Genomic DNA, 144,179 nt, shown 5'->3' with positions numbered 1-144,179 from the left:
CTGAGACCAATGGGAGGGGGGCAAGATGACTTTGGTTGAGAAACTGACTTAACCCCGTACACTTTCTGTCATTGATGGGACCTTCACTCTTCTGTGTCCATCTTACATTTGCTAGATATTTACTACAGATTTAAAAAAACAAAGGTGGCTGATTTCTGACTTGCACCCTCAGCTCTTTTATCTGAACTTGACTATTCTTTTTTTTCTTTTTTGATTTTTCTAAATAGGGTGGGAGTGATGGCACAGTGGTGGGGGTTTGCCTTGCTTGGGTCTTGCCCCTCTCGGAGAGCCTGACAAGCTACTGAATGTGTCTCGCTCGCACGGCAAAGCTTGGCAAGCTCCCCATGACATATTGAATATGCCAAACACAGTAACAACAAGTCTCACAATGGAGACGTTACATGGCCTGCTTGAACAAATCAATGAACGGGAGGACAGAGCTACAGTGCTACCCTTGCAGTGCTCATTGCATACTACTGATCCTGCATTCAGAGGTCACTCCTAGTGGGGCTCAGGGAACCACATGGGTGCTTGGGAGAAAACAGGGATTGGTCACGTGCATGACACAAGTCCTACATGCTCTACTATTCCTCCAGCCCCAAATTTTATTAACCTTTGTGTTATTTTAAAACTAAATAAATAAATAACAAAAAGAATGAGTTTTATTTCTACTTCCTGGCACTAACTTGTAAAACTCTAGGCAATTTCTCTGGGAGATAGCAAAACATTATGTATATGTTTTGTTATATACATATATATATATACACACATTATATTTATGCATAGATACATGTGGTGTGTGTGTGTGTGTGTGTGTGTGTGTGTGTGCGCGCGCGCGCGCGCGCGCGCGTGCGTGCATGGGGTGCCAAACTCAGTAGTGTTCAGGATTTAATGCTTACTCCTGGCTCTGCATTCAGAGATCACTTCTAAAGAAGCTCAGGGACCATGGGGGCATGCTAAGGATCTAAGCCAGGATCTAACTTCTATACTAGCTCACCGGATACCCAAAATCTTTTGTCGTAATAGGAGAATGTTTGGTGGCCACCTGGATAGCTTCAGAGCAAGGGCAGGTTACCAAAAAGATCAAACCTTGATTAGAAGCTTAGAACTTTCAGCTCTGTTCTTGCTCTACCTCTCAAGAATGAGGTAGGAAACTGGGTTAATCAATGATGATTTATCAAACAATTCTTTATTAAAAATTCTCAACAGAAAGCTCTTGAAACTGGGTTGAGATGTTTCTGAGTTGGTAAACACATTCACATGCCAGGATGGTAGTGTATCCCAACTGTTTTTTAAATAAATTGAGGTAGTATTGAGCCTTGTTCCTGACGCTCCATTCGCTCTCAACGGAACCACCATCTCCGAATGCAACAGTTATATATACCTAGGTCGAGAAATCAACATGATGAATGACCTGGCACCTGAGTTGCGCAGGAGGAAGAGAGCGGCTTGGAATGCCTTCAAGAGCATTGAAGAAATAACTAAAAGGACAAAGAACCTCCAGCTACGAGCACATCTCTTTGATTCCACTATTCTTCCTGCATTAACATATGCCTCAGAGACCTGGACCCTACGAAAACAGGATGAGAACACTATTCGGGTCTCTCAAAGAGGAATCAAAAGAACTATGCTTGGAATATCACGATTCACTCAAATGAGAGATAGAATCCGCAGTTCTGATCTTCGTCAACGCTCAAGAATCAGGGACGCTGTCTCATTTGCCAAGACATCAAAAATCAGATGGGCTGGACACGTAATGAGGTTTACAGACAACCGCTGGACTAGAGCCATTACTGATTGGATTCCACGAGACATCAAAAGATCACGTGGACGCCCACCTATAAGATGGTCAGACTTCTTCGTCAAGACCCTAAATGATCGGTTTGAGGCTCTACATGTTCCTAAAACGAACAGATACCATTGGGCTACGCTAGCACGCAACCGGGATGAATGGAGACGTTACTGGCACCCGCTCGAATAAATCGATGAATAACGGGGATTAAGTGATTAAGTGATTTGTTTACAAAAATATAAATGTTGATGTTTTAGGCCTAGCACACCATGCCAAACCAATGTACTAATAGCTTGCCTTCCTCAGAATCTTCAATTTTACAACCCCATTAGGAAACCATGAATTGCATGTCAGTCTAAAAGTTAGTTTTATTGGATATTGTCTGTTTCCTTACTTCATTTCTTTATGTATTATCTGAGTGAGATCATCCACAAGATGATATTTGTCTCACGCACACACGCACACACACACACACACACACACACACACTATTAGGTTCACAGTGAAATATATAATTTCTACTTTTGACACAGATTTGCTCTTAAAATATATGAATCATCTAAAAATATATATTTTTTGGTATTTGCTTTTGTGTTTACTATTTTGATAACCTTCATTATCAAATAAAGGGTAGGCTCACCTACAGTGTTCACTCAAGGGTATCTACTGGCTCTGCACTCATGAACCACTCTTGGTAGTACCCAAGATACCATATTGTAATTCTGGAGATAGAAGCCACATCAAATGTATGCAAGGCAAATGCCCTACCTGCTATACTTTTACTTTGGCCTTCGATAATCTTTAGCTTTTACGGAAGAGGTTCCAGATGTGGCAAATGACTTGAAATTGGAGATACTCTTTTGGGGTTTCTTATAAGGTAAGTCTGTGAGGGATTTTCTTTATATTTGTTTACTTAAACATGAATTTATAGAAATACCTTTTGATTGTGATTCCGAGGCTAGTATATTATGCATTAGTAGATACATAATCCAATTTTAAAGTGTTTTATTATCTTTTCTCATTGTTTTTAAAATAAGAAGTTTGTTAGATATTGATAGGTATTCTATTGAAAGGGCTATCTTATCATGTCTGTTTTTATTCAGAGTGTTGCTTGATATTGCCCAGAATCTTAAGATACAGTTTATTTACTTTTTTTTTTATCTTTGCTTGACATTTTTTTCTCAGATTGAATAATTTCTATTGTGCTCTTAAAAAGTTACTACTCTTCTTCCACTTCTACATGCTATAAGATTTATTCAGTGAACTCTTCATGGTATTTCAAGAACTTTATTTGAAGTCAGGGGTGTGGCTCAAGTGGTAAGCATAGGTTTTGCATGTGCAAAACCCTGGCTTTGCCTCCAAAACTGCCAATAAATAAATAAGAACTTCCATTTTATTCTTTTAAAAATAACATCTAGACATAGGATAATATTATTAATTTGTTAACATGTTCTGACCATATTTTAAGAACTTTAAATTGGCAAGCACCTTAAGGAAAATTATTTTCTGATTTCCGTATTTGGGTAATTTAAAATAATTTCTAATTTCTGATTTTGGTCAAAGGTCACATTCTTATTTTTTACAATGTTAATACTATTTAATGTTTGCTAAAAACTGGATTCTACATGGTTTGAGGTCTGTATTCTGTTTCTTAGAAGAGTTCTGTGCTTTGTTCTGATGGTCAGTTTGTTTTGAAAAAATTGGTATGGTGGTTGGATGATTCTCTTGTATATTTTCTATTTGATAGATTGTCTCTATCAAATAGATTGTCTATCAATTTAGGGATAACAAAGCACTTCATCAGGATAGTTCTCTGGACTCTGATTGAGTACCTTATACTTTTATAGAGTTTTTTTTTTCATTCAAGCTGTTCAAAAAACTTATGTTTTATCACTTTGACATTGTCTGGCTTCATTAAACTTAAAGTTCTACAGTATGTTTTGTGCAGTCCTTATAGAGTTTAACTTTATATTCAGCTTTGTATTTAGAAAACTGAGAGAATCCTTACACAGCTTTTCACATTATCTATCCCTGTACAGATAATCTCCAGTGCCCTCCCTGACATAGTATTAATATTACCAGCAGTATCACCAAACTAAATAACTCTTATTGTAGAACTGAGCTCCCCCCCAAGTGTTAGATAGACTTCTCTTAAGATGACCAAAGTAATTTTTTTCTAAAACATGTCACTTGGGTACTCATAACTAAGGTCAACTGAGATTTCCTGGGCCTTCAGAGAAAATGCTACCAGAATTTTAGATTGTGCATTACCCACCTTATTGACAGTTCCAAAGGCAACTTTGTGTTTTAAATAAGTAACACTTATTTTAAGTAGGCAAATACCTAAAGGAAAAGATTCATCATATAAAGTCACACTCTCCTCATCAAGAAAGACTCTCTCTCCTTGGCATCCCAGGTCCCAATCAAATCCTTTAGCTGAGAATATAAATGTCTGGTTCCATTTTATAATAATACTGCATTTATACCAACATGAACATTGCCATGAGCATTGATTCATTCAAATGCCTAACAATCCGAATCAGACAATTACACTTGAATAGATGTGGCTCAATGCCAGGAGTTTCTACCTTCGTTGTCTACTCACCAACATCCAATTCTGATGAAGGAGAAATTGAGAAGTTCTACATGACTCTAGAGAGGTTCTATAAAGAAGACCACACCATCCACAAGATCATTGTTGGTGATTTTATTTTATTTTTTTAAATTTATTTATTGAATCACTGTGGGAAAGATTACAAAGCTTTCAGGTTTAGGTCTCAGTCATGCAAATATCAAACACATTTCCCTTTACCAATACTTATTTTTTACCATGAAGAACCCCAATAAAACCCCACCCCCCACCCCTCCCAGTTCCTGTGGGGCAGATGAATTCTAGTTAACACTCTATCTGCTTTGATTAGATTCACTGTTTCAATAAAAGATTCACCACTATTATTTAGAGTTTACCCCCCCCCCCCCAAATCAGACATGCTAAAAAAGCATTGTGAAGTAATTTGCTTTCTACAGCTGGGTTCAAGAATTAAATGTTGGTTTTGGATTTCTGCTCTTTTACCTATTGACCCTGGAAGTATTTCTACTGAAAGTCAGATAGTTAAGAAATTGGTTTCTGTGTTCTGGAGTCTTGGCCGTGCTGGAGAGCCGCTCGTGGGGGGCAACTGGTGGCCTCGGTAGGGCGTGAAGGACGGACTGAAACGCCCCCCTTCCCATGAGGTTTTAGTCCCCCTCATACCCCCGGCTCATACCTGCTGTCCACAAGGTTCCCATGCGGCCGCCATCTTTCTTTCCAGAGAGGAGAGGGCGAATGGGGCAACACCCTTTCCCCTCCGGCAGACTTGATGGCCTGGATTAACGCATAGTCCATTCACTTTTCTGCTCCAAGCTGCCGGGTTCTGCATTAAGTCCTTGTGCTTCTGGGGCCGTGGCTGTGCTGGAGAGCCGCTCACAGGGGGCAACTGGTGACCTCGGTAGGGCGTGAAGGACGAACCGGAACGCCCCCCGACCCATGAGGTTTTAGTCGCCCCCACACCCCCGGCTCATACCTGCTGTCCACAAGGCTCCCCCACTCGCCCTCTCCTCTCTGGAAAGAAAGATGGCGGCCGCATGGGAGCCTTGTGCAGCAAGTATGAGCCGGGGGGTGTGGGGGCGACTAAAACCTCATGGGAAGGGGGGGGGTTCCGGTCCGTCCTTCACGCCCTACCGAGGCCACCAGTTGCCCCCCACGAGCGGCTCTCCAGCACGGCCACAGCCCCAGAAGCACAAGGACTTAATGCAGAACCCAGCAGCTTGGAGCAGAAAAGTGAACGGACTATGCGTTAATCCAGGCCATCATGTCTGTCCGGAGGGGAAAAGGTGTTGCCCCATTCGCCCTCTCCTCTCTGGAAAGAAAGATGGCAGCTGCATGGGAGCCTTGTGGACAGCAAGTATGAGCCGGGGGTGTGGGGGCGACTAAAACCTCATGGGAAGGGGGGCGTTCTGGTCCATCCTTCATGCCCTACCGAGGTCACCAGTTGCCCCCCATGAGCGGCTCTCCAGCACGGTCACAGCCCCAGAAGCACAAGGACTTAATGCAGAACCCAGCAGCTTGGAGCAGAAAAGTGAAAGGACTACGCGTTAATCCAGGCCATCACGTCTGCCCGGAGAGGAAAGGGTGTTGCTCCCTTCCGCCCTCCTCCCTCTGTTGGTGATTTTAATGCCAAGATAGGACCGAGAAGATCAGCTGAAGAACTCCGCATCAGCCAAATGGAACTAGAATGGAAAGGCCTAGAATGGAACAAACAGGATGACAGACTGTCTGAGTTCATCATGTCGACCAAGACCATCCGTGGTAACTCACAGCTCCAGAAGGCCAAATCTAAACGTTGGACATGGGAGTCTCTTGGTGGACAATTCCACAAGGAAATTGACCACATACTATTCAATCGACTATTTTGCCTGACCGATGATGCTGTAGTCCCAAAATTCCAAACGGGATAGGACCATCATCTCCTTTGAGTAAAATTGTACTTCATGGAGTGGAGAGAAAGGGCTGCAAAGTTTAAGAAGAGAACTCTCAGAACAACTACCAACTGGGAGCTCTTTGGCACTCTTGCAGCAACATGGGAAGATGCCGTCATTGACAACATTGACAAGGAATACGATCTACTGGTTCAGCACCTCCGTGATTGTGCGAGGAACGCCAAGAGAGAGATAGCCACACACAAAAAAATTGCCTGTCTTTGAAAACTCTTGAGCATATTCATCAATGTGGCTTGGTGCAAGCTTCAGGCAACCGCAAGCGAACATCCAAGCTCGCAAAGCAGTGCAGAGAAGTAATAACAGGATGAGAATGCTATTCGGGTCGTCCAAAGAGGAATCAAAAGAGCTATGCTTGGAGTATCACGCTTTACTCAAATGAGTGAAAGAATCCAGCGTTCCGACCTCCATCGAAGGTCAAGAATCAGGGACGCTGTCTCATTTGCCAAGGCATTGAAAATCAGATGGGCTGGAAAACATAATGAGATTTGGAGATGACCGCTGGACTAGAGCCGTTACCAACTGGATTCCACAGGATGTCAAAAGATTGCATGGTCGCCCACCTACAAGATGTTTAGACTTCTTCAGACTCTGAACAATTGGTTTGAGGCTCTTTGTGTTCCTAGTATGTGCAGATGTTGTTGGGCTACATGAGCACGTGACAGAGATGAATGGAGATGTTACTGGAGATGTTATTTGCTTGAGCAAATGAATGAGTAACAGATGTCAAGTGATCAGGTGATAGTCATGTAACTTCATATATATATATATAGTCATTGTTTTAGTATTATTAATTTCATACTTATCTGTTCATCTAACACAAGAAAAAATGGGAGGTGATGAGTTTTGCCTTTCCTTGTATACTCCTCATGTCCATAAAATCTTTGTCTTATTATTCTTATATTTAATTTATTTTTATTTAATCATCATGTTTCACAAAATTATTCATAATTCAGTTTCTGTCTTATTTTGATGACTTTTTCTCCACTTTAGTCAAAACAGTGACTTTTATGTTAAAAAAATGAATATTAGAAAACAAATTCAAAACAAACATAAAAGTCACGCAGCCAAATTGGATTTAATTTGCAGCTGGCATTCCATGTAGTCCTGTGAACTCCTTTAAAACAGATCCCTGAGCTCAGAGTTAGGAGTAAATCTTGAAAACTGCTGAATGTGGTCCCAAATTATACAAACAAGAAGTTTTCCAAATTTTGGGTTTCGCCTTGAATATCATTTTGCAACAGTTTGTAAGGTTCATAAATAATATTGCCATTTTTATTCTTTCAAAATAGCTTCAAGTTATAGATTTTCCTTTTTTGCAAGTTTTACTTTAAATAGTTTAAAAATAAATATTTCTTTGTTTAAATATTTTATGTAAAGTTTGTTTTAAGTGCATGTACTTTAGAATTTTTGTTTTTGTGTGTATTAATTGTATTCATATTTAATTGTTTTCATAAGATTTTTTTAAGTTAAAACATCTTGTATTACATTAATCCTAGTCTTTGTCACTCAAATCTTTTAAATTCTATTTTCCTTGTACTCCTGAAATATGCACATCTGATTTATCTGAAAAGAAAATAATTTTAAGCTGGAGGATGTGACTCCCAATAGTAGCATACTTTACTGAGTTTGATCCCCTGGAACAATGGTGGTATTTCCCAATATTACCTCATATGGTCCTGGTGACACTGAGTATCACCTGAAGTGACCTCTTTGTACTCTGGTACTGAAGGTTTGACCTCCTACAAAAACTAACAAAAGCAACAAAAATTAAACATTTTTAATTCAAAACACCTATTATATATATTGTTAAATAAAATAACAAGCATCAGGAGAATAGTTCAGTGGGAAAGGCACTTGCTTTGCATGTGACTGACTTGGATTTGATCTCGAGTGACATATAGAATCCTGGAAACAGCCCAGAGTGATCCTGGAGCACAGAGTCAGGAGAAAACCCTGAGCACTATGAGGATTCCCAAATTAAAACAAAACAAAACCCTGAAATTTTAATAAAGCTTATTAGATCACAAATCAAATAAAATTATGTAAATAATCTTCTGGGGACTGGAGCACATGCTTTACATTTTACAGAATGGATTTTCACATATTTCATTAAGCACCACATGATCCACTGAACACTGTCAGAAGCTACCTGCACCCTAGCAGGGAGCTGGGAGTAGTTACCAAGCACCACTGGCAGTATAGTCCATCCTATTCACCTGCCACCCCTCCCCCCACAAATCTTTTAAAAGTACAATCAGTGCTTTTCAATTTAAAATTTATAATATAATTTTGGAGGATTTGCTATTTCTTTTGTATTGATACAATATTTTTAATCATTTTATCTTAGCATGACTATCTTGGTTTTTGTTTTATCACTCTTGATTTTATCAAAAAAAGATTAATTTCTTTTCATCATCTTGAGTGAATTTTAAAATCTTTATCAATAATTTAGCTCTTGATTTATATTATCATAGTGGATTCATTAATCTTGAGGTTGTCTTATTACAACTTTTTACTTACTCTTGTTTTTCACAAAATTTTCTATATAAAATATATTTCTTCTATTCTAGTAGTTTATAGACACAAATTTTGTTTTTTAATTTTTTTAATTGATATAACTGAGTGGCTGGAGTGTAGCACACTGGGTAGGGAGTTTGCCTTGCACGCAGCTGACCCGGGTTCAATTCCTTTGTCCCTCTCGGAGAGCCCCGCAAGCTACCGAGAATTTCCTGCCTGCACAGCAGAGCCTGGCAAGTTCCCTGTGGCATATCTGATATGCCACAAACAGTAACAACAAGTCTTACAATGGAGATGTTACTGGTGCCCACTGGAGCAAATCGATGAACAATGGGAAGAGAGTGCTACAGTGCATAATTGAGCACATGGTAGAATTTCTTACCTTAAACCCAGATTCAAAATGTAAATACATTAAAATAATTACATATTTCTATTGAAAATAACCCAAATGGAAGCTTTACATTAACTTAATAACTGAGAGGTTTCTTTGATAAAAATAGGAAAATGATATTTCACCAGGTTAATCAAGGTTTTTTGCGGGCCCAGTAACGTCTCCATTTTCAGACTTCTTGTTACTGTGTTTGGCATATCCAATATGTTACGGGTAGCTTGCCAGGCTTTGCCGTGCAGGTGCAATAGCTTGCCGGGCTCTCTGAGAGGGGCGGAGGAATCGAACCCGGCTCGGCTGGGCTGGCTGCGCACAAGGCAAATGCCCTACCGCTGTGCTATCGCTCATCAAGGTTAGTCTCATTAAGTAAGGCCATTGCAGGTAGTTGTTGCCATTATTTGACTATCAAGTCATGGTAAGCAGTATAAAAGCCGTTTCTGCTTAAATATGACAGTTCCTGTTTCTCAGACCTTGGGGATGTGGTAGGTTATATGGCAAAGGAAAATTAAGTCCAGATAGAATTAATTTACTAATTAAAATAGGGAGATTTGCCCTTAAACACATCTTTTTGAAAGAAAGGTAGAAGAGTGGAGCAGAGAGACAGCAAATGAAGAAAGACTCAGTCCAATCTTGCTATTTGAATCTGTAGAGAGGGATCAAGAAGGAATGCAGGTAACTTTTAGAAACTGGAGATGTCAAAGAAATTAATTCTTTTCTGTAGGATAACATTGGCTCGTCCTTTCTCCTCCATCCTTTCTCCCTTGCCACAGGGAGTTTAAGCTTATTGGGTCTTACCTATCACAGTGCTCCTGAGGCACCTCCATTCCTCTGTTTATCTTTAACTTCTCCGTTGTGCTCACTTCCCCTAACTATTTATCACCTATGTCTCCAAATCAGACCCTGTAATTTGTGAGGTCAGATCCTTCTAAGACAGATCCTTCTATGATTTTGTATGTGTAAGTGAAATAGTGCTTTTCTCTTTCCCTTTTGTCATTTGCAATAGTTTACTTTAGAGCAATGTCCCTTTTGCATAGACACAGAAAGGTGTGAAACTTTGAAAATTTGTTTTTGAAGTATTCTAGGCACAAAAATGAGTCCTAGAAAATTGTCAAAACTTTGTCCCAGAAACTTTTTTGGAAAGCCTTTAAATGTTCCTATTTGTTGTTTGTAGTCTGTTTTATGTTTTTTTTTTAAATAAACCTTGTTTCTTATCAAATAAAGGATAACGTATTCTATCAACAGGATAGTTGAATTTGAAAAAAGAAAATATAAACTTCATAAAGTGATGTATAGATTCTCATATCTTAATGTAGGAGTAAGAATATTTGATGTACTGGCTTTTTGCTCTATAAAAATTTGGGTAAAGAAGGTATGATGCTCCCAGCTGGTCAATCTGTACCTGTGAGGCGAGCGCATCAGCAGTATGATGGTTACTTCAGACTTCTAGATACCCCAAAATTGCTGCTGTGACTTTGGCCAGAACCCAACAACTTGGGGCCAAGTTTAACAAGAAAGTAAAAGCCAAAAGTTAGGTATGTGGGAGACACACCCACAAACCACCTCCGGCTCAGCTATATAATTGGAGGCAAGGCCTCTCTGGTTCCTGATCAAACTGCTTAATGGCCATGATCCCAGATACTCAGAAACAAATCTCGTAACTCAGCAACTTTTGACAGAAATGTGTCTGGTTCCCACAGTAGGTTACCAGCACCAGGCCATTCCAGGTGGGAATAGGTTTTGTTCCTTGGCCTGTTCTCCCTGGTGACTCAGTGGCCACCATCCCCCAGAGGCCATTGCACAGTCAGGTCTGGTTCCACAGTGACGAGACACATAAGGCCTCATGGGATGCAGGTGGAACCGGCCCTTTCCTCCCCGCCCCAACGAGACCCCGAGTCCCTGCCCATGAACAGCCACTCTGGCTCCTTTTCCAGCTGCTTAACGGCCATGATCCTAGAGACTCAGAAACAGATCTTGGAACCCAGCGGCTTTTGGCAGAAGTGCGTCCAGTCCCCAAAGTAGGTTACCAGCACCAGGCCACCCCAGGAGGGAAAGGGTGTAGTCCCTCTGCTTGCTTTCCCTTGGTGGCCCAGTGACCACCATCTTCCAGATACCATTAGACAGTCAGGTTTGGGCACACAGTCATGAGACACGTGGGATCCCATGAGATGCAGGTGGAGCCAGCCCTTTCCTCCCTACCCAACGAGACCCCAAGTCGATGCCCACGAACGGTCTCTCTGGCTCCTGATCAAGTTGCTTAATGGCCATGAGCCCAGAATTCAGGAACAAATCTCGGATCCCAGCAGGTTTTGACAGAAATCCTTCCAGATTTAATTGTTAAAATTTTGAAATTCCAAACTCATATGTTATTCATAACCAGCAATAGGTAAAAAGCTATCTACGGTTGTTTTTTCAGCAGATCTGAGTGTTGAGGTAATAATGGTAGGTCTGGGGTTGAAATGGTGAATGAAATCAAAGAGAGAGAGTAATGTGGAAATCATCTGCCCCATAGGTGGGGGGGTGGTGTGGGATGGGAGATATACTGGGGTTTTTAGTGGTTGAAACTGGGCACTGGTGAAGGGATGGGTGTTTCATCATTGTATGCCTGAGGCTTAAACCTGAAAGCTTTGTAATTGCTCTCATGGTGATTCAATAAATAAATTTATAAAAAAAGAAAAAGAAAAGAAAAGAAAAGTAAGGTGGAATTCATGCCCAATTCAATCACCGCAATCAGTGGATGAATAAGTAGCAATATTCCTACATTAAATAATTAATTAATTAATTAAAACGTGTGTATATGCACATTTGGTTTCACAAAAACTCAACTTCATAAATACTATGACTTTCTAACAAATTTGAATTTTTGAGAATTGTTTTAGGAATATAGAGGCAATAAAAATGTTGTATGCTTGTGGATGCCATGTGAAGAAAACTATACCAATTTTCTATTAATTCATTACTTTGCAGAAGTTCAATTTTCCTGATCCTGATATGGAACAGTTGAAAATAAGGCAAATATTATTTGACAGTTTTTTTAAAAAATACATGGGTGAGATTATTTTTAGGAACTTAATCTAGTATTTTGGTCACTATTTTCCAATAATTTCTTAAGTAAAATTCCTTTAAAACAAAGCATTTAATCTTCCAACAACCAATATTTACCCCACACTCATCCCAAAGCAAAGAAAACCCATCTCACACTTTTCTCCAGAGAGACACTAGAAAGGGTTAAACAAAATCCACCCTGACAATACGAGAAACAGTTCTTTCTCGGTGTGTGTTGGTTCACTGCTCCACAGGGCATAGCAGATGTTGTGTCTGGTAGTAAGAAGGGCCCAGGAGGTGTGGGCTGTCAATCACTTGTGTGTGTGTGTGTGTGCGTGTGCGTGTGCGTGTGTGTGTGTGTGTGTGTGTGTGTGTGTCTCCTAACTACAGACTATGCTGTGGATCTGAAGCCCAACTAAAACAATCCGCCTCAGCTGGGGTGTGTGAGGTATCAATAACCCTTGGCAGAGGTGTCAAGAGCCTTGCTGGAACTGAACTACCCTGCTGACCAGATGCTTAGCGAGTTAACAAGATAGCACTGAGCATTCACCACTTTTCCAACACAACAATTAGCACAACTGGAAAATCACTGCACTGATATTCTGAAAAAGAATCTCATCAGTGTCTATCATGAATAGAGCCAGATAAATATGGCACCACTGTGGAAGGAGGAATATTTTGAAATTTTAAATTGCACAGGTGCTCTGTATAACTTAAATGGGAGACATTAAGAAATACAACTGTTATCCGAAGCTTCAGAATATTCATATGAGTACTCTTTGAGTACACAAGTACACTAAAATTATTTTCAATTCTTCCCTTACACTTACCAATCATTTTATCCTCAGGAATAACTGAGTTTTATACATTTTCTCAGAAGAGATGAAAACTAAAATTGGATTAAGAATAAAAACTAAGTAGGCACTTTTACTAAGGCTAATACCATTAATCATCATCTTCATGTAGATTATAAAAGCATATTGAAAAGTTTTCTACTAACAAGATCTACATTTATATAAAATTTTAAAATCACTAAACAATCAAATATAACAAAGTGGTATATCTTCTGTCTTGAATACAGTTTGTATTTGCTTTTACAAGTTTTATTACTTTAAACTTCTTCCCTATCCTTTCATTCATAATTCCATTACACAGCAACTATCTGATATGTTTAGAAAAATTAATTACATCCTATTTCTAGAAAAATACATGGTACGCAGGAAAACATGAATATTAGCTTTAAACAATTTAATGTTGTTTGTCTTTGCTTTGAAATTCAATAATGCCATCAGCCTGTAAGACCTCTTAGAGCCCAGCATTTCACACAGTGAAAGCTGTTTTCTGTTACAAAAGCACAGCAGCTGTGGCTCCCGCAGATACCCTTAAAGACAGATATAATAAAACACTGGGAGGGAGTAGGTCGACACAGGAGCATGAAATGGACGAGATGAAGCCCCTTTGTCACAGTCAAACAGGCTATAAAGTTACTATAGTAACATACAGTATTAAACTCCAGGTGGATTGACTTAATCTTCCTCAAACAAAAAAAAAAGGTTAACAAAAACCAAACCAATAATGATTATAATCACTCTCCCCAAATATTTTTAATAAGTTGATATTTTTGTTTTCGTCTGTATAGATAAGGAAAAGGGGTACACCAATTCATGGTCTGATTTGAAAAGACAATCCCAGAAGTTCTGAGTGTGAGAGTAAAAATAGTTTAAAATGTTTCAAACAAATCTAACTATTTAAATAGGAAAAAAAATCAAAATGACATTGAAAGAACAGTTAAAGGCTGTGAATTCCCAAACCCAGTTTTTTTTTTATTAATAAATTCACCTCCTTTTTTTAAATGTTGAGATTTTAAGTTGATACTATTCAGGAGTCTTATCTTTGGTGGAGGAGTTACAAACTTTATCTATGTTGATCTGTGTTCTCAGAAAAATAATATTGACAGAATATAAGATACAATTACTATGAAATAAGAGCCATGGAACTAATCTATTAAACTAGTATCATAGATGTTAAGAAATTCAAGGAGGTGACAAAAATTATTAAGTGAACACATATATTTTAATCTTATAGAGAAACTAAAGCAAAATATTTAGCAGGTAGAATAATTTCTCACTTAGTTTATTTTTTCTTGCAAGTAAGAACTACCAGTGTTTTTAGTGCTGCCATCTAGAAAGTGTGTCACTATTTTGCTGTGATCACCAACATTTTCATTTATAACTACACCCAAAAGACTCAAAAACTTTTTATTCTACCATAACTATCACACCTCTCTCTCTCTCTCTCTCTCTCTCTCTCTCTCTCTCTCACACACACACACACACAAGCACACACACTGAATCTTTGTTTTGTTTTAGAAAACAGACATTCTGTAGCTCTATTTTCAAATGTTAATTCTAGTTTTTAATGCACATGAAAATTTATAGTGATAAATAAAGCTTAACATGCAGATGTTTGCAGTTTGAATTAATCCAATAGTCACTGAATTACTTGATTTGAATTCTGCTTTAATGATCTGAAAGAGTTATGAGACTTTGAGGCTTTCTCTGAATCTTAATGTATGCTATGGAGTTAGGCACCAGGGCAAACTGGACTCAACACGAATATTTTTAGCAGGATTTAGCTAACAGTGTGAGACATACCATTAATAGATTTAGTTTGGGTAAACAACCTTTGTCTAGACAGCCCAAATGTCACAGATATTGGAGCTCATTTTAAGTGGTAACTTCTAAGCAAATAATTGCAATGTTGCATTTTGTTCTTTGTATTGATATTTTATGAATTATGTATCAAGAGTTATATGTGCAACACATGTGGAGGATTCAGTTGTAGGTTCTTTTTCTGTTTGTAGGTCATTTGACTACATGGAAAACTCCATATTTATAGCACTTTAACATCTATAATGAGATTTGCTTAAGACTCCAAATAATATTAAGAAATATTCAAAAAAGTAGAAAAGAAGAACCAATGGGTAAATAACACCAGTAAAAGTGCCAAATTATGATTATGAGATTAAGAAATACTTTTACTATATAATGAGGGATATATATTATTTTGTAATAAAGATACCTCTTCAACAAATACTTTCAATATATTCATGCACATAAGAAATATAAAATGCTTAGAACTAGAATGTTATCATAGTTATCGCTGAATAAAATTAAATTGTTTTTAATTTGTAACTAATATATTTATATTAAATATTTTATTATTAATTGAAAATAATATGACATTTAATAGCTACACACCCCTAAATTGTTTATCTTATTATACTTGGAAGAATGATAAGAACAGAGAGAGAAAATTGTTTTCGTTATGTGGAAACATAACATCAGATTCTTATGTTAAGACTACAAATGCAATTTATGTTTACCTAGAGGTTTAATTGCATAAGACTATCCATAGGGATAACCCAATGCATCCTTATGAATCTAGGATAATCCTGATTCATGTTATAAAATGTTCTTCCTGTTTATTTTGAAGTTTTCATAGATTGAATTTTTTTGAAAACAGGATATAAAGTAATATTATTTATAAAAAGTAAATTCATAATTTATATAATTTATAGAATAATTTAATATGTATAGTAAACTTTGATGACTTTATTATGTGATATAGAAGATCATAAAGTAAGAGTATAATCAAGCAAACAATCACTTTTCAGGCACATAATGTTTTTCTAAAAGAGAAATGTTCTTAAAACTTTTAGTACTGAATAAAATTTTTGCTTAGACAAAAAACATTTAATTATTTATGCATGCAGCTTTCTATTATTCATTATTTTAATTTTGTTAAGTACAATGTGTCATCTAAGGTGGCAATTTATTAAACAGGTTGATAACAGTAGAACCTTCTCCTATGCCAAATAAAACAAAATAAAAGGGATATGAAATCCAGAGCAAGTAAGGTTGTATTTAACATTGTTTTAAATGAGAATGAGTTTCTGATATGCTATTTTATAGTGTATATTCTTTTATTTCTTTTTCTTTTTTCTTCTTCTGTGTCTGTAGTTCACATTTTACTTAGAAAGGCTGGGATTCAAACCAGTAATTAAAAAAACCTAAGTCTCTAGTAAATGACAAATATGATAGCTTTATTTCATTGTATAATTGTCATAAAAACAAATTTATAAAAGATAAATTAATTTAATTCATAAAAATTCACATATTGGTTAATAGTTCATAGAAATAATTTTTGCCTTCTTCAATCAAAGAAGTAAATTAGGAAGGGAGAAACAGCTCCAAGTTGTGTTTTTAGTGTTACCAGCTGGAAAGTGTGTCAGACTCCGAAAATTGCTGTAATTTTCACCTCAGGCATTCCAAAGTGCTCAGTAAACCATCTAGGATGAATTCTACAACCATATGTAAACTTCAGCACCCTCCTTATAAGCACTGCAGGATACCCAAACTCCTCCAGACTCCACTAGCATATTCAGCCACTTGACTCTGACCTCACTGAGATTTTCACCAGAATAATAGAGTCATGATCATCTAATGCACCATAGGATAGGAAAGAGCCCAAAACAAATGACAACAGCAATGAAGGCAACTTGGTACAAACAAGTGTTTTAATTACCCTGAAGATTGCACTTCAAGTTTCCTAACTTTGAAAGGAGTCAACTGAAAAATCCAGCCAGCTATTCAGCAAAGATAATCTTTACATCGGCACATGCTCTTTGTAGTAGGCATTTTGTGTGCACAAATAAAAAATGTTTCCGCATTAATAATATGAACAATGCTAATAAGAATTACTTAGCTTTCCTCATTTTCACTTCTTTGTTTTGTTTTGATTTATTCTTTTGTTTTCTTTTTTCGGACCACACCGGCAGTGCTCAGGCATTTTTTCTGGCTCTAACTCAGAAATGACTCTTGGCAGTGGTTGGGGAAATACTGAATGCCAGGGATGCACCTGGGTCAGCCGTGTGCAAGAAAGATGCTGTATTATTGCAATGGCCCCTGCTTTTGCTTCTCTGGCACCATAATTCTAGTCCATCCTAAGCTTCTGCTATTTGTTAAGCATATCTTCATCCAAAAGAAGGCTCAGGAAGCTCAGAGAAGTAGAAGTTGTAAATATATGTCATATTAGTTTTCTTTATTAACCTCTAAAATACAAGTGGGATTTGGAATGATTTCCACATAAATGTTAGCCTAGATTCAGTAGAATAGTAAGTAACTTCCTAGATATCTCTCAAAGCTGAATTAAGTTTTAAAAGAATGAACGGGAAAGCCCCAATGCCCAATGCCTTTTCATGAAATCTTATTAATTTGTTAATGGCTTTCATCAGCAGTTAAATCCAGTTTTTAATATTATCACCAAATGAGAGAATTTTAAACCAGCTATTAAGTATTTGAACTAAAACCCTACCTATTCCAAGGAGGACTGCTAAAATTTTTGTTTATCTTTAAGCAATAGAGTTGCTGCTTCTGATTTTGTTTTTCAAGTTGTGATCAGTAAGTCTCAATGATGCAGAGATTCTCAAAACTAAACGAAGCACTGTTTTGTAGAATAGTTTATAAATGAAACTTTAAACTCCAATTGCTTAGATAATTCTGAACTATACAAGATTAGCACTGTAGCACTGTCCTCCTGTTGTTCATTGATTTACTCCAGCGGGCCCAGTAACATCTGCATTGTGAGACTTGTTACTGTGTTTGGCATATCAGATACATCACACATAGCTTGCCAGGTTTTGCCTGTGGGCAAGATACTCTTGGTAGCTTGCCAGGCTCTCTGAGAGGGGTGGAGGAATCGAACTGTGGTCAGCCAGGTCAGCTGCGTGCAAGGCAAACGCCCTACTCACTGTGCTATCACTCCAGCCCATGTAAGCTTAGTTATATTTGATATTATACATGGTTTATAGTATAATTAGTAGTTTATTATGATAGAGACTCATGGGGACTGACTTGTGTCACTGTTTCGTTTCTTTATCTTCAGTGTTTGAAGTCATGTTACGATAATTACAGCTATTTGGTACTTACTGCATACAATATTGTGAAATTACTAAATTTGAAATAATTTTCTGTAGATGCCTAAGTATGTGAAATGGAACAGAATTACTAATAAATTATTTCAAAATAATTAAATAAATATAAGTTCATTGCCCAAACTGGTTGAAGTGCTTGGTCCTACTCAAGGAGTAGAGAATTTAGAGTAAGGATGCACAAAATTTGTGAGTTTCTTTTAATTAGTATATATATGAATGCAGTGTCTCTGAAGTAAGGCACAATTTAGAAATGCCAAATAAAAATTCAAGTACAAACATTTAAAAATTGTCCACAAATGCAAAATGTTTGCAAGGGAATCTGAAAAGCTGACTCATTGAATGGTTTGAAGTAATTTGAAGGGGATAAGTACCTTAAAATTCATTGCCCAATAACTGTAACGCTAGGTTGCTATCAACTTTTCAGAAAAGACCAGTGTCTTCACTGATTTGAAGAATTAGTGGTAGACAGGGATTCTTACCATTTTTTGACTAAATTTGTTCTATAAGAACAAAGCATTGTTTGTATGTCTTTTATTTTTGATATGACTAGGATAAATTTAGTCATAACAGAGACAAAAAAGCATAGGAATTGTGATTGCCATTGAGTTTGGGACCAGAAAATAAATAGTATAAAATAAATTTAGTCTGCATTGGTCACGTGGTTCTGGACCAAGAAGAGTAAACTGTGGATGCTTGAGATTTGCTCCTTGACAATCACCTTACTGTCTTCTCAATACACTGAAAACATTGAGCCTAGTCTGCCTGTCCTAGCTTATTGTATTATTCTATACAATATATTTTATTATAAAACAATATAAATTAATAACTATGATATCTATACATCAGTGTGCCATTTATTTCTCTATGTATTTTTGTTTTAATGAACCAGCAACTTGGTATTCTTAATATTTGTTCAACGAATAACTATTCAATGAACACACTTTCATCTACAAAGGACATTTCTGTGTAGACTTCTGCATGCTTTTGATGTTGACTAAGTTTATTAATAATTTTATGTTAAGAGTAATTAAAAGAAATTTAGTTGTCATACTTGGTTAAGAACATTCCTCCACATAAAGTACTTCCTCCCTTCTAAATATTAACTTATGATATGTTATATGTAAGGAAGCCCAGCAATTCTGGTACAAGAAGTTTCCCACTGAAGTTCTAGAGGAAGAACAAACAAAAGTGGAAAAAACATATATCAAAAAATAGAATAACAAAAAATGAGATTGTGAGACATCCTAGAATTTTGTCTACATAAAGATACTTGAAAATATAACTTCAATGGGATATTTTGCATAAAACACAACTAAAGTTGCCTTTTTGAATTGTGCAAATTTATATGTAACAATTCTTCATGAAACAAAAGAGTGAGTTGTTTTGGCAAGTATAGAAACAGCCTCGAGATGTCTGAGTTTGTTTAAAAATGAATTCTTATCATCCAGTAAATTTATCATAGATTTTGCCTCGAATTTTCACGTGAAGAATTTTATATCAATATTTTCACAAAGTGGTTAAAAAATAAAACCACTATAGGAAATTCTATTACAATGCATATTATAGGGAAATTTCATGCATGCATGAAAAGAATTAGTGGTTAGCTTTTTTCAAATAGGCCAGAGAACTTGGGTCAGAACTTATACTGTGACATCAAGAGCATTAACAAAAATTCATGAAGGCTTTTCTTTTTTGGGGGGAGGTCTACTTTTTGAATTTTGCTGAGGGAATAGGTATATAGATATTCTGTAAATCCAAAGAATGTCCCTGAATATCAAATAATTCTTAAATGTTTTGTTAAGATATTTATACAGTGTAGTAAAGAGTTCTCTGTTCTACCAGCTGAGCAGTCTCCTGCCTGCTTGCCAGGCTGTCTTCACCAGGGCCTCTGGGGGGACAGGATGGGTTCATTTTCCCTCCCGACCCTGAGCAGAGTCCCGGCAGCCGCAGACCTCCAGTAACCAGCCATAGTCATGCTCAAGGCTACTCTCCACACATTAGGATTAGTCTCACACATGAAGATACCGGCAGAGGAACCCAGGTGCATGGGTCCCGGGGCTGAGATCTCCAAACCTGCTCGATCAGGACTGGGCCTCTTCCATCCAGAACCCTCATTTTCCAGTAGCTAGACAGTTACACCCACAAACTGACCCCAGCATCATGAAATCCCATCAATGGTCAAGATCCAGAGATTTTATAAAACAAAGCTCCTGGAAGCTCCCCACCTCTTATAGTCTAGGTCTCCTTCTCGGAGAACTGGCAAGCTACTGAGAGTATCTTGCCTGCACGGCTGAGCCTGGCAAGCTCCTATGGTGTATTCGATTGGCCAAAAACAGTAACAATGGTTTGTCTCATTTCCCTGACTCTGAAAGTGCCTCCAATGCGGCACCATCGGGAAGGACGGGTAAGGAGAGGCTGCTAAAATCACAGGGCTAGGATGAATGCAGACGTTAATGGTGCCCGCTCGAGCAAATCAATGAATAATGGGATGACAGTGATACAGTAATACAGTAGTAAAGAGATAATATGACTAGTAAGATGCTTGTCTTGCATGTGTGTGACCTAGGTTCAATCTCTGACACTACATGGAGTTTCCCAATCACCAACAGGAGGAAATTCTGAGCACACCAGGTGTGGATAAAATGGTCAGGGTCACGGTCCTCCCGTTGTTCATCGATTTGCTCGAGCGGGCCCAGTAACATCTCCATCATGAGACTTGTTGATACTGTGTTTGGCATATCGAGTACGTCAAGGGTAGCTTGCCAGGCTCTGCCGTGCGGGCGTAGCTTGCTGGGCTCTCCGAGAGGGGTGGAGGAATCAAACTCGAGTCAGCCATGTTGGCTGCATGCAAGGCAAATGCCCTACCGCTGTGCTGTCACTCCAGCCCAGCGGGTAGGGCATTTGCCTTGCACGTGGCCGACCCAGGTTCTGATTCCTCCAGCCCTCCCGAAGAGCCAGGCAAGCTAACGAGAGTATCCTGCCCACAGGGAAGAACCTAGCAAGCTCCCGGTAGCGGTAGCGTATTCAATATGCTAAAAACAGTGGATAAAACAAATAAATAAATAAATAAACAGACATATTTAGTTGTAAATAGTACCTGAAATCTAAATGAATTATGCAAAGAAACTCAAGCGGTTATTTGGATGGGTTTTTCCCTTTTTAAATTTTGTATTGACTCATCATGAGCTACAGTTACAAAGTTGTTCCTGATTGGCATTCAGTCATACAAAGTAACAACACCCATCCCTTTACCAGTGTACATTCCCAATATTCAATATCCCCGGTTTCCTTCCTACACCACCCCTAGCCTGACACCGTGGTAGGAAAATTTTCTTCTCTCTTCTCTCTCTCTTTCTCTTTCTCCTTTTAGACATGGTAGTTTGTAGTACTGTTACTGAAAGGCTATAACAGATATCACTTTACCTCCTTTCAGTACTAAGTTCTTGTCCAAACTGCTCATTTCCAATTATCATTGACATAGTGGTACTTCCCTGTCCTAACTGCACTATCCTACAGCTTGTGGCAAACTTTCTGCTATGGACAAGTCCTCCTGGCCCTTGCTTTTACTGTCTTTGGGTATTATTCTCATATTATATTTTTACATCCTGTAAATGAATGCAATCATTCTATGTTTGTCCTTGTGGGTTATTTTCACTCAGCATGATATATTTTCCATGCCCATCCATGTATAAGCAAATATCATAGTATTCCGTTGTGTAGATGTACCATAGTTTCTTTAACCAGTCATCAGTCCTTGGGCACTTGGATTGTTTCCAGATTATGGTTTTTGTGAATAGAGCTGCAATGAACTTTGTAGATGTTTTTTCTCTATTGTTTTTTTTTTTGCCCCTAGAGTATATTCCCAGGACTGGTATTTCTAGGCTTTATGGAAGCTCAGTTTCTAGGTTTTTAAGATATGTCCATATTGTTTTCCAAAAAGGTTGAACCAGATAGCATCTCCAACAGCAATGAATGAGAGTCTTTTCTCCCTGCATTTATGTCAGAACTGGTTGTTTTTCTTTTTGATGTATGTTAGTTTCTCTGGCATAAGATGATATCTCATTGTTAATTTATTTGCATCTCTGCAATTATTAGTGATGCAGAATATTTCAGTATAGTTTAAGTATAATAATTTTCTATAAATTTATATATTACATATATGCATAATATTAGGCAGTATGATATTTATTTTGTAGTGATTAAAATGTGTTTATCGTTTAAGAACATATTCAATAGCTTGAACATCCTACACACACTTGCATTTTCACTAAAAAGTTAGCCGAGTGAATCTGCCTTTGATAGCTGTCTTTTTTCACACATGGGGGGAAGTCATGACCACACACCACTTGATAACATTAAAGGGATGTGATGGATGGTAATACAGGGAGAAAGACAAAAAGTGACTGACTCTAAGAATAGAGAAGGTCATGTGTTTTAAGATACATCTTCATCAATATTCCAATGTAGACATAGAATTGAAAAATATAAGCATAGAACACAATATCTTATAGACCCTGGTGTGTTTTTCTGGCTTTTTTTTTGCCTCTATAGCATCTCTAGCACTTCTGTATTCTTCAACTATTTGTGAATACAATTGAGATATGTGCTCTTGCTTTCACAGGATGTCAAAATACCTCCTTAAAGCAAAATATAAATCTGCTTATACTGCATCATATCCACCTGAGTTTTCACTAGAACCTTTCAAGAAAAGTATCCAGATCAAACTGTTAGCCACTATTACACTAAATGCAGTCCCTGCAGGATTTTAATAAAAACCTTTTTTGATTTTTATTTTTCCTTTAGTAGTTATTGTCTGTATCATGCATTATAAAACTGAATTTAAATTATCACAGGACTTAACAAAGTAAACTCTTTTTTTTTCTCTTTGGATCACACCCAGCAATACTCATAAGTTACACCTGGCTTTGCGCTTAGGAATTACTGCTGGAAGTGCCTGGTGGACCATATGGGATGATGGGGATTGAATCCAGATCGGTTGTGTGCAAGGCAAATGCCCTACCCACTGTACTATCATTCCGGCCCACAAAGTAAAATCTTTGTCAAATATTTTTATTTTTAATTATGTGCGGTTGTTCTTCTAGATGTTCAAGGGAAAGAGAACCTAACAACTTGATGCCAGGGAAGAATATTTAGTTTTGGTAAGTATTGTAGAGAAATTAATGCTTTTTGAATATTTTAGTATCATAAAATGGCAGTATTATTCATAAATTTTGATTGAAAAGTAGAAATCATAATTGTAGTTGCCATTAAAATTATTATTGATTGATTAGTTTTGGGGCCACACATGACTGTGCTGAGGGCTTACTCCTGACTTTGTGCTCAGGAATAACTCCAGTGAACGCTGGGTACCTTATGAGGTGCCGGGGATTAAGCCTACATTGGCTGTGTGTAAGGCAAGCATCCTACCAGCACAGTTTTTTAAATAATTTTATTAAGTCTTTAATTCTTTCCTCTGTAAATACAGAATCAAAATTTTTGAAACACCCATCCTTATTTTGAAATTAAGTGCAATGAAATCATAAAAATGTAAAAATAATCAAGAAGAAATACAAGTATAATGTGGTGGATTTATGTTATTATATTACTTAAGTTCTGGATTTTATTCTTGCATTAATTTACATTATGACTTAATAACTTTCCTCTCTCTCTTTCTTTCTTTCTTTCTTTCTTTCTTTCTTTCTTTCTTTCTTTATTTCTCTCTCTCCTTCCTTCCTTCCTTCCTTCCTTCCTTCCTTTCTTTCTTTCTTTCTTTCTTTCTTGCAATAGTCAGGCTTCACAAATGGCTTAAATAACAAAGTATGTGTCACCATCAGCTATAGTTTAAAGTTCTTTTTAACACTAAGGTAACATCAGAGGTATTATTATATTATGACTACTTGTTATCCAGTATGTACAACATAGACTTTATTAAAATATCTTTAATATGATCTTCAGGTGACTTTAAAATAATCTATATCAGGTTTATTGTTAGTAGTCTAAGAAGATTTTAATTACTCACTTTATAAATTAAAGTGATCTCAGGATGTTTCTACTAAAAATTTTTTTTTGGGGGGGAATTTTGGGCCATACCTAGTAGTGCTGTTTAGGGGATAATCTCTGCACTGATCCTGTTGTTGGGGTCCCCCAACGAATCTCTTCAATGAAAAAAAGTGAATTCTATCATGAACTGTCTTTAGCTATGTGTGACCCAGTGCTGTGCATAAATTCAGTTCTATGAGATTCTGAATTTTGAGGATCTTCCTTTTCAAAGATGCTGGAATATTTTAATTGTTCAAATATAAAAAAGTTATTGACAACTTGGTCAAAAACAATATTCACAGTACAAAGCTCTGACATATTTGAAAGGAATTTGAGTGAAAGCACAAGAAAAAAATCAGGTCAGACTGATAGCCTGACAAATGTATTCAAAGACTTTTTAATGTCTTTGCATACGTCAAAAATTTGTAATTGCAGTTTTAAATTTTTGCAATTTGAAGATACTTGAACATTTCATGTGTAACAAATTAAAACTGCCTGGGCAATACTTGAGTTTCCTAAGAGATAGATCAAAAGAGTGCAGCATATCCTTTGCATGAAGAAGTCCCAAGTTAAATGCCTAGGCATATTCCCAAGTACCATTAGGAAAGACCACCAAGTATTATGTCTAGAGTAGCTCATTGCTGGATATGATGCCTAAACCACTCTTACTACTACTATGTGTTGTGTTTGCATTTTTGTCTCATCTATAAAAATAATAAGTAAATATATAATAAGTATATAACATGAAATATACAGGTTTTAATGATTTTAACACTTTTAGAGTCATCTGCTGACTGTAGTTTTATACCTCACACTATTATGTACACAACATGCGCATTTTTTTGTTAGTCTGTGGGACACAGCTGGTGATGCTCAAGGTTTATCCCTGGCTCTCCAATCAGGGGTCACTCCTGGCAGTGCTCAGAAGACCATATTGGGTGTCACGGATGGTACCCAGGTTCGCTGCATTCAAGGCAAGTGGTCTTACCCACTGTACTATTGCTCTAGCCCCCGCATTTTAAAAATCATTTAGAAACACATATGTGGACCAGGGATGTATATCTGTGGTAGTACCCTTGTCTTGCATGTAAATGTCCCAGTGCTACATTATTTAATGTAAATATACTCATTGGTCTTTATGATCATAATATTTTAACAGAAGATTAATGAGAACAATATCCCAATAACCTTTGGTCTTAATTTATTTGTAACTTACATGAGTTTATATTTAAATCATTAAAACCTTTTTATCTTAAAACAATTTCTGATTGAACTAGTAATATTCTAAGTGAGGCCAGAGAAATAGTACAATTACAGAACATGCCTTATATGTGTCCATCCCTCCATCCCTGCCCTGTTCTATCCTTGATATACAGGATCTCCCCAGAATCAGTGGAGCAGCCTAGAGGTCCACCAAGTATCAGTAGGTGTGACCTATAAACACCCTTAACAGTGCCAGAGTGACTCAGGCAATTCTTAGCACTGCATTCACAGCCTGACCACTGAATTGCTGACCCAGTAGGCTGAAAATCACTCTGAGAAAGAAACTCAAGCTCCACCACCACTACCGCAAAAAAAGAAACACACAAAAAACCAAAAATGATCATGTCAAGAAAATTCCCAATTTAGAATACACCAGATTTTTTCAAATGTAGGAAATTATTCAGAGGTAAATTTTAAATTAGAGACTGAACATCCAAAACCTTTACTCTGCAAATTTATAATTTTGTAAACTGTGGCTAAATCAATTTAAAAAATGAAAGTGAAAGCAGCAGACTGATTCACAGATTCACTTTTTCTACAGATTAAACTTTTGCCCTTTTATAAACCTCTTCCATTATTAAAAACTGAACTTATATAGAACCCTTTATGCCATCAGGTCCAGAGGAGATTATTGTAAGACTTGTTATCAGGGAAATAGCATTGGCAAAAAAAGATTAAGAAAATAAAATTTGATCTGATTATTTCTAGCATAAGATTCTAGTTTGCACTTTGGCATAATGTGTGCAGATCAAATAGAAATAGTAATTAGTTGGCTCTAGAAATAAGCCTGGAAAAATGTGTTTAGTATGTTATTGTATTTATTTTGTGATATTTAAAAATAAAAACATTGTGCAGTATTTTATTGATTGCACCAAAGTAAATGTTTTGAAAAATCACTGACTTTTTCATGTCTCTAATGCTTACCCTCTTTGAAAAGGCAAAACAAGAAAGGAAACATTTTAGAAAAGCCACTTTGGTAATATCTGAGACAACACCATTCTCATTTCACTGGGATTTTATTTCATTCTTGTAGACTTAACATCTCACTGCATGAACAAAGAAAATATCATGTGAAAAGGGCTTCAGGCTAGCTACTTCCAAAGGATTCAACCTTCCGAGTGCTATCAATATCATCCATACACCCACACAGTTAGCACTTTTGAATACATTTACTGAAAACCATTAATAAAGCAACAATCTTAGTCTGGTTCTTAACCATGTGTCACAGTGAAATAAGTTCATGTAAATCTGTGAACTGCACGACAATGATCAAATTAACAGTCATTTCAAGAAAAAATGCCCCTCAGGCTGAAAAATAATTAGTAGTCTCTCACTATCTTTTCCTCCTAATAAAAATCATGATATTATTGTTGACTCTGCTAATAAAACACCTCCCGTGACCCTGATGTAGCTTGATGTAAAATGTAAGGACTGTTCTATTGTGCAGTCTCACACATGTTTTATTGAACATTTCCATTTGGCTCTTCGTCTGGGAACACAAGGGCCCAAAGATGCTGAAGAACTTTGTCACAGTGTAATGTAACTCTCACTTGTTTATTGCTCTAGTTAATAAAACCCCTCTTTGAAAGTCATTATCTTTGAGATTTAACTTTTAACCGATAAATGGAATATTCAGAGCTTTAGCTATGAGCAGAAACAAGAGCAAAGGAAAGAAAAAGCAAATAAGAAAAATCCATTTGGTATACAAAGCAAGCAGCCCAAGAGTGGTAGATATCTTGCCACAGTTGTTAAATCTGGGGTTTTAGTTTTAGAAAAAGTTATATTTAGAAAAGTTATATTTAATTTAAATCTTCACAGTTTACTAAACATATTTTACTTTTTTGCATACTTATATCCATTCAGAACTACTTCTCCAATGCTTTTGTATAAGAGTATTGTAGGTGTATAAAGGACAGAAAGAAGTAAAAGTAAAATCAATTATTTATCAATTTTAATATGATAGGGCTTTCACACTGATGTGGATGATGAGTCAAAATTGGATATTGATGTTTATGATATATAAATTACGGATGAAATTAATTTCTCAAATTATTTTATAAAAGCAAAACAGGAGGCTGGAGACAGACGACAGCAGACAGGGTACTTGCCTTACACACAGCCACTCTGGTTATATCCCTGGCACTTTATATAGTCCCATAAGCACTACCAGAAGTGAATCCTGAGGACAGAACCAGTAGTCAACCCTAAGCACTGCTGGTTGTGGTCCCCAAGGCAAACAAAAACTATTTAAAAGAAAACAAAACAAAAAAGAAACCCACAACACACAAAATTCTGAAACCTGATAAAGTGAGCAAACTACTGAAGTAAGTGAATCAGGTAGTTGAAAAATACCTGTAAATTGATAACTCAGCTCAGGAAAAACCTGTTTTCAAGAACTAACACACAATTCAGTGAATACCTTTGAATACAAAACTATTAGAAAAGCGTTTCCCTCCCCATTGAAGTAGCTAGTGAGGGGAAATTGATGACTATAAATAATTACAAATCTGAATATGGTTGAGTTATTATAGTGATCATTTTCTCTAGGTAAAAATATTGTTATTATACTTTGTAAATTCTTATAATTAGATTTTGAGGTAATGAGTCAGACACATATTCCTCACAGGATACCTTAATTTACAAGGTACATGTACCATTTTTAGGTAATTTCTAATTTTAAAACTTTATTAGAAAATGTTAGTTAACAACAGATAGTAAGCAATTGAGAATGGAATGTCAAACCAACAGGAAATATTACAAGAAAATATAAAGGTTCTAGAAGTAAAAGGATTTAAAATATTTATGGCTTCATTTTTATATGTTTCTTTGAGCTGTAAACTCCTGTTTCAAACAACGCTTCTTGAAATATCAGAGATCACATCTTCTAATTCCAAGAAGTCTGCAAAGAATTAAGCAAAGCTAAATATTTTTAAATTTTAATATGACCATATTCATTGGAAATATATAGGTCAGTATATACCATATACTGAATATCTTAAGTGAATGCTTGTTCCCTCGTACAAGCATGGACAAAATCAGATTGGCCAATGAGATCCAATAGAAACTCTCAAGTATGATTCCTCCAAGATGGTGCCTAGAAGTTCCTCTTTTCAATATATTTTTCCACTGATTCTACTGTAACTTGCAGGAGTGAGACCTTGAATTGGTATTTGAAATTTCTCTAATATTAAAGATTTTCATTTTGATGCTACAGGTGAAATCGAGTTATAAATACTAACTTCATACTGTAACACATTAAAACATTGATACATATTTTAATTGATAGAAGTGAGTATTTTTATAAATACTCTTTAAAAGGTAAATTTCTATTGCTTGTGATATATTCTATTTTTCATCATAGCAATAATAACACTGTAGAGAATTGCTGAATGTCAGTGTTCAGGAAATCTGGCTTGCTGGTTATGTTCTGCATAATTATCTATACTACTTACTGCTTCACTGCCTCTTTCAGCACATGATAAACTCTACTGGTCTTCTCTTCTACCTCTTATTCTTAACAAATGAAAAAATCACCTTCTCTCACTTTTCCTCTCATGAAATATAAGCAGACATGTACTCTTAAAGGGAAAAAAGAAGTGGTGTGTCTTTTCATTAGCTGTTTTAAGATGTTGGGTATCCAAAAATTTAAAAAACTGGAATCAAAACCCAAATGTACATGTTTGGAAAAGTCAAGTCCATAAATTAATTTTCTTCAACCCTCTTCCAAAGATGTGATTTGTGTGACAAGTGTTATGCACAGCACATAGAATGCTACTGATCTTTTATTGAACTTTCTAGAAGATTAAGAGTACTATCACTATTATTAGGATAATTTTATCAAAGAAATTGGGGGGAATAAATATTATTGCCCTAATAGCTATTCAGTTGTCCTTTCTGCCTCTTGGAGTCTATCATCACAAAGTGAGACAAAACAGTAATTTCTGTTCAGAAAATTCTTATATTTAAAAGACAGTGCAATTTAAGATATAAAGATTAAATTATCATAATTCAAAAATGGTATCTCACATAAGTTCTTAAAATGTTATATAATGAACTCTTAAGGGCATAATTTATACATTAATTATTTGTAACAATGATCTTGGTAATAGATATTTATAAATCAAATGCACAACAAATAAGAACTATTTGTTTATAAAGATTTTTCAACGTGTCCTAAAAATATTTGGCTCATGATAGCCAAATGATGAAAAAATAAAGATAGCTTATACAAAAAAACAGAATTTCTTACTCAATTATTCACGTACTAGTTGTTAATATAATCTTGAATATAGATAAAAAGTTAAATTTATGCTAATATGTAGTTTTGTTGTTTTATTAATCTATCTGATAAATTGTCACCAGCTTTGGTGACTTAATACAACATTTTGTTATCATCTCACATTCTGCAGATTGTATGGACTCAATTGGGTGATTTTCACTTTAGGTTTCTCAAGGGGTTACAAACAAGTGGTGACTGGTGTTGGTATCATCTGAACGTTTGATTGGGCTTGACATCCATGATGGTTGCTAGTTCACATTGCATAACACATGAGGACACAAGTAGGCTGTTCATCAGAGATAACGCCTGAAAGTGGCCTCTCATAATAATTCTAATATAGTTTCTTTCACATAGTCATGTAATGTAATTTATTGGAGAAAGAAAATACTTGAAAATGTATCAAGAAATTCAGATACATTTCAGAAGGGAGAACTGTAAAGTTAGTATGACCTAGCATAGACATATAAATCAAACACCCTAAGGGGCATCTTTTTATTGAATTCTATAGAAAGGATCAATCCGCTAAATCCAGGAAAGAATTAATAGGAGAGAAACTAGGTTAAACGTTTTACATAGGAAGCAGAGCATTTATAAAGAAGGAAAAGAATTGATGGTATTTAGCCTGGATTATCACAGCTTCCCTTACTTCTCTTTTTAAACATATATAAACATATCTCAAAATTAAATTGAACTATTTCTATGAAATCACTTTTCCTTCTGAAGGATCGCCCAACACCATCCCAATTCTTTCCAAACTTATGTTGTTATAGCGAAGTTAAAGCAGTAAAATCTTTAAATAAAATATTAAATGAAACTTTAAAATCTTTAGTTGAAAATTTATTCTTATCTTGTGTAAATCAATAGGTTAATAAATTTTTCACCTAAAATTGATAGAAATTACAGTTATTTTAATTATCACCATGAAGCAAATGCTAATAAATTTTGTGCATAATATTAAAAAGATATGAATTTTGCCTTAAAATGCACACTTAGTAATGAATTTATATTTCTCTTGAAGGATTGGGTTTTTCTTCTTACCTATGCTGCTTAAATGAAAGGTTAACAAATGATGAAAAATGCAGGGAAATTGGAGATAGTAGAATGCAAGCAGAACAAACGTAAGATATAATAGAATCCAGGAATCTTTACATTGAAGAACTTTTGTTTTTCCTTGTTGTCCTAACAAATATTTCCACAACCATATTTAGCCAGAGAGGGGGGCCTTAGAGTAGCCACAGTCTGGGAAAAAATTTAAAAAACAAAACAAAACAGAACAAAACTATAGATGTAGAGCATAGAAAAGAAAGAATAATGTCACAGAGGTCATGGAACCAGCGGCTGGGATGAGGCACAGAGTGGCTGGAGATGATGTGTGAGAAATACATTGACAAGTGATGAACAATGAGATACATGGAGAGATGGGAGAGGTGACCCCTTCCCTCCCTCGGTGTTCCCACCCCTGCTGCTGAATAGCCTTTTGGGTTTGTATAGAGCCTGAGGAAGACTGTGAAAGAAAAGATGAGAACATCCATGCTGCTGGCTTCATGGCATTCTGATTTTTTTTCTCTTTCCACTGTTTGAAAACAAAACAGCATGCCCATAGCAATATGAATTAATTTGAAATTTCAGTAACAGTGAAGAAAATGCAATCTAACAAATGGAACACAGTACTTCCTAATTACATAGTAGGAAGTTTCTATCCCAAAATATGTTTAGACTCAATATCAAAAATAGGGAAAATAGTATAAATAGGAGCAACTTTACATGCTTTATTTTCACTTCTCAAAGGAATATACAAAGGTTTCTAAATGGAACTGATACTTAAGAAAATCATTCTGACAAAAAGTTACAGTACAGGAAAAGAATGTGTCATGTATCATATATGTTATGCTATTATTAATTGCAACTAACATATATGTTACTGATGGAAAAATAACCAAAGAAAAATATGTTTTATAAAACTTCAATCTCAGCAAAACCTGATTTTAAAAACAATCAAACGAACAAAAAACAGGAACATTTACTCATATTTTCTAGTAAATTTATTTATATTTTTTGAGATTAACTGGTCTCAATTTGCTTGATAATACTGATGTATATTTCAATACAAAGGAGAAAACGAGAAAAATATGAAATTTAATGTTATTCTTTATTGGTTTATAGCTCTCATCTACACATATGCATCCAAGACTATAATTAATAATTACTTAAAATTATTTTATGATCCATATTTTACCTCAAAATGCACAAAAGTAATTAAGTCAAATTGAAACAATTACAGAGATATACTAGTCAATAACGGAGTTCCCAAAAAAGTTTTACTATACCCTAAGGAGACGAAAGCAAAATGCCTATACAGCAGTAATATCATTCTACATGTTACATTTTTTCCTGCAAGCCAGCCAAGCTCAAATTAATTGTACTGACTAAACTTTTCTTCTTGGAGAAAATTAAAGATATGCTGTTGTCAACACTTGAGCACAACCTTGCCGACACTTAAACGCAGAGAAGGGTGTGACATCCTGCCCCGGCTGCCTTGCGCTAATTAATCACTCTGGTATTTAGGACCATTCAAGCAGACAAATTAATGGGGAATAATTAGTGTATCTTTGTTCCAGCTCAGCTTTGCACACCAGACACTCTCAGAGAGAGAGGGGAGTTTGCAGAGCGAGCCATTAGCACGTGCATAGTTTCACTTCTGTTCAGCAAGTTCTTCAGAGATTAAGAGAAAGGCCAAATTAGCAGACGTGTGACTGGGGTTAGGACACCCTTCTGGAAAGAAAGCCCTCTGTTTGGGTATCAGCTTTCAGAAGCAAATTGTTAATCCAGATACTGAATTTCATGAACACAATTAAACCTCAGTGAAAAAAGTGATTTTCAGAATCCCAAACCATGGCTTTTAAAAAGTGTAGTGAAGATAACTTTTTTATTCATATTATTTACATTTATTTATATGTCACAGAAATATATTAAATCACCAGAAATGTTACATTTTTCTTATTATGATGATTTTTATCGAAGATGGGTTTTTATAAAAAAAAAGTCATGTTTATAAATTTTGTAATTAAATAGTGGAGACCATTTAACCTCTCTGCAGTTAGTGAGACTCTGTAGATACTCCCTACGGCCATAAAACTTAATTTGTTTCTTCTGATAGGAATCATGAAGTAGAAAATCCAGAGTCTCTCTCTACACACAGTCAGTGTGACTGGCATAAGTATTGATTAAACTCTGTCCCCTTTTACACTGCTCACTGGTTTCTATGTGCACATGTGCTGAACTAAAAAGATTCTTCTTGAAAGATATCCGAAAACTAAAAAGAATAAGAGTAGATAGCTATTAGACTGAGAAAAATTCATGGTTTGGTCTCCCTACTATAAACGAAAAACAGTTGGTTCATAAGAGCTCTAATTCTTCTGGATTAAATTCATGAGTTTTTTTTTTTGTTGTTCCTTAGTATGGAGTTTACTCCCCTCATCACAAACAACTAACCAATTTTTCCACAAATAATACTTTGAACTTCGCTGATAAATTATTTTGGTAATCATTTTTTTTTTTGAGATTTTTTTACTGGGTAGCAATTTGCTGTGCAAAGAACTTACCTAAACATCAAATAATAATGATAAAATGTGTTTGTGAGTACAGGTAGATACATGCACAGTCTCACACGTTTTAATACCATTTTAATACTAAGTGCAAGTGATCTTTTACAGCTTCATATTTTTCTGTTCATGTAAAAGAGGAGTATGACTACCTTAAGTACTTTTCCTGTTTACTATTTTCTGCTATTCACTGCCTAATTCTCTGGCTCTGTCCTCTAATAGGTAAGCAAGAAAGATTGCTACAGACAGTAGTATGGAAAACATTCCTTCCAATTGTATACCCATTTCAGGAATGTTCACTCTCAGAGTAAAGGTGCAGCATGAAAGAGCAGGCCTGAGAGGATCAGATGCTGATATTAAAGTGAGACCATGCAGTCAGAAAAGGAGAACACGTGCCATATGAGGTTATCCATCCTTTTGTAAAGAAATGTCACCACCCGCATTACAGAGCTGAAATAAGCGTAGGGCATCTGTGATTTGGTTTAACTTTGTTAAAAGTGTAGCGCCTAATAATAGTACGAAAGAGAAAATCTCACGTTGGAGATAAACCACGATTTGAGATATTGTTTTCACCCCATCCAGCTTCTATAAAATCATGCTATTGTTGGGCATAATGCTCTTGAATTTGTAGTGGTCGAGAGGGGGAGGGGGGGGAAAGCCAATCACAAAACCACATATTCTTGCAATTTTGTAAAGGCAAGAAATGAAAATCTCTCCAGTCTCCTCTGAGATACTAAATTACTGCCTACGATAAGCCCAGATGCTATTAGAAAGGCTTCCATCCTGGGAGTGGGTCCTCCTAGATCTTTGAAGGTGCCTAATCCTCATTAAAGGCAGACCCTGGGCGTAGGAGGGGCTGCGCTGGCATCAAGGCACCTGGCGATGACTAAAAGCGCTGGCCCCATGTGTGGCTGCCGCTGAGCAGCAGAATGTAATTTAGTCGCACCAGCGGGAGCAGGGGTCAATGATTTTATATTAATGGGGATCACGACAGTTCTAAGCTGTGGCGTGCTTTGAAATAAGTGTTGTACAAGGCAGCAAAGAGAGCTGGGCTGAGGAAATGAGCTGTGTCACTGTCTCCTCAGGCCTTGCAGCAAACACGGGCATGTTTCTGGTTGCTACAGATTCTCTGCCCTCATAATATTTTATAAACAACCATTAACTCTTTCCTTTTGAAAAATTCAAACTTCTGAACTAATTCTGCTAAAAAGGTCAGAAAGGAGGAGCGAATCCAAGTAGAGTTCAAGTGTGCGTCCAGTCAATATACTATTCATTGGCTGATCAGATATGAAAGCCAGTTTATGCAAATAAGTCTAGGAATGGTAGGGGTATCTGTTGTGATGCATTGGAAGACAATATATCATTCTTATTTGACCTGCTACCAAAGCATGCAACTAAAATAAAAGGGGAGAAGAGGAAATTAGAGGGAATGATTTTAAACTATGGACAGTATTTTTTCTTCACAGTTAAATTACAAATAATCACAAATCATACAAAATTTCTTGAAAATATAAAACTTCTCAAATTTACTTTTCAGGAGCACTAGTGTAAGTTCCTCATCACATTTTCAGTGGAATAATTTATTTTTTCCAATTATTAATTGGAAGGAAAAATTGTTTTTATTAGCGTCTTAATAAGGAAAAATGAGTTTATGTAGCTATGAGGGACTGTCTGAGGATAAAAGGTGCATTGTATAAGGAAAACATTTACAGATATAACAAGAAAAGAGCTTTCAATTTTCAAAATTTCATTTGAAGCGACGTCACACTTTCCTGAGCAAATAGGACTAAATGTACAAGTTATTCCAAATGTAATTGATTAGGGAAAACTAATATTGGGATAACAATTACTCAAGAGTTAAAAATAAAGTTAGTAATAAAAAGGAGAACATGTGACTCAGAAAATTAAAATCTATTTCCATAAATTTCTACTTGATGAAAAGAATTCAATATTTTTCCCATGTGCAAGAAGTGTCCTGGATGGCCTTTGGAAGAAGTGAGCAATTGCTACAGAACAGTGCTATCACTAAACATTGAATTACACATAATCCAAAGAACACTTTCTGTTCAACAAAATCCAAGCATGATTAGTCTTCAGAGTGATACACATTGTAAAGATGATTTGTGAAACATCTGCCATCAGAATATTCTGTGCAAAATCTCATATGGCTTAGAGTCAGACAGGTATACAAGAATGTTTTAGAAACAACTCATCAACAATTTTTTTATATTCCTAAAGAATATTAGCATTTTAAGGGTTCTGAGAAGTCCTAAAATATTCTTTAATTTTCTTTAAATATTAATATAACTGTCTGATTTTATTATATTTTTCACCTACTTCCATGAACTTATTAAGATCCTGTTTTCCGAAACATACTTTGGATTAAAGTTCAAATTAAAGTTCGCTGATCTGATGAGGAGTATTCATTTTCATGAAGAGGAATTAGTAGATCTAATCTCAGACCAAAAGTCATTCTCCACACAGAAAACAATTAATCAAATATTTGCCCTATTAGTTAAATTTAACTAAAATTTAAAGCCTTGGAATATGTGAAATCTGTATGTTGTACATAAAGGCCCTCCCGTTGATCGTCGATTTGCTCGAGCGGGCCCAGTAACGTCTCCATTGGAGACTTTGTTGTTACTGTGTCTGGCATATCAAATACTCTCGGTAGCTTGCCGGGCTCTCCGAGAGGGGCGGAGGAATCGAACTCGGGTCGGCCATGTTGGCCGCTTGTAAGGCGAACGCCCTACCCGCTGTGCTATCGCTCCAGCCCATAAATTAATACACAAAAACAATGGAGAGATATCTTAGAATAAAAATGCATGTTTCTATATGTAAATCTGTAATAGGAATTATCAAAGTTTAGTTTATTTTTTATTCTTTTGGGGGCTGATGGAGTTGGGGCTATATTCAGTGGTGCTCAGAGATCACTCCTAGTGGTGCTTGGGATACCATATTAAGCATGAAGAATGGAACCTGCGTAACCCAAGTGGAAGACAAGTACCCTACTCACGATATTATCTCTTGCTCTATAAGTTGGACTGAAATTTTTTCTTTATTTATATATTAGTTTGGGGAAATACCTAGCTGTGCTTAGAGCTTACTCCTGGCTCTGTGCTCAGGGATCACACCTGGTAGGGCTCTGGGAACTTATGTGGAACCAAGAGCTGACGGGATCAAACCTGGACCAGCTGCATGCAAGGCAAGCACCTTACCACTGTAGTATTTCTCCAGGAGAAAATTAATTTTTTTTTGCTACAAGTTGACTAGAACATGACCTGTGGTCTTAAATATTTGGGGATATAGAATAATTGAGATATTCCAAGACTGAAGAGATAAGATTTTGTTGGGATAATTCAAACCAGGGGAAAATGTGGTGAATGAGATACTTTCTCAAGTACAAAATAAAAGTGGCAATAAATGTTCATTTATGCAATATGTTACATAATAATAAGTTATATTTTAATCAAGAAATCTTAAAAATTTTCAAATAAATCCATGAAAAACAAAATACCATGGTTTATAAAAAATAGGTACTGATGCTACATAATTTTCTTTTTGTCTTAGATTCTGATGTTGCTTAGTATAGTACTGGAGATAAGAAAGTGACAGAAGTCAACAACAAAAAAAATTGGAAATTCAAGTTATTTCTGATTTTTTTCCACTTATAAGTAGCCACATAACTATAAAAAATGACAAGCATATAGTTATGCAATATCTCCGTTAACTCATCCACCTTGTGAGTTCCAAAACGTCAAAACTGTTTTGACAGAGTATTTAATTACGTGATACTTGGTGTTTAGGAAAAGTTCACATGGGTAATAATTTGATATCCCAGACAAGTTTGGAAATATCTGTGCTGAATTTGGTCAGGATTCTTTTATTCTTTTTTTCTAAGACCTCCAGAATTATTTTTGACATGTTACTCTATTTTATGACAATCTTGTAAGAACAAAGTATGAAACAACTGGGACATACTTACAGGTAGTGTGCTAATTGCCAAATCAAATGCTTTAAATTTCCTCTCTCTTAAAGTTCTGAAAATTTTCATCTGCATAGAGTAAAAAGGTATTTGGAACAAGTTAAAAGATTATAGAAAAATGATTCACCTACTCTTACAGGAATCTATTTCCCAAAAATATTTTATACCATAATAAAATGACCTCTAATTCAAATTCCCTAAAATGAATTTACAATTTTAATTTAACAGCCAAAGATAATCATTATATTAGCACTGAAGTTGTCATACTGAAACATTTCACGAATCATATGAATGTTAAAAAATTAAGAGTATAAAATGAACTATCATAAGATACGAGTATATAGGAAAGGTTATTTATTGGAATATATATTTTAAAGCTGCTTTATTATATGAATATATGCTTGATAATTAATGTTAAATGGGTTATCATCATAAATGTATATGCACAAATGCATAGATATTGACACAATATGTATGTATACACATGAATGAATGGATATTGAATTGTACAAAGGCTACTTCTAAAGCATATAAAAGGAACCCGTACTCAGAGGTAATAAAATAATATCTGCCTCAAGAAATTATATCTGTAGGTTCTAAATTGCTTCAGGAAAAATATTTAAAAAACCATACTTTAGATAGAATAATAATTCATTTAACAATTTTAATGGAGTCTTGACATCATACAAGCAACACTAATATCATACTATGGGTTCTCTGCAAACTGCATAAAAAGAAAGTGACAGAACTTACCATTATTTGTATTTTTGTGTAGATATTGTGTTTTCTTTTAAACTTCATGAGAATTGCAATTGCTTTCTTTTATAGATTCAGGTAATTATTTCAACTTTCAACATTTAACTACCACAATCTTATTTCTAGTTAACTCTCTAAAACACACTTTAGTAACCCTTGACCCTCAGAGGACCTATGAACCATTTTCTAGCAGATTTTCAATGATCTTTCCTCATCAGCCTTATGTTCCCATTCTCCTTCTTCCATGGCTAACTCTCTCAGTCTTTCATAGTTTTTTGCTTACATGAATTATTTGTAACAGTTCACCCTTTATAAAATTTATTTTTGTAATGGAAAAGCTACCGGCCTGATTAAGTCCAACTATATTTATTATGACTTTTCTGTTTGCAGTATGTGAAGCTGGGGAAAAATACATACACTCACACACACACATACACACACATTGCTTGCTGAAATTACTTTACATTTATGATCACAACTCTAAATTGTCTTCAGAGTGCCCTATGGTACTACATGCTCACCCATAATCTCAATCACCCAGGATGACTTATTCAGACCTTTTCCTCCTACAATTCTCCAGGGTTTGCCTCCTCCATGTTCACTCTCAGCCTTGACCTTAATTTCCTTTTAACTGAGAAAATAGAAACCACAGAAGATAATTTCCACAAGTGAATCCTATTTTTTTCATGCTCCTAGCAACCTGCTTTTGAGATATGTATTTTGTCTTTTCTTCCATTTCCCAGGATGAAGTGTCCTTGCAAAAGGCAAAATCCTCCATTTGTCCTTGGAATTGAATCACATAAATCTTTATTTTTAAACATTGTTCAAATAATTCTTTCTTTTCTGAATTATCACTAATTTTTTCTTCTATAGCTTTCCCATCTCCTGTTTTCATCTCCTGTTTTTATTTCATTCTTTACCTTCCTGTCAGTTTCTCTCCTTACATTAAGATCAAATTTCCTCCTCATTTCATTTGCCTTGCCATTGCCATTTGCAACCATTCTAATAAGCTGTTTGCTACTATCAACTATAACAAACCTTGGTCACCAATGAACTGTATTTAGCCATATCCAATGATTATTTTTGTTACACATAATAATCAGCTCTCAGAAATATTTGAATCTTTAAAACCATTGCTAAAATAATAAAAAAAAATTCTGCCTTAAACTGAACCTCTATCCCTTCCCAACTACAAAATACTCAGTTGTTCTCCCTGCTTTCACTTTGCTGTTTACCTTCTATGCCTAACTGCAGTGGAAGGATTTCTCTGAAAGTTAAATACAAAAGTCATGCTTTTTGTTCATAGTTCTCTCTCCTGTTCAGAATAAATGCCAAGGATTTCAGAAATTCCAAGGTCCTCTATCTGATCTCATCTCATTTACAGTGTTGACCTTTTTGCCAATCTTATTTCTTCTCTGTGTACCCACTCCTTCCCATCACCACCAACCCAGATCATTTGCTACCAATAACCACTTTGGTCTCTGTTTTAACTGAAAAAAATTTTCAATTTTCTCAACATAGAGCCTTTGATCTTCATTTCTTGGTCTAAAATACTTCAAGTTTTATGTTTACATGGACTGTTCTCTCTCTTGACTTTATCTTTACTTCCCTCTCACCTTATCAGTCATAATTCTTTGGACATCTAAAATTCATCCATGCAAGCAAGTGCACCTTATTAATAAATATTTTTTAGGCATCTAAAATTCCTACATGCAAGAAAGTGTGTGCATACAAACATATGCAACATACATCCCTCATCACATTTTATCTTACTGCACTTATAATTATTCATGTTTTACCTATTTCCTTTAGCATATAGTTCAGTTATTTTGCTCATTGTATATTTTAGTTATTTTTCTATTTGTTTCATGTATTTATAATATGAAAGCCATAAGTTCAGTTTCTAATTCTTTCATACTATCAATTGCTGAAACCCCAACACTTAGAAAAGGGGTGACTAAATTAACTAAAATAAATAAATGGATAATGAGTTCTTTTGAATTTAAAGTTTTTATCAAATTGTAATTAATTGAAATATTACTTTTATAAATGTATATAAACATATTTTATATAATTTATAAATTTTATGTTTTCATATATTTACAATTACAAAATTCTAGCAAGCATAATTAGAAATGGTGAGAGAACCTAATTATAATTACCCTATTTCACACATTTCACACACTATACCAAGCTTTTGGATTCTTGAACTCTTGAAATACAAACTTTCCATTTTTCTATTTATATATATGTGTATATATTATATATATATATGTATATATATATATATATACACTATCAATTCTTTTCTTACAACTGAATTTCCATTCCAGTATGTGGGCCTAAAAAAGTCTTACACAGCCTGGTTAAAAAATGTATTTTCTAACATATTTGTCTGGAGTCTTCAAATGCATTAAGTGCTTAAATTTTGTGATATTTTATAGAAATTAATTCATGTTTACCATAGGCTCTAGCACATTATTAATAGACACTATTACCAGTTACTAATAATTGATGTTATTATTATTTGTTGATATATTAACATTTATTATTAATTATTCTTTCATTTAGTCTCACACATGGTTTAAGATAGTTTCATTCAAATCTCACATCATTCTGTTTGGATTCTATCTGGGAAGTTATTAAACTTAATAATCAGCTTTTGAATGCTTACATTTATAATCTATTAACTCAAGACTAATAAGTAAGATGACCTCATACTGCTTTAATTTATACTCTATTTATCAGGTTTTTGGCAGATTTCTGCGACTAATAATGCTTCATGGCATTTTTTATTACTACTCCTTATTGTGAAAAATTTGGGCCACACCTGGCAGTGCTTAGGAGATGCTCTTGGCTCTATATTCATGGTCACTCCCAGAGATACTTAAGGACATAAATCTGATTCATCTGCATTAAAACACATGCTTGGCAGGTTAAGCTAGCTCTGTAGCTATCTTTTTATGGAAAAAAATATAAGGGCTTAAAAGATATAGTAAAATATTCAATTATATTTATAGTCAAATAAGTTGTCATTAAAATATGCTAGTCTTCATCCATTATATAATAGTACTACATATGGTGAGATAAAATGAATCAAGAATTTAGCACACTGAAATACCAGCAGATATTTAAACAAAAAAGTTTCTGGGTATTCATTTTGCATTTATATTTGGGAACAAAGGGCGAAGGGCAATAAGCAAATAGAGTATGGAGAGGGAAGCTCATCAGGTCAACAAGTGGAGATCAGAAAGTAACTTCTTTTTATTTTTTCCCTTTATTTTATTTTATTTTATTTTACAGTTGTAGATTTACAATTTTTTGTGCTTTGGTTTCAATTATACAATGATCAGATACCCATCCCTCCACCAGTGCCCATTTTCCACCACCATGGATAATATCCCTCCCACCCCCATCCCCCCATCCCCCCTGTCTCTGTGGCAGGGCAATCCCCTGTGTTCTCTCTCTCCTTTTGGGTGTTGTGGTCTGCAAAAGAGGCATTGAGTGGCAAACATGTTCAGTCCATAGTCTACTTTCGACATGCATCTCCCCTCCTGGGAGGATCCTCCAAACATACTTTATTTGGTGCTCCCTTCTCTATCTGAACTGCCCTTTCCTCTAGGATACCCGGCTGGCCTCTAAGTTATGGAGTAATCCTCCTGGTGCTGATCTCAGCTATTCTTGGGTATTAATCTCATACTTTGTTACTTTATATCCCCCAGATGAATGCAATCTTTCTATGTCTATCCCTCTCTTTCTGACTCATTTCGCTTAGCATGATACTCAGAAAGTAACTTCTGATCGGGCACTTCACCCTGGGGATCTGGGAGAAGAGTGCCTGACACCTAAACCACAGATTCTATACTTCAGCAAAGAATAAGGAGACAAAGTATTACAGGGTGTGTATAAGGATCAGAGTCACTTCCAGGCCCAACCCTGGCAACATTCCCAACCTGGGTGAGAGCAGTACAGCTGGAAGCTATATTGGATCTCCCAGTCAGACTCCCAAAGAGAATTCCTCAGAAGAATTTCACTAACCCCTAAAAAATAACTTAGTTACATGGGGGTCAGGAGGAATCTATCAAAACTTTCTCCTCCTTGCAGTCAAATAGACACAGACATCAACAGCCCTTATCCGACTAATAGAGAGCAAATCACAAATTTATGGATAAGAAAAAAGTCTCTGCAGAATTCCCATAGTATAGTATAGTTAGTAAAAGAGCCTGACTTTCCAATGTGTCCACCTTCCAGCTCATAACACAGTGAAAATGAAGAGACAAACATTGGAAAAGATAAGCCAAAGGAAAAACTAGAAAACAATGATAACAGAGCTACATGGGACAGTCTGGAGAGAAACAGTATTTGAATAAGGTTTCCAGAAAAAGAAAAATTTTCATTTAGTAAAGAATAGCCAAGAACTCCTTTGGCTGAAAAAGAGTGAGCTATTCAGCTTTTGGAAGCTCTAAGATTTTTTAAAGACATAAACACAGAGACAGAGATCAAAGATTCATTTTAATTAAAATGGCAAAATAACAGAAAATCTTAAAAGTTAAAACTTAAAGAGAACATTTTTAAATAAGCTCAAATGAAAAATAAATTTAATATAAAATGTTGGAACATATTCAAACAAGTCAATGGTAACCTAAAATAAATATTCAAATTATACTTATAATAGATAAAATGGACTTTAAATTAGTAAAATATAACAAGACAGGTCCAGAAGTTATTTAATGACTAAATAATAATTAATCAAATATATGGGCTGGAACGATAGCACAGCGGTATGGCGTTTGCCTTGCACGCAGTCAACATGGCTGACCCAAGTTCGATTCCTTCACCCCTCTCGGAGAGCCCAGCAAGCTACTGACAATATCTCGCCCGCATGGCAGAGCCTGGCAAGCTCCCTGTGATGTGTTTGATATGCCAAACACAGTAACAAGAAGTCTCACAATGGAGACGTTAGTGGGCCCGCTCAAGCAAATCGATGAACAACGGGAGGACCGTGACCTTGAATGAAATATATATTATATGTTTTAACATCTATGCAGCATATGAAGGCACATCAAAATATCCATAAAGCAACTATTATTAGAAATTAAGAGAGACATAGATGTCAAAATAATAGTAGCTGGAGACTTTAACAAGACACTTTCATCAATGGACAAATCAGCCAAACAGATAAATCAAAAAAGCAAACCACAGCATAAAATGGGGAGTGGGACCAGAAGGGGATAATGGATATTAACAGGGTCTTTACCCAAAGAAGGTTGAGCCTGGCAAGCTCCCCGTGGAGTACTCAATATGGCAAAAACAGTAACAATAACAGTCCTCATTCCCCTGACCCCGAAAGAGCCTCCAATTATTGGGAAAGATGAGTAAGAAGAGGCTGCTAAAATCTCAGGGCTGGAGGAATAGAGAGTAAATCAACAAACAATGGAATGACAGTGATACAGTGATCACAGTAGCACTGCCCTGTAGCACTGTCCTCCCGTTGTTCATCGATTTGCTCGAGTGGACACCAATAACATCTCCATTGTGAGACTCATTGTTACTGTTTTTGGCATATCAAATACTCCATGGGGAGCTTTCCAGGCTCTGCCGTACAGGCAGGATACTCTTGGTAGCTTCCCGGGCTCTCCAAAAGGGACGGAGAATTGACCTGGGTCGGTGATGTGCAAGGCGAACGTCCTACCCATTGTGCTATCACTCCAGCCCATTATCACAGTAACAAAACCAAAAATATCATAGAATATTAAGGATATTCCTAATGTAGAGACTGAAGAAATAATACAGCATGTAAGACATTTGTTTTGAACAAGGTCACCCCTGGTTTGATCCTGTGCACCACATATGATCCCTTAATCCCAACCAGGTGTGGTCCCTGAAGGCAGAGTCAGGAGTAACCTCTGAACACAATTGAATGTTCCTCTGTCTCAAAATATTTGTAACACTGTAGCACTGTCCTCCAGTTGTTCATCGATTTGCTCAAGGGGGCACCAGTAACGTCTCAAAATATTTGTAATTTGTAAAATTAATATATGTATATATATACTGTAGTCAAAGAATTAAATATTAATTATTATTTTATCTTTAAATATTTGTATATTTTCTTATATGTATATATGTGTATATGTATATGTATATATGTATATATAGTATATGTATATATACTGTATATATACATATACTGTATATATACTGTATATGTACTGTATATGTACTGCATATATACTGTATATATACTGTATATACTGTATATATACATATACTGTATATATACTGCATATATACTTATACTGTATATATACTGCATATATACTGTATACATACTGTATATATGTATATATGTATATGTATATATACTGTATATATACTGTACATGTATATATACTGTATATGTATATATACTGTAGTCAAAGAATTAAAATATTAATTATCATTTTATCTTTAAATATTTGTATATTTTCTTAAATATTGGATCTTAAATATTATTCACTATTTCAATGTTAAAAAATAATTTGCAAGAATAAAGTACTAGCAAATTGGAGGAATGATTCAGCAGTCTAGAATATATTATCTATTCTAAAATTTTAATTGAGTGAAAAAAATAAATCACTATTTTCATTTCATATTATATAATTTTTCTGTTATATATACTTTTGTTTCTTTATACTTTGTTACAGGTTCCTTGTTTCTGGAATTATTTATCCACAATATCTTTTGCTGCTTTTTAAAATATTGTTATCCACCTTTTTGGTATCCTTTATGTCAATGATTGAACTGATGAGAAGAATAAATGGAAATTTTTTTTATATTGTGGTCATAATATCAAGGATTAAAGCTGCAGTTGACTTTCATTTACACAGTGTTATCACGTTCGCCTCACACATTATTTAGAGAAAATAATTTATTAACAGAAGATGCCAAAGGGAAATCAGAAGCCAAGAATTAAATATAAACTAACTCTAAGATATTTTGGAACTCTTTACTCTTTAAAGAAGACAAGATGAGCAGTTCTTATAACAACTAATCTTTAAAAAATAAAGTAATAAAAAAAAGTACTAAAAAGTGTGGTTACACGCTGCATATTTGTTTTCCCCAAATTTTATGCTGAAATCTATCTTCAGTATTTGGAAGTGATAGTAGAAGTTATTAAATCATGAGATCTTGAAGGAAAGCCCTGAGTTGATTTAAGGTAAAGAAAAGAGAAACCTGGAGGAGCGCTTGCCAAGTTAGCCACACAAGGTCATAAGGAGAAAATAGCAATCTACTAATCAGGATGGTTTTTATGAGAAACGAAATCTGTGCCCCACACAGATTCAAACCTAGCATCACATGGACCCAGGCAGTGCTGCAGGAGTCCTAATGGTCCTTGGGATTTCAGGGGCCATGTCCTGGGCCCGTTTGTTGAGTGATGGGTCAGATTAGAAACTGGAAAATGTGCGTAGCAGAAGCAAATGGTTTATACAAAGCCATGCATTTTTGTTCTTTAAAAAAAATTCTTTCAAATGGCATTCTATCAGATTTCCTGGTTTGAATCAATGAATTAATATGCTCATAAAAGTAAGTCTTTCCTGAATGCAAAGCAATTTGGGGAAAAGGGCATTCTAATACTAGAATTTTAACAGTCTAATATAATAACAAAATGTAAGTGGTAGAGTTTATGACAAATAAAAATTATAAAATATTTTTCTGGCTCTCTTTTTAAATACAGATAATTAATGTCAGTGCAGATGTGCTTCTTGGCACTGTCCAAGCTACACATTCTTGATTGCATAAGAAAGTTTAATGTGAAAAGTAAAATAAACATGAAAAGCCTAAATGTCAATATAAAAATACAATCTGTTTTATAAGAGACAATTATATTTGTAATTTTTTCAAAAAGGAAATTTGTATTACAAATTTGTGTAACATAGCATTTTGTTAGGAATCTAAAATTAATTTCTTGCCTTCAATTTTTCCCTTAGTTGTTAAAGTCTGAATCTAATATATTTGTATTAAATATTTACTCCATTTTTTAAAAATCAAATTCTTTTCATTGCTAAAATATACCATCATATATTTGCAATTACCATTCTATGACAGTTAATGATTATATTTCTTTTAATTACTAGTTGCATTCATTTTGGTGGGTCACATCCAGCTGTGTACAGGGCCTACTAGTGCCTCTGCACTCAGGAATCATTGTTGGCTGAGCTTTGGAAACCATATGAAGTGTCAGGAAATAAATCCAAATAAGCTACATGCAAACAAAGTGACTTACCTCCTGTCCTATCTCTCCAGCTCTCCATCGTTTGCACCTTAATACACTATACATTTTCGTCCAATTTATCCTGGTACTATTCTAGCAATGCAATATGCTGTAGAGGTTTCAAACTCAATAGTTAGTAAATTAACTTACCCAGTTGTCCTCATAAATACTATAGAATATTAAATGAATTCAAATCACATAAGTTCTATGATGATATATAGTTAATATCTATTATTTATGATACTTTTGGGTTTTTATTTCTTTTATTTTTGGGTCACATCTAGCAATACACAGGGGTTACTCCTGGCTCTACAGTCAGGAATTCCTCCTAGCGGTGCTTCGGGGACTATATGGGACACCGGGGATTGAATCTGAGTCAGCCACATGCAAGGCAAATGCCCTACCCACTGTACTATCTCTTTGGCCCCTTATTTATGATACTTTAAATAATAATTTATTTACTTTGTTTTTGGGCTGGAGTGATAGTACAGCGGTAGGGCGTTTTCCTTGCACGCAGCCAACATGGCCGACCCGAGTTCGATTCTTCCGCCCCTCTCAGAGAGGCTGGCAAGCTACTGAGAGTATCTCGCCCCCACAGCAGAGCCTGGCAAGCTCCCCGTGACGTATTCGATATGCCAGACACAGTAACAACAAAGTCTCCAATGGAGACGTTACTGGGCCCGCTCGAGTAAATCGATGATCAACGGGAGGGCCTTTACCTTTACCTTTACTTTGTTTTTGGTCAACACCCTACTATGCTCAGGACTTTCAAATATGACTATGTGTTCAGTAACCGCAGTGAGGACTCTTGTGTGGTGCCAGGATTGGATTTGGGTTGGCAACATCACTAAGCAATATATACATGCTATACTATATCTCCAGCCCTCATACATATTTAATTTTACTTAGTGCTTCTAGATAGAATCTTTATAATGGATATACTTTTAGAAAGTTATTTAAATATAATCAAAATTATAATATTGCAATATTAAAGACTTTTTTATGCATAAAGTAGGAAAATGACTTACTCTTATTTTTCAAGGAATACTTGTGAATGCACCTTTCAAATCTTAATACATCTTAAATAAATCTTAAATAAAAATCTTAAAATATTGCATTAAACATCCTTTAAGAAAAACTGTGATTATGTATATGTGAGATATGACCTGAGTGGAAAGATTGATAATTATATATCTAAAAAGTATTGTTATTTTTTTAAGTTTAGGTAATCACTTAATCACTTAATCACTTAACTTCCCGTTAGTTGTCGATTTGCTCCAGCGGGCGCCAGTAACGTCTCCATTTGTCCCTGTTGCGTGCTAGTGTAGCCCAATGGCATCTGTTCGCTCCAGGAACAGGAAGGGCCTCAAACCGATCGTTCATGATCTTGACGAAGAAGTCTGACCATCTGGTAGGTGGGCGGCCACGCGGTCTTTTGACATCCCGTGAAATCCAGTTGGTAACAGCTCTAGTCCAGCGGTCGTCTTTAAATCTCATTACGTGACCAGCCCATCTGATTTTCGACACCTTGGCAAATGAGACAGCGTCCCTGATCCTTGATCGTTGACGGATGTCAGAACTCCGGATTCTTTCTCTCATTTGAGTGAAACGTGATATTCCAAGCATAGCTCTTCCTATTCTTCTTTGGGAGACCTGAATAGCATTCTCATCTTGTTAGCGTTCTCATCTCAAAGTTAACAGTAATGTTAACTTTCATGTCTTTTGCATGGAGGGTTAAAGGGTGGACCACACAACAGTGCTATGGAGCTATTCCTGGTTCTGTACATAAGAGTGACCATTGGCAGTGCCCAGGGTTCCATATACAATACTGGGGGCTAGGGTCAGCTGCATGCAAAGCAAGTACCTTATTACCTACACTATCTCTCTGGACTTTTCACAGCCTTAACATACAAAATTACTGCATTTTCATCGCCTCCAAATTGTTCATGATCTCTCATCACTATCTCCAGATTAGTCTATTCCATCCTTAACCTTAACCTGACTGCCTCTCTTCACTGCTTGGTGACAGTTCTGTCAACAAAGGTCTAAGGTTTATTCTCCTTTGATATTATGTATCTTCTCTTGTTTTGTTCTCTATATACCACAGGTGAATGAGATTGTCTGGTATTTTGGTCTTTCTTTTTCGGCTTTATTTCATTTAACACAATATCCTCTGACTCTGGGTAAGTTCCAATGAAAATAAAAATTTCATCTTTTCTTACAGCTGCATAGTTTTCCATGTGTGTAAAGATCAGGCCTCCTTTATCTATTCATCTAACATTGGGTAATTTGGTTGTTTATATCCTAGCTATTGTACTTACCACTAAAATGAAAATAGATGTCCATACACTTTTTGTACAAATTTTTTGTCTCCTTGGGATAGATGCCAAGAAATGAGATCACTGAGTCATGTGGAATATCTGTACTTAATTTCTATAGGAAAATGAAATAAAATACATTAATAAAATTGTCACTCTACTTAACTTATTTAGATAGAGCATATATTTATAAATATTTGCACAGACCAGAATTCCACAGCAAGTCATACTAAAATCAAGTTAATATACATTTACATTCTATCTTGGAATTTCAAAATTTCACCATTATCAGTCCTTGAGTCCTTCTATAACCCCTAGGAAACAAACCTTCCCCATTACATTGAAAGAAAAAAAATTGACACAAATCAAAGGAGATGAATGTAAAAAAGAGAGCAAAGAATGTCACATATGCAGCTTGCCACTGTTGTTGGACTTATTTTCCTTCAGCTGGGTCAGTGACCTCTTTGCTTGTGACTGTCAGGTGAAATGGTCTGAGTGACACCTGTTTTCCCAAAGCCCTTGACCCTGCCTCAACCTGCTGCCCTGACACACCCCCATGAAATGCATAGCAATGGAGTCAGGAAAATGGGCAGCTGCCAAGGGAATTTTGCCATACTTTTTACTTTTTGACTAACCATATGTATTATCTCTCACTTCATTTGTAATAGAGAGAAATGCATTTTGGAAATTGAAGAGCAATATTGATTAGTCTAAAAAGCTTTAAATTGGGTTTCAAGGTATTACAGCTTTAGACACTAGCACATATGCCAGCAAATATGACTTTGTCAAATATCTGAGCTTCTTTCTTTTACAAAATCATTTTGTTTTTTGTACCTTATTATAATTAGTGTAGACGAAACATTTAGATCATTATTGCCTATAAAATTACATAGAAATTCTACCTTTTAATACAAAATTTATTATACTTTGAAGAAGTGAGAGAATAAGAATTTCTCTCTAAGCTAAAATTTATATGAAATATTAAGATATTACTACAATATCACTTGAATTGCTTCCATGATTTTACTTTCTTTTTTCCAGTTTAACTTTTTCCAAAATTCACTCAGTTTATATATTTGGTATATGGATTTTGTTCTTGAGATTGTCTACCTGAAGACTGGAATATAACACATAACACCTTGCATGTGTGAAGCCCTGGATTTGATCCCTAATAATACACACACACACATACATCACAAACAATGATCAAATTGTCCATAAAAGATGAGTTTAGCTATATTTTCATGTATAAATGGGTTTCGGTAATAGTTTAATGTAAAAAAGGTGCAAACATAACATATTTTTTCAATATTTGAAAAAGAAACCTCTCTCCCAATAAAGACACCATTTAAAAATAATTTTCACTGTAATCAACTACCCCACATTATAAAAAGGGGAAGATTGGAAGTAGAGAAATTCTATAAGACCATAAGAGATCAAGAATCTTCTAAGAATTAATGTCCTAAAAGATATATGCAAGGCAATCTGCTTTTCAGCTTCATTTCATTTTTCCAAGCTCAGAAGACCCTCCCTATGTACAGCACACTGACATAAGGTTCAGAACAGGTTTTAATCAGAGTAGTATTTTAATTCTCTAGGATCATCAGCAAACTCTTCGAGTTAGCTTAATTGGCAAGACCTAAAATATGTTCAGAGATCTAAACCCTTTCTTTAAATAATGAGGAACTTAAAGTGATTATGTTAAATTGAAGTAAGAAAGCGAAAGACTTTTATTAGGTGACTTCATTCACTGTAGAACATTAATTTGTAAAGCAAATGAAATATCAAGAAACAATAAAACAAATTCCTAGAATGGGAAAAACTTCAAGGGTTATCAGAGGAATAAGGAATTGGGAATTGGGAGGAACAAGCAGAGGTGGAAGGAAGGTATTAGAAATTAGTGGTGGTAACTACAAGTACTACAAATAGAGGTATTAAGCCAACACCATGAAATATTATAATATTGATGACCAATGGTTAGGCAGTGGGGGGGGCGAAAGTTTGACTTGGAGAAATGCACACAAAGTGGAAGCAATACAGTGATTTCAGCTTTACACAGGATGCTACCTTAAAAGACTCGGATTAATATAGAACAGAGCAAATTGATGTAGAACAGAGTATATACCAAAGATATTAATTCTTCCAGGATCACAACTTTCATGTGTTCTTAATATCAGTTACTCTGCAGTTACTCTGGTAACCTTGTGAGAGTAACAGTTACTGCTATACCAAATGAAATTACAGTAATATAAATGTTACAGTATGTGACACTATTGTTAGCATATATTATACAACATTATATGTTAACATAAATGTTTGTTACATTAGTGTAAATGTTGTCACAGTGTATGCAAACACATTAAGAAAAAATACCAAAATCCATGACAGGCATACTGGCAAACCATGGAAGTGACATATAGTCAAGGTGAAAATTCTTGAATTTAGAAATTGGTCTATAATGTAGTAGGATTAGAGAGAACTTAAAATAAAGATGTTCTTAGAAATAGGACTTGTGATAATTTGATTATTTTTAAAAAGCAAAAAGAAAGAAATTTTATCTTCACCTGATTATACTGTACACTGTTATGAAAAAGTTTAAAACTATAACTATATTGAACACCTTTATTTAAAAATTACACCTTAGTTTAACTTCTGAAAATCTACACATATACTATTGTCATATATTCTCTCAAAAATAAAAGCTTCCAAAAAATAAATCTATTGCCTTTAACATTTTTTGGTTTCTTGTTACAGACATTACTGGAAAAATATATCAAAATATATTAAAGTTTCTCACAAAATATAGATTGTGACACAAAGATTTTCTTCATATGTCACTTGTAACTCATTAATTCATTCAAAAACATTTGGGAGAACTTTCAATGGGCAGAGTAATGTGGCTTCTGTTTAGGAAATATACCTTAAATATCATTTAAAAAAGTAATCATTAATTATAGTACAGGTATATCATGAGCTATTATGCAGCTAATAAAATGTTTAGAGAATATTTAATAACAAAAATTTTTAAATATTTAATATTTAATTAGAAATATATTTATAAAATACCACTTAGCATATTATCTGAGACATGTAAAAATTTCATTAAAGATGAAAAAATATTCCAAAATACTCCAAACTCCAAAGTAACTGCCTTTAGGTTATGGATGACATGGTGGCATTTCTTATCTTCTGCATTAATTTTTATAAAGAACAAGCAGTTATTTAATAATTGTAAATAAATATTCAGATTTTTTTCACCTGAAACATTAGAATTTGACCCAATGGACCATCTTAATCAAATTTTTATCTCTAGGTATAATGATTTGATTAAGTTTGAAAGAACAGACAATGTTCATACAACATTTTTAGACATGTTTTTCTGGAGACAAAGTCCTTGATTTTGTGGATTTTCTCTACCTTGTTTCATGTTCTTGAAATGCTTCATATTCCTAAGAGCAAACTGGTATATTTACAACTTTTTATTAATAAACAAAAGTTAGTTAACATGGTTCTCACTGTATTCTTTTGGAGAGTATATATTTTACATAACATTAAGTGCACCAATTTTAAATTTTAAGAGCACCTTTTGATTAATTCTGTCAAAAAACATGATTCAAAAATTCTAATAAAAAATAAGTAATATTTCCATGATTGCCCGAGGTTTCTTTGTATTACACTGCTTTGCAGGCAATCCTTAAACCCATTCTTGGCACTGAGCAAGAATGATCTACTTTAAATTTCATATAAATAGAATCATAGAGTACATATTCTTTTGTTTGTGATTTATTTACTTGAAATAGCTTAAAGTTTTTGAAATCTGTCCTTGTCCTTGCATGGTTCACTATGTGATGTCATTAAATATACGTTTAAATGTCTAAAAATAAAAAAAGATTTATGATAACAAGTGCTGGTGAGGAAGTGTATGAATTCAAAATCACACTGCCAGTGGGAATAAAAGATGGTTTATTCACTTTAGTGGGAAAAAATGAAGTTTCTCAGAAAGTTAAATGTACATTTACAACATGATATAGAAATTCAAGTCCTAGAATTTTTTTATGCTTTTTACAAGTGAAGCAAAACTGTTTTTATAGAAAAATTTTAAAGAGATGTAAGGTGGAGAGAGAGAGAGATGAGAGAGAGAGATAAAAGAGAGAAGGAGAGGGAGAGGAGATAAGAGAGAGAGAGAGAAAGAGAGAGAAAGAGAACAACACAGAGTGGAAAAAAGCAAGAGAATGCCTTTAGGGTGAATGTTATATACAATTTTCTTCAAATTATCTTGGCCTGTATTTCTCTGCTTAGATAAAATTAATCTGGGCATTTTCATGGGGGAAAACCTTGGATCTTGATGGGTCTTTATATACTTAGCACCTAGATTCTCCTGTAGCTTCTTCTTACCTTTAGGGGTTCACTCTTCTCTGAGTGGTGCCTAGGTTTCTGCATCTTAAAAATACAAAACTTGCATCTAAAAGGATTGCATGCTACATGCATAATGGCTACTTCAGTGCTCGCCAATTTCTCCCTAAATTTTATTATTTTTTCCAAAGTTCATTAGCAGGGTCTCTATTTTCTGCAACATTTCTAGCCTGGAGATTTCACCCTTAAATCTTTATGGGACACATATGTGAAAAAGGTATGTTGTGTTCTGTAATTTCTACATGCTGACAAAGGAACACGGATCCTGCCTATGTAAGGATGTGAAATCTCATGCTAACTTCATATTAATGGGGTCCAGGCAATGGTGTATTAGTTTTCAGATCAACTTCTAGATTCTTATCCAAGATAAATATAAGCATATATCCACAAAAATATATGTATTCAGGGATTGGAGAGATTACTCAAAAGGCTAGAGAACAGATTTGCATGCAAAAGTTCTGAGTTTGATCTCTAGCACCAAATAGCTCTCTGAATGCTACTAAGCAAGACGTTGCTGTCCCCTGAGCATAGCAGAGGGACCACAGATACATAATATTTTCATATATGTATATATACATAATTATGAAACATATAAAGATGTATATGTAAATCACCATAATAGCTGATAGTATATAATTAGCCACTTTCATGACTAGAAACAAACCAATGATTTTAACAGAGGAAAAATAATTCATGATATAAATATGCATATAGATACAAAATATTACTCAGCAATAAAATGTTGTCTTTTTAAATATAATTTTAATTGTCTGTTTTGTTTTGGGCCTAAACTTGCTGTGCTCTCTGACTACTTCTGGCTCTATGCTCAGAGAGCCCTTCTAGCAAAATATAATTTTTAAAGTTACTCTAATAAAATATTATTCTGGTGAAAAGGTATCAACAAGAGAAAATCTTGCAAATTCACTCCAATTATATACATACTATTATGAAGAAAATTTATAAAACTGCTTATCTTTAAATAAGCACCAAAGTTTAAATTAATAAACACAGCTATCAATTCTAAAATGTGATAATCTATTATTCATTTTCAAGATTAATGAATGTTTTCATGATATTTGTAGCACATTTAGGGGAAGACATTAGATGTATTAAATCAGTAAGGAACTTGAACTGACTAGTTATTATACAAAAACAAATGCATCTTAAATGAAGCCCCAAACCCCTACTGTGTAGCCTTCCACTAACCTCTGATGAAAACCTATTTTTTTCAAATGAAAAACTCCAATAGTTTGGAAATAAAATTGTTTCATTTTTCTTTCACTAAAAAATCAACTACGGAACACAGAATTAGATATGGTTCTTGCTCAGTGGGTTTCACAATCTGCAATGCCTGCCTTTTTTTTTTTTTTCAGCTCAAACTCTCTATTAGAGCACATTTGATAGGAACTTGTTTACTATGGCTAAGATATACTCTTGTGCCTTAATATACTACTGAAAGAAAGTTCACAGTCTTTTGAAAAGACAGGGCCTTGAGCATGCTCGAAGGCCAGGAATAATAACATACACTTTTTATCAAATAAAGGAGATTTCTATGTCAAGAATGGAATGCTAATAATAACTGGGTTTTTTTTTCCTCCAGTTTACTATTTAAGAAAGCTTGACAGAAGTCAGGCAGGAGAAGATATTCCATCTTGGTCAGTACCAAAGGCATAGAGATTTATTAGCATATTATTCACAATCAATGAAGATTTTATCAGGAATAACCTGGAACAATGTTGTGACAGATATTCCAATGGCATAATGAACGTCATGGGGTGGTGGCAGGGCCAGAGGCATGGTTAGAAAGAAGGACACATGCATAGGATGTTATTCTGAAGAGCAATGGGTGACTGAGTTTTTAGTAAGAAGTTCATGATTAAAGGCATGAACCCTGCATGTCTTGGTTGTAGCTTACAAAGTCTTTATCACCTGTATTGAAAATATTGACCCAATTAAATGAAGGTTTAACAGTTATCTGTCAAAACTGTAGACGCCTCTGAAAACTCAGTTGAGAAGATAGTTTGCTATGTAAAGATGAGTGTTCTAGTTGGAAAAAATAAAGAAATATTCTGAACTACTGGGCCAGGAAATCTAAAAAATAGCTCTGATGATTCTAATTAATACTTTCTCTGGATCTTCTGAGTTTATATAGACAATCTTGTTGAGAGTTACTACTACTCCACTGAGCAAGAAGGTAATGCAAAACCTTCTCTCTCAGAGGGTTAAAGGCACTCACTCAAAAAGTCTCCCACTTCTATTCTGGATGTTAGAGAAAAAAATGAGGTTAAGTTCATGATCACGATCACGATCATCCTGTTGTTCATCGATTGCCTCAAGCAGGCACCAGTAATGTCTCCTTCTTCCTAGCCCTGAGATTTGATTTTATTTATTTATTTTTAAATTTGTATTAGTGAGACATCATGAGGTACAGTTGCAGACTTACAAATTTTTGTGCTTGGATTTCAAAGCCCTGAGATTTTAAAACAACCATATTCAATGCTCTTTCAGGGCTAGGAGAATGAGACCTATCATTGTTACTGGTATTTGGCATATTGAGTATAACACGGGAAGTTTGCCAGACTCTGCCATGAGGGCAGGATACTTTCGGTAGCCTGCCAGGTTCTCCAAAGTAAAAACGAGATAATAACTGGTTATTTACCAGATAATATGAGAGTACATTAGGCTAATCACGGTAGAAAGACAATACACTTTTTTTTTTTAACCACAAGAACTAGTTAGTTGATGTATTCTGACAAGAGCAAAGTCAGAGCTCTATGGATAGGGTTTAGTGAGTATTTGATCACAGGGATAAAAATGGATAGTTGGATAAGCAATAACAAGTTGCATTTCATACATGTTCTTAAAACAAGACAGCATCCTAGCAAAGGTCCCCAGTGATAGTGGAAATTTGATGCTAGGGTACCTTTTAGATAACTGTAAAAATTGACAGATGATGCTCATAAAAGTACCAATATTTTTGTCAAAGAGAAGAAGAAAATGCAAGGCTGGGAGAAGTGAGCATGACCAAAGAAATTTTATATAAGACCTTGGGATGTAAGAGAGCATACATACACATCCCCAAGGCCAACAGCATCGTACTACTAAAGAACAGCACCAGAAAACTAGGTAAACTCTGAAGCTTTTCACAGGCCAGGTATGGTGGTAGAAGAGGCACTTATTGAAATAGGTTAACTTGCACTGTGATAGTACCCTCCTCATAAGTAATAGACACCAGGTGTTGAAACTTAATTTCCAGAGCTAAGTGTCTTCAATTATCACAGAGACAGAAGACTGTAGAGAAATTATGAAAGGATTTAATCTTCAGAAGATTATGAAAAAAATTACTAGAGCAGTCCAATATTACAGGGATCAGAGATAGACATCAAGTTCTTCTTGATATCTAACATAAGAACTGTCACTGTCACTGTCCTCCTGTTGTTCATCAATTTGCTTGAGCGGGTTCAGTAACGTCTCCATTGGAGACTTTGTTGTTACTGTGTTTGGCATATCAAATACATCATGGGTAGCTTGCCAGGCTCTGCCATGCGGGTGAGATACTCCCGGTAGCTTGCTGGGCTCTCCGAGAGGGGCGGAGGAATCAAACTCGGGTCGGCCATGTTGGCTGCGTGCAAGGCAAACGCCCTACCACTGTGCTATGGATAACGTGTCTGACTACGGATCAGAACATAAGAACAATCAGTGAAAATACAAAAATGTAGGAATTATTGAACCTCAATACTGAATTATGTTCCCAGTTGGCTGAATGTCACTAAGAAAGGCTTCCAGATACCTGAGCATAGCGTGAATGACCCCTCATTCCTCAATATAAGAACAAGAATGATTACAGTAGCAGGTAGTTTTAGCCCATGATTCAATCAAGCTCAATATCTGAGTTATAAAGTACTCTACAGTGTTGGAGGATCTGGCAGACCTGATAGTATGAATTGGATGTACCAGCATGAGAAAAGGCAGAATGTCAAATTATGTAGGAATACAACACAGTTCTTTGGAATTCTGGGGGTAATAGCAAGCATTGTAGAGCATTATTAATTCTCTGAGGAGTGGCTCTTGTACTCTAGTAAACACAGAACACTTGACCTTTAGAATACCTACTGTTTCTATACTTCAAACTGCCCACCAGAAACTGGATTTCTTTTGACAAAGTCATAATATCAAAAAGGCTCAGACATGGTGCATTGGCCACAAAATTGCCTTGATGACTTATTACATAGAAGTTAAATTGGATGATTTAACTGTAAATCTCACTGGACTTGACCCAATGATTATATATGAGTACCTGAACCACCTATTTAAGAGAAAAAAAAATCACGAAACTGACTTTGACTTTGATCACCTCAATATACAGGGGTCACCTCACAAAAAATATTGTGAGAGATAATATTCACATTCAGTATTGCTCTTGAAAAATAGTGTAATGAAGAAAAAAGCCTTTCCAGTGGGAGCACTATGGACAGTGAACTTGGTCGTCCATTGTGTGTGTGTGTGTGTATAAAAAGAAGTAACTGAGATAAGAATTCATATAGATGTCTGCATTTAAAATTGAGAATACTATATTCAATTTGGAAGTTTTGAAATAAAGGGAACAGAGGAGGATCAAAAATGTATTTGGTAGAGACATCTGAAATGATACAAGATATATAGGCAAAGGCACAAAGTGTGAGAATTTTTGCATCACCCAGAAAGCATCCACTGAGGAAAAAGAAACATCAAACACCCATAAAAATGAAATGACTTATGCAGCTTCACACCAGTCAGACTTCCTTATCAGTCACTCCACAACAGACAAAATGGGCAACTAAAAGAAGTGGCTATATTCACAAAGATAGAAGAAATACTTTGGTCTAATTACATGAACTCCTACATACCAAAATTGATTGAAATAATATTGCTTCTTATACCTAAAAACTGCCTGGCTCGATTTTCATCCTGGTTTATCTTGTGGGGCTAAGATGATTCTGAGAATGGGCTTACCTTTTCTGTTTATAGATCTTTAGTCAGCACTTTTATCCAGTGACTTACATGATGCCTTATTCAAAAACAAGGACTCCAACACAGAATAGCATCTAACCCATTCTAAAACAAAGGAGCATGAGGTAGATGAATATTTACCAAACCACAAACTTTTATAATTTTCTTTGTCCTCAAAATGAAGGATGCATGAGTCTAAAAAAAATAGCTGTCATTAATGAATCACTGGAAAATTGTATGGTTCATATATTTAAAATCTTAAATTTCTTTTCAGGGAATAAACTAAAAACTCTATCCAAATATAATGTGTGGTGACCATATGGAAACTTGTAATTAAGAAGAGAAAACAAAAGCTATTTTACTATCAGAAATCTTGATACATACAATTATTTAAGATTGGTGATGTAGTTCAATAATAGAATACATATGCTTTACATATAAGTTCCTGGTTTCAAACCTTGGCAAGAACAATAAATTAAAATTTAAATAAAAATGCTTCCTTGCATAATACATTGAGGAGAGAATGAATGTGAAAACCAGATTAATTAGTTGGATGTATTTTAGTACATATTTATTATTCTATATATACAAAAATTCATCTGAAGCAACCTAGTCTGTGGAGGGTATGAAACAATGGTACAGATATTCCAGAAATAATGGTTTGGTTTATACCAGCTGGAAAATCAGCAAAAGCTTTTGAAGGATTCATGAAGAGAATTGGAATTTAGAGTGAAAGAGATAGAAGAATGTAGGAAAACACTGTTTTGTCCTTCCTGCATAGCCTCAGGTAGTTTGGGTTTATTGGGTTGCTCCCATCACAGTGTTCCCATTCCTCTATGTTAATTTGTAACTACTTTCTTTGTGCTCTGTTGACTTGTAAATATTGTTTTTCCTCTTCTCCCCAAGTCCTTGCATAGTTTATTCAGAACAATGTCCTTTTTGTATGGACACAAGAAGACATACTTTTGTAATGTGACTCTTAGTGTTATTTCTCTTGGGCATCTGTTCTCTCACCTAAGCCTCAGCTGCCTTTACTTCCTAGTGCCCCCAAAAGCAGGGTTCCAACTAGGGACTGGATGGAACCAGGGCAAGCAGTAAGCTATGTGCTACCTTGGCATCAAGATGGGCCTGGGCAAAGTGCCATAATACTAACTATAAGTTAAGAACTTGGGCATGAAGAAATGCTGTCATGATCCAAAAAGTAACAACTAGATTTGGACCCTGCTAGGGTTAAGAATAATTAATCTGGCCTGAGTGCTGTAGTCTGAGACTGTGGCAAGTTGTTCCCAGGAGAGCTGCCCAACAAGCTTCAATTTTATCTCTTACTGTGTCCATACAAAAATAACTAGTATTGATATGTTGATAGTTATTGGTCTGAGGAAAAGAGAAAAACACCTTAAGGGGTATTTTGCCCTTGTGTAGTCAGGAAGGGTTTTGGAATATCCTAGGTGGTATTCCCTTTGGACCTGGTGGGCCCTTGGAAGGACTTTTTTATGTTGATTTTGCTACCTGACTGGGTGCAGTGTCAGCCCAGAGTGTGGGGGGAGTTGGGGCAGAGAGGTGGAGAGGAGAGAGAGCGCAGGACAGCAAGATGGACCATGGAGGCCCTAGCAAGGGGGACAGAGAGAGTAGAGAGTAGAATATAGAAGAATACAGGAGCAAGCAGAGAGAGAGAGAGAAAGAGAGAGAGAGAGAGAGAGAGAGAGAGAGAGAGAGAGACCAAGAAAAAGAAGGAGATGGGAATGAGGCAGTGAAGACTAGAATGGGAGGCTCAGGGAGATTGGGGCAGGCACGTGGGAATAATGGAATAAACAGCAACTGATCAATCAAACTGAGCAGAGGAGAGGAGGCTTGGAACTCCTCTCCTCTGCTCTCTGCCCCAGGGGCTGGGCTGCCCTGGCTGGCTGGGGGAGTGGCCTGGGCCCCCCAGAACCTGAGCGGCCAGTGGAAGAGCCTTTGGGGCCACCCCCTGGCAGTCCTCAAAGATTTTTTACAGAAGAGGATTACAGGTTGCCATTCAGGGATCAACTGCTGTGTTAAATGCTTCAGTTTATACTACTCTTTTCCTCTTTGAGTTTCATTCAGGAAGAAAGCACTATGAAAGCAATAGAGGAGTTACCCCAGAGCTATGTGAAGTGGATCTTAATTACCAATATATATGCCATTACAATAAACTTTGCACATCCACCACTATAGGGAGTATAATTGACCATAGATCCCAACTATTATGCTCTGAAATTTATAACCTTATTTATAATGAGATCCATAATTCATGGCTGCTCCTTAAATAACTAAGAATGACAAGAACAACTAATACAAATTTATTACAGGGAAACATGAGGCACCTCTGATGGGCAACTTTGGTTTCACTGATAACATTAGCAAACCTACTTATATGCCGAGGATGTTTAAGCTTATACCAACCCTCTTACTTCTTTCTTCCCATTAGTCAGGGTCAGATTTGCTTTGTGGTTTTATTGGGACAGCAGCTTTTCCCACTTCATTTTCTGTTTTCTTTCACAAGGGTATTTCCACTAGTAAAATTATTGAGAATTGAATTGTGTTTTATCATCTGTTTTTTAAAGTTTATGTGATATATACATTGAATATTAAATGTAACTTTCATGTAGCAGTCCCAAATACTAATTGAACAGTATAAGAAAAGTGCAGTAAACTAGTGTGCTTTTGTTTTGATCAAAAACTAATTATCAGAAAGCTCAGTGGCAAATAAGTGAGTGTGGCGTAGTACACATGTATAGATCATACAACACTATATTAAAAAATCAGCATAGATAATCTGTCCAAATATTCTTGTTCTCTAGAACAAGAATATGGACAAGTTTCAGACTATTGGGGAGGGACTGTTTGCAAACAAAATGCAATGAACATTTTCTAATCCTTATTTTCTTTTCTTTAAAAATCAAGGAAAATTGACTTTGCATTCTATAACACTTGGTAAAAATCTCAAACTCTTCTGCATCAGTCCACATTTTCCTTAAGTGGACATATTCCCTTCTAACTTCCTGTTAGATCCCACTTTTTGTGCCCATTTTTCTTTCATTAGAATAGATACTTGATTGTGTTGAAGTCATTTCTAGAAAAGATAAGATCTTCAAACTGATTAGGAATATCAATAAGATATTGAAGATAGGATATTGAGATATTCCTAGTATAGTTAGAAAGGACTTTTAAATGGTTGAAAATTGTAATGAGCAATTTGACATGCTGAGAGCTAAAGCCACTGGTCATCTTTGAGAGAAGGTAATCATCCTAATGTCCTTTAGCTTTCATTTTCAGTGATTTTAAGCTTCCCTACATAAAACTCTCCAAATATTCTCTCATTAAAAGGAAGGGAAATTACTAGCTACAGGTGTTTTATATACCATTATAAGACAAAACATTGAGACCTTTTGAAGCCCTTCAATCAGGTTAGCATTTTATTTACATTTCCTTATTTTCTTCTGCAAAAAGCTAAAGATCAATTTCAGTCTGTCATATTGCATTAACTCTGACTCATCAGTGTCAAAGATGTTATTTTTTATTCACATGAAACTTTTGTCTTTACTTGGTTTTTATATTTCCTAAAGTAATAGGATTCTAGGTTTCAGAATTCAAAAAAAATTTAGCATAATTTGTTTTGAATTAAATCATCACTACCAGGTAATATTTCTTCTGTCAATCAAGAAATGTAAAGTTTTCATGAATCATTCATTTTAGGTGTTCATCAGTATAAATAAAAAATATAAAAAAATCACATTTCCCTCTCTTAAGCAAAAATTCTTATTCATGTTTTTCTTATAACTGTATTTATCTTTTAAAAGTTTCACTTAAGGTATGTAAAAAAATCTTTTATAATAAGATAAAGATCCTAAATTATAGTAATAATTAATATTACTTATATATTTTTTCTCAGGGTTAGTTCAAAGTAAAAAGATAAATTTTATAATTTCATGTTTGCTGATGCTGATTATTTCAATGACAGAATCAGCTTAGTTAATTTTAAAACTTTAATTGTTAACAAATTTTCTTAATCAATTGTCAACACAGCAAAAGTTACAATTTATTAGGATTTTTTAGTGTATATTTCCAGGCAGATATTTTTCACATTTACATCAAATTTAGCCTATGTGGATATAGTTTCTTGAACCAAGATTAAGTAACATACACACTTGATTTTAAGGTGTCAAGCAATGTCATCCTGGACACAGCATTAGGAAATGTATTTTGAACTTCCCAGTTGATAAAAGCTTGTATTTTTTCCTTTCATCTTTACACAAGAGTCATGCAGTTTTTAAAGGTAGAAAGCTATCTAGCATAACATCAATTCCTTTGTATTACCTCCTTGATTTTTTCATGAAATAAAGCTTTGTACACTTTCTAGAAGAACCTGAAAATGCCTTGACATTCCATGTCCTGTTTTGAGTTTTTCTAAAGTAATTCTTTAGGCTCATAAGATTTCATTTCTCAAATCTAATGTTATATTTATATATATTTCAGTTGCTTTTAATACTTTCCAAGAAAATTTATAATATATATAGTCATGTAATGATAACTCTTTTTATGTTTGCTTACATGTATATTATATGAGCCCCAATTATTTTAAAGCAATAGATGTTAAAAATGACTAATTCAATTTTGTTATAATTGATTTTTTCCCAAAGTGAGTGCCTTTATATTTTTACTCAGGAGAGAAAATATATTAAAATACCAGTTGCCACTTTCAAAACCCCTGTTCATAAATATGATTATAAAATAAATGTATACAAATGCATTTATCAATGTTAATCAAACATGGAACATTTATCAGCGTATGGAAATTCAATACAGAAACACAGTATGTAAAGCAAATATTAGCAGGCCAAAGGAATAAATTGGAAGTCATACAATAGTTGTACATTTTAATATCCTCATTATATCAATGGATAAATCAACCTAACAGAACATCAGCATGGAAACTTTGGTCTTAAATAGCATATTAGGTCTATGGGTATCATAGATAAATACAGTATCTTCATTCTAAAACTATAAGAATGCACATTCTTCTTGAATGCACTGGGAACATCCCCAAGGATATACAAATAAATGGGCAGAGAAAAGTCTCAAATGGGCACTGGTGAAGGGATGGGTATTTGATCATTATATAATTGAAACCCAAGCACAAAATTTGTAAGTCTACAACTGTACCTCATGGTGTCTCACTAATAAAAATTTTTTAAAAATTATAAAGGTTGATATTTTATTAGCTCTCTTTTATTACAGTAATGGTACGAATCACAAGAAAAATTCTGCAAGAATCACAAAAATCTGGAAATGAAACATCATACAACATAACAACTTAGGGTAAGCAAATGAATCAAAGGGAAGATAAAACATGATATGATACAATCAAATCTGAAAATGTGACTTGTCAAAATCTATGAGATGCAGAAAAATAGAAAAAAGGAAGAAGCTTATGGTATTACAGGTTAACCACAAAACCAAAAAATTTCAAGCTTAAAAAATAAAAACCAAAATAACACAAAAAGCAACATGAACCAGATAGTAAGATGGGTGAGATACTTGCACACGGCTCACACGTTTTCTCTATGCCACATCCCATAGTTTCCTGAAAACTACCAGAAGTGATCCCAAAGTACAAAGCCAAAAGTAGACTCTGAGACCGTTGGATTTGGCCCCAAATAAAAGCAAACTAAACCAATATACCTAAAATAACTTAAAAAAGAGGTATGAACCAAAAATCCAATAGGCATAAGAAAAAAATTTACTAGTCAGAGTGGAAATAAATAAGAGGGGGAAAAAAGCAATAGAGATAGTCATAAAACCATGAACTAGTTTTCCTTCTTTCCTTCCTTCCTTCCTTCCTTCCTTCCTTCCTTCCTTCCTTCCTTCCTTCCTTTCTTCTATTTTTTCCTTTTGGCTTTTTGTGTCACACTCGGCGATGCACAAGGCTTACTCCTGTCTTTGAACTAAGGAATTACTCCTTGTGGTGCTTGGGAGACCATATGGAATGCTGGAAATCGAACTCAGGTTGGCCATGTGCAAGTAAAAGCCCAACCTGCTGTACTATCACTCCAGGCCCCGTGAACTTATTTTCTTTGAAAGTTAGCAAATTTGGACATGAGGTGAGTGCTGAAAGGAGGTAAACTTATATGAATGACAACATTTTAGTAACAGTCTTGCAAAAAAAATTGCTAAATGGAAAGAGAGACACAGAGAGACAGACAGAGAGACAGAGATAGAGAGAGAAAACCCAATAAATAAAGTCAAAAATGAAAGAAGTAATATTACTATGAGCATCAAGAAATATAAATAATTGTAAGATACAACTATTAATAACTAGATCTTTGCTAACTGAGTCATTTGAAGTAGATTATTATGCTCTTATAATCATAAATCTTCCAAGATTAAATCAGAAACAAAAATAAAAGTAGAACCATGTAATCTTTCAAAATATTGAAGAGAAGGAATGCTTCTACTGATTAACATAGAATTTTATAATATGAAACTGCTACATCCTATAAAGGTTGTTTTGAAAGTTGCAATTTGTCATTTTCACTTTTTATAAACGTATTTTAGGCCCATTTAGCCATCAGCATCATTCATAGTAACTGCATACTTTATTATTTGGATGTGCCAACATTTATTTAACTAATACTTTGTAATTAGACGTTAAAACTATATCAAATTGTTTCAAAATTATAATTAGCCATTCAGTTAACATACAGTCAAATCTTTTTAAACCTGGATAACTTATTCATAGCAAGCATTTAAAAGCATAGTTTTTAAATTGTTTAAGTATAGTGAATGTTCTTGCCGAGTTACTATGAGAAAAGTCTACAACAATTTACATAAGTATCAGTGCATAAGAACTCTATCACTGATCTTTAATGGCTAAAGTTGATTTTTGGCATCTAGTCTTGGTGCTGTATAAGAAAATAAATACATATGAAAATTGAATTTGTGAAGTTGAAAAAATATCACTAGAGAGAAGAAAATTTCATCTTTATGATATTAGACTATTCACTAAAAAACAAGATTTTCACCTCAAAAATAGAAGAAAATGGCACTAAAAATTAGTTTTAACCTAAAATTAAATAGAAAAGAATAAACAGAAAAAATTCTAACTCTCTAACTTGGTCTTTATTATCGTTTTATTTAATTGCTACGTTTTCTTTTTATAGAATAATATTGGTGGATATTTAAGGACCAGTTTATTTGCTTTGTCACATAAGAGTACTTCAAACTTGCTGAATTATCTAAACTTAATTTAAAAAATTATTTTTAAAATATCTGTCTTCTAAATATTGATCATTTAAAAACTATTAAGGGAAAGCTAAAGAGATAGTACAGTGGGTAAGGCACTCGCCTAGCACAAAGCTGACCCAGGTATAATACTCAGCACCACAGATGGTCCACTTAGCCCTCACAGGAGTGATCCCTGAACACTGAGCCAGGAGTAAGTCCCAGATTCTTCAAGCAGTGACTCCTGAGCACTACGGGTGTGTTTCAAAACCCCAAAAGAATTATAAAGGCATAAGTTGTATATCATAAATAATATGCACTTAATAGTACAAATATGTCTATGTATATGTGAAAACGTTAGACAAATTGACATAATAAAATAGTCATCTTCCCAAAGTTTCTTCAGTTTCAATTGTAACAATTTTCCCATTCCTTTTGTAAATATGTAGTAGCCTCATACCTGACTCCTCAGTATGGCAATACTGATTGCCGTATTTATAGATAGACTGCATTTTCTAATTTTATATATGGGACAAATATTTTTAAAAGCTTATTTTCTTGAAATAATTATTTTAATTCTTTTCTAGCCCATAAGAATGGCTCATTCCATTAACTTAAACCATCTATCTGCAAATGATGTTATTTCACCTCATGTATAATATAGACTCTGAAAATGGTTACTTGACTTTTAATTTCTTGGCCTGTTTCCTATTATTGTAATGCAATATATAAAAATACATACACGTGTATATGTAGTCACTGAAGTAATTTTTGTTGTTACACTTAATATTTACCAATTTTTTTTTCATATATAATATATGGGCTGGAGCGATAGCACAGTGGGTAGGGCATTTGCCTTCCACGTGGCTAACCCTGGTTCGATTACTCGGTCCCTCTTGAGAGCCCAGCAACCTACCAAGAGTATTCCAACCACACAGCCCAGAGTCTGGCAAGCTACCTGTAACGTATTCGATATGCCAAAAACAGTAACAAGTCTCACAATGGAGACGTGACTCGTGCCTGCTCGAGCAAATTGATGAACAATGGTAGGAAAGTGCTACAGTGCTATATATAATATATATTATTTACCAATTATATATACACTATATATCTATATATAATATATATTATATATTATACTATATATCAGTAGATATATCTCCATATCTATATAAATTGTGTATATATAAATTTAAATTATGTGTATATATAAGTGTAAAAATAAATTACATGTGACTAAAAGGAGGTCTCTATTAAAATTTTGGGTTGGCTACTCCCAGCTGTGCTCTGTGGATTTATAACTCAGTGCTCAGGGATCACTCCTGTAAGTTCTTTGGGTACCATATGTAATGCTGGAGCTACATTCTGGGTCAGCACAAACAATACAAATGGTTACCCACTGTACTATCTCTCAATCATCCTAAAATTTGTCTATTTTTAAAGAAATCTAATTAAAAATAGTAGTTTAGATTTATACATACTACCATTTCTGATAATCTGAAATTATTTGTATAGGCCAACGTAGGATAACATCGATTTGTTAATGTTCAGCCCATCTTTGTGTCACCACCCTACATAAGTGCTATATAAACTAAAACTGTAAGATCGAAGGGGACTCAGGCTCCAGGGACCAGAGTCAGAAGTGAGAGGGGCTCGGGCTTGAGCGAGAGAGAGAGAGAGAGAGAGAGAGAGAGAGAGAGAGAGAGAGAGAGAAAGAGAAACAGAAGTGGAGTGAAGATTGGAATAAACTACAATTGATACCGACCAGGCTGGCCCTCGTTCCTTCTTCGCCTACCTCGCCGTCGGCAGCGCTCTATTTCTCTTGCCGCCCACATTTAGTGGTCCCGGGTCACTTCCCTCAGCCCAGAGAGGCTGACAACGAGGTATGCCCGAGCCCCTTTCACTTCTGAGTCTGGCCCCTGGAGCCCGAGCCCCCTTTGATCTTACAATCTTAGTTTATATAGCAAGCACCACTACAATGGTGACACAAAGGTGGGTTCAACATTAACAAATCAACAAAGAGGGGTAAGACCCCTCCTCCAGGAGATTAACTCAAGGATAAAATCTTATCTGAAGAGATTACTCCAGATTACTAGGAGATCCGCTCAAGGATGGGATCCCAATGAGGGTGTGTTCTTTCCTCAGCTAGTAATCAACTTAAATAGTTGTAGTAAATCTACTTCTAATATTTCTAGCAATGTCATTCTGTATGAGCACAGTAAGAGATATAGACTTAAGGTTTGGTTCTTCCTGAGGACATCTCTCTCTCTCTCTCTCTCTCACTCTCTCTCTCTCAGAGAGAGAGAGTGAGAGAGAGAGACTTACCACAGTCCCTCAGGTCAGGTTAGTCTTCCTAACCCCAGCTGGGTCCTAGTCTTGTTGTTACTTACTTTTGGATCATGACAGCATTTGTCCATGATCACGCTCTCAACTTATAGTTGAGTATTGTAGTGCTTTGGCCTGGCCCATTTCGATACCAGGGTAGCTCACAGCTTGCCCTGGGTCCATTCAGTCCCTCGTCGGGACCCTGCTTTTGGGGTGCTAGGAACCAAGGGCAACTGAGTCAAGGAAGCAGATGCCCAGGAATAAATATTATTCAGAGTCAATTAACTCCCAAGTTACAAAGCATAATTTTAACTGTCTTTTTGTGTCCATACAGAAAGGACATTGCTTTAAGATAAAACTATGCAAAAGACATAACTTACAATACAAGTTCAGTGTACTTAGAAGGGTCTGATCTTACAAGCTAACAGAATATGATTAGGGAGAAAAGGTGATTAACTGGCTGGGGAGGAGAGCACAGGGAAGATTTTACAGACAAACAAAGGAATGGGAGTGACTCAGGAGCACTGTGATGGGTATAACTTGATAAACCTAAGCTTCCTGTGGCAAGGGAGAAAGGACAAATCAATGTTATCCTACAGACTAATATTTTCTTCTCATGAATTTCCCTCCTGCCTGATATAATTTTTAACATTTTATTCCATGTGGGTCAGATGATGACAAATTATTTCTGTATTTGAGAATATTAGAAGTCCTAATTTTATTTTCATTTTAGAGTGATACTTCAAATATCAGATGCCACATTTTGTTCTCAACACTCCCAAAGATATTGATCCACTGTCCTCTCATAACCATTTGAGTAATAAATACACCACCATTCTTTTCTTTGTCTATATATTAATGTGTTTTTTTAGGCTGCTATTAAGTTTTTTCTCACAGTTCCTATTTTTCACCAATTTAAATTTTATTAGAAACATTTTTTGTTTATATTTATCATACATGGTTTTTTTTACAATTCTTGGAATTGTATAGTTATAGCTTTATACTCCAGTTTACATATTCGTATAGGGCACATCATTGTTTAATAGAGGTCACTGATGCAATTTTTGTTATTACCCTTAATATTTACCAATTAGTTTTTCCAGATGGTGTTATTTTTACTTATTTTTTTAATTTAGGCCATACTCAGAGGTGCTAAGGTGTGTTTCTGGCAGTGCTCAGGGGAACCTTATGTAGTACTGGGGATCCAGCGGTGTTGGCTGCAAGTAAGGAATGAAATCTCAACAGCTTTAACTCTTTAATTCCATAATTCTCACGCCTCCCAGTAGTACCTATTTCTATATAGTCAAGTACATTGATCTTTTCTTCTTCTTCAAAGTCTGATGTCCTATTCAACTGTTTCAATTTACTTTTGTAAAAAGAAAAATAGCTTTTAATCTCAGAGTTTTAATTGGATAATTTTCTCTATTTTTTCATTACTGGAATAAACATATATAACATAGTTTCACTATATTTCAATATTCTTGACTGCTTATTTTAACATTAGTGTTAGTTCTGGTTTGATTTTGATTAATTTTTCCCTCATCATATATTGTGATTTCCTTGTATGCTTCTTTGCATGTTAATTAGTTTTTGATTAGATATGAGATTTTATGCATTTATCTTGCTTGGTGGAAGATGATTTTTTCTTCCTAAAATTTTCTAACCTTTGTTTTTTAATATAGTCAAGTTCAAAGAAATGGTTTGAGTATTTATGAACAGGTGGAAACTTTTTTTAAATTTTATTTTATTTTTTAATAAGTTTTATTTGATCACCATGAGATAGGTACAAACTTGCATGATTGCGTTTTAGTCATACAATAATCGCACACTCATCCCTCCACCAGTGCACATTTTCTACCACCATTGTTCCCAGTGTCCTTCCCGCCACCTTTGTCCCATCCCACTCCCTGCCTCTGTGGCAGGTACAATCCTTCTTACTCACTCTCTAATTTGGGGTGTTATGATTTTCAATACAGATACTAAGAGGCCATCATGTTTGGTCCTTGGTCTACTTTCAGCACATATCTCCTATCCTGGGTAATCCCTTCAATCATCATTTACTTAGTAGTCTCTTCTCTATCCCAACTACCTTTTCTCCCAGCATGTAGGACTGGCTTCTAAACCGTGGTGTAATCCTCCTGGTCCTTATCTCTACTGTCGTTAGGTGTTTGTCTCATATTATACTACTTTATATTCCACAAATGAGTGCAGTCACTCTATGTCTGTCTCTCTCTTTCTGACTAATTTCACTTAACACGATCCATCCACTTATATTCAAATTTCATGATTTTATCTCTTCTAACAGCTGCATAGGATTCCATTGTGTAGATGTACCAAAGTTTCTTTAATCAGTCATCTTTTCTCTAGTACTCAGGTTTTTTCCAGATTCTGGCTATTGTGAACAGTGCTGCAATAAACGTACAAGTGCAGATGTCATTTCTACTGTGTTTTTTGCATCTCTCTGGTATGTCCAGGGAGTGGTATTGCTGGGTCATATGGAAGATCAATTTCTAATTTTGAGGGGAATGTCCATATTGTTTTCCAAAAAGGCTGGACCAGTTGGCATTTCCACCAATAATAAAAGAGAATCCATGCCAGCACTGGTTGGTCATTATTTTAGTCTCTATCTTCCCTCAAATGATTTCAACAGAATTATTCACTTTTCCCCATATCTTTGCATAAAATTTGTAGACTCCAGTCCTTCATCCAATGATCACAATTAGACATTAAGATGAAGTTCCAAACTTCCAAAATTATCATTTGTTAACACTTTACAAAAGAAAAGGTATGTTAATAAAGTTCTTGAATAAGACATTAATTTCACTGCTAGAAAATGTTAAAATATGGGGGCTGGAGAGATAGCACAGTGAGTAGGGCGTTTGCCTTGCACACGGTCGACCTGGGTTCGATTCCTAGTATCCCATATGGTCCCCTGAGCACCACTAGGAGTAATTCCTGAGTGAAGAGCCAGGAGCAACCCCTGTGCATCATTAGGTGTGACCCAAAAACCAAAACAAACAAAAAAAATTTAAAATATGAGGTAATGAAATATATGTGATTTATACTATTCAATATATGTGATATATATGTGATTTAGATTTAGAAAAGACTTTAATCTCACAAATAGTGTTTTCCACAAGAGAAAAAATTGCTGAACTGATTATTATTTTATTACTTTATATATTAATCTTAAAGCCAGATTTCAATATACCTTTATAAACTCTTAGAAAATAATTCTTCACAATTTTTTACATACACAAATCTATGTGTTGTTTTCACATTTTGCAACAGGATAAGTCATATTTATCGAGTGGTGAAATCAGCCAAGTTAAAAAGCTTCAATATGTTTATGTAGGCATTTGTATCAGTTCCAATAAAGATTAAGATTGGCATATATATTAGTCAGTGATAGCTATAGTGGTACTGCTTTACAAATAGTTCCCAAACTACTCAATGTTCTAAAATAACAATTTTTTCATATGCAATTTGAATTTCTTTCATTTCTTTAATTTTGGATTTGACTGAGTTTTATACTTGTGTCATGTTTGTTTCAAGTTATTATGTCTAAGCCTCACCTCTTGCACTCATTAACAGGTCAATAAAACAAAAAGTATACTAATTTTTGCATGATGGAAACTATCCTATTAGCCATCAGATATCATTTCTAGGGATAATTGTGATGTCTTCCATAACTCTATGAATGTTTGCATATTTTGCTTTACACTGTTGCATGCAATCTTTACATTGTTCTTGTGTGATTTTACATTTCCTGAATCTTTACCTATTAACATGACAGTTTAGGACGCTACAACCTCAAATGCTTTTGACATATGTTTTCTCTGAGCCAAATGTCATATTTCATTTTATATCAGTTGTCTCCAAATTAACCTAAAATAGTAAGTAATTTTTCAAGAGAAAAACATTTCAAACTTCATAGAATACAAGAAAATTTACCATAGAATGTCTCATTTTAAGACTATAATTTTAGCGTGCCTATTAGGAATATAAAACAAAGAAAATATTTTGTTTGGATAGGAAAATGATCTACATGAATAATGGTTTGGGATTTTAGTGGCTTATCAATACCTGACAGAAATCATAGCTTAGTATCTTCAACTTTATTTAGTGCTATGAAATACTCATAGTAAATTAAAACCATAAACATGATCATACGATTGCTCATTTTCCCCCAAACTATATCATTAATAAAATGCCTCTTTGTACAACTAAGTCATATGTAGATTGCTACTTGGCTAAGCCTCTTTAGAACCTTTCATACTAATAAAGCTTAAGTAGTCATAGTCTTTATGCACACCATGGTAAAAAATATTAAGAATTTGAATATCTTGGGTTTAAATGCATGCAATGTTAAGTTTTTAAAAGTCAAGAATAAAAATAATAGCAATGCAAGCTTGCCTAAAATAAAGTATTTGCTTTCTGCTATTTGCTGCACATTCCGTTTAGTTAGGATATCCTACCTAACACCCATCTTATGAAAGTGGATAGACCTATGGTTACAATGGTTGCCACATGAAGGTAATAAAAACCTCTTGGACTTTAATAACCTAAAAGTTAATAACCTGTGTTATTCAAAATAAGAAGCACTGATTTTCCAGTGAATAGAAAAACTACTGAAGTCATATTAGTTCCAGTCCTTATTAGACTCTCCCTCTCTTTATGTACGAAGGCTTGGAATTCCTCCTAATAGAGACCTGTAACATATTTTATTTCTTTATTTATTTGGAATTGGGGCTACATCTGGTGATGCTCAATGGTTACTCCTAGCTCTATGTTTAGGAATCAATTGTAGATCAGGAGACCATAAGGGATGCTGGTGAATTGAACCCTGGTCAGCTGCACACAAAGCAAGTGTCTTCCCCATGGTACTATCACTTAGGCCTCTGATACATATTTTAAATTCTTCAGGGCATATCATTCCCTATTGATTCTTATTTCCTTATATGTTTTGTTTATTTCTAGATGAAAACCCTATATTTTATCATAATGGAGCATTTTTGACCAGACCTAAAAGCCAATAAGCCTTGTTACAAGCAATATAAAATGATTTTATTTAATATTTTAGTATTGTAATAATAGAGGTCAAATATTTAATAGTTGGAATTTTTTTCTAATACTGCTACATTTTGCCAAAGACCTCAATATAAAGTTGCGATTTTATGTAGCAATTGGCAATATTGGATTCTAATAACCACAAATGCCCATGTTTATCTACTTACAGTTATATATAAGACTATGATGTATAAAGTAATACTTTCATTCAGATAAGCATTTATTGAGGGTTTACTTACCCAGGTCCACTCTGGGACTAAAGAAGACATAAAACTATAGCAAATAAATATTAAATTTTAAGAGATTAAGAGATAGGGGAAAGGTTGAAAGGAAGATGGGAACAAAATGAAAGAATAAAACATTATGACGTACACATTCATACAAGTTGCAAAGATCCTCCTAGCTTCAAAATCACCATGACCTTGTTGGCATCTGCCATGAGTCCAGTGCTGAGGACACTCTAGTCAGCTTTGTCAAAGGTTTCCTCTCTGACCTGTCACAACATAAAGAATTCAGCCTAGCAACCCCTGTGGCCACAAATTAATTCACAGCCCATGAGTATGAGATCTAGCAGTTCTCAGACACATCAGTTAATTTGTAGTTACATACCTGCTAATGCAATCAACTGTGCTTCAAGTCTGGGAGGATTTGAAGAAATCTGCATTACACTACTAAACATCACTGCCTAGAATGACCATAATTTAACATTTGTAGGGCACATTATCATACAGATGCACAAGTATTTAAAGATGGCACCAAATACCTATACTTGAAAGAAGTGTTAATATATAAACTTTTAGTATTCTTAAAATAATTCATTTTTGGGGTTGGCTTGCAGGTAACATCTAACAGTGCTCTGAGATTATGCATGACATGGTGCTTGGAGAGTCATGAGATACTAGAGTATTATACTTGGAGCTCCCTCATGTAAACTATAAACTGAAACCCTTTGAACTATCTCCCTGATCCTGATACGAAGCATTCCTTAAAATAACGCTAAAGTTTATACATCTTTTTAATAATTCATATTAAAAATATCTAGGTATACCAGTGATGTGGGATACTGCAGAGCTTATACTCAAAGTTTGGTCACCAATACCATCACGATCACGACCATCCTGTTGTTCGTCGATTGCCTCAAGCAGGCCTCAGTAAGGTCTCCTACGTCCTAGCCCTGAGATTTTTAAAAAAGTGCCATATTTAAGGCTCTTTCAGGGTTAGGAGAATGAGACCCATCGTTGTTACTGGTATTTGGCATATTGTGTACGCCATGGGGAGTTTGCCAGACTCTGCCATGTGGGAAGGTAATGGCTCTAGTCCAGTGGTCGTCTCTAAATCTCATTAAGTGTCCAGTCCATCTGATTTTCGATATCTTGGCAAACAAGTCAGCATTCCTGATTTTTTTTTTAATTTTTATTAGTGAGACATCATGAGGCACAGTTGTAGACTTAAAAATTTTTGTGCTTGGGTTTCAATTATGCAATAATCATTGACAGAGGTTGGAACTCCGGATTCTTTCTGTCATTTGAGTGAAACGTGCTACTCCCAGCATAGCTCTTTCTATTCCTTTTTGAGAGACCCAGATAGCTTCTTATCCTGTTTTCTTTGGGCCCAGGTCTCTGAGGCGTATGTTTGTGCAGGAAGAAGAGTGGAATTGAAGAGATGTGCTCGGAGCCGGAGGCTACATTTGGTAGCCTGCCAGTTTGTCCAAAGTAGGAATGAGATAATAAGATGTCGCCAATACCATACCAAAAAAAAAAAAAACAGTAGAGATCTTCACTATTACTACATAGAATAAGTAAACTTCCATTAAATGGTAGAATTAACACCAATTTCACATTGTTCTTAGCTAGAAAGAAATTTGGCATTTAAAATTTGTCAAAAGTCAAGTGACTTCCATATTACAGTCACTTAGAAAGCTTGCTTAGGGATCTTAGAAAGACATTTAATATTATATTTAGAAACACTTTCTCAAAAATAACTAATATCAATATCTCACTCATAATGAAATATTTCTCAAAATGCAGTGATAATGCTAATATTTTTCCACTGACATTTCAACTAATAGGTTTTTAATCAATTTCAATCAATGAAAGGCATATTAATATTTATAAAAGTATAAAATTTGAGTTATTATTCAATATTTAAAACAGCTTAATTATGCTAGTATGACTTAGAACTTGGGACTCGGACTATTACATTTTTCTTCAGCATATTTGTAAAAATACTTTTTTCTATTTCTTTTTAGTTGTTTTATTGTTTGGGGCCCTACACAGCAGAACTCAGTATTTACTCCTGGCTCTGTGCTCAGGGATCGTTCCTGAAAGAATTCAGGGGACAATATGGGATGCCAGTGATAGAACCTGGAAAAACATCATGCAAAGCAAGTTCCAAACCTGCTGTACAATCTTTACGGTATTCTGTAAAAACATTCCTTGATCTGCACCTTCTCTTGGACTTCTTTCTCTGCATAGTCAAATTGAACATTTTGATATATTTTCCCCAAATAAATTGCAGTCCAATACATGCTACAGATCTTCAGAAAAACTTTAAACAACTTTAGAAATGTTATTTAACCAGTTAGAGATTAGCTATTGCTAAGATGTAACACTTTATGAAGAACCCATTTTAAGGATGGGATCCCATTGACTCTTCCCTTGCTTTTGATGGCCTGGGACACATAATCTGGAAAAGGAAACTTTTTAACTAGGCACATTAAACAAATGTTTTCTTGTTTGTTTGTTTTTTCTACTTTTTGGGTCCGAACTGGTGATGCTCAGGCATTATTTCTGACTGCACTCAGGAATTATTCCTGGCAGTGCTTGGGAGACAGACACAGGATGCCGGGGATCCAACCCAGGTCAGTTTCGTGCAAGGCATATACCCTATCCTACACTATAGCTCATTTATATATGTTTTTTTTTAAGAACAATAAAATGCAAATTTTGAGAATCCTAAAACCAGTGAAGGGAAAATATATAAATGACAAACTGTGATTTGCTTTTCTTTTACAATAATTTACTTTTTGAAGTAAATGATTTTTTTACTTTTTGTAAATAATTTTTCCACACTTCGACAGTGAGTGTGGAAAGGTCGGATTACAGCTGAATCTCACAAAGACAATGTTCATGAGAAACAGTATTGTTTCTGACGTTCCATTCACTCTCAAAGGAACAACCATCTCCAAATGCAACAGTTATGTATACCTAGGTCGAGAAATCATCATGATGAATGGACTGGCACCTGAGTTGTGCAGGAGGAAGAGAGCAGCTTGGAAAGCCTTTAAGAGCATCGAAAAAATAACTAAGAGGATGAAGAACCTCCGGCTCCGAGCACATCTCTTCAATTCCACTCTTCTTCCTGCACAAACATACGCCTCAGAGACCTGGGCCCAAAGAAAACAGGATAAGAAGCTATCTGGGTCTCTCAAAAAGGAATAGAAAGAGCTATGCTGGGAGTAGCACGTTTCACTCAAATGACAGAAAGAATCCGGAGTTCCAAACTCTGTCAATGATTATTGCATAACTGAAACCCAAGCACAAAAATTTTTAAGTCTACAACTGTACCTCATGATGTCTCACTAATAAAAATTTAAAAAAAAAGAATCAGGAATGCTGACTTGTTTGCCAAGATATCGAAAATCAGATGGACTGGACACTTAATGAGATTTAGAGACGACCACTGGACTAGAGCCATTACTGACTGGATTCCATGGGCTTTCAAAAGATCGAGTGGCCGCCCACCTACGAGATGGTCAGACTTCTTCGTCAAGACCCTGAACGATCGGTTTGAGGCTCTTCATGTTCCTAGAACAAGCAGATGCCATTGGACTACACTAGCACGCAACAGGGATAAATGGAGACATTACTGGCGCCCACTCGAGTAAATCGCTGAGTAACAGGATATCAAGTGATCAAGTGACTTTTTAAAATTTTAGCATTATAATACTGAATGATTGCTCTGTTACAGTTAGAAAATATATAATATTATAATGAGAAAGTGTACCTATTGAATATTAATTATCACATACTATAATAGTTGCTGGACAAAAATCGAAACTGCTCAAGCAGAGATTCTATTATCTAGGAGTTTAAAATTGACACTAACTTTAAAATTGACACTATCCGTTATATGGCACAATACCTTAGAAGTAAACAGGATATATTCATACATTAATCTAAAGATAATATATAATGGGAATTACAAAACAGTGATCAGAATGTATATGGAGAGAATGCTCCTGCTCTCTTCTAATCACGCATACAAAGAATACCTGAAAGATAACAGGACTTCCAAGTGATTCGGTTGGGGAAGGAGGAAGATCTGTGATCAAAGTCATAGAATCACCTGAAAGAATGCTGGAAAATAGATCAGATTGAAAGAATGTAGGACACTGCATGAGTGAGGGTAAAGGAAAATGTGCTCAGCAAGACAGGCAAAGTGTGAAAAGAGGACCAGAAAAACATTGAGTACCTAGAATCAAACTTGTACCTTCCAATGTATACCCCAGGGAAAGAAGTCACTTTTACTCTAATTTTGGGTCCAGAAATTGAATTTTAAATTCAAGAAATTAAAAACATCTGAGAATTATTAAGAAATTATTATTCAGAGAACAAACAGGTACTATAAAACAGGTACTATAAAACTTATATAACAGTCACAAGTGTGCAAAACAATGCTTGATGCAGGAGTTATGCATATATGATTCCGCTGAGAAAACATAAAAAATGCTAAGCAAAAGTGCTAGTTTTTATACATTACTTAGGACTTCCATTTGAAAATGGAGAACATCTGTCATAGCAAAAGATTTGTTAGCTTACCACCCTATTATAGAGCTCTTCTAGATAAATGTTAAACTAATTCTGCACTCCCATCTAGAAATAACTCTCCACCCCTCAAACTTAACTATTCTGTACTGATTTTTATCTCTCTTTAATTCACAGGTTCGATTTTCAGTATATATTTTTTTAGTAAACTAAATTTTGGATTTGAAAAATAACCTGCTTCCTATTGTAAAGAGATTTAGAAGCGAAAGATTAGTCAACTCAGAGTATGAGAGATACTACTGTGGTTAGAACACTTGATTCGTATGCAGACCTTCATTCAGTCTGTGGCACCCTGTATAGCTCCAAGACATATCAGAAGGGATATGAGTGCAGAGTCAGGAGTAAGCTCTGATCACAGCTGGCACGTCCCACCAAAAAAAAAAAAAAAAAAACCCGAAAAAAACACATGTCTATTTGATAAGCGGCTGTATTTTCCTAGATCATTACATAGCTATAATTTCCTTTGTCTCTTTTCATTGCTATTATATTGATACATCTTAGACACACTTACGAATTTCTTAGATGGGTTCACTATCCTGGGTTGTTGGACAGCTGAAGAGCCACAAACACCACATCATTTATCTCAACGCAAAACAAAACAAAACAAAACAAAAAACCTAGAGTCTAGTAGAGTCTAATGTGGCAATTTATTGAGATATTTGGTCCAGTTGAGTTCATTCATATTCAGATTGCATTCATTACAGAATTGTTTCTGCAACTTACTGCGTATTTACTTTTCTGATGTTATAAGAAAAAATATGAATCAGAGTTGAGAAATAGCCACAACTTGAATTAAATATACTTTGATTACTTTTAGAAAATCTTATGGGTAGATTTAATTTGAAAAATACTAAGGTTTATTTGTTTGCTTGTCTTAATAAACAATGAAGTTCAAAGAGAGGGTGGAGTATAGGACCAACAGTGAATCAAAGTGGCGCTTTGATAGCAACTAGTAGTGTTATGACTACTGTGATGCTGAATTCAAGAAATATTTGCACTGCATTTTCCTATTCCCTTTTCTTTTAGTCTTTGATGGATATATAATAATTATATTTTATAAGAATGCCAGTGGTGACGGAAGTGCTTCTCCTAATGCAAAAGCTGTAAAGCTATCAGGAGAGCTTTAAGCAAATGTTATCTGTTTTACAGAAGAAATCAATTACCCGCAGATTGCTTAAACCAGTGACAGGCATGGTAAGGAATAAAATGTGTTAAGTAGAAAAGTTACAGCCATCAACATGTAAGGAATTACATGATATATGAAAGCAATCACTTGTTCAATTTACCTTCAAAACTAAAACAAGTTCGTCTGCATTGGAAATAAACATGAACCTCTCTCTGAAAAGAGAACAATTTCTAACTCATTGGAAAAAGTACTGTATATATTTTAACCAGCAGTAGTGCTATTAGAAACACACAACCAGGTTTTAGAGATAAAGTATGTGAACAGTTTAATATACTTATTTCAATGTACGCATCAGTTTGTCTTCATTTTCCTGTAATTCAGCATTATGAAAGTTTTTAGTTATACATGGAATAAAAGGAGTGTCCTAGAAAATGATCCCTACTTTATAACATTTTTATATTTATATTGTATTGCAAAGGATTTTACTCATTAGAAATTTCCAATAAAATTTTGCTTGAAATTCTACAGCATATATGTTTTAATATTTATCTTTCTGTGTTTATGACATAATTTATTATCTATATTAGCAAGAAAAGATTCAGAAGCGGGTCTTTTTTCTGTGTCAAGAAGGAAATAAATGTTTCAAAGAGACTGGCTGTTATATTGGAAGGTATGGTGACTTAAAATGCTCATGAAATCTGTTGATTATTCATGTAGAGTTGGTAACTTGCTTGTAAAACAAGGTCACCATGTCTAGTTCTTTATCAGCACTCTAGGAAATTTTTGCATTGCACAATTTAATTTTTTAAAAACTTAATTCAAATCACATGTAACATAAAAAAGTGATTTCTTAATAAGTGATTGCAGGAATCACTTTACCAGATGTGCCTTCAGAGATATCACAACATAACTATCACGTTTCCCTGTGTGTCATTGTGTGCAATGGCAGTCATGACGAAAGATACCTGCCTAATGAAGAACTTATATTTTTCTTCTCAGGTTCTTCTTTTTTAAAACCTGAAAAGTGTTTAGAAGAATTTGCCCACATGATCTTTTAATAGAATCAGGAGTAATATACCAGCTGGTGCATATCATTTTTCTACAATATTCTGAGGGAGAGTTCTATGCTGATTTAATTTTCTGGGGAATAAAATATGTATATTCAGATTTCATGCAAGTCAATTGTCCTTAATGGACAAATGTTAATGATAAATTTAAAGTACTACATTTGTAAGTTAAAATTTTTGAGGAGAGCCACAGAAGCAGTTTCTTTCTCTCTTTAATTCCACTCTTACACAGGAAACAATATTGTGCAAATTCCCACATGCAAGACAACACTGCTAAGGTTTTTTTTTTCTCTGCAAAATTAGCACGTTGATATAACGGTGATGTCCTACTGATTATTCACTACAGACCTTCTAGCAGAAGAATGCATTCTTAAAATATGAACTTGAAGCTGAAATATTAAATATGCATTTCCTCCTCCTATAGGACATGTTGAAATGCCACATGCTGTTGGTGAGAATGACCCATAAGTGTTGGATTTTTCTCCCCCTCGCTCTTTTCCAAAAACAGTTAGTATGGCGTGCAGTGAACCAAATCAACAATGTGATTCAAGCTGTCTCTGTTGCTTCTTGGCCAAAGAAAGGATAAACTATAAAAACTTGCCTCCTACAGCTTTCAGCTCTTGCTTCCCACACTTTAACATCTTCTGTCACCTCTGGCGCTGTTACTGACCCATGCTAAGCTAAACTAAAGGATGATAAGTTTGCTGCCTTTGCCCTTGTCCTGAGGGGCTGCACATTATCCTATCAAGTATCAGTAGCCATTTCTGTGGGATATTTGTCACCCACGAAGGCCTTTAGAACAAATGAAATGGGCAGCAAATTACAAAAATGTCATTCTCTAAAGGAAATGGATGAAGGCTTTTGTTTTTCAGTAATAAATGGATGCCATAGGCTTATAACACTATTTTTATATTAAATTTGACAGGGTTACTATTTCTAGTTCATTAAGGAAACAGCTTGAAAACCATTTCTTTCTGTATTTTAAAGAATAATGTTGTTTCTCTCTTTTCTTTCCAGTAATAAATATAAACAATACCTGCAGTAGATCCTAAAAATCACAAATCATGATTAATTTCTAGTTACTTTTGCTAATGATTGTTTTATGAATGTGAAAAAAATCATTTTAGGGAGGGATTTTGAGATTATTAATGGATTATGTAAGAGGCACCTATGAATGGATTTCAAAATTCTGATTTATACCTATTCCTCCTTTCTTTATAAATCACAAATATATTACTTCCTTTTCTCACTTTTCTCACACGTTATAGTTTTACAGGGCATCATGATAAATATGCCGTGGACAAAGGTCAAACAAAGGATAATAACTCAATTCCTTAAATGAAAGCTTCAAAGTAAATCCTCTGTGTTTAACAGCAGTACACAGGGGTCAAGATGACAATGTCTCAGACTAGAGAATAAAATGTGCGTTAATACCTTTGAGCCTCAGTACATTTGCTAAATGGGTATACTTGGACTGACATTCTTAGATGTGCTTTAAAGTAGAACTTGAGCAAGCGAAAAAATTATGTAATAAACTAAACAGCATCACATATTTTTAGACTGCCATGATCATGTAGCTTATCAAGTTGTGCTTCACATTTTTATGAGCGTTAAAATGCTCTAATAGAATAGATATATTCTCCTGTAGCTTCATCTTCCCAAACATTTTGGAATTAAGATTTATTTGATTTACTGAGCCTATCCTATCAAAAAATCTATCGAATAATATTTGTAATATACAATATTGAAAAGTAATTCAGGGTTATATGTTTGCAATAATTTTATGCCTGAGAATATTGATGAAAACTAATATAGTGTTCATCATTATTAAATAAGAAAACAAAAAATCAACAAAAAATACTCTGTGAAAATTGTTTAACAGAAATACATTTGTTTTTATCTCCAAGTTTTCTGTTTCTGTGTGTTGAATCATAAATATTGAATGGATGTATTCATCAATCTATGTTCAAATTTTGAGAATATTGATAAAATAATGAAAGCTTAGGTAAACCCATTATAATTTTCAATTATATCAAAATCATAATTTATTGGAGAAAAATGACTGAAAATTTCAACTATGTTTTATGCATATTCATTAAACCTATGTCTTACTTTTTCTTTAAATTTCTCTTTGCTTTTTAATATGAGAACGTGTGTCTGGAATTGTGAAGACCCTACTTGTAAAAGCTTTGATAGAGGCATTTTTGGAGCCAATGATTCCTTAAAAAAAATCTAAATATATTAGTCCACATCTATCCATTTAACACATGTTGTAAAGCTCAAAGGCACTAAGACACATTTTAATCTCTAGATGAATCAATGAATACTGCTGTGAGTCATCCAAGATCTATCCTTTATTATCCTTTATGTGACAGGTCAGTCTGTGTGACTTTTGAATTCTTTCCCTAAAACTTATCAGTGATCCTTGTCTATGTGATTTTTTTTTAAAGTGAGGAATACTACTAAGAGTAACTTGCAAGTGAAAAAGAGTGACTAACATTTTCATCTCCAAATCATTAATAGAATAATCAGGTATCACAGAGGAAATAAAGATGACATATATAACATTTAATATAAAAATTATTAAAATATTACAGTAGTTTATTCAAAAGGTTGAATAATTAGTTTACATGTTGATCAAGTGGATGGAAGTTGGAGAGATAGTACAGAGGTAGGGCATTCGACAATCATGTGACCAGCCTGCATTCCATCTGCAGTACCACATATAAAGAACCCTGAAAACGACTACTGCCAGGAGTGACCTCTAAGTACAGAAACAACAGTAAACTCTGTGTACCACAGGTGGGCTAAAACCTACCAAAATTAAGAAACAATAATTTAAAGAGTTAACTGAATTCTATTTAATTCCACAGTATAGCTGAGTATCATCTAAACACTCATTCTTTAAAACATGGTTTCTAACTTTATCTGAATTTCAACATAAAGGCACATTCATTGTCTTTTAATTATCAAATGCAAAGACTAATTTAAAATATGGTGAGTATGATTATTTTATTTCCTTGATTTGCATACTAGTCAGCATACCTAAAACCAAGCTACTTACTGTTCAAAATATCTTTCTCTTGATTTCTTCATTGATAACACTAGGAAAAAATAATAGAGACAGAAACATCGATGGGATTATAGGAAAGGGATTAAAGGAAAGGATGCCTTCTTCCACAACTAAAACAAACAAAAAAGGTAACAAGATAACAAACAAAAAGGTATAATTTTTGCCACCTATTGATGAAAGTATTAATTACATTCTAATTCAGGACTTCAGAGTAAGAAAACAAAATACTAGCTGAATAGATCACTCACAGTTTGGTAGTTCATGGCTGAACAGTAAGCAAGCTTGGAGTTGCTGCAAAGTCATGGCCTAATACAAAACAGTTCTGTTCCCAAATAGTTTTTCCAAGCTATTTTTTATAGTATGCTTCCTACCAACATACAGAATTTGTAAGAATGTTTCCTGATCATATCTAAACAATAGAAAATGTGAAATATATTATTCTTTGAACTTGCTGATATTTAGGACATGTATTTAATTTAGTTGACCAATCAGCAATCAGAAAGGTAGAATTTAGTAGAACAAACCTGGAAGTAGGGAAGAGAGTACTGAAAGGAAAAGAATATGTTATTGGGTAATTTATTGAATTTATTATAATTACAGAAATTATATTATCTACTCTAAGGATTCTTGATTTTATATGCATATATTTTGGAGAAAAGAAGCAGACATTTTTATATGATGGAAAGCTGGGCATTGTAATAAAATAGTCCCAATAATTAAGAGAATTTACAAAAATAAATGCCAATTCATTAGTATCAGAGGCATTTATGCTATTTGAACATATGTATGTTGAATTTCACTAAAGTGAGTTAGTCAACCTCAGCACCAGAAGAGTATTTTTAAAAAAATAAACAAGAATAATTAAATAAGAATTAAACTTTTAGGATAACCAAATCAAGTTTAAAAAAGAAAGTACAATTTTTCTTTTGTTTATGTTTTTAACAAAAACATGGCCATAATAAAAAAACTTCCCCTAATAGAAGAAAGTCTTTGTCGTAGACTACACGAAGAATCTTGAATAACTTTATTTCTGTAAATTTTTAAAAATAGAATACTTCTGTTTATTTCGTCAGCTGTTTTGTTTCATTATGCATGCTCTTCTCTTCAAATCCTCCAGTTTAGTCTCCCTTTATGTTTTAAATAGTCTGTTATTAACAGAAACAAGAATATAATTTGAACTAGTTAGGCTTAACTTCAATTTTCCCTATTGTGATACTTTATAAATAAATGTCTCCCTTATGCCACTAAGTCCAGTGAAAGTATAACATGGGAAACATATACTTTCTTTCTCACTAAATTGTTGAACATCGTTAGGTTGCTTTACATTTTTGAGACTCAATTTTCTCTTTCAGAAAAGCAGGACTAATAATAGTCTCTCCTTCGAACAGTTGATATTTTGAAAACATTTGAAATTTAGCAGTTTTTTCAAGCTATTTGTCATAGTATGCTTTCTTCCAAGATAGAGAATCGGTAGATATGTTTCCTAACAACATCTAAATAATATGAAATGTAAAATATGTCATTCTTTGAATTTGCTGACATCTAGAACATGTATTCAGTAATATCTAAATTGCTGTTTTGTTACAGAAATCATTTATTTTTCTTTGTTAAAAGTATTGTTTTCTTCTTTTTTACTCTGGAGAATCCCATGCCCTCTGCTGAACACCCCCCCTCCCCCATCTCTCTCTCTCTCCTCATATTTAAGTAAATTTCTTTAAATAAAGCTGTTTTTCTTCACTCAAACAAAGTATTGCACTGTAGCACTGTCCACTATCCTCCCGTTGTTCATAGATTTGCTTGATTGGGCACCACTAACATCTCCATTGTGAGACTTGTTACTGTTTTTGGCTTATCGAATATGCCACGGGGAGCTTGCCAGGCTCTGCCATAAAACAAAGTATTATATAGATCAATTTTATACTTCATATTTATATGTATATATGTTCAGTACAAAAGCTCCCCCAAGCACTGCTGGGAAAGATCTCTGAGCATAATGGGGTATGGACCCTGAAACAAACCAAATCAAACTAAACAGACCTTCCTAAAAATGCTAATTAAATGAAAACATGCTCAGAAGGGAGCAAATTACTACTTTTAAATGGCTTTACCTGTATTTATAAAAGTCGCTTGAACGACCAATCTTTTCAAAAGTATCTTTCATGGCCAAAGAAATAGTTAAGCTAGTAGAACATTTGCCTTGCATACAGCCAACCTAGGTTCGATTACAGGCACTACAGATGATATCCCTATCCTCTTTAGGAGTGATTCCTGAGCAGAGCCAGGAGTAGACCCTGAGCACAGCAAGGTGTGCCTTAAGAAACAAAACTAACTAAATAAACATGAAAGTTTGCTTTCCAAAATTAACTTTGAGCTGCTACACAGCTACTGCAGCTGGTTAAAAATTGCTGTGCAAAGTCATCCATAAAATGAGTATTATGTATACATTTAATATGAAAAGAATTTTCCAAATCATAATATATTAATTAGCTACATGATATAGCAAACCAGAATCACATTACTTATTGAGCTAATATAATTTGCACAGTGGCAGGTAATTTAAGGGATGCATTCTTTTTTCAGCCTGTTTTTAGTAATTGTTAAATATTATTAGTCTGTAATTTGAAAAATATTCAACAATTTTTACTCTTTTAAAGGGATAGTTTTTAATGCTTATACCTATGGCAGATATGAAAAAGAAATTATTTTAGGAAATGACAAGAATAAACTAGATGATGAAAATTCACTGGAAAAAAATGAATTCTATATTCTAAGATTAGCATCAGATTTTAATCTCTTTATCCCCTTTTAAGGATATTTTTGAGATGCATCAGATATCTATGTGTTAGGGTGCAAGAGAATATACCTTAACTATATTATGGGGTATACTCAGAACAAGCAAATAGAGACTGAATGCAGCTACCCACAGGCCATATGCTTGTCTGTGTGTTCATGAATGCTGAAGAAGCAAATATTTCTTTGATCCCTAAGAAATGGAACAGAGAAAAAAATTTATAAAGATTCTGATGCAAATAATAAAGTAGACTTTAAGCTATTATGACAAAATACATGTTGGGTAAATATTTACACAATTGTCAAATACATTATTATTATTATTATTATTATTATTATTATTATGGTGTAGGGGCATACTCCTGCTCAGGTATCACTCTAGGCATGCTCAGGTTATCATATCGGGTGCAGGGAATTGAATCTGTGTCAGCCACATGCAGGGCAAATGCCTTGCCTGCTGCACTATCTTTCTGGCTCCTGAAAACATATTTTTAAATAGGCATAAACATTTTCATGAAGATACTATTTGAAAAGAACATGTTTTGATAAAAAAACAGAAATGAGCCACGTGGCAGAGCCTCAAAGCTGTACATATATATTTTGCATTATATTCTAAATAATATCACAGTCCAAATACATTTAATAATTTAGTCTCAGAAGAAAACAAATAAATGTAAGGATAAATATCTCCCATTCCTACTTAAATAAAGTGAGTACTATTGGGAAGTTTCAATAGAAGAATCTGAGATAATGGTGGAGGGAAACAGACAGTTGGTGAAGAAAATGGGTTTGTGTTGGGCACTGCACGCATGAAGCCCTCATTGACAATACTGTAAACCACAGTGACTAATTTTTATTTATTTTTGTATTTATTGATTGCTTTTTTGGGTCACACCCAGCGATGCACAGGGGTTCCTCCAGGCTCTGCACTCAGGAATCACCTCTGATGGTGCTCAGGGGACCTTATGGGACGCTGGGAATCGAAGCCAGATTGTCTATGTGCAAGGCAAACGCCCTTCCCACTGTCCTCTCGCTCCAGCCTCACAGTGAATAATTTTTTAATGCAGTATAATTATAAAAAAATTAAATGGGGGCTGGAGTAATAGCACAGTGGGTGGGGCATTTGCCTTGCATGCAGCAGACCCGGCTTTGATTCTCAGCATCCCATATGGTCCCCTGAGCACCGCCAGGGGTGATTCCTGAGTGCAGAGCCAGGAGGAACCCCTGTGCATTGCCAGGTGTGACCCAAAAAGCAAAACAAACAAACAAACAAACAAAAAAACCCTAAATGACGCATTAATTTAATCAGTTTTGCTTCCTCACCAATCTGCAATCATCTTACTTAGTACAATTCATATTTAAATCTCAGATTACTCAGAAATATATTGCTAGATATATTGATCATTTACTCAAATAGACTTTTGACAAGTTAAAAGTGATGTTCTCATGAGATGTGTATCCTGCAGAAATCAAATAATGGAAACCAATGGCAAAACTTTTACACTAATGTTATTGTAGTCTTAGTTGGGGATTTTCGTGTGTGAGAGAGATAAGTACTACTGAAATATGTTTATAAACTCAGTTTCTAAAGTCTCGAAACCCCAGTGATGATTTCAGGTTAAAGCAGACAAATACTAGACATCAAAACACTAAAAGAAGTATTTATGCATTCTTCATAGACAAAAATCTAGATCCAGCTAATGTATTCAAGAAAAATGAAATTCATTAATTCTATTCCAGCTTAAATTTTTATTCTCCTAAGCAAAAAATAAATAAATATGTTGCCTAAGGCCTCCAGTTTAATAGAAACTATTTAAATTTCACATATACATATGCTGTTATTTTGTGTTGTACACTATAATGCAGATAAAAAATTCAGAATTAATTAAAAATAAAAGCATAAGGTCAAAAATTTAGATAGAAACCTTGTTATTGAGTTAGTTAATCTTATTCATTTAAAAACCAGAGTATTTCATGTTTTTGATTTACTATTGGATTATAGAAACTGTTCAGTATAAAATAAATTAATGAAAAAATTGATGCAGAATTTGTGAACTTTATTTGGATAAGAAAACAGCTGATTTTCTCATATGATTTATCAAACAATGTACTACCGATTATATCAACAGAAGGTATACAAAATGTTCTGTGAAATAGGAGTAGCTATGAAAAACAGTAGTCTCAATTACATTTTAGATTAAGGTAGAATGTTCTTGTGAACCTCACACATATTTTTATATAACTAAAGAGTGAATTGTATTCCACATTTTTAAGAGTTCTGATTTTATTTTATATTTTTGTATTCTCATGTGTATTTGTAGATCAATCATATATGTAAGAAAATTATCTCCACCTCATGGTATCTGAAGAAAAAATATGTGACAAAAGCAAGGAAGAAAAATAGAAAGAAGAGAAAATGTGTGTTACAAGAAGAAAATAAAAATATAAATAACTTTAAAATTCTTTATATCAAATATTTTCACTAGCAATCTATCCCTTTTGATTATTATTTTCCCCTTTCATTTCTTTTATTATAAAAATGTTATCTGAAGCATAGAGTTATCCTGATCTCTTCTTCTTTATTTTCTATGGAACCAAAATTCATCTACTAGCTATTCATGGCGCATTAAAATTTTGCTCTATGCATTTCGAACAGTGCATTTCTTTTTCCTTTGTTTCTCAAACCTAATACTTACATATGCTCTATTCCCCAATTAGTGAAAGAAGAGGATAGCACTAAAAGGAATGACGAGGGAGAGGAACAGACTTAGATGACCTTCCTCATAAGTGGGATATAAAGAAATTTCCTAGGGGAATATTGAATTCCCAAAGACAATAGAAATGAAGAGCAGGAGAACTGGTCTTTGGTAGAAAGCTTGCCACTGGAGCAAGGGTCAGGGTAGATAAGTTAAGGTAGGGTACACTAGGTCAATCTTGGAGGAAAATGTGTCTGCCACAGAAGCAGCCTGGGGGATGGGAGAGGAAGTGTTAAGTGAAAACTTAATCCAAGAGGGGATCTTGGACACTGATAAGGGATTGGTGTTGTGACACCATATACCAGACACTCAATCACAAATCAATCATAAATATCTTTGTGACTTTGTGATTTGCAGATATTCAATTAAAAATGTATAAATTTTTAAAAGGAAAACTGGAGTTTTTCTATCTGGTCTTATCTACTTACATTGTCTTATTGCCTTTCATAGTAAACTAAAAAATCATACAACATATGAATGGAGTTTTAAAAAAAAGAGGACAATAGTTCTAGTACCTTTGTAAAGAAAAAAACGGGATGTGGGGTGGGGGGAAGAGAAGAAGAAATACAAAGAACAATCATGGTGACCTTGCCTGTTTATTCAGACTGTACAGGAAGTACATAATTTCAGGCATCTAATAGTTGCCCTGGATTACTAGAAAGACTCTACTACTCTATTGTTGGAATCTGTAAGATGACACTAATTTGTCCTTCCTCCCTTGCCACAAGGATCTCAGGTTTATTACAGTGCTCCTGAGGTACTTCCATTCCATTGTGTTTATCTTTAAACTCTTTCTGATGGATGCTCGTCTCCCCAACCAGTTAATCAGCTTTTTCCCTTAATCAGACTCTGTTAACTTGTAAGGTCAGATTCCTCAGATAACTATGATTTTATATGTATGAGTGAAATATTGTCTTTCTCCTCTCCTTATGTCTTACAAATAGTTTACTTTAAAGCAATGTCCTTTTTGTATAGACACAGAAAGACAGTTAATATTATGCTTTTGTAATTTAGGATTTAATTGGCTTTGAATATTATTCACTCCAGGGCATCTGATTTCTCGACTTAAGCCTCAGTTGCCCTTGGTTCCTAACACCCCAAAAGCAGGGTCCCGACGAGGGACTGAATGGACCCAGGGCAAGAGGTGAGCTACCCTGGCATCAAAATGGGTCAGGTCCAAGTGCCACAATTCTTAATTATAAGTTAAGAGTTTGATCATAAACAAATGCTGTCATGATCCAAAAGTAACAATGAGACTAGGACTCTGCTAGGCATAGAAAAGACTATCTGGCCTGAGCACTGTAGTCTGAGATGGAGATGGTCCTAGGAGGGCAATTCTATAAGTTTAAGGTATTTTTTTTACTGTATCCATACAAAATGATTTATATCATGTATGCATATATATTTGTTGGACAAGGAGAATAGAAACACACCCAGGGAATTCGGCTCTAGGGTGGGTCGATCTGATAATGAGAATCTGTCCTAGAAGCAACTTTGTCTGAGGAAAGAACTCTACCCTATTGTGACCACACCTATGTGTGTTGTTACCCCAACCCCTCATTTGTTGCGATTTAAGTAGACTGTAAGAGTGGGCTGAGGGATCAGAATCCAGACTCCAGAGCAAGAGGAGAAAGGGAATCAGGATCATAATCCAGACTCCAGAGAAGGAGGAGAAAGGGGATCCAGATTCCAGAGCCAGGAGAATGAAGGAGGATTGAGAAGGAGAATGAAGTAGCATGGGGAAGGAAGAAGCAGGAGGAGAATCAGAGGAGAATGGAGATGGGAATGGAATAAACTGCAAATGATACCAACCAGCCTGGCCCTTGTTTCCTTCCTTCTCCCACCCATCACCATGGACCTCCCCAGGGTGGGGGAACCAGCGTGAGACTACCGAACGCGGGCGGCAGGAGAGATAGACTGTTGCTGCTGTTGTCTTTTTGAGTTTACATAGGAATCTGCGTGGCTTTATTTCATTGATTCACTACCTGTGATCTTTCAATGTGCATAAAGTTACTATTATTAGTAGTAATTTGTAGTAATACATGCTAACAGAAATGTTCTTCAGAACTTGACCTATGCAGTAATAAAGAACTGGTTCTGTACCAAATAAAACTCTGATATTTAATAATTTAGTTAACACTTCACTAACCAGAATGTTCCCAGTACTGCAGAAACTTTGTATTTGTGAGGCTTGAAATAAACTAGAATTTTCACAACCTTTAAGAGTGCTCAGGTGCTTGATTTCTTTTTATTAGACCAGCTTTTGATTAGAGAGAGAGAGAGAAAAGTGGGCAGATGAATATAGGGAATGAACTCACTGGGGGAAAAAGATCAAGGCAAATCAAGTGCAAAATTAAGAGAAAATTTGACTTGTTGCATATTATATGCTACTATCTTACCTGTCCTCAGCTACTCATTGTGTTATTCATCTTTCTACTGTTATATTTGGAAATTTGAGGACTTTTGATTTTTCATTGTATTTTATTATTATTATTATTAATAATAATCTTTTTTGCTGTAGTGGTAAGATGGTTACAATAGCATTTGTGGTCATCTAGTTTTTGTGTACAAAATTACTATACCTTCGCCACCAAACAAGTGCTCAGGACCCTCTGCCACTTGCCTTTCTCCACATCTTGGTAATCTCTGTTTGAGTATTAAAGGTAAAGCGTTCGCCATCATTTAATACTGTTTGTTCCCTTTCTCTATACACTATAGATAATGAGATCATCTAGTGTTTGTCCTTTCCCCACTGTGTTACCCTAACCCTAGTATCTGCTATCATATTGAGGTTCCTAGGAGACTTCTTATTTTTTATTTATTTATTTATTTTTGCTTTTTGGGTCACACCGGCGGTGCACAAGGGTTACTCTTGGCTCATGCACTCAGAAATTACTCCTGGCAGTGCTCAGAGAACCATATGGGATGCTGGGAATCGAATCCGAGGGGTTACTCCGGGCTCATGCACTCAGGAATTACTCCTGGCAGTGCTTGGAGGACCATATGGGATGCTGGAAATTGAACCCGGGTCCACTGCGTGCAGAGCAAATGCCCTACTCGCTGTGCTATCCCTCCAGCCCTGACTTCTTATTCTTTAATAAGAAACTTCTCAGAAAGAATTAATTACCAAAATTATTATAAATTTAGAATGTGGTTTTGCTCTTCTGTTTACAAATGTATGCCCCTGTCTATTTAATTTCTTACTATTCTAATACAGTCTTCTCTGTGTCCTTGTTTTCAACAATGAATATTCTGAGATGTATTAGAAGAGGGAGTCCTAACGTTTATGTTAAAGCTAAAGTACAAAAAGGAAACTTTAAATTATCTCTAACATTAATAACACTACTGAGATTAAATACATTCATCTTTTTTTGTTCTGCTTCCCATCTCTGAAACCTAGCTGCACTCAATTCTACTTTTCAAGTTCAGGGGAGTTTTTAAAAAATATCCTACTTAGGCTATCACACATTGCAACAATTTTTTTTCAAGATTCGTTTATTGACAAGATATACTATAGAAAATATAAGTAATATAAGAGCATGTTTTTATTATGATAAAGAATGAAACAACTTAATACGAAACTCCTAAAGTAAATGAGTTAGCCTTTGCTCACCCTACAGGATGAGCTGCTAGTTTTCTTGCCCACTAATGAGCTACTTTTGACCTGACTTAAAACCATCTCAGGACCCCACTGGTGCCTACTCATTCACAAAGGCCTCCCCCACCCCCATACCATTTCTATCCAATGGGCTGTCTGCCTGATCTGCATGCAATATTGTCCGCCAGCATGAACGATTTACAATAGGCACTTTATTTCTGTAATTTAAAAGGAAAAAGAGAGAGAGAGAGAGAGAGACATACACACACACACAACTACTGATGCAAAATATCATTTTTTCCTTTCTAATGGATGAGTAATAGCCGGTAGATTTCTGAAAAGCTGTCCAGGGTGCCTGTCAGCGCTGGCAAAATTTCTGACCCAGAGAAATATATTCACAAACAGCCCCTGTGATTATGAGTTACAGGCCCCATTGGAAAATGCTGTTTAGTGAAGTACCAGAGAAATTATAAAACTAGTCTAAATACTTGGCACATAGAATTTACCATTCGTATATACAAACAATGTTTCATGGAAGAAAATACATGACAGTATATGTTCCAAATTAAATTTAAAACATACACACATATGGATATCGATAAGTTATAAAGTACTCTGAAATGAAGTCCAATTTCAATAGATGCCAACGGACTAAAATCAGGAAATGGATGTGAATTAGATCAGACTTTGGCACCTAGTGAATCCATATTCCCATTAGCCCCAATCCTTGTGCTCCAATTTAACTTGATTCTGAAGATCTTCTTTGTGGTCTGATTTGGAACCTATTACTTCCCTTTTGAGATGAGAACAATAAGGGAGGAGAAGAGGAATATGTGAAGAAAGGTAACAATAATTCCCTTGAATTAAGGGATCATTTTGCTTCATGTTCCCTTTCAGTCCTTCCTGCCCTTGCATAGATCTTGGCAATGGTTGCTGTTCCAGTGCCAATTTAGTGACGGCAGCACTGGGCATCCTGCTCTAGTGGAGAAAAGCAACATAGTGTCTCCAAACAGAAACTATCAAGTACCAGAAGTGAACACAGGACATTTGGAAACTAGGAGTTAAAACCAGTGTGATCATTCAAATCAGATCTTTGCTCTACACTGGATTTTTCGTAATAAGGTCTGTTCTTGCAGCAGATGCCCCTTGCTAGTCCCCTGGGAAAACTCTGCAACTTAGGCAAAACTTTCCTCTAGGCAGTATTTCCGAGTGCCGTTCTCATTCCAGAATGTGAAAAACATGTCTCCAATAAGTGAGGTCTGTACTTAGCAAGGTATATGCATAGGATTTACTCTAGATTATTTGCATAAATTGCAGTGAAATTGAGTAATGCAGTGTTTATACAATCACCAAACACATAGAAAGTTTCTTGGATAAAAATCAGTTAAAGTGACAGTTCGGCATCCTATGGGAGAAACATCTGGTTGGTTGACTGTCTGCAATTTCATTTATGAATCAGTACATATACAGAGATAATCAGAGATTAATTTTATGACATTATCTGAGCTTATTTGTACTTCATTTTGAAATGTAGACAAATATTCAAGTGTGACTGGGGCTGGTATAATAATGACTTTGTCTGGGGAGTAAATCATGTACATATGAATAGGATAAATCATATAAATAGTCATTTATGTCTTATTTACAGTCTGCAGAGTACTTCTGTAGGTATTATGTTAGTTGATTCTCATAATAACCCTGTGAGATAGGCAGAAAAATAATTCTCAATTTCAACATTAAAGAAACTGAGGTCAAAAAATGACCAGAGGGGCTGGAGTGATAGCATAGCAGGTAGGGTGTTTGCCTTGCACGCAGTCAACCTGGGTTCAATTCCCAGCATCCCTTATGGTCCCCCGAGCACGGCCAGGAGTAATTCCTGAGTGCATGAGCCAGGAGTAATCCCTGTGCATTGCTGGGTGTGACCCAAAAAGCAAAAAACGAACAAGCAAACAAACAAAATGACCAGAACCCAAGTTAAAAAAAAAAGTTCTTTTTTGCATTTTTCTTTTTGTTTGTGGCCACACCCAGAAATGCTTTGCCCTTGTTCCTGTCTATGCTAGAGCAGAGGTTGCTGCATTGTGTGAGGAGGGGAAGGTGTGTATATTCAGGGCCAGGGATCAAAACAGTGTCTGCTCTGTGAAAGGCAAGAGGATTAACCCCTGTACATTCTCTGGCCCTGCTAACTTTTTTTTTTTTTAGATTTTTTATTAGTGAAACACCATGAGGTACAGTTGTAGATTTACAAATTTTTGTGCTTGAGTTTCAGTTTTACAATGATCGAATACCCATCCCTCCACCAGTGCCCATTCTGCACCACCACTGATCCCAGTATCCTTCCCACCCCCCACCCCCTGTCCCCCCATCCCACCCTGCCTCTGTGGCAGGGCATTTCCCCTTGTTCTCTCTCTCCTTTTGGATGCTGTGATTTGCAAAAGAGGCATTGAGTGGCAATCATGTTTGGTCTAGAGTCTACTCTCACTAACTTTTTAAATAATGGAACTTCATTCCAGATCATCTGAGTCTAATTCTGATTTTTCTACTTATGGAGAATAGAGAAGTATATAAAATTTAAAGAAGAGTATGTTAGATGGGTCAGGATTGTTACTTTTAGTTCATAAGTTCAAGAGCAGGACATTATCAAATGCTTCCTCACAATTCAAAATCTGTTCTAGAATGTTAATGGTATATATTAATGTAAGCATGCATGGTTCTTTCTCTTGTGATCATGCCCTGCATATATTGATCAGTATTCACATGGCTTAACACTGTGTTAGTAGGTCTGATCTTACACACTTTGTCACAGGTCTGGTCTTACACACTTTGTCACTTTGCACTTAGCCTACAACAGTAGATATTTCTTAACTGCCACTATTTCTTCTTATCCTTTAATAAGACATACAACAGAGGTAAATAAAGGTATTTCTAGAAGAGAACAACACCATAGACATTTTCATCATGTCCTCGATAAAGACAATTTTCCTCTTTACCACCGATGAAGCTAGAATTTGGATTCTTTAATTTTTGTACTTCAAAACAAATGTAGAACATATATTTATTTTAATGTGTTTAACTGCATTTGAGGGGGCCTTCCATTTTTAAGAGTTGCAAAATATTCAACATTCTTATATTTTAAGGCATAGTATTTATATGGTATTCTAAATATAGTGTGCAACACGGTTTGATGAAAATTTAGATTGTTATTAACCTCTAACTTTTCCTAACATTTTAATTAAAAATTCAGAAAATTAACCTTACACACATCTGTGCCCAGAGGTGGTAAAAGGGAGTACCTGTACATTACTGAAATAAGAAGATAATGTAGAATAAGAATACCATGAATCATGGTTATTTCTACTAGCTTGATTTTTCAATTCCTGCTATTTTATTAACACTTGAGGAGTAAAACAAAGAACAAAACTAAACATTGAGTAGGGGGAGGCATTCTTCCCTAAACATTCCATCTTTTCATCCCACACTGTCTGGAAAATGGCTTGATGTTTCTGATATGAAGCAGTGTATTTGCATTTTGCTATATTAGAAGTGCATTTGTAAAACAAGCTCCAAATTTTTGCCATTCATGATTCCTGGTCACAGGGTGATATTCTTCAGTGACACAATCGTCAATGTGTATGAGCCAAAGGATCATTTCTCATCCAGGGCACACGACATAGTTAAGGCGCAGCTGAAACTACCCCTCCCACACTCTCCACTTCAACAACAGTAGCTCATTATCAGGAGCACGTTGCAAAGGGCGGTGCAAGCTAAAAAAAAAAAAAAGGAAAAAAAAAAGAAAAGAAAAAAAATCAATCTGATTGCCTGTATAGCTCTGCAAAATCATTGCAAGGGAGAAAAAAAAGAGAAAAAAGAAAGAAAAAAAACGTCGCAGGGGAAGGAGAAAAGGGCCTGGGAGGGTGAAAAAGAGCAGGAATGAGGACATCAGCCTTCACAGGCCCATAAGGACTGAAGTTTAATGGCTGAGTGCTTGTTTTGAACTGTGACCTGAGGTTTGGCTGGGCACTAACGGTGGCATGCCTCATCAGCCACTGTCATAGCCACCCCAGGGTATACCTCCAGCAGGGAGTCAGCTCCATATCCTGAATTCTCAACTACCAGCTACCCACTGCCTCCTCCGCACGCACTGCTGAGACCCTGCCGAGAAATCAGCATGCAACCCAAGGAAGCATCCTTTCCTCTGGAATAAAAATTAATATTACTTGTCATATTTCATGTCTGAGCTCTTTTCATGCTTTATCCTCTGGTAATGAGGGCTAAATTACCAATATTAGTAGATTTTCATGGCTAGCACAGAAAGAGCTGTTACCAGAATAAATGTTTGCCTTGCTTCTGTTGGACACAGGCTCTGCTAATGCAGCTTTGCTAATTATTTCTAAATAGGCAATAATCTGCATCCCCTAGTGCTGGATAGTGGATTGGCCACGTACCTGCTATTTCCCTTATTTACATGTTTTACAACTTTATCAACTACACTAATTACACTCTGAGCACTGTTTAAAATTTTCTGTTAATAGAGATACAATGATGCACCAGAGGATGTGTATTTATGCCATAATTACGCCTCTGTTCCTACGATGCAGTCTCCAATTAGCTGTCTACGGTGGCACAAGCAGCTGCCTGATATTCTAAAGCAGTGAAACATCTGCACGGCGGATGATACGCTCACATGGATTTTTTTTTAAGCCTAGAAATTTACACCCAAGGGAGTGCAGACAAATAGGAGCCTGTCATGTGTAGGGATGATTAGAAATCCTCACCATGGCAACATTGGAGCAGCCATGTCACAGAGTGAGGGGACACATGTCTAGATGAAGGCGCTAAAAACATTTGCCATTTTTTTTAAGCTTCAGTCTTCCAAACTTCCCTCCCTCCCCTTTCTCTTTTTCATATTCTTCTCTTTGCATCTAAAGCCAACCAAAACAGCAGGTGAAAAGGCCAAAGTCTGCAGCCATGCAAGGCATATGACACACGGGATTTAGTGTTAGGAAAAACAGTGCACAATCAGGAATGCTAGGCCCAGGAAATATGCAGGGCCAGGGAAGGGGGTGTGTGTGTTTTGTTTGAAAAATATTGTAATAATTATTTTTTTTGTGGTGGGCTGTGTTAAGTGCAAGAGGCAAGATAGAAAATAAATATTAGAGTGTCTATAACAGTTGAGGTACCTTATTCAAAAGATGACACCTTATTTAAAATTTCCTTTTAACCCTCATTAACAGTTACAATTTCTGCATGAACAGTTGGCTAGCACACATTAGTGAGAGTAGGGGAAGGCACACAAATGTCTTCTAGTCTGATATTGAATATATTTCTTAATGGCTGCATTTTGATAGGCTTTCCTGCGAAAAAGACAGTGCAAGGTTGTTTTTAACCACACATAAAAGGGCATTAAACTCTATGTGGGAAAATGTAGGATATGCAGAAATACACCATCATGTTTTCTATAATTACTGATTTGTATGCTATACAATCTCTTTTTTTGTTAGACATAACATTGTACTTTGACAATGATCCAGCTATATAGGCTTCAAAGATGCATCTCTGGTATTCTTTGCTTTATTGTATTGCCTTTATCCCTATATGAAAACATTGAAGTTTAAGTTATTCATTTAAAATTGCTTTCTCAAATAATTATTTTATCAGATGGTCATGGCAACACTTCAAAATTAATAACAAAGACTTGTTTAAAGGTATTTAATTAGCAGAGAGCTGAGAGGTGAAGGGGCCTACTACTAGTGAAATAATTAGAGGGAAAATGCCTTAATATGAAGAGTAATTATAGGTAGGAGCAAAACCGTAACATATGTGCTAAATTATAAGAGTACCACAAGCAATGTGAACTGCATAAAGGATCAAACCTCATCATTTGAAATCAGTGCTTATTCTAGGATAGTAACATACTGGTGAGAAGGCACTAGTATGTCTGTTCTTGTGTTACTTAGCATCATTTTGCATGCTACCATAAGATTTATAAGATATGGATATCTCTAGGGAAAAAAAATCCTCAAAGTGCATAATGAAAACATATTCAATTCACCCCTTTGAAGGGAATATAATATTAGGAAATGCTCTAATTATTAAACCACATATAATAGCTTTGGTTAAAATAATTATTTGCATATGTCCATATATATACCTGTATGTAGATAAACCACAGATTGGAAATGATTTCAAAATAACTGCATAATATTTATGCCTACAGTGTGAAACCTGAAAGTTCAAGAAGTATACTTTATAAGGAGCGTTTTATAGTTCCTCAATATGTTTAAAATAATTTACAAAACTCAAATACAATTTAAAAAGAAAATATCATCTTAAATTAACAGACTACATTTGTATTGTCTTGGATTAATGACAGAAAAGTCTCCCAAGCCTATTTCTAATTTCCCTACACTCTGCCATCATCAGGCATATAGTGATCAATATCTTGGCCACCCCCTCAGGTGCCTGGCTTTTATCAGACCATGCCACTAACCTACAGTGTTTACCAATGAAATCATACAATGTTATGTTAGCAGGGAAAATGTCTTTCCTCTACTTAACACTTTAGGTAACATGGGACTTTGTCACTTACTCATTTTCGAAACAGAAGCTGAGAGTTGCCTTCATTTTCCCTCCTCTAGCAAGTGAATTCTGAGTACAGTTAGCTAAAAGCTACATAAACAATTCTAATTCTTGTCATGGCTCTGTTCTGTGGGTCTCCCTGTCTCTCACATACCATATTTTGTACAGCCTTATATTAGAGAAATATGAGACTGAAGATCCACCATCCACCACATCTGTCAGCATAAGGACAGAGTTTATCTGATAAACAAGTCATTTTTGGAAACTGCAGATGCTCCCACTGTGAAGTATTAAATGTGGCCCCGCTAAGATACATAGAATGGGGTTCCGGTTGACTGAACGCGGGCTGATAAGCTCTGCACAGCTCAGAATGCTGTTTGCCCACATACTAATGTTAAACAAAAGAACCGCAGACTGCAGAGAAAGGATGCGGGTCAGACCAGTAAATTGCTTAAACCCTTAGGCAGTCTCCTGAAAAGAAAAGGCATGAAAGAAGCTGATATGAGCTTTTATGCAGAATTGTTCTGTTTATTATCCCTGTTAAGAAAATGATGGCAAGTGTCTTGTTAAACTCTATATTCCCAATAAGACAAGGGACTCTCTCTAAACAATATGCAATATGCCATTGGTCATCACTTGATAAACCTTGCTTCCGTATTATTTGTACATTATAAATGCCATAAAAGACAACACTAAAGCAGTAAACATGATAACCATAAACGCTATTAAATTTGTATCTTAGTGTTACCCGACCTGATTTGTCACTGGACATTCCAAGTTCATAACAAACTATCTTGGGAGAATGTATTTTGTATAAAAATTACAATTTCCCCTTAAAACTTTGTTCATTTTCAATTATGATGATTCTGTTTCAAATGAATTTCTGAGACAATGAATGAAAAAATCAGAATAAAATATGTCACGGTGGCAACACATAAACTTACTATAAATAACACAGGTATAATTTTGTAGTAAAATTCTCCAGTGGATAATATGAGAGTCAATATTGAATCCCCCTCATGTTAGGAGTTGGAGCTTGTGGGAAGAGGGGGGAAGATTCTTGAGTCTGCTAAACTTTCAATACTTCCCCTTAGTGCTGACCCCTCATCAAGCAGCATCTTTTTTGAAAGCAGGTTTTTCTTGTACTCAGACTCCTCTCTTCCCCCTCCCCTCCCACAGAGACAGTCCTATTCTGATTCATGTATTGGGACAAAGGAAATGAGGGAAGATCCCAAGGCTTAAGGAAAATCTGATGAGAGAAACCTAACAGATAAGCAATCCATTCCATCCACATCACAAAAGCAAGAAAAGATGTGGCAATCAAAGGGCCACTGTACAGGAGGAAGAAATAAAACAACATGATATAAAGACAGAATAAAGAAAAACACATACAGGCAATTGTGTCAACAATAAAAAAATTAAAAATTACCCTTTGCTTAAAAGTAGTAAAACATGTCATTGAGTACTACTTTGACATTTCCCTGCGGCTTTTCTCAACAGGCAACAAATGAAAACAATCTTGAAACCCTTCTGGTAAAGGCTCAGTGTAAGAGGCCTGTCCATACGTTGTCATTGGATAATCTTACAATCATGGTCAGGCTTAACCTGTTTATGCCTATAGGAGCAACAGGTTTTTTCTTTTTTAACAGAAAATGCTCCGCTCTGGACCCACATGTTTTAAAAACAAACACAAAAATGTAAGGTACACACAAGCATGATGTTTAATATCAAACTCAAATTTTAGAGGAAAATTAAGTGCAATAGTTCTCTTGCCAGGGACAGAGAAACTGAGAAACATTTTAAAACCAATTTTCAAAGTAGTAGCAAAGGTAGCTCCAGCAGCAAGAGGAAGGTGGAAAGGAAATGGCTGGTCTGGCCTGCCTGGGTCAGTGTGGCCAGAAATTAGGAGTTTCGGGGAAACCAGTAGAGTTCAGTTAAGGACAGATAGAGAGGAAAAGGGAGGTTCACAGAAGTGAAAAACATTCAACTCTGGAGTTTGACAAAAATAACAGCCACAAAATTTCATGCACAAGATTCTGACACTGTGACATTGCAACTCTAGTGAATGGTCCGTGGAGGGAGCTGTTGACACAAGTTCCTGGGTGGAGATAAAATGACACCATTACATCCATCTGAAAAGAAAGAAACGGAAGAGAACTTAACTAAACAACACATTTGAAATGATTTGGCAGAAAGAACTTTCCTCAAAGTTACAAATCTGCTCTCCAAGGGTGCTGCCTAATGTAGATTCCCTCCCAGGCACCTCCCAGAGCCCTCGTGGATCACAGCCCAGTGTCACAGCTTCTGTCTCTCCAGAGCAGAGGCAGATATTCTCCAGATCACAGGAATAAACCTACCACTCCAAAGGAAAAAAACTCTGAGAAGGACTAAAAGGAAGTGAGTTAACCCCTGCACTACCAGCAAAATTATTAGGCAAATATTTCTGGTGGATGGCACACCAGGCAAATAGGCTGGGGGGACAACTTCATCCCAAAGGTAACTTTCATAATTTGGAAAGGACAGTGTCTGAGGGAGGAGTTTCTTTTCAGAGAATGCTTTGACTCCAGAATTAGACAAAGGACACAGCTTTTCAAATATGTTTTATTTCACACATTTTTCCTTTTCAGAGTAACTTTTTTTTGGTCTTCTAATTTTTGAATCAATGGCATTGGTGATTTGATAATGGCAGACTATATGTTTTAGACTGAGGAGGCTGCCTGTTTAAGATTAATTCCCAAACACTTTACTCACCTAATTTGGAGGATCTCTCAGGGCACAAGGCGTACTATCTGCCTAAAGAGTGTCAGAGAGAGGACAGAGCTGGAGTACAGTGAGAGGATAGGGCACTGGCTTTGCTTGTGGCCGACAAGAGTTGACCTTAGCATCCCTTATGGTCCTCTGAGCTCCTCAAGAGTGATTCCTAAGTGCAGAGCCAGGAGGATGTCCTGAGCATAGTCAGATGTGCCTTCCACCAACATTGCCCTATACTCCCTCGCCCGCAATAAAAATAAGAGTGCCAGATAACAGGACTCTTAGAGTATCCTGATTGTGGCTCCCTTCTGCTTCATCCCATCTGAGAAAGACCAATAGTAAGAACATGCTAGAATTGAGAACTCTGAGAGCAATAGTGATAACATTGATTTACAAAAGCAGGTCCTGCTCTTTTTTTCCACAGGGCCATCTGGTAGCGCAGCCCTGACAGTTTAGTGCTCAGGCCCTCAGTCATGCTGGGAGCTATTAGGTTATATCCTGCGAGACAGTGCACCCTGTGTCAGAATCAACTCAAGGCCTCGTGCAGAGCCCTTTGTGCCATATTTCTGGTGCTCAGGTTTTTGCTTGTTTTCAGTTGCAGATTTCCTCCTCTTTGCATGAGTGTGTGTGTGTGTGTGTGTGTGTGTGTGTGTGTGTGTGTCCTGTGAGACTGTAGGTGTGTGTGGAGTGGGAGGGTAAAGAGCTAGCTCAATACGGAATATTTTGTAACTTATTAAATTTCATTTACTTTTATATTAAGTTTTGGAAAATAAAAGTCTTTTTTTTTAACATTGCATGTATACTTCCTTTTAGAAAACTTCACACAAATCTGAAGTTTTCTGAATCTGATCTGAAGTTTAAAAACATTTTTGAGTATAAATATGAATTAAAATGAGAAATTATAATGTTTTACTTTTCAATATATATCTAATTTGTGGTCATATCCAGCTATGATCACAAATCATTTCTCTTAGTCATAAAATTATGTGTGTATTTTGAGATGTAAAATAAGAATCAGCATGCATTAAAATCAAGCATATAAAATTTCATATTAAATCGTTTTGACAATACTTATTATTTGAGAGACAGTGGGGAAAACATACTGGGAAATTCTCTTTCATGTAATTTTGGTAAAACTGAATGAAAAGATGAGGACCCTATGTGAAAGGTCAAAGATGATCCTGATTTAATACATTCCTTTACCTATAATATCTTATTCTCATAAACTACTGAAAAAGTTGGACAGAAATCATGATTAGCATCAAGTTATTCAATAGGGACATTATGGTAAAAATTTAATGACCCTCATTTATAATTTAATTAGTTTATAGCTATGTTTTTTATTCTATTAATATTTTTTAGTAGTTTATACATTTTATAGAATAACTTCAAGCTATGGAGTAATTCCTAAGAATCACCTTTAATGTATAATCTAATGTTAGTCCTCAAAAACATGGTGCCTATGTGTTATCCATTGCATTGCATTAATTATCTACATGTTGATCTAATTTTTTATTTTTAAAAAGTAATATTATTTTCAGTCTGGTTTTCTTCCATCTGAATTGCAGAAGTTTTTTGTAAAATATACTGATTAGTCATTATTTATAAAAATTGTTTCACCATTAAATTCCACTATATATATATGTGTGTGTATGTGTGTGTCTGTGTATGTGTGTGTGTGTGTACCTGTGTACGGTATTACATATATATTATATATTATATTATATAAAAATATATATGGAAATGTTTGGTCATTTTCTATCAAGGTGAATATACTTTGATACTAATTTTATTGGTAGAATCACATAAATATAAGCACCATTTTTAGACTTCAAGAAAGTCTAAATTGAATTGTGCTTCCATAACATTGTATATCATTATGCTTGAGTCTTGAGAAACAGTAATAATACCTTTACCTTTCCTATCTAGGTTTCCCCTTTTGATATGGACATTAAAAATGCTTTTACTCTCCCTTTTCCTTCCTTATGCTGTTGTAGTAATAAACAGAGATTGTGCACTCTCAGTCGTGGAGCATCAGAGATCACACTCTTGCTCTGTCATGGCTCATGCGTGTTAGAGATCAAACTCTGAGCATCGTATCTTCAACCAGGTATTCTATTTCTTCCTGGAGGTAGCCATGTTTACTTCTAACCTACTAGACCTCCCAGGAATCTGTTTCCGCATCTATAAAATGGTCATGTTAGTACCTAACACACAAGGTTGATGAGAATAAACTAATTAGTTAATGTGACTAATGCATATTGTCAAATTAAAATTCTAATAATGTAAATAATTAAGAATTTTGTACTGAATTAATTTCATATTTTTATTTTACTTAGAATAGCTCTTGTTTAAAAAAAAATTGAGGACCAAAAAAAGAAATCATGCATATGTACGTAACATTGTTATTTTTGGAATGAAAGTTATAAAAGTTGGCTGGAAAAAAACACAAAAGAGTTATTGAATAAATATTTGTGGACTAGCTTCAATTTCTTCTCAACAGAAAATTTTATTTCTCAGTGTGCTGCTCTGCAGAGCTAATGGGAACTTACCTCCAAATAATCTTCTACCCTCCCTGGCATACTTGGAATTTAAGATAGCCTAATTTAGAAATCTCTTACTTGGTTTATAGGTTTACCATACAAATAAGAACCTTTGGGAATTTAGGGAAAGCACTGTTGTCAACCACCCTCTAAATACTGATAAAGTAAATGTAGATTCTCTCTAGCAACAAGGACATGTAGTCAATCTATAGGTGTCATCTTAATGGCGAGTGATTAAATTAATCACAAAGTTAAGAACTTGTGGAACTATTTGTCCTCAATCACATACTTAATGTTTAAAGAGTATTCTGGAAAGTCTTTTATTACAAAAAAATTTAAATTGAATTTCAAGCAAATTCATGACTGATTTTAAACAAATAAAATATAACTCATTATATTGTATGAGTAACATCTTTGCACTACTGAAATTGTTTTCTGTAATAGAATCGGTTATAGCAGAGATCTCTGTAAAGTTTTCTTAGATTATTATGGTAATATTGATATACTTATGCATAGAAAAGTTTGTCGAATTAACCTAAGCAGGGAAATGTCCTGTAATTTTTTAGACAATTTTAAGTTGATATGAGTTGGACATTAATACTGATTTTTGCCTGCATTTAAAAATGAGAACCATTATAGAGTACTAACAAGACTTATTTTCCCTCATTTACACAACTTCTTAACAGTTACCATAAAATTCTTTTGCAGCAGTTATGATGCAACAGAATCTTTCTGGCCAGATGAGGGTAACAGAATCAACTCAGGATTGTTGCAATAGCTCTTCTAGTTGGGTACAAGATCATCTTGCCATCAAATGTGACCTGACACACTCAACAACAGTTGATATATGTGCAGTAGTTACTAAGGCTAAACTCTTGATCAATATGTCAGATTTCTAAAGCGATTGCAACAAAGTAGACTCTGGATTATGAGGGAGCTGAATGCACAAAAGCAATGGAAGAGTAACTCAGGCAGGACTGCCTGCATTTTGCATGTCAAAGGACAGAAAGCATGATGCTGGATCCATAAATGCTCCCAGCACTTTGGAAGGCAGTACTCTGTGGATCACTTGGTGGACTAAAAATGTTTAACGTTACAAGTTAATTATTAGTAAGAAGAATAAGAGAAGAGAAGAGGAGCTTGCTCACACAGAGTTCTATAAACGTGGTAATTCTGCCCAGGCCTGTGACTTGCTCAGACCTCACCTAAGCATCTATTAACATGATAATGCTCATTAATCCCGCCAAACACAACTCATCTGTCATCCTCAGTGGCAACCCATCTGTGTGCATGTTGAGGAGGGAAATTCACAGTCTTAGCTGTCGGGGGATTAGCTTCAGAGGAAAGGCTGATTTTTTGTAATTCTTTGCTAGGAAAGCACTCATTTATTTGCATTTATTGAAGCACCTATTTACTTTTCAGCTTTCATCATCTCACCAACATCTTAAGCAAAAGCTAAGCAGAGGATGGATAAAATGGCAACGAAAACATCTCAGGGCAATCAAGCTGAAGCCTAATTTAGTTTTCTCTCAAAGTTTGTGATATTATTTACTCATTTCTTCACTCATCTCAGAAATTCTGTTAGAGCAAAAGAAAAATATGTGCAAATTATGTATCTTTAAGTATTGTTCATTAGGCTGCTATGCTCTCCTATATTACTTTTATATAAGAGACGTAAAATGGACCAAATCCATGTTTGTTTTATAATATAGTCTTCGATGTGTGAAAAAAAAAAGAAATGAATCCTTTAGAAGAGATAAGATACTTTTCTCCTCCTACTTATTGAAAGACAAATACAGTGATTTCCTTTCCCTCACCAGTGGTTGAATAGTCTATTCTTTGGACTATCCCTACTTTGAACAAATTACTTGCATATCATATGCAAAATATAAACACCCTTTACATGTAACCTAAAAAAATATTAGCAGCACTGGCAAGGAAAAAAAAAAACTCATATTACAATGTCTGAGAGAAAACCAGTTTTCCAAATGGTCAAATTCAGTGAAAATAAAACTGAGTCTCAAGGCATCATGAATGGTTGGTTGACTTAATTGTTCACTTTTTAATGTGTTATCTTGGACTATCCAGTAATGACCTGCTGTGATAAGAAAAATATGAAAATCACCATTTAAAGTAAGAAATCATCATCAAAAAGTAACCAGTTTGGTTTTTTGATTAGGCATATCTATTAGCTAGCAAGCTTATTCAAAATATTACCTTTTTTTATAATTTTTGCTATCACAGAGGTGGAAAATCTCATTTACCTTTTTGCTCCTTGTTTAGAGTATTCTAAATATATGTTGTATGATGTGTTGGACTTAATAAAGTGAACTGAGTTAACTCATGACAGGACTTCTTAGTGAATTTTATGTAAGTATTAGTACGAAAACATGAGTAAGTTATTTTGCATTTTAAACTGTTTCCTCACCTGTAAAGTAGGAGAAAAAAATAGAACCTTAAGCCAATTAATACAAACAAAGCACAGAAAAGCACTTAATCAAGTTAGCTAATATGATTAGCATGTATTTTTCAAAGATATTTAGAAAACAGTGGTTTCCTCAAGTACTATTAATTGAAATTACATTCGCAGTACCCCCTCTTAGATCACCACCCTCAACTGACTGGAAGACAAGTCTATTAGAGATTTCTCCAACAAATAAACCCTCCATATAAAAAGAGCTAACAGCATGAATTATTTAAAAAACATTAAGGTAAAGGTAAAGGCCCTCCCGTTGATCGTCGATTTGCTCGAGCGGGCCCAGTAACGTCTCCATTGGAGACTTTGTTGTTACTGTGTCTGGCACATCGAATACTCTCGGTAGCTTGCCGGGCTCTCCGAGAGGAAAAACATTAAAGAAAGAATTATAATTAAATCCAATAATTTATATATTTGCTTATTCATTTGTTGTTGTTGCCTGTTTGGTTTGGGATTCCACCTGAGGATGCTCAAGGATTACTCCTGGCTCTGTGCTCAGGGTCACTCCCGGTGGTATAAAGTCAGTACATTTAAGGAAAAAGGATTGGATCGTAAAAATTGTTACAAGAAAACTCCTTTTCAATACGTTGGTACTGAACATTCATTACAACCTGTCCATCACACCTGGAAAATGAAACAGATGTTAAGAAGCTGACACAGTAAAGCACACATTACTATTTAGCTTTTGTTTTCTTTTTTTCTTCCTTCCAAGATGCACTAATGAAAATGACACAGAAATCTGTGTATGGCAGCACTTCTGAAAAAGAGCATCTATGCAAATAGAGCATGAAGGAAGCATGAAAGAATCTAGCAAGCTCCATTTGGGTCTTTAGACCTAATAGCCCAGATTTGGCCCTCAGATGTGCATGCATGCACAAGGTGATACTGAATTTGACCGAAGCTATGCAAACAATCCGAAAGCAAAATGAGTGTGATGCTTGGTGCCTAAAGTGTTGGAACTGCAATTTCCAAATGAGATTGTCATAGAAAAGCTGCCCTGGCACAGAGGAAATGTCCTGTTTCATTCTCATTGAGATCAGAGTGGCATTTTAAAAGAAGAAAATTTTTTGGACTTTAAAGTTTGTTTGTTTGTTTGTTTGTTTTTTCCTCCTCAGGGAGCTAAAAACCCGGATGTGTTTTTTAAAATTTATTTAAATTCATTGGAAGTAAATTTTGTGAAATAAAAAGTACTTCTTTTTAATCATTTAAAAACATATGGGTTTTTATGACCCATCAAAGTCAGTAAAAGATTTAAAACTTCCATATGTGTATAGAACTTCAGCTCCCCCAACATGAACGCTGCATTTACTGGACACGCAATGGTGAAATCACTAAAATAAATGTACTTGCTGCACTCAATTAAACATTGTATTGTACACGTGTGTTTATTCGATTGTGTGACGATACAGTGATTGAAACACACAAGCTTAGCACATTTGTCTCAATCTGTAGTAAACTTATTTAAATGTACAATCAATCATAGTCCTCTTTTTTTTTTTTAGTTTTTCCTTTGTATTTCTGAAGAATAATAAATACAAACCACTGAGTGATTGGTATGACATGGTGAAGAGAAAAAAACATATTACATAGGCAATATAAAATGGAAAATTTAAGGAAAAACTGTTCAACTAGTTGGTGTAAATATGCAGCTACTATCCAGTTGAATAAGATAAAAGTTTTATATGCTGAACTCCTCTTGTCAACAAATGGATTTGGTAGTAATAATAAACATTTTATAGTAACTAACAAAATTATGTGAAATAAAATATACCAAACTTATTGCTATCATATTTGACTACATTTTATTGAATTATGTTCTATATGAATATAATCATGCTTATTATTGGATCCACTATATTATTGTATTATCTGAGTTTGTTGCAACACATTTTTCTGCCTGTTATACCTATGAAATTTTGCTTATTGTATATCACAGGGTATTTTAAAGAGTAACAACATATTTAGTAGATCTTTACCTGTGGATTTATAGTCTATTCTATGTAACCTGCATTGATTAAGTAAACAGAGTTTAGGTTGTTTTTGTTTGCTTGTCTTTATTTTTGCTGGACAGACACACCTTGAAATGTTGGAAACTCTCCTTTATAATTCTGGTATCCCCAGCACAATAATTGTTTTGTTTTGTTTCTGGGCCACAGAAAATAGTGCTTAGGGTTGGCTCCTGGTGCTCAATGCTCTGTACTCAGGGATCACTTTGGGTTGAGTTCAGGGAGCTGGCCATATATGGGACCAGCGATCAAGCTAAGATTGGCTACATGTAGAATAAGCATCTTGACCCCTGCACTTTTTTTTCCAGTGCACAGTTTTTAATATTGCTATGTTTTTTAAGCATAAAGAAAATCTATGGAGATCAGAAGATTAAATTTCATAAAAGACTCTCCCTTAACTTTACCATATAAGTTTTGCACTTTGCAAGACCAGTAAATTATAGCTAATTAAATATATATCTACAAAGACAATAAAAATAATGTTGACACTTAAAATTCTGGTCAAAATCAATGTTATCATTAAAAGTAGTATTGAAAATGAGAAGCAGGGGCTGGACAAATAGTAAATTTATTAAAGCACCTGATTTGCAAGAAGCCAACTCTAGATGGATCTCAGGGACCACATGTGTTTTCTTGAGCACTGCCACGAGTGGTCCCTGAGCACAGAGCCAGAAACCTTGCTGGATGTGATCCCCAAACTATAACAAACAGAAACGGTCACGGTCACAGTCCTCCTGCTGTTCATCTATTTGCTCGAGCAGTCCCAGTAACGTCTCCATCGTGAGACTTGTTACTGTGTTTGGCATATTGAATACATCACGGGTAGCTTGCCAGGCTTTGCCGTGCAGGCGAGATACTCTTGGTAGCTTGCCAGGCTCTCCGAGAGGGGCAGAGGAATCAAACCTGGCTCAGCCAGGCCATCTGCATGCAAGGCAAACACCCTACCACTGTGTTATCACTCCAGCCCATAAACAGAAATAGAACATTAAAATATTTTGAACTTTAAAATACTTCACACATTAGTGTTAGACAAGAAACATCTGGAGAAATAAATTGCAGAGAACCAAGTGAAAGTCAAGACTGTACTTTCCCTTATATGAAAACTAATTTTTCTGTTGTGATGGTCAAGAAGAAATGTTCTTCCTTATCCCAATTTGGAATTCTCTGATATTAGGGGTCTTGGACTAATCTTTGACAGAAGCAGCTGTGAGGAATTCAAGAGAAGGGAAATTTCACCCTTGGAAGTAGATTTCAACAAGGCTCATCCAGAGAGTTCAAAGGACTGACACTTCAAGTTTTCTAGGAGTCTAAGCCACTTTTTGTCTTTCACAAAGCCCCAAAGAGGTGCACTGTACAACCTCTGGCATGGGATTGCTTTGGACAGCACGAGGGAATGTGTGCCTCCTTCTCCAGGAAGCACCACTATCTGGCTCATAAAATCAAGGCTGTAAAGCCCAGGGGAAATCACCTGAGGTTGGATTTAGCTTGTCTTGCAGCTGGAGAGCTACAGATAGAAGTGGCCCTGTTGGTAGTTTACTTGTATCAGGACAAAATGTCGGGTGACTCCTGAGATATTTATGAATTCTTTCCAGCCACTGGCTAGTATAAATCTTAACCTATCTGACGCTTACTACTTGGACTATATCATTTTTACATAATCCTGACTACTCTATATTACGCTGATACTAGAACAGTGCTTCTACTACTGTCCCTTGATACTAGAACAACTAGATCTCCCTGAGACAGTTTAATCGTGTACCTGTTGTTTCTATGTGACACCCACAACTCCCTTAATAATCTCAAAGCTGCCTTAGCTTGGGAATATAAATTATACAACCATACGCTATATCCTGACTTTAAAGAACCTGCCTTCATAATTATTCATTAGAGAAATGTATCCATAGCTATATAGATAAATCAATCACTGTTTTAAGTTATTCAGAAAAATTAACAATAATTTAAAAAACATTTTGAATCTTACAGCACACAGCAAGAAAGAAGAAAACCGGCTGGAGGGCCCCACAGCTCCCACAGAATGCTCCAGGCCCCAAACAGAGTTGATATCACCGGGAGGTCACAGATGGGGTAGGTGCTGCCATCCCACTTTCTTCAGATGGAATCCTGGTGACCATGAGCTTCTTCAAGCATGGCTCTGGCATGCAGGTACTAGGACATTTTTTCCAAACTGCACGGCCGCATAACTGGCCACGCAACATTTCTTTATATGCAAAGTGATCAATGAAAAGTAAATCATCCAACATTTCTCCCTGAAAATCAGGCTTGAATGGTGGTGGGAAAATCTGAGCAAAAGATAATGCCCAACCGAAATGCATCTGGACTGTGTATTTAACTATGTTGCTATGCCACCCTGGGAGGGGAAGGGTGTCTGTCCTTCCGCCTGCCCCCCTCTGTGGTGGTGACATGGTGTCCTGCATTTTTTAGAGCCTAATGAACATCCAGGAATGTGGCTGCATTGACGAGGCGCATGGGGCTTCATGGGATGGGGGGTGGAATCGGCCCCGCTCCTCGCCATGAAAATGCTCTGGGTTGCCACCCTCAAATGCCTCCTCCAGCTTCTGACCGACCATAAACCTAGAAGCACACATACTAATCTTGGAACCCAGGGGCTTCTGGTAGTAATCCCTCTAGGTTTTTTACTAAAATATTAGAATTCCAAATTTGGGTGGCTGCTATTGTGGCCACATATGCTCTTCATAATTGACATTAGAAAACAAATTTTCTAATGATGTCTTTGTGGTAGGTCTGAATGTTGGGGAAAATTCCAAATAACAGTAGTCGGTCTTTTGTCGTAATATTAAATGCAACCAATGGGGGGATGGGGGGAGAGAGAGAGAGAGAGAGAGAGAGAGAGAGAGAGAGAGAGAGAGAGAGAAAGAGAGAGAGAGTAAAGTGGAAATCTGCCACACACGTGGGAGGTGGGTGGGAGGGGGGTATACTGGGGCTCTTGGTGGTGGAAAATATGCACTGGTGAAGGGACGGGTGTTTAATCATTGTATGACCAACCGAGACTTGAACTGAAAGGCTTTGTTACTGTTCTCACGGTGATTCAACAAATAAATAAAATATGTATTTAAAAAATTAAATAAAAAACATTTTGACTTTGAATACCATAGCAGTTTTCAAGCATTGTTAAACTGTATTCTCTATAGCAATCCATAAAATCCAAGAAGGAAAGTAGTAGAATTTTAACCTTATAACACTATCAGGAAGATACCCTTTGATTTACATGCTATATCTTTAATCCTGATAACAAATTTATAATGCATATTGTTAGAAGAAGATAGATGGGGAGCCCTGTAATGCCTCTGAGGGGAATTAATAACACTGAAAAAAACATTGTCCAGCCCTGAATCACCCAGAAAACATGAGCAACACATTTTGAGATGCAAATCCTGAACTTTTGGAGATCAAGAAACTGAGGCAGTATCCAGAGAAGCATGTACCAAAAGAAACAAGAGGAAAATACAAATGTGATAATAAAAATACAAAAGGACTATCAAGAGTCCAAGGATTTCCATGGGACAACACTCATGGGCAAAGATTAACTTTCAAGTATGCAGAAAACTCCAGGCCAAGACAATCTGAAGAGGCTGTGTATAATCTTGTGCCCAAACCTGTTTTCTGTTTTTCTCACCATGGATTGGCCTGTCTTCTCTCCCCTCACATTTCAACAAAACTATTCTGCGTTCTTCTAAAATTATATTCTGTGAGGAGCAGCAACAATCCTTAAATTCATGTGTCACAGTTAGGAGTTATTTTCCTTTTCCTGCAAAGATTGGTTACTCCAGCCTGAATCCACAGCTTTCTAAGAACTCAGGTAGTGTGGATCAATTTCCTGTCCTATAGAGCAAATGGACTTCAGGCACAGCTTGACAGTTTCCTTGTGGAGCTGGTGGGACATGAGCTTTTCCCTATGTGACAGAGGTAGGGTACAGCAACAGAGGTGGAAGCAATGGTTTTTTGAGACTACCTCTCTTTGTTCCCACCTCACGCAAATCCACCACAACACAAGCATTAATATTAAAGATGAGCAAACCAAGACATAGCAAGAATGAATAACTGAGCTATGGTTAAATATCTAAGATATTTTAGATATAGGATACACATACAATATAGTGCTGAATGCATGAAGAATTTGTTGGTTCTGCTGAATCACATTGATTTTTCTTTTGCAATTTCAAGTATTTAGTGAGCATTAAAAAAAAGAAAAAAGAGGAACAACCCTTTTGTTTTAGCAGATTAGTATACAGATTAGTTTTAGAATAACTACATACTTTCAGTTTCTGTGAAGATATATTTTGATTTTTTAAAAACCAATAAACTGAAAACTTGTCATGCTTCCAAGTCTGAGAGTAGTTAATGAAAAAAGCATATGCCTCATTTCAGTGTTTCTCTAAGATGGTTAAAATTGCTAACACTAAATCAGGCAGTGTTGACTGCACAATCTCCATCTTGCTAGTAGATAGCAGAAGGAACTGTTAGTACATTCAGCATCCAGGTATAACAAACTGGCAAAGGGGTAAAAATGGACCATCAAATGATAACACACATTTTGTTTGGCTTTCTTTATTTGTTAAGAGTCTTGCTATTTTGCTATTTTATCTTGAATTTCTACCCTAAGAACTCCTTCTAGTCAATTCTGAATGTTATGTCTTAAATATGGTTTTATATGCTAAAAATTAGTATTTTTTCCCATTGAGTATCTTCATTGGCATCTTATTATCATTCAGATGAAGTTTAAACTACCTGTCCAAGCCCTGGAGGATTATCACCACTCCAGTTTTTTTTTTTTTCTCTCCAGTCATTGTCGCCTCTGACCTTCTCACCTCCTCTCACAATCTCAACCATCTGGAACAATTTTCTTATTTTCTTCTGACGAGTGTCATATCTTACTTAAGAGTCTCCTTAAAATTCTTTCTTTCTGGGGAGATATTTCAAACTTACTATGATAGATATGTGGGCACTTTGTGCAAGAATTCTACACTCCTTTGGCAGACACTGATGATGGTACATGTTTACTGTTCAGTCAGTCAAGCCCCCTTCATCACAGCCCATGTATGTTCCTATCCAAAAAGTGCCTTCTAGATGATAAAGTCTTTACAAATAGAAGTTGAGTCCTTTCGCTCAATAATTTAGGTATCACTAGGGTCCACTACCAAAATCAAGCACCTGATCTTTTTGGTTTGTAGAAGGACTTTTTTTTCCTAGTTTCAAATAACAACAGTATGTAAGGTAGGCTTAATCACAATTCATTTGTCTGTCTCTCCTAAGTGGTTCTTAAAATATAGGGGGAAATATCCTCTAGTATGTAAAGGTAAAAAGGTAAAGGCCCTCCCGTTGATCGTCGATTTGCTCAAGTGGGCCCAGTAACGTCTCCATTGGAGACTTTGTTGTTACTGTGTTTGGCATATCGAATACTCTCGGTAGCTTGCTGGGCTCTCCGAGAGGGGCGGAGGAATCGAACTCGGGTTGGCCATGTTGGCCGCTTGTAAGGCGAACACCCTACCGCTGTGCTATCGCTCCAATTACAAAGCATGCATGGTTTGTAACAGAGAGCCAAGTTCTATTATAATTTCAGCAGGGAATCTCAACTGTGGAAGAGAATTCAAATAATGTTTCATAAATCTGACATCAGGGACGAGGATCAGTATAGGGGGTAGGATGTATAGGAAAGTATGAGTGAAACTCTAGTTCAACATGGCCCAATATGGCCTTTGGAAAGAGCAGGTCCCTCAAGCACTGCCAGATATGATTCTAGAAGCCACTAAGCACCAATGGTCATGGCTACATAAGACCTAAGCAGCACAGCATCATTGTGTCCTCTCAGTGATCAATCAGGCCTGTTGGCTGAGAATCTCTGGGAGTCCCCATGAATCACCCCAATCACCTGAGCTATTAGGAATCCTCTATCCTCTATCTCCCACCTCCCTCAAAAAAAAAAACTCTGAAATTAGTAGATAAAAACTAAAAAGATTCCATGGCCATCTAATACTGGAAAGCAATGCACTCATACTATACAACTTTGTAGATACAACTTTGTAGTATATAATGAAAAGTAATAATCAATAGACTGAAATAATAATCATTGGACTGAAAAATTCTCTCAAAATACATATTAACATTAACAGCTGCCTAAAGTTGTCATCATTCTTTTAATTCACCTTATACACATTATTGCATAGAAGTTTTAATAATCCACAGTACGTAATTTGATAAATATTAATTCCAAAAAAAAAGTTTGGAAAAAAGACCCAGAAAATAAATCAAGTCCAGCTACTGGTCTTCCTATAAATAAACTTATGCATGAAGAATATTTCTTTATTTGTAACTTGTATTTCAATTCATCAGAAAACCTGAGTCTCAGTCTTCCCACTATAATCTGTCTTCACCTATGCTTAAATGAGCAATTTCTCTGTGCCCCTTTAGGGCATAACCAAATATCTCAAAATTATCTCATTTACATACTTTAAATATTATATTCCTTAGTATTGCCTTACTTGACTTGGGGGAACCAAATATATAATGTCAATGCCATCTATAAAAGGACAATGTGCTAACCAAAATATTAAGTTGTTTTTTTCCCCTTTGGTATGGGTGCTTTCTAATCCCCTTTGCATTATGCTTTGCATCAAATCCTATGTATTTTTAGAGACCCTGTCAGTGATACTTTTTCCGTAAATATTTTGAAGTCTCTCTTAGTTGTAATTTCAGAGTGATTATTCTTTCCAAAGAACAAAATGAAGTATTTGGTGCACATTCAGCAACTTATATGATGTTCTCTTTAAGGACACGGTCTGTGTTTGGTTCATCTCAGAAACCTATTGCACAAATCAAGTTCACATATATATTTGCAACATTAAATCATATGTTTCAAGCATATAGGCATGTGGGTTCAGAAATATGGATCCTACTACCTGCTAGCACTAGTGGCAGCGTTAATAAGACTTGGGAACACCAGGGGGATTCATATTGTAGGTACAGTTTTGTACTTTTAATTCTTTACATGAATGACAACATATCATTCAAATGATCTTTTCTACGCATTCATCTATTTTTATTTTGATAACACTTCAAGGATGAGAAATAATGAGATGTGAAATTACTATGTAACTTGTAAAATGCTATCTTTAGATGATTCTTATAAAAGCAACAAACTGTGGACATTATTGTTTCTATAAATAAGTAATAACAAAATGATTAGAGTATGGCATAAGGCAGGGTGACAGACATGAATTTAATCCCTCCTTTAGGGACATTCTAGTTAACTGACCCCATTAAGTGTTTAAGTGTCTGTTTTTTCATCTGTAAAATGTCAAACAACATTTATTGAGTACTAGCCGTGTGTTTTATGCTGTGTATATAGTTGTACTTAGCATAATACATATATATGTACTTATATATTTTGTGAATATATTAATTAAATTGTATTACTGTAGTACTTAAAAATTTTAACAAATAAGACTGAGCATTATTAAAAATAACAAAACTAAAGGTACATAGATAACTACTATATGTATATCAAAGGTAGGAAACATCTCAATCGTTCAATGGTAAAGCAAAGTTCATTTTATATTTCCTGTTGCAAAAGTAATCATGATAATTAAATAAAAAATCATATAAAATTACTTTATGTAGCATATTTTAAACTATTTATTCAACAGATGTTTTCTTCCTCCCTTTTTTACTCATGCATTAATGGGAATTATACAAAATCAAAGAGAAGACTTGCATGTAGGACATTTTCTTTAAGTAAACTATTTGGATAGCATCCATTTAAAAATACAACAAGAGTTAAGGTACTCACCTGGCTTGTAAACAACCCAAATTGATCCCTGGAACTACATATATTATCCGAGGTTGCCAAAAGTAATCCCGTAGCACAGAGCCAGAAGTAAGGCTAAGTAACATGTGGTATGGTTCAAATCCTCCAATGTCCTCCCAAAACTGGAAAATGACACATGAAAATTTTCTGTTCCTAAAGTCCAAATTGATTTTTAGGTAGCTAATGTTTCCCAATGAATTTTATCTAAGTAACTACTAATATTAATCAGTTAAATCTACCTATAATTCGTACTTGTTAGTAACTTTCAGAAATGTCCTAGAATTTGAATTTGAGCTGGTTGGTCCTTGAGATAAGATTAATATGTTGAGAGAAATAAAAAGAAATTCAAAGACTATTGCTCTTTTGCTTGGTTTATTTTATTGAAGTGGTAACACCTTGTCATTTTTTTCTTTATACACATACACATACACATACACACATGTACAGATACAAACACACACATATGCATACACAATGCCAAAAACATGCAGATGTAATGTAAAAAACTCACCCAATCATCTAAATGTTTAAAAAATATCCAGATGTTAGATTTAGAGTGCACAAACCATCTGGCAGATCAGCTTAGTTTTTGACTTTTCATCCAGCTGTCGGGTGCTATGGAAGGACAGTCTAGCTCTATACTTAAAGGTGAGAAAAGAAAATGGTGTAAGATGTTTATTGCTAGTCTTCTAGAAAATATTACCTATAGAAGCAATTTTTATTCAGAATTACCTACTGTAAAACACGTTTTATACTGAAATTTCAAGCAATTGATTCTTTCTAGTAAAATTTCCAGATTCAAATTTGAAGTCAAATACTTTAAAAAGAAAATTATCAAATATTTGTTTTAATAAAATTGTATGGAACATATTCAACCAGAAAGCAAATTTTCTTTGCACAATTAAAATAATCTGTGCAATGCCATATAGCACAGTTAGAGACCAAAAGATGAAATCCCAAATACTTCTATCTCTCTTTCTCCACAAACTAAATACTCACATGTGACAATACACCAAAGTCAAGGCCACAGATCAAAGGTAGCTATTAGGCATTAATATTGAATTTTGTTTTGATTTTAATTTGCATGATGATACCTCTAGAATTACTTTGAAGATTACCAATTTATTTTTGGTAAAAACATCTAGCATGACCAATTTAATTTTTAATTCACAACAGAGGAAATTAAGAATTATTTTGTTCTAGATAATCTAATAGTCACACATCACAGGCTTTAATATATATAAATATATAATAAAATCTAACATGGTCCATATTGTTCTACTTTCTATATTCCTTTATGTAAATATTTTTTGTATTTACAAAATATTTTGTTCCAACAATAAAGTAGCCAAAAAATCATAATACATACAAGAATCTCTGAAAAAGTACTAAAAGATGTGAAGAGATTAACTAAGGAGAAATGGTGAAAACCAACAGGAAAGTCAGAGATTCTGGAGAAAGCAAGAAGCAAAGGATGAGCATGAAAATTTATAGACAGTTTGAGGGTAGATTTTCAAAGTGGCATGTGACAGAGCCAAGCACAAATCCTCTTACTTATTAACGGGATTTGTCCCTGTACCTGTCACACAATGCTTTGAAAATATCTGCCTGTGTGAAAGGTATACTGCTTCTCTCCATCAGTTTTATTCTTAAGAGACTAATGTATAATCTCTTTAGGTTTCATCTTTTGTATTTCTGTGCACATGACAAATTGTTTTGAACACTTCATCCATACACATAAGAAGGCAGATACTCAGGGCTTAACACTACATATCTAAAAATCCCTGAGATAAAATTTTCCTCATTGGAAATAATTATTCTATTAAAATAAAATTTATATTTATCACTGAAAATTGTCCAACTAATGCATTCATTCCTTGATGCCATAAGACAATTGTTCTCAACCTATTATACTTACTGCCTCTTTTTATAAAAAATATTTTGTATCCCATTTACCATACTGAATAATGGTTATTATAACACTTCGAACACACCTCTTAAAAATCAATACAATATTCCAACTAAAAATAAGAGAGAAATAGAGTATTTCATAATAAAATCACATTTTTGAAATGTAAATATTTGAGTTTCTACTTCAAATTTCTACTTTCTACTTCACAGAGTGGGGATAAAGGGCTGCAAAGTTTAAGAAGAGAACTCCAAGAACGACCACCAACTGGGAGCTCTTTGGCACTATTGCTGCAACATGGGAAGATGCTGTTGTTGACAACATTGACGAGGAATACGATCAACTGGTTCAGCACCTCCATGATTGTGTGAGGAACACCAAGAGAGAGATAGCCACAAAAAAAAAAGCCTGTCTTCAAAAACTCTTGAGCTTATTCATCAATGTGGTTTGGTGCATGACTCTGGCAACTGCAAGCGAACGTCCAAGCTCGCAAAGTAGTGCAGAGATGCGATAAAGGTAGACCTCAAAGAGAGAAGAGCAGAAGTGCTGGCAGATGCAGCAGAAGCTGGGAAAAGTATTTCTAACACCCGCCTGTCCTTCGCCAACCATAAGACCAAGATGACTGCCCTCTGACATCCTGATGGATCTATCACATCTTCCAGAAGGGCAATGGAGAAGATCATCCATGACTTCTACTCAGATCTCTTCGATAGCCATGTCCACCTGCCCACATACCAAATTCCCCAGGATGGATATGTTGTTCCCAGAGTTCTCCCTTCGGAAATTTGACACGCCATTTTTTCGGTAAAGAAAGGAACAGCACCCGGCCCAGACAAAGTCAGACCTGAACACCTGAAGAACCTGCCGTCAGTACTCATCAATACACTGGTTCGGCTCTTCACACGCTACCTGTCTGAACGTAAGGTTCTGTCCCAGTGGAAAACCAGCAGGACTGTACTACTGTACAAGAAGGGAGACATTCACGACATTAGCAACTATTACCCCATCTGCTTATTGTCTGTCATCGACAACCTATTCACTCGAGTCATCCTGAATAGGATTGGCAGAACACTAGATGAAGAAGAACCATGCGAGCAAGCTGGGTTCTGCAAAGGATTCAGCATCATCGACCATATCCACACGATAACCAAGCTCATTGAGGTTTTTCAGGAGTTCAAGATGCTGCTCTGTCTAACATTCATTGATTTAAAAAGGCCTTTGATTCTGTTGAGACGGAAGCGGTCATTGAAGCCCTAGCCAATCAGGGCATTCAAACTCAACACATCAGGATCCTCTGTGAGCTGTATTACGGATTCACTAACAGGATCTCATCATTCTACAAAGAAGTGATCATCAATGTCAAGAGAGGGGTTCGGCAGGGTGATACCATTTCTCCAAAACTCTTCAGTGCCACCCTCAATAACATCATGCGACAACTCGAATGGGAAGTAATGGGAGTGAAGATAGATAATCGGCAACTACACCACCTCTGCTTTGCTGATCACATCGTTGTAATAACACCAAACATTAGCCAAGCAGCACAATTGCTGGCTGACTTCGACTGTGAGTGTGGAAAGGTCGGACTACAGCTGAATCCCACGAAGACAATGTTTATGAGAAACAGCCTCATTCCTGACGCTCCATTCGCTCTCAATGGAACGGCCATCTCCAAACACAACAGTTATGTGTACCTAGGTCGAGAAGTCAACATGATGAATGACCTGGTACCTGAGTTGTGCAGGAGGAAGAGAGCGGGTTGAAATGCCTTCAAGAGCGTTGAAGAAATAGCTAAGAGGATGAAGAACCTCCGGCTCTGGGCACATCTCTTCAATTCCACTGTTATTTCTGCATTAACATACTCATCAGAGACCTGGGCCCTATGCAAACAGGATGAGAACCCTATTTGGGTCTCCCAAAGAGGAATTGAAAGAGCTATGCTAGGAGTATCACGTTTCACTCAAATGAGAGAAATAATCCAGAGTTCCGACCTCCATCGATGATCAAGAATCAGGGATGCTGTCTTGCTTGCCAAGGTGTCAAAAATCAGATGGGCTGGACATGTAATGAGATTTGGAGACTACCGCTGGACTAGAGCCATTACCAACTTGATTCCACTGGACGTCAAAAAACCACCTGGCCGTCCATCTACCAGATGGTCAGACTTCTTCATCAAGATCCTGAATGACTGGTTTGAGGCTCTTCGTGTTCCTAGAAGGATCAGACGCTATTGGGCTACTTTAGCATGTGACAGGGACAAATGGAGACATTACTGGCACCCGCCTGTGCAAGTCAATGATTAACGGGAAGTCAAGTGATCAAGTGATCAATATTTGAGTACTGTTAGCAGGTAAGGCGTTTGCCTTGCACACAGCGACCCGGGTTCTATTCCTCTGTCCCTCTTGGAGAGCCCAGCAAGCTACTGAGGGTATCCCACCCACATGGCAGAGCCTGGTAAGTTCCCCATGGTGTATTCTATATGCCAAAAACAGTAACAACAAATCTCACAATGGAGACGTTACTGACTCGAGTAACTTTTTGAACAGTGGGAGTTCAGTGCTACTGCTATATAATGAAAGTATGAAAAGCCAAGTGCTGAAATCTATACAATTTTGCAAATTTGTAAATGCACCAGGAAACTGACACAAAACTGTTTTGTTGACTGAGCAAAACCATACAGATACTGTAAGTCATGGGGACTAACACAAAATAGAAAAAAAATGGTACATAAAGCTCCTGTCAGTAACAAGTAAATAGTCGAGTTCACAATATTAAATTCCTTTTAATTTACATATTTATTTTTGGAAAATTCAGTATCTATAAGCTGTGAGAGTATTTTATAATAATGTAAAATAAATGGGTGAAATACAGATAGTAATGAAAGGTTTTTCATTTATATGAATGTCTATTAGGACACTCAAAAATCCTGTAGGATGGGGTAAGTTTTCAAGTACTGGGTCCCTCTGCAAATTGCACATATTAATTTTTCTTGACATGAATCACAACAGTGGTAGTATTGATACCATTAGATTTTTTGTAAAAACTAATATACCCTCACAATTCCCAAAATTCTCCTTAAAGTGTGATTCAGGCCTCTCAGAAACAACTCCTGCTATAAGGTTAAAAAGGAGGAAAATAAAACAGTACTTAGCATCTTTTTATATTTATGTGCATATGAATATGCATATATATATATTGCTTTTGAAAATGCACAATGTACTTGGCATTATGTTTTCACAATTGCTTCCTTAAGGCAGGAGTACTTGAGAGTTTTTGATAACTTTTAGTAATAAATAAATGGATTTAGCATATCAGTTCAGATTGTCTGAGTGAAACTTAATGAAGTATTATGCATGCTAATATTGACTACTTAAAAATAGAAAGTATCGTTTTTCCTTCATCGGACTAATATTTTTCTTGTATAAACAATAAATCCATGTACAAAGATATGATTTATAAATCAGAAGATAAAATGAGATGCAGAAGAAATTTGGAGAAAAAGAAATCATGATGTAAGGAGTAGTTTCATGAAAGATACCATGGCCACACGACAAGATGAAATTTATTATTCCATTTATCCTTAAAACAAGCTAACCATAGACATTTACCTTAGAAATCCAAAGTTCCATATTTCTGTGTAGTACAGTTCTACAGAACCATGGATTAATGGTTTCATAAGGTATCAGTCACACTTCCATAGCATTTGCTGATATAAATATAAAAGCTCCATTTTAAAGGATAAATAAAGCCACACTATTATCTAAACAGGGTAAAATTTAACATCCTTGTGGTTTGTGGAAATTTTTGATGTGCCTGCTGGCTTTTCAATAAAAATCAATTATGCCTTAAATGTGAGCGGTAGTCAACATACTACAGACTATAAATTCAATTTCATACTCAGAAATATGGATTAGCTGAACTTGATGCCCTTCCATTGATTTCAGAAAGCAAAAGCTGATAAGGTAAATAATAGTAAGAGGCTTTCTGACACTCCACATCAAGTTCCGGATTTCCATATTATTTTTGTAAGAACTTTGCAGTCACCACAATATCCTCCTTGTGAAATATGTATGATGAATAGATATTATATGGATTGCTGATTCATCTCTCCATAAAGAATGGATATTTGGCTTTCATAAGTCAGTAAGGAGCACAGGATTAAAAAAAAGAGTATGCTTATTTCCTTTGACTCAGTACAAGGTATATGTCAACTGATTGTCAATAAATGGAATGGGTAATTAAAGAACACTCAGATTAACTATTATTGAAATTCCACATATAAATAAAAATTATTTAAACCATTATGTTATTGATACTTTACAAATGTTTTAGCATTGTACACAAATATATATGTACACATATATATAATACATATAAGGATATACATTTTCATGTGTATGTACATGCATATACAAACATATATGGAAAGAGATAAAGGGAGAATAGGTATAAAAATCTGAAAAACATTTAGTTCAGTTTGCTCAAAGAGCACCTTAAATTGTCAAGAATCTCATGGGGCGGGGTGTCTATCATGAGAGCAGAAAGAAAGAAATGACTTGGCACTGAGAAATCTAAGGAATAGTGATAATGAAGAAGAAATTTAGAATAGTCATAAGCATAATAGGAAATCCAATCACATCTGCAACAATTTTCTTTTTTCTCCCTCAATGTGCAGAACATTTAGATTTTTATAGAATTGTTCAAGTCCACACTTGGAGCATTTTATGATTTAGCCATTCCCTTTTGTAGTAAACCTAACGCATCAGCTTAAATCCAAGAGTTCTTAGGAATATTTAGTCCACAGAAAAACTCTCACCTTTTATCAAAGTGTGTTCCTGGTTTTCTGACATAAATGACACAAACATTTCTATGTCACACTCTTACAAAATGAGAATAGAACAAAATGATGACTCATTAATTTAAACATAGATGTTTCTTAAAAGTTATCTGCAGCTGCCCTAGAAGCCAATATTTTGATAAATATCTATAGAAGTCTATTTCTTAAAAGAAATTATAGTTGAATCTCTCAAAAGAAATTAAGGTGTCTCTTTTAAATAAAGCACAAGTAGTTTTATTTTAAAAAAATTAAACATTAAAATAACCTATAATAATATCACACATATGAATAGGGCATATTTAGTATATACAGTGTCTCTGATCTTGTTTACTTTCTAGAGAAATTGTAGTGGAAATGGCAAGTAATTACTGTAGGTTCGACTCACAATTTTTTTTTTCTTTTTGGATCACACCCTGCAATGCACAAGGGTTATTCCTGGCTCTGCAATCAGGAATCACCCCTGACAGTGCTCAGAGGACCATATGAGATGCTGGGAATCGAACCAGGGTCAGCCACTAGCTAGGCCAATGCCCTACCCACTGCGCTATTGCTCCAGTCCCTCTACTCACAAATTTAAAAGTTGATTACACACAAAGTACAAACACACACATAAAGTGGCATAGTTCCATTTTTGGCTATTTAAATTATTTATCACCTGAGAATGAAATTTAAAACAAAATACCTCTTTGGAAATTCCTAAGAATCTATGTGCATGTATGTTCCTTTATAAATATATTTTTCTTTATAATAGAGTAGAGGAAAGGACAGTTTTCAGCATATCCTTTCACGTTTTCTAAATTTAAATAAAGAATATGACTATAAATTTTATTTTTCTTTATCAGCACATAGGCATAAATCTGTAAAACACAAATATTTACATGTGATATAAATAAAATATTTACTTTGAATTGTAAAATTTTAAGCTTCTGTATATGGAACAATATTATCTTTGGAATGTATCTAATAAAAAAATGCCACATCTAACAATTTTTTTCATATGTTGCAACATAACTGTAGCATATGAGGAAAAAGGCATCACATTGTTTATGAAAAAACAATTCTTGTAGATACACTTGGAAAACTGCAAACATTCATAAACAGTTACTCTTTGGGGATAGAGAAAAACTGCCATTAAACAGGTGTTAGAATTTAAATGACATCTCATTAGTGACTCCTTTTTGCAGCTCTGAGACAAATAAAACCTTCATTTAAAAGCATTAGTGCTATTCCTAAGGGTTTCTGGTATCATAATGTTTTGTTTTATGAAGATATTTAGTTTCTTCCAGCATTCTTGCTTATTTGTACAAAATAAACCAATTGCATTTCCAAGTTGAACTAAGTGTGAAGTCAAGGGGTGAAATCAGGAATTTGCAGTGCTGTAAATACCCTCTCCCTACAATGCGAGGAACGCCGGGTCCTAGTCTGTTGAGCAAAGGTATTTTTGAGAATCACTTTCATGCAGTTAGTTCTTTTGCCCACAACAAAAGTAGAGTAATATAAAACTCATATTTATTCAGTATAAAATTTATGACTATTTTTCCATTTTGTCTCAATGTAAAATGTAAGACTATTTTTATAATTTAAGAATTATACCAGATTGGGCAGTCACTGAAAATTTACATACTATTTAAGACACTTATCAGCACTGTTATTTTATGCCATACTTACAAAGACAATCCGTTTCCTAAAGTATAGCAGAGTACAAGTCCTAAAAATCAAGCCAGGATTATAGGAATTTGATTTTCTCATCACCTTGAGAAGTGGCATATTCCTCAATCTAATTCAGTGACTGGGATGCTTAGAATTTGATTTATTTTAATTCTATATTATGTTTGGGAAAGCATATGCTAAGAAGAACAGCAAGGAGACATAAACTTCAAGTAGTTGTTCCTTTCAAAAAGAATTATTATTAATATTGAGTAAAGGAAGTTCAATGATGTGCTTTGGAAGTGAAAAGATAACTAGACAACCTCTGTTTTATAACAAACTTAAAATTGAACTGGGAAAAGATGGTAGGAAGAAAAAGGGAACTATAGTTGTCGGGAATGTCAGATTTGAGGTGACACAGACCCAGGAGTAGGAGAATAGGGGTCATAGACGCTTTGGTTGCTGGGGTGTGCAGTAACTTTATACATCAATACCATAAACATGAATGCTACTGTAACTCCATTACTTAAAATATAATTGAAAAAGAACATGCTCTAAGGACTCATACTATGATTAGATTCCTGAATTGTTGGAAAAAAGCAAAAGTATGAATTTCACAGGGGAAAAGAAAACATTGGTTAGGAAAAAGAAGAGATAGCATCTCCAAAAGGTGTTACTGGAAGAAGATGAATTCATGACCAGTAAATGGGTCTGGGAAAGACAGACTCTGTTCAAGAAATTTGCAGATGAAATTGACCATGATAATGCATAGACAGTGTCATGTGAAAGAGAATACCCTGAACTTGCTAGAGATAAATAGTTTTGAAAACTTTTGGATGATGAGATAAGAAGTGTAGAAAAAAATTAAAGGAATGATAATAAAAAAAAAATTAACTGTGCAGGAATTACTTGGAAACCTACTTTTTGGTGAGTAGGCAAGAAGTCTCTTCATAGTAGTATTATAGAAACCTGGGGAGAAGATAGAAACACTGTAGAGTTAGATACCATTGAACAAGGACTGAGAATTGAGAAACGCAAAGGAACTCTGAAACTTTAACCTGAGCGATATAAAGTAAAGGAGCTGGTTTGGGGACAGATACAAGTATCTGTTTGAGACATATTGTGTAACAGACATTAACTAAAGAGTTGCTATGAAACAAATGAAATACTGGCTAAAACTAAAAGACACCAACTGAGTGGGAGAAAATATTTAGACTTAACATATCAGATAAAGTTTTAATATCCAAGATATACAAAGAACACATGAAGATCAACAACAAAAACTATCAAATAATGTGGAAAGGAAATATGAAAAGTCACATTTCTGAAGAAGACAGATCAATGGCCAATAAGCACATGAAAAAGTGTTCCTTATTACTTATTATTTGTGAAATCCAAATCAAGACAGCAATGAAATATCATCTCACACCAATGAGAATGGCATATAACAAAACATCTGGAAACATTCTTATTGGCAGAGATGTAGTGAAAAAGCAATCTTATTTTCTGTTGTAGGAATGTTGTCTGGTTCAACCCTTATGAATAACATTATGGTGTTTTCTCAGAAAAGTAAGAATAGTGCTGCTACACAACTCAACAATTCTACTTTTTTGTATTTACCACAGGACATGTCCATTCAAAATGATAAATGCACACCATTATTCATTGCAGTACTTAAAACAATATTTAAGATATGGAATCAAACTCGTTGTTAAATTATAGATGTGAGTGGATTATATATAGATATGCCTATATCTATATTCATATTTATATATAAAGGCATGGTATATATACACAATGGAATACTATATAGCTGCAAGGAAGGAGAAAATCCTGCAATTTCTTGGAATTTGGATGGAGATGGAGTGTAGGATAACATTGTTTTGTCCTTCCTGTATAGCCTCAGGTAGTTTAGGTTTATTGGGTTGCTCCCATCACAGTGCTCCCATTCCTATATTTATTTGTAACTTCTTTCTTTATGCTCTATTGACTTGTAAATATTGTTTTTTCTTTTCTTCCTAAGTCCTTTGCATAGCTTATTCAGAGCAATGTCCTTTTTCTATGGACACAAGAAGATAGTATATGCTATGCTTTTGTAACATGACTTTCAGTGATATTTTCCGTCTGGGCATCTGTTCTCTCGAACTAAGCCTCAGCTGCTCTTACTTCCTAGTGCCCCCAAAAGCAGGGTCTCGACAAGGGACTGGATGGAACCAGGGCAAACAGTAAGCTATGTGCTACCCTGGCATCAAGATGTGCCTGGCCAAAGTGCCTAATGCTTAATTATAAATTAAGAGCTTGGTCATGGACAAATGCTGTCATGATCCAAAAAGTAATAACTAGATTTGGACCCTGCTAGGGTTAGGAAAGATTAATGTGGCCTGAGCTCTATAGTCTGAGTCTCTGGCAAGATGTTCCCAGAAGAGCTGCCCTACAAGCCTCAATGTATCTCTTACTGTGTCCATACAAAAATATATAATATTAAAGTGTTGATTGAGTTATTGGACTGAGGAAAGGAGAAAAACACCTTAAGAGGTATTTTGCCCCTGGGAGTCAGGAAGGGCTTTGGAAAATGCTTACATGGTGTTTTGACCCTTAAGTTTGAAGAGCAGAGGAAGGACTTTCTTATGTTGATTCTGCTACCAGCCTAGGTGCAGTGTAGTCCCAGAGTGCTGGGGAGTTGGAGAGACAAGAGAGTGGGAGAGATAAGAGAGAACACAGGGTAACAAGGTGGAAAGACTAGCAAGGGGGACAGAGGGAGAAGAATGTAGAAGAATACAGGAGCAGGCACGTGGAGAGAGACAGCCTAGGCTGCAAGATGGAGCACGGAGAGATGAGCAGGAGAAACAGGAAGAGACAATGAGCAGCAGTGTGAGACTAGAATGGGAGGCTCAGAGAGACTGGGTCAGGCACTTGGGGAGAATGGAATAAACGGTAACTGATCAATCACACGATTTTGGCCCTTGTTTGGTCCACTGTCTGCCGCATGACGTGGGCCGCCCTGGCTGGGCGAGTGGTCTGGAGCCCTCCAGAACCCAGGCGACTAGTGGGAGAGCTGTCAGGGCCTCCCCCAGGCTGTCCCCGGAGATATTATACAATGGAGAATATCACCGTAAGTGAAGTTAATCATAAGAAAAAGATAAATACTGGAAGATCTATCTCCATTATCTGTGGTAAGGGAATGAAAGGAAAATAAGGAAATGGATTGACAGTTGGCAGTCTGGCATATTTACGTATCTGAAGCAAAGAACCATAAAAACTGAAATCATGAGATCCAAACTACAACAACCAAATTTAAAATTGTGCCAGTGAAAGAGGTAGGTTGCAGGGTGGAAGGGAAACTGGGGAACTGATGATGGGATTAGTGTTTGAACATTGTATGGCTGAAAGTCAACTATGAATAATTTTGAAAATCAGGGTGACACAATACAAAACATTTTTGTTTTAAAAAGAAAGAATGCAGAGAATAAGTGAGAAATTAAATAATCCTTTCATAATCAAAAACTATCTGCTGAAATAAGTTTTTCTATATTTGCTACTTGTATTGATAAAATAAAAATCTAAAGTCCAAGAACAGAAAAAAAAGACATTAACATTGAATGTCAGTAGAAGTGATAATGCAAAAAGATTTCTAGTTAAAAGATTAGTTTTTAGTACTTTTCCACTTCTGTACATTACATGAACAAAAACTATTCCTAAAAGTTATACCTGGGGTCCATGAAATAAGAATGTTCATAGAGGAAATCTGAGATTTAAATTATTGTTAATAATCTAATACTCAATGATAAAACAGAAGGACAAAGGATTCTCTGAGTTCAACTTGCACTTAAATGGAAATGGAACATAGGACATAGGTAAAGGTAAAAAAGGTAAAGGCCCTCCGTTGTTCGTCGATTTACTTGAGCAGGCCCAGTAACGTCTCCATTGGAGACTTTGTTGTTACTGTGTTTGGCATATCGAATACATCACGGGTGGCTTGCCAGGCTCTGCCGTGCGGGCGAGATACTCTCGGTAGCTTGCCAGGCTCTCTGAGAGGGGCGGAGGAATCGAACTCGGGTCGGCCATGTTGGCTGCGTGCAAGGCAAATGCCCTACCACTGTGCTATCGCTCCAGCCCATAGGACATAGGAGGCAATATTATTTGTTTATTTATTTATTATTTTGGGTCACACCCAGCGAAGCTCAGGAATTACTCCTGGCTTTGCACTCACAAATTACTCCTGGCGGTGCTCAGGGGACCATAGGGGATCCTGGGAATTAAACCCAGGTCGGCAGCATGCAAGGCAAATGCCCTACCTGCTGTGCTATTGCTCCAACCCCAAGGAGGAATATTATTAAGAGGAAAAATATAAAGATAATTTTTTTAAAAAAAGGGAAAAGGGCGAAATCATGGGGATGGATACATAAACCAAACCAGAAAACCTGAGTTCAACTTTGTAATGGACCAGGATATAATCAGAACTGTTTATAAATTGGTGAATAAAAATAACAATAAGAAATGATGAAATTACTTATGTAGCATTGCTTATTTAAATAATTGCTAAATATATTTCAGTTGATTTTGACGAGGTTATAACACTGATCATTTCAAATTATCATCCAATTCTCACTTAATCATACAGCTTAAGCAAAATAAAGGCCAGAACAAAAGGGGATGAACATAAAACCAAAAGGTAGTTTAAACACAGTAAGTGACATTTATTCAAAAAGAACAAGTAGCAGCTTGCATGAAAAAAAATGTTTCAGCTGAAATCAGCTTATATTAAAAATACCTGGCCCTTTAACCTAAACAGTGGAACACTAGTCTAGGATAACTCTAGAACAAGAGAATATAAATATGTGTGACGTTAAAAAAAATTCTCCTGAAATATAATGAATAGGCATGCATTTTTATTCATTGACTTTATTCTGGTCTCATCCAGGAAATGAATTAAAACGTATGGAAAAGAAATGAAAAAGCTTGTTTTAAAAAGTACACAAAAACATTCCTTGAATACTTATAAACACAGGTAATGTGGTTTTAGTACTCTGTTTGATACTGAAAGCATTTGGGTCAAACTGATAGTAGAGCAGGTAAGGTGCTTACCTTGCATGCAGCATACCCTGGTTCAACTTCTGACATCCCATATTGTCCCCTCAGCACCACCAGGAGTGATTCCTGTTTCAGAGACAGGAGTAACTCCTGAGCATCACTGGGTGTGGCTCCAAAATAAACAAACAAGAACAACAACAACAAAAATCAACAAAATCTCAAAACAAGAATTCATTTTGTTCTCTCAAGTATCAGATGCACTCAACTTTAGCACACTGATTCTCTCACAACAAATTTTTAGGCATGATCTCTCTGTTGCTTAATTCTTTTTTTTTTCTTAATACTTTTTCCTTCTTTTCTTTTCTACTGAATCACTGTGAATTGCAAAGTTACAAAGACATTTATGGTTGAGTTTCAGGTGCAAATTGTACCACCTCCAACCTTTTCCCCAATGCCCACTATTCTCAATGTCCTGTTTTCCTTCTACCCCACAGTCTGCCTCTGTGGATGGCACTTTTGTCCTTCCCCATTGTCCCAGTGTTTCCATCCCTAACTTTCACCCCTCACCGCTGCCCCAATGTCAAGCTTCCCATTGAAGACCATTCCTGCTCTTTTTTATTTTTAATTGCATTGGGCATTTAATACTCCCCTATGAACTTTCGTTATATCACACATGTGAGAGAGATCATTCTGAATCTGTTCCTCTCCCTCTGGCTTCTTTTAGCTCACTATTCTACTCACCAGATTCATTCGTGGTGCAGAAAATTGCATAATTTTATCTTTTCTTAGCGTCCCACTATGTATGTGTATAATACTTTCTTTATTGAGTCAAAGGTTGATGGGCACTTGGGTTGTTTCCATATTTTGGTTTTTGTATATAGTATTGCGGTGAACACAGAAGTGCAGATGTCTTTTCTGATTTACGCTTTTGGGCCCTCGGGGTATACTCCAAGTAGTGGAATTGCTGGGTCATAGGGTAGAAAGCAATTTGGAGCAGAGACAAAAAAATGGAACTACATTAAACTAAGGCTGGAGCGATAGCACAGCAAGTAGGGCATCTGCCTTGCACTCGGCCCACCCGGGTTCAGTTCCTCCGTTCCTCTCAGCAAGCTACCAAAAGTATCTTGCCTGCATGGCAGAGCCTGGCAAGCTCCCCATGGCTTGTTTGATATGCCAAAAACAGTAACAACAAGTCTCACAATGGAGATGTCACTGGTGCCCGCTCAAGCAAATTGATGAATAACGGGAAGATAGTGCTATCTATTAAACTAAAACTTTTGCACCTCAAAGGAAATGATCAGAATATAAAGGCAGTACATAGACTATGAGAATTTATTTTTCTACAACTCACCTGACTATGGCTTAATATCCAAGATGTATAGAGCACTGGTAGAACTCTATAAGAAACAAACATCAAGCTTATCAAAAAATAGAGGGAGAAGAGATGAAAAGGAAGTTTCTTTTGTTGTTGTAGTTGTTGTTGTTGTTTTTGTTTTTTTTGTTGTTGTTGTTTTGGCCATACCCTGCAACACTCAGGGGTTAATCCTGGCTCTGCACTCAGAAATCACTACTCCATGAACCATGTGAGATGCTGGGAATTGAACCCAGGTTAGTCATATGCAAGGAAAAAAAGACCTACTGGCTATACCATCATTCCAGCCCCTGAATAGGAACTTTCTTAAAGAACAAATTCAATGGCCAAAAAGCATATAAAAAACTCCTCTATATCACTAATCATCGGGGAAAAGCAAATCAAAACAATGAGATCTCATGGCACACCACAGAGACTGGCTTTCATCAAAAGGAACATCAACAATCAGTTGTGACAAGCATGTGGGGAAAAGGGGACCCTCATTCATGTACTGGTGGAAACGTTGACTGGTCTGGTCTTTTTTTGGAAGACAATATGGGTATTCCTCAAAAATCTGAATTGAGCTTCTATCTGTTGTTTAACTCTATGTGACTTCAAGTAAACTTCTTACATTTCATGAAGAGATTAATTCAATGACATCAGTTATTACCATACATTTTGCATCTTCCAACTTACTGTGCTTATAATCCATTTGCAAACTGTGGGTTAATAATACCATTTTCCCCATGGGTGGTCTTCTTATTCTTCAATTTCACTTAATCACTTAATCACTTAACTTCCCGTTAGTCGTCGATTTGCTCGAGCGGGCGCCAGTAACATCTCCATTTGTCCCTGTCACGTGCTAGTGTAGCCCAATGGAATCTGTTCGCTCTGGGATTATGAAGAGCCTCAAACTGATCGTTCATGATCTTCACGAAGAAGTCTGACCATCTGGTAGGTGGGTGGCCACGTGGTCTTTTGACATCCTGTGGAATCCAGTCAGTAACAGCTCTAGTCCAGCGGTTGTCTTTAAATCTCATTACGTGACCAGCCCATCTGATTTTTGACACCTTGGCAAATGAGACAGCGTCCCTGATTCTTGATCGTAGACGGATGTCGGAATTCCAGATTCTTTTTCTCATTTGAGTGAAACGTGATATTCCAAGCATAGCTCTTTCTATTCTTCTTTGGGAGACCTGAATAGCATTGTCATCCTGTTTGCTTAGGGCCCAGGTCTCTGAGGCATATGTTAATGCAGGAAGAACAGTGGAATCAAAGAGATGTGCCCGGAGCCGGAGGTTCTTCGTCCTCTTAGCTATTTCTTCGATGTTCTTGAAGGCGTTCCAAGCCGCTCTCTTCCTCCTGCGCAGCTCGGGTGCCAGGTCATTTCTCATGTTGACTTCTCGACCTAGGTACACATAGCTGTTGCAATCGAGATGGTCATTCCGTTGAGAGAGAATGGGGCATCAGGAACGAGGCTGTTTCTCATAAACATTGTCTTCGTAAGATTCAGCTGTAGTCCTACCTTTCCACACTCACGGTCAAAGTCGGCCAGCATTTGTGCCGCTTGGCTGATGTTTGGTGTTATTAAAAAAATGTCATCAGCAAAGCGGAGGTGGTGTAGTTGCTGACCATCTATCTTCACTCCCATTCCTTCCCATTCCAGTCGTCGCATGATGCTCTCGAGGGTGGCACTGAAGAGTTTCGGTGAAATGGTATCACCCTGCCGAACCCCTCTCCTGACATCAACTATCACTTCTTTGTAGAATGGTGAGATCCTGGTAGTGAATCCGCAATACAGCTCACGGAGGATCTTGATGTATTGGGCTTGAATGCCCTGATTGGCTAGGGCTTCAATGACCGCTTCCGTCTCAACAGAATCAAAGGCCTTCTTTAAATCAATGAACGTTAAACAGAGCGGCATCTTGAACTCCCGAGAAACCTCAATGAGCTTGGTTATCGTGTGGATATGGTCGATGGTGCTGAATCCTTTGCAGAACCCGGCTTGCTCGCATGGTTGTCCTTCATCTACTGTTCTGCCAATCCACATGACTCGAGTGAACAACTTGTAGATGACAGACAATAGGCAGATCGGGTGACAGTTGCCAATGTCATGGATGTCTCCCTTCTTGAACAGTACTATGGTCCTGCTGGTTTTCCACTGGGACGGAACCTTGCATTCAGACAGGTAGTCATCTTGGTCTTATAGTTGGCGAAGGACAGGCGGGCGTTACGAATACTTTTCCCGGCTTCTGCCGCATCTACCAGTACTTCTGCTCTTCTCTCTTTGAGGTCCTCCTTGATCGCATCTCTGCACTGCTTTGCGAGCTCGGACGTTAGCTTGCGGTTGCCTGAGGCATGCGCCAAACCACGCTGGCGAATTAGTTCAAGAGTTTTCGAAGATAGGCGATTTTTTGTGGCTATCACTCTCTTGGCGTTCCTCGCACATTCATGGAGGTGCTGAACCAGTCGATCGTATTCCTCGTCAATGTTGTCAACAATGGCATCTTCCCATGTTGCCGCAATAGTGTCAAAGAGTTCCCAGTTGGTGGTCATTCTGGGAGTTCTCTTTTTGAACTTTGCAGCCTTATCTCCCCACTCTGTGAAGTAGAATTTTGAATGAAGGAGATGGTAGTCCGATCCCGTTCAAAATTTTGGGACATCAGTCAGGCAAAACCGTTGATTGAATATGATGTGGTCTATTTCGTTGTCGAATCATCCACCGGGAGACTCCCACATCCAACGTTTAGATTCTGCCTTCTGGAACTGTGAGTTACCATGGATGGTCTTGGTTGACATGATGAACTCAGACAGTCTCTCACCCTGTTCGTTCCATTCTAGGCCATGGGTACCGATGTGAAGTTCTTCAGCTGATCTTCTCATTCCTATCTTGGCATTAAAATCACCCACAATGATCTTGTAGAAGGTGTGGTCTTCTTTATAGAACTTCTCCAGCTCCATGTAGAACTTTTCGATTTCTCTTTCATCATAATGAGATGCTGGTGCGTAGACAACGAAGATAGAAACTGCAGGCAGTGAGCCACATCTATTCAAATGTAAACGTCCGATTCGGGTTGTTAGGCATTCGAATGAATCAATGCTCTTGGCCAAGTTTGTGTTGACAAGGACACCGATGCCTCCGACACCTCTTTTATCGCATGTTCCGAGGAACAATTCTTCTCCAGTGTCAAAAACGGCATGGTGAGATTCATGCCTTCTTGTATCGGTCAGACCAATGATGTCGTACTTGATCATTCATGCTTGTACCATCAGGTCCTCGGTACAATTTCATATATGCCTATTTTCAATTATGCCTAATTGTTGATTAAGAAGTCTTTACCCATTTTATAGATTAATATGATAATTATGATATAGATGCTTGAACAAAAGAATAATTTGAGTCTCTACAATCTCTTAGAGTATATAGAAACTATTTTATTTTATGACTTTTAGCAATAGCACAGCAGATAGTGCGTTTGCCTTGCATGTGGCTGACCCAGCCAACCAAATTCGATTCCTCTGCCCCTCTCAGAGAGCCTGGCAAGCTACTGAGAGTATCTTGCCTGCAAGGCAAAGCCTGGCAAGCTACCCATGACACATTCGATATGCCAAACACAGTAACAGGTTTCACAATGTTACTGGACCCGCTCGAGCAAATCAATGAACAACAGGAGGACAGTGATAGTGACAGTAAAGCAAGATCATTTTTATTGAAGAAAACTTGCTTATAATGCTATAAGAGGAAAGAAAGGGGGGAATACATTCAGGAGAGAACACAGGCTTTGCCAGAGTGGAAATAAACCAAGAAATAGAGATAAACAAATGAGATATGTGCTCAAGGGAGGATATGGGCTTGAAGACCAAGAAAAATGAAATATTTTAGCTTTCATCTCTAAACCAGATGCGAGAAAGGAAGAAAGGGAGAAGGGAGGGAGGGAGGGAGGGACGGACGGACGGATGGATGGACGGAAAGAAGGAGGGAGGGGAAAAGGAAGGAAGGAAGGAAGGAAGGAAGGAAGGAAGGAAGGAAGGAAGGAAGGGATAAAAGGAGGGAGGAAAGGATGGAAGTGAGAAGGGAAGGAGGAAGGGAGGGAGGGAGGGACGGACAGACGGATGGACGGACGGACAGAAGGGACGAAAGGAGGGAGGGGGAAAGGAAGGAAGGAAGGAAGGAAGGAAGGAAGGAAGGAAGGAAGGATGGGATGACAGGAGGGAGGAAAGGATGGAAGGAAAGGATGGAAGGAAAGAAGGAAGAGAGGAAGGGAGGGAGAGAAGGAGGGAGGGAGGGAAAGAGAAAGGAAGGAAAGAAGGAAAGAAGAAAGGAAAGAAGGAAGGAAGGAAGGAAGGAAGGAAGGAAGGAAGGAAGGAAGGAAGGAAGCTGAAAGGGAGTTCTATTTTAATTGATTTGGAATACCTTTCCTAACTGGGAAATTAAAAGAACTTGAAAGAATAAAGGATAAGAATCTTTCTTCTTAGATCCCTTTCAATATTTTTTCTTAGCTAATTCAGTTAAGTTAAACTGTAAATGATCACAGAGCTAATAGTTTAACTAGGTTTCAGTGATGCAAAAAATTCTGTTATCTCCTGCCCTTCCACACTGTCTGGGGCATAGGAAGTAACACAAGTTAGAAAGACTGAGAAGATCTCTTTATAGTTGTCCCAGGTACCCAGTGTCATTCTATGGGTTCTGCTCTTTGTATTTTTCTGCACCTAAATCTAGTTTAGGCTTCTGGTTCAGGGTCTGGAACTATTTGTTTGAAACTTTAAACTTATGGCAGTTGGAAACCAGAGAGTGAGTTGCAACTTGTAAATCTAAAGCCATGAAAATTTACTTCCAAGCTGTTGACCACTCACTTGTTGCCCAGGTTACTGATGCTTGTGGCCATCCTTCTGGTCCATTGCCTCTGTATCTTCTTTAATATTTGTAAATGAGAGACCATAATTAAAGAAGGCATGTAAACTTTTTAAAATATAATATTGCTAACAAGTGACAAAAATAGGATGAAATACCATTTTGATAAAGTGGAAATTCCATAATCTCTCACCAGATCTTCAACTCACATGCACATATACAACTACATGTATATACACAGTTTCCCCCTAAAACAGTGGCTTTTCCAAGCAAAGTGCATGAATCAGCATTACAATCTACAAGTAAAATAAAACCAACATTAAACAGAAGTCAATACATGTTGCTGAAGAGACACAGATAAATTTAGTTCCCCAGCAAGGCATTTAACTCCTTATTTTTACATTAGCTCTTTTAGAAAATCCAAGTGCTATTTTAAAGACAATCATCAAATTTGTATTTTATATTTTCATATAAACAGGCACATTAATTATCAGAGGTAATATCTCACATTAACCAATTGTACTTGATTGCAGTCCTTGTAGTTTCTTAAATGTGATCAGGTACAATCTAAGAATATTCATTTATATCACTTCCTTTAAAAGTTCTTGAATATGGCCATACATATATCTCAACTGTATACTAGAAAATCAAGTACTTAATTTTCATTGTTTTTCTTGCCCCAAAGAGAAAAATTAAACATAAACTTGAACTAAAATAATTATCAACACATGAAAAATTCTATACAGTCATAGTAGTAATATTTTTAATTAATCATTAAAGCATTTCCCTGATTATCTGGATGATTAGAGTCCAGCATAAAATAGAATACTGGTAGGACAGGACTTTCAATATTGAAAAATAAGAGTCAGAACAAGGACTTAAAGACCAGATAAAAGTTATTAATAATTGTATCAAAGTACATAGTAAAGTTTGTCTTTTAATGCAGCATACAGTTTATTTGAGCAATTTTAATAGATGCATCTAATAGAATTATCCAATGAAGAGTAACTTTTAAAAGATCTAGTAAAAAAAAGCATGAAAATAATGAATTAAAATACTTTTCGGCACATTTAGTTCACACTATCTCTCAGTATCTGATGATGCACTACTCTGACCAAAATAAATTTAATCTTACCAATGAAAAAACTAATTTTCTTAAAACAAAAATAGTAAAATCCTCAGGTTTTTATTTTTTTAATTTTGTAAAACTTCATTACCTCTTCATAGTCACACATTCTAATCATTCACAACTATGTATAAATAAGGAAAAAACTTTCACAAAACAGCCCTCACATGCTTTCTAAGAAACTAAAAAGCTGCATTACTTTTATTTAAACCACAAGTGCATTCCTTAGGATTGTTTGGATTCTATGCCTTTGTCATATACTCTAGGCTACCAAAGTTCTTACATATGAGACTGGCCTGGATAATGCTTAGTATGACATAAAATTCAGGGAAGATAGATCCATTCCAGGAAGGCTTTTTTTGCTTTTCCCCCTTCCATTTTCCCTTTTTCAAAAAGGGGGGAAACTGTTTTATATCGACAGCCATCTGTGAGGCTGTCTCTCAGATCATCAAACTCTCCCATCCATTACAGAGCCTTCTTCACCTCCGCTGCATGACAGCACAATAAAGATGACATACTAATTCAATGACTTGTAATTTCAGCTAAACAAAGACAAGTGCTGCGGCTTCTTCTTTTGTGTTAACAGTGCCATATCGGTGAAGCCAGCTATGCAAACATAGCACTGGGAGGGTTTTATGACAGCAGTTGAATGGGGAGACTAGCTTGGTGTTGCTTTTTATGGTTTTTGGCTCCATAATTTTTGGCTCTGTGCTGCTGGCCATGGCTATTGTGTCTGGATTCTGTGTCAGCAGCAGCTAATTGTTCCAATAATGTTTATCATAGGGATCCACCAGGGAGCTGTATATGTGGAGATAAGCTACAGGGCAATGATACACACTATCTTACTGATCTCTATACACAGTGCTTTTGCCTCATGCCAAAAAGCTTTTTAGGTTCCCAGTCCTTAAAAAAAATAATAACAGCTTAATCATCGTGCCAACAATAGTGTCTAAGGGGATGTAATCAGGTTCCTCTGATAATCTTAGCAACACATGAAAGTCATGCGCAAAAGCAGTAATTGAAGCAGTTGGTTCATTCTACCACCTGCTGTTGAAGTCACAGGTTAATCTAAATGAGGTCCCCTTCTGATGAAGCAGTATGCAAGGCACTTTTTATATCATAAATGTGCATTACAGAAGCTTTACAAAATAATAAAGTAACAGCTCATTAAATGAACTGTATGAAGTATCACAGGCTTGTCCAGCTTCTCCCACTGCTGTTGGATGGCATATCCAAGTGCAAATTCTGTCCTCATGTCTATACCCCAATGCACACTTCAGTTTGCATATGGTCACAGACAATAGGAGTTCCTGAGACAGATGCCCAAGTGTAACTAAACGTCAGGCAATCACAGGAATCAGCTGCAGGAAAGTGAAACATTTTTCTTTGTCTGTTTTTGATGCTATTTCCCCCAAGATTACTAAGCAGAATGTTGACAAATGCAAAAATAGACATAGAATCAACGAATAAGAAGGTTGTAATAGTCTAGATTAACCCATATACAAGGGGTACATTTTTCTAATTGTGCTTTAATACTTAATTTCTACTTTAAATTTCCCTCAACTTGTTTTTCTGAGATCTCCCTGTGACAAAGAGAATAAGATTATATGTACAGTATACTGCTCTTTGAATATTTCCTTAGGAAAAGTGATTTTCGAAACTCATAAGAAATATCAAAGTAAGATTCTAATAGAAAAATTTTAAATATAGAAGTGATACTTCATACCAAAATTTGTGCTTGATTTTAAGCTATTTCATTGAATAGTAATAACTATCATATATTGAAAGCCAGTTCAACATCAGATGCTAAACTAGGTAACATTATCTTAATTACGTTCCATGGACATCCCCTGAAATTGGTAGTATGTTTGGAAAAGACAAGAAAACTAAGTCCTGCATAATACTCCAAGTGTCTGGGTAAATAAGGGAAAGTACTAAAACTTTAAACAAGCTCAGTCTGAGTCCAAAGCATGAACAATTTTCAACAAGATAAACTGATATAATAAATTTACTGTAAAAGATGGGAAGAAAAAGAATGTTGAGTCTGAATCCCCAGCTCTAGAATAGGGACCTACAATAGGGCAAACAGATGGAAAAAAAATTGTGAACTTAAATTGGCATATTTGTGAATTAAAGAAATCATGGACTTTATTTTATAAAGTAAGATATATTAATTTAATCTAATTAGGCAGTAGGGCTGGAGCGATAGCACAGCGGGTAGGGCATCTGCCTTGCACACAGCCAACATGGCCGACTCGAGTTCAATTCCTCCACCCCTCTCGGAGAGCCCGGCAAGCTACCGAGAGTATTCGATATGCCAGACACAGTAACAACAAAGTCTCCAATGGAGACGTTACTGGGCCCGCTCGAGCAAATCGATGATCAACGGGAGGCCCTTTTAATTAGGCAGTATGCTGTAAAAAGCAGTTAATAGAGTGATCATGACATTGAGGGTGTACAAGAAGTATTCTCTAAATTGACAAATAAATGAACTCATCAAGAAACATTAACAAAGGCAATTAAAGAAGTTCCTATATTTCATTCAGGGAAAATTTTAGTTTACTTGTAATTTATCTTATTTATAAGAACATTATGTTATTTTGGAATTATTACTCCTATTTTACAGGTTAATATATTGAATATTCAAATGATTAAATCACAAATTCATAATTATGTTTACAGAAAATTAGAAAAATCAAGATATGAGTGAAAAATAATCTGAATCCTCAAAACTTTTGCCCGGACAAGGTAATAAATTCATTTTAAATTAATATTAGTGGTGATGTTCAGTTTGGTCATCAAAGATTCTTAAATTATCTACCACCATAATAGTCCTCTGTATATGGAAATACTAATGAAAATGTTATTCATTTCACCAGAATGATTAATTTAGGTTATTCAATAAAGTTTTTTAAATGGAAGGATTAAGTTCTCAAATATCTATACACAATGTTGGAAACAACTTGTTCAGATTATTTTACATAGAAACAACTGAATAAAATACCTTTTTGTTTGTTTCTTTGTCTTTTTTTTTATGCCATATTTGGCGATGCTCAGATTTTACTCCTGGCTCTGTGCTCAGAGATTACTTCTGCTAGGGGTTGGGAAACCATACGGATTTCCAGGATAAAACTCAGGTAGGTCAGGCTCAAGTGTTCTTGGGCTTCATAATCTACCTTTAAATATACATCTAGGACTGAATTTCATGGAATAATTGAACGTAAATTGTTTTAATAATTCTGTGTGATATATAACTAATTTATTAAAATATATGAATATGGCATTGTTTCTAGTAATTACCATATTGTCAATATTGCATAGCAGTATGTTTTATAAAATGCTTATTGCAAAAGGTATATTCATGAGTCTTCAGTTTTAATATTCTATTAATTAATGCCTGTAGATGACATTCAGTTAGAAGAGATAAAAAGTGGAAAGCAATAGGAAAGTAAGACAATTTCTCCTAATATGATTCTCTCTTTTAGAAGGATTTTGTTTGCATTCTTTTTAAGTGATAGAATGTTTGCAACAAAAATATATTTAATTTAATTTAAACTTTTAAATAGTCTTTAGAACATGTAAACCAAAATAAACCCCAGACAATCTAACTTTAAAATCAGTTGATCACTTGACTTCCTGGTAATCATTGATTTGCTCGAGTGGGCACCAGTAACATCTCCATTTGTCCCTGTCACGTGCTAGTGTAGCCCAATGGCCTCTTTTCGCTCTAGGAACACGAAGAGCCTCAAACCTATCGTTCATGATCTTGATGAAGAAGTCTGACCATCTGGTAGGTGGTGGCCACGTGGTCTTTTGACATCCTGTGGAATCTAGTCGGTAACAGCTCTAGTCCAGCAGTTGGCTCTAAATCTCATTACGTGACCAGCCCATCTGATTTTTGACACCTTGGCAAACAAGACAGTGTCCCTGATTCTTGATCATCGACGGAGGTCGGAACTCCAAATTCTTTCTCTCATTTGAGTGAAACTGATATTCCAAGCATAGCTCTTTCAATTCTTCTTTGGGAGACCCAAATAGCGGTTCTCATCCTGTTTGCATAGGGCCCAGGTCTCTGAGGCGTATGTTAATGCAAGAAGAACAATGGAATCAAAGAGATGTGCCTGGAACCCAAGGCTCTTCGTCCTCTTAGCTATTTCTTCAATGCTCTTGTAGGCGTTCCAAGCAGCTCTCTTCCTCCTGTGCAGCTCGGGGGCCAGGTCATTTGTCATGTTGACTTCTTGACCTAGGTTCAGAGACGGTTGTTCCGTTGGGAGCGAATGGGGCGTCAGGAATGAGGCTGTTTCTCATAAACATTGTCTTCGTAAGATTCAGCTGTAGTCCGACCTTTCCACACTCAAGGTCAAAGTCGGCCAGCATTTGTGCTGCTTGGCTAATGTTTGGTGTTATTAAAACAATATCATCAGCAAGGCGGAAGTGGTGTATTTGCCAACCATCTATCTTCACTCCCATTCCTTCCCATTCCAGTCGTCTCATGATATTCTCGAGAGTGGCACTGAAGAGGTTTGGTGAAATGGTATCACCCTGCCAGACCCCTCTCTTGACAACGATGATCACTTCTTTGTAGAATGGTGAGATCCTGGTAGTGAATCCGCAATACAGCTCACGGAGGATGTATTGAGTTTGAATGTATCCTGATGTATTGAGTTTGAATGCCCTGATTGGCTAGGGCTTCAATGACCGCTTCTGTCTCAACAGAATCAAAGGTCTTCTTTAAATCAATGAATGTTAGACAGAGTGGCATCTTGAACTCCCGAGAAACCTCAATGAGCTTGGTTATCGTGTGGATAAGGTCGATGGTGCTGAATCCTTTGCGGAACTAAGCTTGTTCGCATGGTTTGTGGGTTGTCTCCCGGTGGACGATTCCACAATGAAATAGACTACATCATATTCAATCAACGGTTTTGCCTGACCGATGACGCTGTTGTCCCAAAATTCCAAACGGGATCAGACCACCGTCTCCTTCGTGCAAAATTCTACTTCACAGAGCAGGCAGAAAGGGCTGCAAAGTTTAAGAAGAGAACTCCCAGAACAACCACCAACTGGGAGCTCTTTGGCACTATTGCAGCAACATGGGAAGATGCCATTGTTGACAACATTGATGAGGAATATGATCGACTGGTTCAGCACCTCCATGATTGTGCGAGGAACACCCAGAGACAGATAGCCACAAAAATATGCCTGTCTTCGAAAACTCTTGAGCTTATTCGCCAACGTGGTTTGGTGCATGCCTCAGGCAACTGCAAGCGAACGTCTGAGCTCACAATGCAGTGCAGAGATGCGATCAAGGAAGACCTCAAAGAGAGAAGAGCAGAAGTGCTGGTAGATGCGGCAGAAGCTGGGAAAAGTATTCGTAACTCCTGCCTGTCCTTCACCAACTACAAGGCCAAGATGACTGCCCTCCGACATCCTGATGGATCTATCACATCTTCCAGAAGGGCAATGGAGAAGATTATCCATGACTTCTACTCAAATCTCTTCGATAGCCTTGTCCACCTGCCCACATACCAAATTCCACAGGATGGATATGTCGTTTCCAATGTTCTCCCTTCTGAAATTCGACACGTCACTTTGTCAGTAAGGAAACGAACAGAACCCGGCCCAGACAAGGTCAGACCTGAACACCTGAAGAACCTGCCGTTAGTACTAATCAATACGCTGGCTCGGCTCTTCACACGCTACCTGTCTGAATGCAAGGTTCTGTCCCAATGGAAAACCAGCAGGACTGTACTACTGTACTAGAAGGGAGACATCCATGACATTGGCAACTATCGCCTGGTCTGACTATTGTCTGTCATCTACAAGTTGTTCACTCGAGTCATCCTGAATAGGATTGGCAGAACACTAGATGAACTTTAAAATAAGCTTTAGAATATAACTTACTGTCCTTATTTATCACTACAGTTGCCAGAACTTACTACATTATAAAATTCATAAAAACAGTAGTATAATTCATACAGTAACAACTATGGTTTTATACGAGCTTTGATTGTTCTGACTTATTGTAACTTGTTATGGAAAATTATGTTCAACAAAATATATATATAAATAGTGTTTTTCTTTTTTGTTGTTTGGTTTCGGGACCATACCCAGCAGTGCTCAGGAGTTACACCTGGATCTGCACTCAGGAATTAACTCCTGAGACCATACGTGATAAGTGGAATGGTTGTACATGGTTCAGCCACATATAGGCAAATGTATTGTTTGCTGTACTGTCACTTCAGTTTCCAATATTTTGCTTTAACACTTAATTTTCTTTTTATAATTAAAATTGTATTGTGAGCGTTTGAAATGATCAATAAAGCAAACTTTCTATTTTCTGTGTCAGATGTAGAAGTTGTGATTTAGAAGTTGTGACTCCATCCTAATAACAAGTGAAAAATTAAGGAAACTGGAAAATCAATAACATTATTTGATCCATTAGAGAAAAGAGGTCTTACATAGGATGAATTGCTACCCAAACCGACAGGTATAGAGATACAAACCCATGGAACAATAATTGTGGTAGGTAATTGATTAAATCTTGGAGAATCAATGAGAACAGTTTGGAGAGGTTGGAAACCAACTCATAAGCACATACCCAAACATTTATGAGATTTACAACCAGGAGCTTTAACAAGGTGCCAGAGTGAGTATTGGGAAAACATTCTATAATTTTCTGGCAGGAGAAAAGAAAAACGAACCATTTAAAATATATTCCAGAGCATCCTGTTCCTCAGAAAAATGTCTTTAAAAGAAAATTTATTATCAGTGAAGAGGCACTGTGTAATAATAAAAGGGTTAATTTTCTTAGACTAAATTAAAGCAAAATGTAATTAGTATCGCTTTAACAATACGTTTAAAATATATTATGCAAAAACATATTACTTTTGAGAGATAATTTAAGATTTCACTGCCACAGTTGGATGCATTCATACTTCTATATAAGAACTGGGAAAATTTGTTCATTGATAATGAAAAAAATTCCCAAATTATTTTGGACTATTGTACTTTACTGGTGAATTTTACCAAATATTTAAAGAATTGATACTATTACATGAGGTAATAAAAGGAAATGATAGGTATACAGGTTGAAGGATTAACAAAATTAAAATCTCAAAATGAAATTATCATATACTATAGGAAATTCAAAATAAAAATAACAAAATTTTTAAAATCCTGGGACTACTACTTGGCAA

General features: G+C 35.8%; 1 long non-coding RNA gene across 1 annotated transcript; it reads right to left on the bottom strand.

Moving 5' to 3' along the window:
• Window positions 1-73,174: 73,174 nt before the first annotated feature.
• Window positions 73,175-129,783, bottom strand: LOC130033672 (uncharacterized). The gene is made up of 4 exons (XR_008793970.1): window positions 129,709-129,783; window positions 116,745-116,874; window positions 100,645-100,746; window positions 73,175-73,295 (listed from the first exon to the last, which is right to left on the bottom strand). It is a non-coding gene; the product is annotated as an uncharacterized LOC130033672 (long non-coding RNA).
• Window positions 129,784-144,179: the final 14,396 nt, after the last annotated feature.

Source organism: Sorex fumeus, unplaced genomic scaffold, assembly GCF_029834395.1.
Source record: "Sorex fumeus unplaced genomic scaffold, SorFum_2.1 ptg000054l, whole genome shotgun sequence".
In the NCBI taxonomy this organism is placed as follows: Eukaryota; Metazoa; Chordata; class Mammalia; order Eulipotyphla; family Soricidae; genus Sorex; species Sorex fumeus.
This window is presented reverse-complemented; position numbering and strand designations above follow the sequence as displayed.